The 132,419-nt window shown below is 42.5% G+C and overlaps 8 protein-coding genes across 12 annotated transcripts; 2 read left to right on the forward strand and 6 right to left on the reverse strand.

Annotated features, from left to right (window-relative positions):
* Nucleotides 1-6,316: 6,316 nt before the first annotated feature.
* On the forward strand, nt 6,317-15,338 carry bpnt1 (bisphosphate nucleotidase 1). Of its 2 annotated transcripts, none has more exons than XM_055872366.1 (9): nt 6,317-6,404; nt 7,257-7,378; nt 7,487-7,591; nt 7,726-7,833; nt 7,963-8,011; nt 10,415-10,506; nt 10,697-10,897; nt 14,916-15,021; nt 15,121-15,338. In XM_055872366.1, the coding sequence occupies exons 2-9, from the start codon at nt 7,259-7,261 to the stop codon at nt 15,267-15,269; spliced, it is 930 nt and encodes a 309-aa protein (XP_055728341.1). In that variant the 5' UTR covers nt 6,317-6,404; nt 7,257-7,258; the 3' UTR covers nt 15,270-15,338. The 2 variants fall into 2 exon arrangements, with proteins under 2 accessions (XP_055728341.1, XP_055728340.1); XM_055872365.1 differs by having other exon boundaries at nt 6,342-6,435.
* A 2,103-nt stretch (nt 15,339-17,441) lies between these two features.
* On the reverse strand, nt 17,442-27,711 carry LOC129817272 (serine/threonine-protein phosphatase PP1-beta catalytic subunit-like). The gene is made up of 8 exons (XM_055872363.1): nt 27,562-27,711; nt 21,195-21,326; nt 20,469-20,699; nt 19,696-19,800; nt 19,551-19,622; nt 19,326-19,477; nt 19,105-19,239; nt 17,442-19,019 (listed from the first exon to the last, which is right to left on the reverse strand). The coding sequence occupies exons 1-8, from the start codon at nt 27,611-27,613 to the stop codon at nt 18,915-18,917; spliced, it is 984 nt and encodes a 327-aa protein (XP_055728338.1). The 5' UTR covers nt 27,614-27,711; the 3' UTR covers nt 17,442-18,914.
* Nucleotides 27,712-28,274: 563 nt separating this feature from the next.
* On the reverse strand, nt 28,275-60,405 carry LOC129817276 (phospholipase B1, membrane-associated-like). Its single transcript, XM_055872370.1, is given in 44 exon segments — nt 28,275-28,544; nt 33,888-33,962; nt 34,378-34,473; nt 34,568-34,672; nt 34,895-34,976; nt 35,094-35,188; nt 35,342-35,407; nt 35,540-35,620; nt 35,883-35,934; nt 36,173-36,275; nt 36,878-36,921; nt 37,070-37,137; nt 42,411-42,469; nt 42,721-42,781; nt 42,992-43,069; nt 43,283-43,354; nt 49,790-49,885; nt 51,819-51,923; nt 52,051-52,132; nt 52,372-52,478; nt 52,651-52,716; nt 52,875-52,955; nt 53,074-53,125; nt 53,269-53,377; nt 53,577-53,620; nt 53,796-53,875; nt 54,050-54,108; nt 54,723-54,783; nt 54,911-54,985; nt 55,414-55,485; nt 55,591-55,656; nt 55,795-55,905; nt 56,407-56,482; nt 56,612-56,682; nt 56,771-56,836; nt 56,942-57,019; nt 57,126-57,177; nt 57,284-57,365; nt 58,459-58,493; nt 58,627-58,690; nt 59,510-59,563; nt 60,156-60,232; nt 60,234-60,336; nt 60,339-60,405. Coding segments are annotated over 44 exon segments (3,498 nt in total).
* A 5,482-nt stretch (nt 60,406-65,887) lies between these two features.
* LOC129817275 (protein yippee-like 5) lies at nt 65,888-69,055 on the forward strand. Its single transcript, XM_055872369.1, has 3 exons — nt 65,888-66,105; nt 66,963-67,126; nt 67,767-69,055. The coding sequence occupies exons 2-3, from the start codon at nt 66,986-66,988 to the stop codon at nt 67,989-67,991; spliced, it is 366 nt and encodes a 121-aa protein (XP_055728344.1). The 5' UTR covers nt 65,888-66,105; nt 66,963-66,985; the 3' UTR covers nt 67,992-69,055.
* Nucleotides 69,056-69,566: 511 nt separating this feature from the next.
* Nucleotides 69,567-91,744, reverse strand: LOC129817274 (AN1-type zinc finger protein 3-like). 2 transcript variants are annotated; one of them, XM_055872367.1, is made up of 7 exons: nt 91,637-91,740; nt 91,141-91,508; nt 88,268-88,308; nt 80,269-80,466; nt 71,874-71,942; nt 71,608-71,781; nt 69,567-71,412 (listed from the first exon to the last, which is right to left on the reverse strand). In XM_055872367.1, exons 2-7 carry the CDS (start codon nt 91,203-91,205, stop codon nt 71,258-71,260), a joined length of 702 nt encoding a protein of 233 aa, XP_055728342.1. In that variant the 5' UTR covers nt 91,206-91,508; nt 91,637-91,740; the 3' UTR covers nt 69,567-71,257. The 2 variants fall into 2 exon arrangements, with proteins under 2 accessions (XP_055728342.1, XP_055728343.1); XM_055872368.1 differs by lacking the exon at nt 91,141-91,508 and having other exon boundaries at nt 91,637-91,744.
* Nucleotides 91,745-92,297: 553 nt separating this feature from the next.
* On the reverse strand, nt 92,298-110,752 carry LOC129817271 (BTB/POZ domain-containing protein 9-like). Of its 3 annotated transcripts, none has more exons than XM_055872360.1 (11): nt 110,426-110,752; nt 109,192-109,410; nt 106,275-106,638; nt 105,767-106,034; nt 105,365-105,584; nt 102,602-102,721; nt 102,380-102,489; nt 102,020-102,209; nt 101,800-101,907; nt 101,612-101,690; nt 92,298-94,153 (listed from the first exon to the last, which is right to left on the reverse strand). In XM_055872360.1, exons 2-11 carry the CDS (start codon nt 109,377-109,379, stop codon nt 93,953-93,955), a joined length of 1,848 nt encoding a protein of 615 aa, XP_055728335.1. In that variant the 5' UTR covers nt 109,380-109,410; nt 110,426-110,752; the 3' UTR covers nt 92,298-93,952. The 3 variants fall into 3 exon arrangements, with proteins under 3 accessions (XP_055728335.1, XP_055728336.1, XP_055728337.1); XM_055872361.1 differs by lacking the exon at nt 110,426-110,752 and adding an exon at nt 109,909-110,395; XM_055872362.1 differs by lacking the exon at nt 110,426-110,752 and having other exon boundaries at nt 108,757-109,279.
* A 6,729-nt stretch (nt 110,753-117,481) lies between these two features.
* On the reverse strand, nt 117,482-121,019 carry LOC129817916 (lactoylglutathione lyase-like). Its single transcript, XM_055873515.1, has 6 exons — nt 120,867-121,019; nt 120,390-120,472; nt 119,906-120,046; nt 119,331-119,398; nt 119,117-119,206; nt 117,482-118,931 (listed from the first exon to the last, which is right to left on the reverse strand). The coding sequence occupies exons 1-6, from the start codon at nt 120,933-120,935 to the stop codon at nt 118,789-118,791; spliced, it is 594 nt and encodes a 197-aa protein (XP_055729490.1). The 5' UTR covers nt 120,936-121,019; the 3' UTR covers nt 117,482-118,788.
* A 6,660-nt stretch (nt 121,020-127,679) lies between these two features.
* Nucleotides 127,680-130,181, reverse strand: LOC129817099 (uncharacterized). Its single transcript, XM_055872051.1, has one exon. The coding sequence runs from the start codon at nt 130,179-130,181 to the stop codon at nt 127,680-127,682; it is 2,502 nt and encodes an 833-aa protein (XP_055728026.1).
* Between the last annotated feature and the right edge of the window lie 2,238 nt (nt 130,182-132,419).

Here is a 132,419-nt window from a genome sequence, read left to right on the forward strand (position 1 = left end):
ATTCTGCCATGTGAATGAATTAAATGAATTTGAACTTGTAATATTGAATGAAAAATAAGTATCTGTTAGTCATGTCTAACAGATATGTCACTGTGTAATTTTTGCCATGAATTTGCCACGAGCCACAGCATCCCGATAAGTTTAGATTGATCGGCTATGAAAAGCCAACTGAGATTTATTCCTGATTATTATTTGACCATGATTGTCATTTATGAACATTTTGAAAATCTTGGCTCTCTCTAATTTTCTCCTTCTCTCTTTCTTTCTCTCTGAGGACCTGAGCCCTAGGACCATACGTCGGGACTACCGGCCGTGGTGACTCCTTGCTGTCCCCAGTCCGCCTGGCCTTGCTGCTATTCCAGTTTCAACTGTTCTGCCTGCGGTTATGGAACCCCTACCTGTCCCAGACCTGCTGTTTTCAACTCTTAATGATCGGCTATGAAAAGCCAACTGAGATTTATTCCTGATTATTATTTGACCATGCTTGTCATTTATGAACATTTTGAAAATCTTGGCTCTCTCTAATTTTCTCCTTCTCTCTTTCTTTCTCTCGGAGGACCTGGGCCCTAGGACCATGCGTCGGGACTGCCGCCCGTGGTGACTCCTTGCTGTCCCCAGTCCGCCTGGCCTTGCTGCTATTCCAATTTCAGCTGTTCTGCCTGCGGTTATGGAACCGCCACCTGTCCCAGACCTGTTGTTTTTCAACTCTTAATGATCAGCTATGAAAAGCCAACTGAAAATTATTCATGATTATTATTTGACCATGCTTGTCACTTATGAACATTTTTGAACATCTTGGCATAGTTCTGTTATAATCTCCACCCGGCACAGCCAGAAGAGGACTGGCCACCCCTCATAGCCTGGTTCCTCTCTAGGTTTCTTCCTAGGTTTTGGCCTTTCTAGGGAGTTTTTCCTAGCCACCGTGCTTCTACACCTGCATTACTAGCTGTTTGGGGTTTTAGGCTGGGTTTCTGTACAGCACTTTGAGATATTAGCTGATGTACGAAGGGCTATATAAAATAAAATTGATTGATTGATTGAGATTGCTTGTCATCCTCACACCGTATGTGGCTGACTGCTATCACAGTATGACAGGGTCAACAACGTTAGGAGAATGGACTTCATCTTCTCTCAATGTATTCACAGCTATCATACACAGAAGGAAGGGATAGAAGGAAGGAAGGCTCGAGTGGAAACAATATCAGCCAGTGTGAACGATACTTTCAGGCCATACTGTGCAGTGTGCTTTGAATTTGAAGTGGAGATCTAATTGCATAGTGTGAGATGCTGCCACCATTTCAGATTGGTGGAATTGTGTTTAACCCACATGTTTCTCGCCATGACCCTCCTTTCCATGTGCATCCTATCTCCTTGGCTCCTGAACTAAAGCTAGAGAACATAGAGAGAGAACATAGAAAGAACTAGAGAACTAGAGAACATAGAGAGAACATACATAGAGAGCTAGAGAATAAAGAGAGAGAACTAGAGAATGTTATGTTATTTAACCTTTCTTTAACTAGGCAAGTCAGGAACAAATTCTTATTTACAATGACGACCTACCAAAAGGCAAAAGGCCTCCAGCGGGAACAGGGGCTGGGATTTTAAATTAAAATATAGGACAAAACACACATCACGACAAGAGATACAACTACATAAAGAGAAAGAGGAGGAAGGGAAGCGCTACTAAGGTACACAATAGTACATTTTGGTAGATAGAAGGTGCTCTTTGGTAAAAGGGGTAAATTGGTCATCAAAAAGAAAGGAGGACCAAGGCACTCTTCATATAATTAATTAAAATGCCTTTATTAGTATGGCATGTTCGATAGAAACAAAGTTTTAAAAACAGACGCGTTTCGGCTGCATGGCCTTCGTCAGGGAGTACCAAAAAAAGGAATACAATGTCCTCTTTTAAACAGATTTAATACATAAAGAGAGACCTAAGTGTAACGGCTCTTGTTGGTGGTAGGAAGAGTAGACCAAAGCGCGGCGTGGAAAGTGTTCATGATTCTTTTATTAAAAAAACACTCAAACAAAATAACAAAAGCGAAAACACAGTTCTGTCAGGCTAAGACACTAAACAGAAAACAAGATCCCACAACCTAATGGTGGGAAAAAGGGCTGCCTAAGTATGATCCCCAATCAGAGACAACGATAGACAGCTGCCTCTGATTGGGAACCACACTGGCCAAAAAACAAAGAAACAGAAGACATAGAATTTCCCACCCGAGTCACACCCTGACCTAACCAAACAGAGAATAATAAGGATCTCTAAGGTCAGGGCGTGACAGTACCACGCCCCCAAAGGTGCGGACTCCGGCCGCAAACCTGAACCTATAGGGGAGGGTCCGGGTGGGCATCTACTCTCGGTGGAGGCTCCGGTGCGGGACGCAGACCCCGCTCCGCTCGAGGCTCCCCCCACTTCGGTGGCGCCTCTGGTGCAGGGATCGTTGCCGGGGCCTCCGGCCCGTGGACCGTCGCTGGAGGCTCCGGCCCGGGGACCGTCGCTGGAGGCTCCGGCCCGGGGACCGTCGCTGGAGGCTCCGGCCTGGGGACCGTCGCTGGAGGCTCCGGCCTGGGGACCGTCGCTGGAGGCTCCGGCCTGGGGACCGTCGCTGGAGGCTCCGGCCTGGGGACCGTCGCTGGAGGCTCCGGACTGGGGACCGTCGCTGGAGGCTCCTTCCCCTGGATCATCACTGCAGGCTTCGTGCCATGGATCATCACTGCAGGCTTCGTGCCATGGATCGTCACTGGAGGCGTCGGGCCATGGATCGTCACTGGAGGCTCCGGGCCATGGATCATCACTGGAGGCTTCGTGCCATGGATCATCAATGGAGGCTTCGTGCCATGGATCATCAATGGAGGCTTAGGGCCATGGCTCATCACTGGAGGCTTCGTACGTGGAGCCGGAACAGGTCTCACCGGACTGAGGAGACGTACTAGAAGCCTGGTGCGGGGAGCTGCCACAACGCATCCTGGCTGGATACCCACTTTAGCTCGGTGAGTGTGGAGAGCTGGCACAGGACGCACTGGGCTATGAAGGCGCACTGGAGGCATAGTGCGTAGAGCCGGCGCAGGATATACTGGGCCGTGGAGGCGCACTGGAGGTCTGGAGTGTAGAGCTGGCTTAACGCGTCCTGGCTGAATACCCCCTGTAGCACGGCAAGTGCGGGGAGCTGGCACAGGCCGCACTGGGTTGTGCTGGCGAACTGGGGATACCGTGCGTAGAGCTGGCGCAGGATATCCTGGACCGAGGAGACGCACTGGAGACCAGGACCGCTGAGCCGGCACAATCCATCTTGGCTGGATGCCCACTCTAGCACGGCAAATGCAAGGAGCTGGCACAGAGCGCACCGGGCTGTGAATGTGCACTGGAGACACAGTGTGCATCTCCGCATAACACGGTGCCTGACCAGTCACACTCTCCCCATGGTAAGCACGGGGAGTTGGCTCAGGTCTAAACCCTTACTCCGCCAATCTCCCCGTGTTCCTCCCCCCCAAAAAACAGTTTTGGGGAGCTGTCTCTCGGGCTTCTGTTGTTGACCTCACTCCTCGTATCGTCTCCGTTCCACTCTCGCTGCCTCCATCTGCTCCCTTGGACGGTGATACTCTCAGACCCGCGTCCAGGGTCCTTCTCCATTCAGGATTTCCTCCCATGTCCACTCCTCCTGGCCATGCTGCTTGGTCCGTTTTTGGTGGGATCTTCTGTAACGGCTCTCGTTGGTGGTAGGAAGAGTAGACCAAAGCGCGGCGTGGAAAGAGTTCATGATTATTTTATTCAAAAAACACTCAAACAAAGTAACAAAAGCGAAAACGAAAGCGCACAGTTCTGTCAGGCTAAGACACTAAACAGAAAACAAGATCCCACAACCTAATGGTGGGAAAAAGGGCTGCCTAAGTATGATCCCCAATCAGAGACAACGATAGACAGCTGCCTCTGATTGGGAACCACACTGGCCAAAAAACAAAGAAACAGAAGACATAGAATTTCCCACCCGAGTCACACCCTGATCTAACCAAACATAGAGAATAATCAGGATCTCTAAGGTCAGGGCGTGACACTAAGACAACAACACAGTGTGGCAGCAACACATGACAAGCCATGACAAGCCAAGGTAACTTATGATCTGCCCTTGCCAGTACTAAGTGGTCACCATCCAACCCTGCCTATAATAAGTAGCCCTAGTCTACTTTCCATATCTGCTCTTATACCTGCAGCTATGTTGTAGAGTAATTATATAGCATACCTACCTGCAACAGGACATTAGACACTATTCAACCATGTAGAGCTGTGGGGTAGTCAGTGGGATCATGCCCAACACTTACAAACCCTCCAGTGTATTAGTCCAAATAGTTTTAGCTGGGACAGAAGCCTGCACACCCTGTAGCTCTCCAGGAAAAGGGTTGATGACCAATGCCCTACATGCCGTGACAGGTCAGGAATGCCTACTAACCCTAATATAGGCAGGCCTACTATACTTAATAGCACAGATAGTGCCAGTGTTGATCTGGGTCTGGACTCAGAGCCCAGGGTCTCGGTCCATTGGCACTAATCCCTGAAACACAAATAAACCTGTAGCCCTTAGAAACTTGTTGTGTTGATCTGGAAGTATTGTATGCAATATGCTGGTAGCTCCATCTTGACCTCTGAATGGCCAGGTTGGATTAAGGAAATGTCCTGTTGTTTGTACTTTAAATTGGTACAGTATTGGTACACACTTTTTAATAAATATTTTTTTTAGTTAGCTGGGACTCAAAGTGAGCTTACTGGAGCTCTGATCTTGACTTGCAAGACACTGCTTATCTCTGCAATATAGTTAAAGGCAGGTAGCAAGGTATACGTGCTGGTAAATGTAATATAAAACCACTTCTAACACAATTTGCCCTGTTTACTAACACCCTAATTATTCATCACCCATCTAGCAATCAAGCCATATTGGAATACTTGCGGTGACAGCCGGTTAAATTGTGTCCCTTGACAAGGCAAGAACAAAATGTATGTCAGGAGAAATGCAGTATTATCATAAGGAGAGTTATACTTGGAATAGTGAGGAGGAATGGAGGGAAAAAGAGAGGCAGAGGAGGTCTAAGAGAGAGAGGGAGGAAAAGGGTGAGGTTGAGTCGGTTTTAAATGGCGGGAAAAAAGGAGACGTTATCTTCAAGAAGAAGTTGAGTTGAAGACGTGAATGAGGGCGAAGTATCGGGGGTGGTAGGTATGGTGAAGTTCTCAGGCTCTACACCGAGGGTCAGGATAAAGATGAGTCTGTGACAGTAGGAGTGAAGTTTTTGGCTGATCCATTTGAGGGTAACCAGAAGTGGTCTTGTGATAATTATATGTGTTTCTGCTGGTCAGAGGGAGCAAGAGATGTGAATTGTTTTACTCTCAAAAAAAGGGCGCCATTGAAAGGAGTAATTACTGGGGTAATGGTAAATGTGAAAGCTGACCAACTGAAGGGAATATTCCCAGTGTTTGTGGTGCTCGTCGTTTGGTGCAACGCAGACAGGGTGGCGTGAGTGGAAAAACAGAAGAGTCATTGTCTGTTCTTTTGAGTTTGATGTTGAGTCTTTGCCCGACAAAGTGATGTTAGGGTATATAAGTTATCCTGTACAAGTTTTTGTGCCGAATACAATATGTTGTTACAGGTGTCAAGCTTATGGGCATGTGGCAGCAGTGCGTAGGAGGGTTCCTAGGTGCGAGAAGTGTGCAAAAGGGCATAAGACAAAGGAATGTGTAGCATTGGGGAAAGTAGTGGTATGTGTTAATTGTAGGGGTGCCCATGGAGCGAGAGAGGCAGGTTGAGGTTTCCAGGGTTAGAGTAGTGCAGAAGTTGTCATATGTTGAGGCAGTGAAAAAAGTAGAGGACAATGGGTCAATGGGAGAGATCGTGAGAGGAATGGTGTGAGTAGTAGATATGTACCAGTACAGAGGGATAAACCAACAAGTGATATATGTTTCAGTAAGATTGGATTTTTGGCATTTATAGTAGTGGTTATCAACTGTACTGCAGGGATGGAACTTAAGTCGCAGAACATAGAGGTTGTGGTGGCAGCTGCAGAGAGGTATTTGGGTGTGCGAGACTTAACATCAGAAGAGTTACAGGGTGTGTTAAGTGGTGGTGTCCCATCATTTGACTGTTGGCCTGAAGTAGGACTAAATAGATTTAAATAGTGGAGTATGGTATTTAGATGGTAGGGTATTTGTTGAATTTTTTATTTCTTTATTTTAGACATAAAAAATAAGCAAACTATAAGGAAGTTATACTCCAGTCTAGTAGGTGGCGGTAATGACACATTTAATGGATGCCAACCTGCTGTTGAACATCATCAAAGAAGAAGAAGCCATATTGGGTTTTCCATCCGGTGACGTCCCTGCACCCAGAGTCGCGGTATACCTCACATTCATTGCAGTAAGTCCCGAGCTGTTACTTCCGGAGATTAGTAAGAGACATTATATTCTTTCATTAAAAATGTGCTTACTAGCTAGATTACTGGTGTACTATAAATGTGTAGTGAAGATAGTGTTCTCAGTGCTGCTGAGTGAATGTTCATGTTGTCTCAATTTAGATCGCTTTCCTAAATACTGTAGTTAGCTAACCAGCACTAAGTTACTAATGTTCCTGCAGTTGTGGCACTACAGTAGCTAGTAGTCTAATGCCGAGGAACTGTCAGAACTAGCCTAGGCAGCCGATACAGTGCATGGACGCTAGATGTGCACTATCAACTACCTAGGCTAAGTCAGAACTGACTTTTTTGCTTGAAAATATCTCCAGGTTTCTGGTAGTAGTAAGCATTATAACACGTACACATACACAGCTATTAGTCACTTCGGTTACCCAGATGTTCAATTCTCGCGAATGTTGTCACGAGAGATTATAGTAAACCATAACGTTAGCTAGTAACCTTTGACCGTTGGGTTTAGAAGGGTAGAATCATGCGCATCTAATTCATTCCAATAGTTAAGCCAATTGTCCTCATGGCACATTGTTACTGCAACTACTTCATTTCGTGTGTGTCATTGAGATATGATGTGTGTAGGACAGGTAGTATATTACTTTCTAGAAGTGTGTTTTAGGCACAAAGCTATTTATTTTGCCAAAGTAATGGTAACAGCACAAATACTGCACTTTCCTCTACTACATGTCGAGGGTGTGTTGATTACATTGACTTGTTGACAGATGTGAGTGATACAATGAAGTCTTAAGGGTACATGGTGGAAACTTTCTCCCTCAGCTTTACACTTGTGTTTCTCTTTCCATCAGCAATGGCTGGAAATCCAGCTGTGGTGATGCGTCTGGTAGCTTCGGCTTACGCTATGGCAGAGAAGGCTGGAGCCATTGTACGAAGGGTTCTTCAGAGCGGAGAGCTGGGCATCGTGGAAAAGGTTTGACTGACTGAACGGAGAGGGGGACAAAATGCTGGAGATTGATGGGCAGTGAAATGGAGCTTGATTGTTGTTTTATAAATGATTTCTCTGTATCAATGTACACAGACAGGTGCCAACGATCTACAGACACTGGCAGACCGGCTGGTCCAGCAGAGCATCTGTGCCTCCCTGTCTAAAAGCTTCCCCAAAATCACCATAATCGGAGAGGAGGTGGGTATATGAATGTACATTAATAGGATCTGTCCTAATGTTATTGACCAATAAACGTTGATCTGCAGATTAGAATACACAACACGTTTCACAACATCCTAGTCTGAACAGTGAACATCTCTCTCGCAAGTCAGGATCTGCCAGAGGAGGCCATCAAAGAGGACCTGATTGAGAGCGGTCAATCTGAAGACATCCTACAGAAGTCCTGTCCAGCAGAGTACAGTGCCCTGAAAGAAGAGGAGGTGAGAGAGACACTTTAGAGCTGAAACTGAAACCTACTGTCCTGATTTTGATTATTTTCTGGGTACTGACTGCTCATTCCAGCTATGTTTCTGTGTTTGAATGGCAGATTTTTATTTTTATTTTTTTAGCTGGTTGTGTGGGTCGACCCCCTTGATGGCACCAAAGAATACACTGAAGGTAAATTAACTTACTAGTGTTATTATTTTTGCCAGTCACTCTGTGATAAGAGTCACTGACTCGAAGCCACAAGAGGGTAGAACATATTTGACAAAAACCTCCCCGTTCTTTCTTTCATTCAGTCTTAACATTACCACATCTCCAACCTAATCATCAGTGCTGATTCCCTGTTTGCTTTCTGTCTCTCTCTCTCTCTCTCTCTCCTATCTACATCCCATTTCTCTTCATCCCTGCTTATCAGCAGCAAAGTGTTTCTACCTGCCAAATCAGATGCGTCACACGGGGTCGGACGCCCAGCTTCTCGGCACGGCTATCTGTATGGTGATAGAGGGAGGGCATTTGGACTGGGAGGGACAAGAGCAGAATAGGTGGAGAGGGAGGGTAAAGGAGAAATGCTTGGGCATCAAATCAAGTTTATTTTCAGCAGATGTCACAAAGTACTTATACAGAAACCCAGCTTTAAACCCCAAAACAGCAAGGTGGCTAGGAAAAACTAGAAAGGCCCAGGAAGAAACCTAGAGAGGAACCAGGCTCTGAGGGGTGGTCATTCCTCTTCTGGATGCATCGTGTGGAGATTATAAGATTTCATGGCCATTAAGGCTAGATTGTTCTTCAAGATGTTCATATTTGACCGGCAGAGTCAAATAATAATCACAGTGGTTGTAGAGGGTGCAACAGGTCAGTACCTCAGTAGTAAATGTCAGTTGGCTTTTCATAGCCGAGCATTCAGAGGTCGCGACAGCAGGTGCGGTAGAGTCAAAAACACCAGGTCCGGGACAAGATAGTACGTCCAGTGAACAGGTCAGGGTTCCGTAGCCGCAGGAAGAACAGTTGAAACCACAGCAACACACTCGCCACAGACACCGTGGATGCCATGGAACCTCATGATGTGATAGCAGGAAATAAGGTGAAATATACAGGGATGGGAAGGTATAGGGGTGCATATGTATTCATATACAGTGCCTTCCGAAAGTTTTCACATCCCTTAACTTTCCACACGTTGTTACAGCCTGAATTTCAAATGGATTAATTTGAGATTTTTCTCACTGGCCTATACACAATACCCCATAATGACAAAGTGAAAACATGTTTTTAGAATTTTTAGCAAATTTGTTGAAAATGAAATGCAGAAAATCTCATATTAGTATTCACACCCCTGAGTAAATACAGTTTTGACTTTACTTGAAAATACAAAGTAACTCAAGCCATTCAGGAACATTCAGTGTTTTTTTCTTGGTAAGCAACTCCAGTGTAGATTTGGCCATGTGTTTTAGTTTATTGTCCTGCTGAAAGGATCATTCCTGGGATCAGTGTCTGGTGGAAAACAGACAACCAGGCTTTCCTCAGATTTTTTCCCCCTGTGCTTAGCTGAAGTCCGTTTATTTTTTTATCCTGGAAAAACACTGCTGTCCTTAACGATTACACGCATAATAATAAAATAAAAGCAGAGATTTAATATATTTTTGAGCATGGTGAAGTTATTAATTACACTTTAGATGATATCAATCAATACACCCAGTCACTACAAAGATACAGGCGTCCTTACTAACTGTTGCCGTGCGACCAGACTGTGGACAGCCAGGCGTCATCAGGCCAGGTAGTCCTGAGGAATGGTCCTAGGGCTTCTCTCTATCCCTTTTTTCCTGTGTACCATTATACTACTTTTACCTCACTGATTTGTTTTTCATGCTGGAAAAATACACTGAACCAAAATATAAACGCAACATGTAAAGTGTTTGGTCCATATTTCATGAGCTGAAATAAAAGCTCCCAGAAATGTTCCATACGCACACTAAAATGGGCAGTTTTGTCACAACACAATGCCACAAATGTCTCAAGTTTTGAGGGAGTGTGCAATTGGCATGCTGACTGCAGGAATGTTCACCAGAGCTGTTGCCAGAAAATGTCATGTTTATCTACCATAAGCCACCTCCAACGTCGTTTTAGAGAATTTGGCAGTACGTTCAACCTGCCTCAAACACAGACCATGTGTAACCACGCCAGCCCAGGACCTCCACATCTGGCTTCTTCAACTGCGGGATCAGTGCTGAGGAGTATTTCTGTCTGTAATAAAGCCCTTTTGTGGGGAAAAACTAATTCTGATTGGCTGGGCCTGGACCCCAGTGGGTTGACCTGGCTCCCAAGTGGGTGGTCCTATGCCCGCCAAGGTCCACCCATGGCTGCACCCCTGCCCAGTCATGTGAAATTCATAGATTAGGGTCAAATTAATGTATTTTGATTGATTTCCTTATATGAACTGTAACTCAGTAAAATCTTTGAAATTGTTGCATGTTGTTTTTAAAATATTTTTGTTCAGTGTAGTTATACAGTACAATGACAATACTTGTGTGAAGTCCACTGTTATTTGTTCCCTTCAGCTAAAATGTTGTCATATGATGTCAGGGCTTCTTGATCATGTGACTGTTCTGATCGGCATTGCATATGGCGGGAAGGCCATTGCTGGGGTCATCAACCAGCCCTTCTTCAATTATCAGGTGACAACAAACAATTTTTTCTACCTTATACCCTCTCACCCTATCAGGGAATGACATATTCAGTAGGGAGGAAATGTTATGAAATGGGGAGATTTGTCCAAATAAGAACAGATGTTTCATTTTCTATAGTGTGCCCTACTGAACACTACTTTAGTCTGTGTGTATAATGTCCTTTCTTCTGTATCTACAGCTGGGGACGGAGTCAGCAGACATGGGGAGAACTCTGTGGGGAATGCCCGGACTGGGCGCTTTCGGGTTCGAGCTACAAGAGGTCCCGGATGGCCGACGCATTGTCACCACAACCCGTTCCCACAGCAACAAACTCGTCACAGACACTGTGGATGCCATGGAACCTCATGATGTGATAAGAGTCGGCGGAGCAGGAAATAAGGTGAAATATACAGGGATGGGAAGGTTAGGGGTGCATATGTATTCTGAGAAAGTATTCACATCCCTTCACCTTCCACATGTTGTTACAGCCTGAATTTCAAATGGATTAAATTGAGATTTTGTGTCACTGGCCTATACACAATACCCCCATAATGACAAAGTGAAAACATGTTTTTAGATTTTTTTTTGCAAATGTTGAAAATGAAATGCAGAAAATCTTATTAGTATTCACACCCCTGAGTAAATACTTGTAGAAGCACCTTGTTGATCATTGCTAGACAACAATTTGCAGGTCTTGCCGTAGATTTAAGTAAAGTCAACTTTAACTCGGCCACTCAGGAACATTGTTTTCTTGGTAAACAACTTCCAGTGTAGATTTGGCCTTTTGTAGATTTGTCTTGCTGAAAGGAGAATTCTTCTCCCAGTGGCTGGTGGAAAACAGACTGAACCAGGCTTTCCTTTATGATTTTTCCCTGTGCTTAGCTGAATTCTGTTTAGTATTTTTATCCTGAAAGACTCCCTAGTCCATAACGATTACACGCATACTGATAAAATAAAAGCAGAGATTGAATATCTTCTTGAGCATGGTGACGTTATTAATTACACTTTGGATGGTGTATCAATCAATACGCCCAGTCACTACAAAGATACAGGAGTCCTTCCTAACTCCTTTGCCAGAGGAAGGAAACCGCTCAGGGATTTCACCATGAGGCCAATGGTGACTTTAAAAACAGTTGAGTTTAATGGCTGTGATTGGAGAAAACTGAGGATGGATCAACAACATTGTAGTTATTCCACAATACTAACCGAAATGACAGAGTGAAAAGAAGAAAGCCTGTACATATTACAAATATTCATCCTGTTTGCAATTAGGCACTAAAGCAATACTGCAAAAAAAATGTGGCAAAGAAATTAACTTTATCCTGAATACAAAGTGTTATGCTTGGGGCAAATAAACAGAATAGAGCTAAGCACAGGCAAAATCTTAGAGGAAAACCTGGTTCTGTCTGCTTTCCAGCAGATACTTGGAAACATTCACCTTTCAGCAGGACAACCCAAAACACAAGGCCAAATGTACACTGGCGTTGCTTACCAAGCCATTGAATTTTCCTGAGTGGCCTAGTTAGATTTTCAAGCTGATTTAAGTCACAACTATGGCAAGACTTAAATTGCTATCTAGCAATGATCAACAACCAACTTGATGTTTTAAAAGAATGTGCAAATATTGTACAATCCAGGTGAGCAAAGCTTAGACTTACCCAGAAGGACTCAGATGTAACTGTAGAATCGTGAAAATTCACTTCGTCTGAAGATGACAAATAATTATTTTAGGGGTCTATGACCCTACTATGATATTACATCTGACTTCATTATCATGTGAATGCTATAGCCCCATAATCATACCCAGTGGGTATAGCCAAGTTTGCAAGCCTTGCGTCACCACTTGGAATACTATAAGATGCACGTGTCTAGGTTTACCATTATGCAATTATTAAGAGGCTAAGGGACAAGGAGCTAATATCTAGCAATCAATGTCCTAGCATTAAATGATTGAGTTAACTCTGGCTCAGAAATGCAGTTAGAGAAAGCATACAGTACCAGTCAAAAGTTAACACATCTACTCGTCAAGGGTTTTTCTTTGTCTTCCCTATTATCCTACAATGTAGAAAATAGTAAAAATAAACTATGAAATAATGTAGTAACCAAAAAAGTGTTAAACAAATCAAAATGAGATTATTCAAAGTAGACAACTTTTGCACACTCTGCATTCTCTCAACTAGCTTCACTTGGAATGCTTTTCCAACAGTCTTGAAGGAGTTCCCACATATGAGCACTTGTTGGCTGCTTTTCCTTCACTCTGCAGTCCAACTCATCCCAAACCATTTCAGTTGGGTTGAGGTCAGGTGATTGGAGGCCAGGTCAACTGATGCAGCACTCCATCGCTCTCCTTCTTGGTCAAATAGCCCTTACACAGCCTGGAGGTGTGTTGGGTCATTGTTCTGTTGCAAAACAAATAATAGTCCCACTTAGCACAAACCAGATGGGATGGCATATTGCTGCAGAATGCTGTGGTAGCCATGCTGGTTAAGTGTGCCTTGAATTCTAAATAAATCAGACTGTCACCAGCAAAGCACCCCCACACCACCTCCTACATGCTTCACGGTGGGAACTACACATGCGGAGATCTTCCGTTCACCTACTCTGCGTCTCAAAGACACAGCGGTTGTAGCCAAAAAGCTCAAATTTGGACTAATCAGACCAAAGGACAGATATGTCCACCAGTCTGTCCTTTGCTTGTGTTTCTTGGCCACAGCAAGTCTCTTCTTATTATTGGTGTCCTTTAGTAGTGGTTTCTTTGCAGAAATTCAACCATGAAGGCCTGATTCACAAAGTCTCCTCTGAACAGTTGATGTTGAGATGTGTCTGTTACTTGAACTCTGTGAAGCATTTATTTGGGCTGCAATTTCTGAGGTGCAGTTAACTCTAATGAACTTATCCTCTGCAGCAGAGGTAACTCTACGTCTTCCTTTTCTGTGGCGGTCCTCATGAGAGCCAGTTTCATCATAGCGCTTGATGGTTTTTGCGACTGCACTTGAAGAAACTTTCAAAGTTCTTGAAATGTTCCAGATTGACTGACCTTCATGTCTTTTAAAGTAACGGACTGTCGTTTCTCTTTGCTTATTTGAGCTGTTCTTGTCATAATATGGACTTGAAATGCATTCCACGTGACTACCTCATGAAGCTGGTTGAAAGAATGCCAAGAGCATGCAAAGCTGTCAAGGCAAAGAAAGAGTGGCTACTTTGAAGAATCTCAAATATATTTTGATTTAACACATGATTCTAGATGTGTTATTTCATAGTTTTGATGTCTTCACTATTATTCTGCAATGTAGAAAAGTCAAATAAAGAAAAACCCTGGAATGAGTAGGTGTGTCAACTTTTGACTGGTACTGTATATTGTGAATAAAATGTACTATTAGACATCTCTTTAAATAATATTTAAAGGAAAATTACTCCAATGTGAGGACTACGGTTCGTATGTATTTAAAAGTGATCAGATTTGGACTTCCGAGTGGCACAGCAGTCTAGGGCACTGCTAGAGGCATCATTACAGAGCCGGGTTCGATCCCAGGCTGTGTCGGCTTGGCAGGGTCATACCAGAAATCTTCATGATAAAAAGAATGCAAAATATTCTGTTTTAACGGCATAGAAAATTCATCACTATGATATACAAACGTACATCAAGAGATCTACCCTGACCTAAGTTTAAGACAAGCTTTTATTCTTCTAAGAGCGATAAATCCCAGTATCTCCCATCGTCTAATTTAACATCAATTTGCAAGGCCCAAAACATAAAACATAAGTCATAACTTCAAACACGTCCTCTAATCTAATTATCACACCTCAACACTGTATGATAAGAGCACATCGTTGTTGTTCCCCTTTGAACTTTCCGCTGTCCAACGAACAGAATAACAGTTTCTCTAACAAATCCACAGCACTTACAGTACAATGAAACATATCAAAATTCATAGCTCTTTATGAACTCTTGAATTCACATAGTAACATTGATTGTGTCGATTCAAATCTTCACCTCCTGGCTTCAGTGACCCTAGGACGTCTGTGGGACTGTCTCTTCATCGAGATTACCACAGTAAAGGTGTGTTTGACCACTGTGGCCCACAGTTAGTCAGTCATTCAAACAATGCCATACATCGTGATTGAGTCACCACACTGGGCCTCGGGGCCAACTAGACATCTTCATCACTGGCCTTCATCATTCACTCTCAATTCAACTAGATAATCACTGCCAAAGGTGATTCTAACATGTATTGTGGTATTCAGTGGTGTGAACATTTATAAATGACATTTCATTTTCAATACATTTGCAGTGTTGTGTGTAGATGGGTGTTTTTGAATTGGCTGTAACACTTTGGAATAAGTCGAGGTATGAATACTTTCTGAATACACTAATTATACAATGTAGTCTTACTCCGTTGCACCCTATCTTTGTGTAGATTATTCAGCTTGTGGAGGGGAAGGCTTCAGCCTATGTATTTGCCAGTCTAGGAACTAAAAAGTGGGACACATGTGCCCCTGAAGCCATCCTGCATGCAGTAGGAGGTAAGCAACAATCTTCCTCTTACTGAAAGTACCTCCTAATTATGAGTAAGGACAGTAATGTTGCCTGCCATTTTTTCTCTTTTGTCTGTCCCTCTGCAGGTAAGCTGACAGACATGCATGGCAGTGCGTTGTGTTATGATGCTAACGTGAAGCACATGAACTCCGCTGGGGTGCTGGCCACTCTACGCAACCACCAGTATTATGCCAGCAGAGTGCCCCAGTCAGTCCTGCAGGCCCTCAAGCCCTGATTGATACATTTACTGTACCACGTATTGTCCAAAAACAAATTAGTATAAAATGTTCTTTAATCATGAGAATCGTATTTGTTTATTTCTATAATAACCTGTGTAACATATTGCATATCAGTGTTAAAAACAACACTGCACTTTTATACTGTGTATAGATAATTGTTGACTAGGAAAATCAGGCCATGTTTGACAGTTTAGTTCCCAAATTATTATTTTTTTACTAGACATTTCTACAAAACATTAACAGCCCAGACTGATTCGGCCAGCAGCATACCCCCCCTGCATCCCACTGCTGTGTTTGTCCCTTGATTGGAGACGTGTGCCGTCTTTTGGGTAGGATGTTAAACAGGTGTCCTGACTCTGTGGTCACTAAAGATCCCATGGCACTTATCGTAAGAGTAGGGGTGTTAAGATTCTTACGGCTGAGATCCCGTTAACGGGATCGACTTAACAGCCAGTGAAAGTGCACAGCGCCAAATTCAAACAGAAAGCTCATAATTAAAATTCCTCAAACATACAAGTATTTGACACCATTTTAAAGCTACACTTGTTGTTAATCCCACCAGTGTCCGATTTCAAAAAACCTTTACGACGAAAGCACACCATCTGATTGTTAGGTCAGCACCAAGTCACAGAAAAACAGACATTTTTCCAGCCAAAGAGGAGTCACAAAAAGCAGAAAGAGAAAATTAATCACTAACCTTTTATGATCTTCATCAGATGACACTCATAGGACTTCATGTTACACAATACATGTATGTTTTGTTTGATAAAGTTCATATTTATATCCAAAAATCTTAGTTTACATTGGCGCGTTATGTTCAGTAATGTTTTGCCTCCAAAACATCCGGTGATTTTGCAGAGAGCCACATCAATTCACAGAAATACTCATAATAAACATTGATAAAAGATACAAGTGTTTTACATGGAACTTAATGCAACCGCTATGTCAGATTTCCCAAAAACTTTACGGAAAAAGCACACCATGCAATAATCTGAGTACGGCGCTCAGTCACAAAAACAAGCCATACAGGTACCCGCCATGTTGTGGAGTCAACAGAAGTCAGAAATAGAATTATAAATATTCACTTACCTTTGATCTTCATCAGAATACACTCCCAGGAATCCCAGTTCCACAGTAAATGTTTGTTTTGTTCGATAACGTCCACCATTTGTCCAAATACCTCCTTTTTGTTCACACGTTTAGTTCCGAAGGCCAAAGTCAAAAAAGTCCATTACAGTTCGTAGAAACATGTCAAACGATGTATAGAATCAATCTTTAGGATGTTTTTAACAAATCTCCAATAATGATTCAACCCGGAGAATTCCTTTGTCTGTAGAAATGCGATGGAACGTAGCTAACTCTCACGGGGGTGCGCCTGAGTGAGCTCGTGGCACTCTGCCAGAGCCCTGACTCAATCAGCTCTTATTCCACCCTCCTTCACAGTAGAAGCATCAAACAAGGTTCTAAAGACTGGTGACATCTAGTGGAAGCCTAGGAAGTGCAATATGACCCCATGTATTGGATAGGCAAACCTACAAACCTCAGATTTCCCACTTCCTGGTTGAATTTCAGGTCTTTGCATGCCATATGAGTTCTGTTATACTCACAGACATTATTCAGAGTGTTTTCTATCCAAATATACTAATAATATGCATATCTTAGCTTCTGGGACTGAGTAGCAGGCAATTTACTCTGGGCACCTTATTCATCCAAGCTACTCAATACTGCCCCCAGCCATAAGAAGTTTTAACCCCGGTGTCCTGGCTAAATTCCCAATCTGGCCCTCAGACCATCATGGTTACCTAATCATCCCGAGTTTACAATTGGCTCATTCATCTCCCCTGTAACTATTCCCCGTTGCTGTAAATAAGACTGAGTTCTCAGTCAACTTACCTGGTAAAATAAGGGTTAAATTAAATAATTACCAAAATGGTATGGCATAAAAGTAAGCAAGCCTGACACCCATGACAAGTCAGAGGACTTTGAGAGCTGGTGTCAGACAGGCTTGGCCTTAACCATGTCCAAACGATTTGGTAAAAATCTCTGTTCTAAATTAGTAATTGGCTGACACATCCGTATTACCTTTCTGGTAGACAGAACAACACTAGGCCCTCCGATGCACTGGTTTGAAAGGCACCCTAAAGCATAATGACAGACATGAGGCAGGGTCAACAGCACTGTTCCATTTATTCCATTCAAAGATTCTGAAACAAACTTGTACAAATCTCAAAACTGTTTAAAACAATGACAGTTTCCAAATTGAAGAGAGACCGATAGATGAGAACAAGGCAAAAGGCGAGATGTGCCCTAACTCAAACTAAAATGCTATTTAAAATATTCCTTAGTAAGCTCATTAGTTGGATGAGAATAATAATTCTGAACCAGATATTGGAATCAGCATACAGGAAAAGGTCCACCAAGTAGATATACTCACTGGCTCATGCATTCTGATGCCTTGCTTGTTGTTGACGTCTTCAACCTCTTTAGGCGGTCAATCTACCACTAGGGGGCAGCAATGTTTAAGTAACTGACACTGCAGAGTAAAAAGTGCCATCTCTGCGAGCTTGGTAAACAAGCGCTGACCTCCGTGTGTAATATTTCATGTTTACAAGAACTGCAGGGGCAATGCTGAAAACAGCTCATAAGTATAAAATAAAAACCTGGTAATAGTCTTGTGGGGCCAACTGGTCGTGTGTGAGAAAAATAATAGGCTACTGAACACCAATTGAAATCAGGTGCCTTTGAATCTTGCCTTTAACTTCCCAAGCCACAACCATCTATGCATTCTCACAGGCATACAGTAAAAGCAATGTCCATAACAAACAGTCTTCAGCAATGGAAGCAGGTTCAGTGGATAAGAAGAGAGGCTGGTGTGGAAGGGCTTGAATCAAAACCAACAGGCATTTGGAACACCCATTTGTGAGCCCTTTGAGTTAGTACACACAACCTTAACTGTACTAGTACTTCTCTGTATATACCGTCATTTTGTATGGTTCTGATAATATGCATTTGTACGAGTACTTTCAAAGTAATTTTTGTTAATACTTCATTAGTGTCTGCATAAAGAGAACATTGAGTCCAACAGGGTGAAAATGACATTCTCCAAACTCACTAGGAGGCTAAACCATTCCACTCAGTTACTGTAGCCAAAATGTGGGAGGAAAATGGCATGTTATTAGTAATATTGTGAGAAGGTTACATACGCATTAGCAGGGAAAATGCGAGGGTCTGGAAACGTTATAGGTCTGGAAGAGTCAACGTTGTTGGCTGGGGGGGTAAAGAACCCACCTCAAATAAAAAGCTATACTTTTTTTTACTATGTTTGAAGGCAGAAAAGCGTCCGTTCCAAATGTGTTGCCCCTTTCCACAAAAGGTTTGTATCGTATTGCTGCACCTTAACCTGAGCAACACATTTCATAGCATTGAAAAACCACAAGTCACTTACATTATGAATAAAAATACCAACAAACAAGCAAAAAAACGAAATGTTCACAGCAAAGATTTTATGTTTTACACATATATGAAAGAGGTGAGTGGGGGTCAGGGGGGGCTAGAGCACTTCCTATAGATGGGAGGGGACAGGACGTTGCAGGGGAAAGGGTGCGAGGAGGATGCGTGAGGGGGGGGGGGGGGCCAGACGCTCACCTCTTCTTGGGGGCTTGGGCAGTACGGGGCGGGGTTACGGGGCGTCCCGAGTTCACCCCTCCATACTGGTACTTAGCTTTTTTCTCTGACGGCTTCAAAATCTGAGAGAGAAAGTATTAATAGTCAGTGTGTTTCCAGCATTGGGAGACTCATCCACAGTAAGTGTGTTTACGTGTGTGTTCTCACCTGAAAGGAACACATGAGGGACTCGTCAACGCTCATCATACCCCCAGCGTTATCAAACTCCCCGCAGTAGTTGGGAGCCGAGAATAGCGTCACCAGCTGCCGTTTGGCAAAAAATTCATAGCCGTCCTCAACAACCTTCCAGTACAGAACAACACTTGAGTTAATGAACCTTCTTTAGAGATGCATCCTAATGAACATAGCCCTCATACATTAGGCTCTACCTGGTGGGCTCTGCAGATGAGGTCCAGGTCGTGGCGGTTAAGGAACTTGCTGACCACGTCGGCCCCAAAGGTGAAGGAGACGCCCCGGTCATTTTCCCCCCAGCCCTGCACATCTTTGTCTGGATCCGACCACAGCAGATCACACAGCAGGCCTAGCACAGAGAGAGTGCAGTCAGAGCCACCACAAATACGGCACATGTACCACACACACACACGTTTACACACCTGTGTCAGGGACATCGGTTGGCCTCATGATGCGTCGAATTTGCTCCATGGACTGTAGATCAGGAGAGAGACCTGAGGAAGAGGGATGATTGTGAATTAATAATATTCATAGAAAAATAATTGATAGAAAAGAACCCACGCATACCTCCATGGCAGCAGAAGATCTTCTCATCGATTATAGCAGCGATGGGCAGACAGTTGAAGCAATCTGTGAAGGTCTTCCACAGCTTTATGTTGAATCTGCGTTTGCCTGGGGAACACAACATAGAAAGACATGGAATTACACTGAGTATATAAAACATTAAGAACACCTGCTCTTTCCATGACACCAGGTGAAAGCTATGATCCCTTACAGATGTCACTTGTTAAATCCACTTCAAATCAGTATAGATAAACAGGATGAATGTAGCTTTTTTTTTAGCCTAGAGACAATTGAGACTGGATTGTCTGGATTGTGTGCCATTCTGAATTGTGTGCCATTCAAAGGGTGAATGGGCAAGACTGGGGTATGGTGTCAGGCTCACCGGTTTGAATGTGTCAAGAACTACAACACTGCTGGGTTTATAACACTCAACATTTTCTCGTGTGTATCAAGAATGGTCCACCACCCCAAAGATATCCAGCCAACTTGACAACTGTGGGAAGCGTTGGAGTCAACATGCGCCAGCATCCCTGTGGAACACTTTCAACACCTTGTAGAGTCCATGCCCCGATGAATTGAGGCTGTTCTGAGGTGGTGCAACTCAATATTAGGAAGGTGTTCCTAATGTTTGGTATACTCAGTAGAGAACACAAAACCATTGCCATTATGAATTCCATTTGTGTGTTGGCCCTTTCCACAAAAAGTGCCGCAGACACTGAGAAAGATAACCGATTCAGCGTGTGTGTGTGTGAGAGAGACACTGCTTCCTGTCTTACACTCATCATAGAAACCGTAGATGCGGTTGATGGAAGCACACTCGTGGTTGCCTCTGAGTAGGAAGAAGTTCTCGGGGTATTTGATCTTGTAGGCCAGCAGTAGACAGATGGTCTCCAGGGACTGCTTGCCTCGGTCCACGTAGTCTCCCAGGAACAGGTAGTTAGCCTCCGGCGGGAAGCCCCCGTACTCAAAGAGCCGCAGCAGGTCTGTGTACTGGCCATGGATATCACCTAGTGGGAGAACGAGAGCAGAGAGGTTATGAGACAACCATTATTTTAGGTTCTCTTTAACCAGGGTAGTCACATTGAGATTGACATAGCTTGGACACTTGGCAGGAGTGGAGAGTGAGCTTGATCCAGATTGTCCTTGCTGGAAGGGAGATGACCCCATCCTGCAGAGCCGCAGACACTTGAGGGAGACACATCCTACTGCTCTACTTACTGAGCTAGGCCTATGTCTCTCCAATTTGTTATCCTATCCTCTCCTTTCTCTCTGACATGTTGGTTTAAAGACAACTGTGTGTGGGCGAGGATGCCCTTTTCACGTTCATGTAAATTCACAAACATTAGGCCTGTCTTTATTCAGACAGCTTATATTTTTCTAACCCTGGTATGTCTCATACATTTCTCATATGCTATTTGTCGTCTCAGGGGGAAAGAAAGAGGGCCCAGGAGTAAGGATATATATAGCTGTAGGAAGGAAGAGGAATACTTCATTGTACTGACCGCAGATTTTGAGCGGAGCCTCCAGCTCCAGTAGAATGGGCTGACTGAGGAAGATCTCCCGGGACTTGATGCACAACCCCCGCACCTCCGCCTCCGTCATCTGGACTATCTTCCCTGGACGACATCCTCGCACTTGAGGAGAGAAAGATAGGGCTATCAATCACAACCACGAGTCATGACCCTTCTCTCCATTTTAAATCGTGCTGGCTTTAAATGTGTAATGTGCTTTTCATCGTCTTCAAACCAGTGCAGAATATGCAACCACTTAAAGTGGCAATCTGCTGTTGAAACAAAGTGTTCGCCCCACCTGTTTCGTTAAACAGCTGAGGGACAGGGCTGGAGAAGTGTAACCAGTCAAATTCATAGACAGTAGGGTTGTCCCGACTAAAAAAAACCTCTTTGTCGACATGTTTTAAAAAAGAACAGACGACGACACATGTACACCACCGTTCAAAAGTTTGGGGTCACTTAGAAATGCCCTTGTTGTCCATGAGAACATACATGAAATTAGTTGCAAAATGAATAGGAAATATAGTCAAGACATTGGCAAGGTTATAAATAATGATTTTTAATTGAAATAATTGTCCTTCAAACTTTTATTTTGTCAAAGAATCCTCCATTTGCAGGAATTACAGCCTTGTAGACCTTTGGCATTCTAGTTGTCAATTTGTTGAGGTAATCAGAAGATATTTCACCCTATGCTTCCTCCCATAAATTAGCTTGATGGGCACTTCTTACGTAACATACGGTCAAGCTGCTCCCAAAACAGCTCAATAGGGTTGAGATCCGGTGACTATAACGGAGTGGCCAGCACAGACAGAATACCAGCTGACGGCTTCTTCCCTAAATAGTTCCTGCAGTTTGGAGCTGTGTTATTGATCATTGTCCTGTTGTAGGAGGAAATTGGCTCCAATTAAGCGCCGCCCACACGGTATGGCATGGCGTTGCAAAATGGAGTGATACCCTTCCTTCAAGATCCCTTTTACCCTGTACAGATCTCCCACTTCACCACCACCAAAGCACCCCCAGACCACGACATTGCGTCCACCATGCTGGACAGATGGTGTCAAGCACTGCTCCAGCAACTTTTCATTTGTTCTGCATCCCACAAATATACTTCTTTGTGATCCGAACACCGCAAACTTAAATTAGTCTGTCCATAACACTTTTTTACAATCTTCCTCTGTCCAGTGTCTGTTCTTTTGCCCATTTTAATCTTTTCTTTTTATTGGCCAGTCTGAGATATGGCTTTTTCTTTGCAACCCCCGCGCAGTCGCCTCTTCACTGTTGACGTGGAGACTGGTGTTTTGCGGGTACTATTTAATGAAGCTGCCAGTTGAGGACTTGTGAGGCATCTGTTTCTCAAACTAGACACAAATGTACTTGTCCTCTTGCTCAGTTGAGCACCAGGGCCTCCTGGATTCAAATCAGGGTGTCTGTAGTGACAGCTCTAGCACTGAGATGCAGTGCCTTACACCGCGACACCACTTGGGAGCCCACAAATAGATTGGCTAATACTTTTCAGGGAGTCACTGGGTGACTTAGGCAAGCGCCCTGCTAGTGGTCTGAATGGAATTGAGATTAAGGATGCAAATTTCAGTCAATTTTGCTGCCGAGCAAACAAATTTCCGTGCCGAGTAACTGACCCTCATTGTCAGAATGTTTTTATTTTTTAAAACAGTAAAATGACATGACCAACAGAAAATACTATGCATGCATACAAGGAACTGCCATTTTTCATTAAGAGCTTAATGGAAACATGCACCAACAGCAAGCCTATCGTCAGCTAATAAAATGTTATTTTCAAACATTTGCATGAAAAAAAACATTCTAAACAGCGCACCTAATGCGAAGAGTTCCATATGTGACAGATAGAAATCTCTATTAGATACTTAGAAAGAGAGAGTGAATCTAATAGCAACCACTTGGATGGGTTGCTAATATGACTAGGATTGTACATTTGGCTTCTGGAAAAACAAAGAAAGTTGATATAAAAACCAATAGAACAGGAGAGAAAGGCTGGTTAATGGCACAAGGAAGTCCTTATAAAATAATTGCCTCCATGTTTCTATAGTGGGATTTTGGCTAGGCTACTTTGAAGCAAGGTAAAAAATGATGCTACACTACAGGACTGTTTTGCTAGCACAGAGTGGAATATGTTGCGGGATTTCTCCGATGGCATTGAGGAGTATACCACCTCAGTCATTGGCTTCATCAATAAGTGCATCGTAAAGTCGTACCCACAGTGACCATACGTACATAGTAGAGGTCGATCGATTATGATTTTATAACGCCAATACTGATTACTGGAGGACCAAAAAAAGGCGATACCGATTAAATCAGCCGATATTTATTTATATTTGTAAATGACAATTACAACAATACTGAATGAACAATGAACACTTATTTTAACTTAATATAATACATAATATCAATTTAGTCTCAAATAAATAATGAAACATGTTCAATTTGGTTTAAATAATACAAAAACAGTGTTGGAGAAAGTAAAAGTGCAATATGTGCCATGTAAAAAAAGCTAATGTTTAAGTTCCTTGCTCAGAACATATTCCCAGTTAAGAAGTTTTAGGTTGTAGTTATTATTGGAATAATGACACGTCAACTATTTCACTCTGTACCATTTGTATTTCATATACCTTTGACTATTGGATGTTCTTATAGGCACTTTAGTATTGCCAGCCTAATCTCGGGAGTTGATATGCTTGAAGTCAGCGCTGTGCTTCAAGCATAGCTAAGAGCTGCTGGCAAACGCAGTAATGTGCTGTTTGAATAAATGCTTACGAGCCTGCTGCTGCCTACCACCGCTCAGTCAGACTGCTCTATCAAATCATAAACTTAATTATAATAAACACACCAAAATATGAGCCTTTGGTCATTAATATGGTCAAATCCAGAAAGTATCATTTCGAAAACAAAACGCGTATTCTTTCAGTGAAATACAGAACCGTTCCGTATTTTATTGACCGGTTGGCAACCCTAAGTCTAAATATTGCTGTTACACTGCACAACCTTCAATGATATGTCATAATTATGTAAAATTCTGGCAAATTCTGGCACACAGTTTGCAACGAGCCGGACGGCCCAAACTGTTGCATATAGCCTCACTCTGCTTGCACTGAACGCAAGAGAAGTGACAATTTCCCTAGTTAATATGGTCTGCTAACATTAATTTACTTTAACTAAATATGCAGGTAAAAAAAATGATCCTTCTGTGTATTGATTTTAAGAAAGGCATTGATGTTTATGGTTAGGTACATTTGTGCCTAACCAGCCTGCCACGCAGTCTCCATGTGGATTGCAATGTAATCCGCGTCCCCCTAATTAAATCGGCCATGCCGATTAATCGGTCGACCTCTAGTACATACCCCAACCAGAAGCCATGGATTACAGGCAACATCCACATTGAGCTAAAGGCTAGAGCTGCCGCTTTCAAGGAGCTGGAGAAATCCCGCTATGCTACCTGACGAACCATCAAAGAGGCAAAGCATCAATACAGGACTAAGATCGAATCGTACTATACCGGCTCTGACGCTCGTCAGATGTGGCAGGGCTTGCAAACCATTACAGACTACAAAAGGGAAGCACAGCCGAGAGCTGCCCAGTGACACGAGCCCACCAGACAAGCTAAACTACTCCTATGCTCGCTTTGAGGCAAATTGCACTGAAACATACACGAGAGCACTAGCTGTTCTGGAAGACTGTGTGATCACGCTCTCCGCAGCCGATGTGAGTAAGACCTTTAAACAGGTCAACATTCACAAGGCCAGACGGATTACTAGGATGTGTACTGCGAGCATGCGCTGACCAACTGGCAAGTGTCTTCACTGACATTTTAAACCTGTCCACGTCTGAGTCTGTAATACCAACATGTTTTAAGCAGACCACCATAGTGCGTGTGCCCAAGAACACTAAGGTAACCTGCCTAATTGACTACCGACCCATAGCACTCACGTCTGTAGCCATGGAGTGCTTTGAAAGGCTGGTCATGGCTCACATCAACACCATTATCACATAAACCCTAGACCCACTCCAATTTGCATACCACCCCAACAGATCCACAGATGATGCAATCTCTATTGCACTCCACACTGCCCTTTCCCACCTGGACAAAAATAACACCTATGTGAGAATGCTATTCATTGACTACAGCTCAGCATTCAACACCATACTGCCCTCAAAGCTCATCAATAAGCTAAGGACCCTGGGACTAAACACCTCCCTCTGCAACTGGATCCTGGACTTACTGACGGGCCGCCCCCAGGTGGTAAGGGTAGTTAACACATCCGCCACACTGATCCTCAACACAGGGGCCCCTTAAGGGTGCGTGCTCAGTCCCCTTCTGTACTCCATGTTCACTCATGACTACACGGCCAGGCACAACACCATCATTAAGTTTGCCGATGACACAACAGTGGTCACCGACAACGACGAGACAGCCTATAGGGAGGGCAGAGACCTGGCCGTGTGGTGCCAGGACAACAAGGTCTACCTCAACGTGATCAAGATAAAAGGAGATGATTGTGGACTACAGGAAAAAGAGGACCAGAAATACCCCCATTCTCATCGACGGGGCTGCATTACTTGTTACTTTTAGTTCTTATTCTTATCTGTATTTTTTTTTAAACTGCATTGTTGGCTAGGGGCTCGTAAGTAAGCATTTCACTGTAAGGTCTACACCTGTGGTATTCTGCGTCTGTGACTGATAACATTTTATTTTACTTGAAATGCCTCATTATTTGAAGTAAAGTAAAACGATTGGGTTTCAAACAATTATATTGCCTCAAGCTCACATTGCAAAGTGGTGGGTGACTTGTTGATAGCCTGCCTACCGTTGACTATAGCCTATGCACTCGATTGGGGAACGGGAGGTGCGCTTTAATTACTAGTTGAGATTTAGGATTTAGAAATAAAAATAGCTATTTTTAATCGTAGCCATCAAAACAGTTTAAACACATGATTGCTATTTAGAATTTTTTTGCGCAATGACTGGGCTTATGAAAGCACTTTCCACTCCAGTACCTGCTTTTTTAAGGAGCTGCTTCCGCACTGTCTGACAGGTGATAGGCTATTCTGTTCCTAAAACTAGGCTCTGTATGATTTGCACATGTGACAAATAAGATACATGAAGACCAATGTAAAACTACACACACCAGTTTTATTCCACACAATTATGCAAATTAACCTATAGCAATCTGCTGAACTGAATAGAACAGGTGGTTGTCACTTTTGCTGAGTGTTCCAAGTGGGACAGAGTCACGAAAATGTGCTTGATGGAAAAATGTACAGTGTGTAATATCAGGTTGACTGTGGTCTTCAACATCTCCTTGAAATTCACCTTGGCTGTTTCGAAATGTATTCAGTATTTATATGAAAAAAAGAAATTCAGACAAAACATGCTTTTCATGTAGGCTAAAGTGTGACATCTTCCATAAGCGAGTTCAGTCCAGAAAATAAAACGCTCGGGTGGGTACATAGCAAACCAACATTGAAAGCGGTTTGTAAAATGACTAACTAGCTACAGATGCGAAACTGTGTAGCCATCAATGGCAGGTTAAATCAATGTTGTGACTGCTCGAGTTGACGCATAATTGTTAACTCGGGGTTTCTGTGTTATGGCTACCTATAACGTTACATATAGACATATGACTAAGTTAGAGGCATTCTTACTTCACTAACGTAATAGCCCCTATACAGCCCTGCGTTGAAAACCAATGTGAATGTAGTTAGCTAGCTAGCTTTAACTGACTATGTTACCTAGCAACACGGAGAGAGGGGAGAGGGGTGTGTGTCCCCGTTGGCAAAGCCCCCTCTCATCAAGGTTTAAAAGCTAACACTAGTGCCTAACGAGCAATAAAAATATGTGCATACGTATATATATATATATATATAAATAAATAACATCCCTGTCCTGCGCTAGTGCAGAGTAATTAACAATCTATTTTCGTAATCTAGAGTAACGTTTGCTTGCTTGATCATATTGCTACTGTAACACACCGCGTTAGCTAGCATAACACAAATCAAACGTGACAGCATATATTTATATTCAAACAGATGTTGCCTTTCTGGCAAATTAACTAACTAGTTACAGGTAAATGGTAGTTACCTAAAAAGGGCATAACACAGTTATCTAAGGCTAAAGTCACTAGTTTGTTGAACCACTCTCCCAGTCCCACCTTTCTCCTCTGACGCGCTAACGTTAGCTAGCTAGCAAAGTCAACTGGCGTCACCAAATATGATTTTACATTCGTTCTTCGACACCTGAAAATGACATAAATGTATGTTACATCCTTTTTATTTGCTGTCCCCACCAAATAACCACAAGGTTAATTGCAAAACAAAAATAGCATACCTTCAAGCAATCGAGAGATGATGCTGTCAACGTTCAGCTCGCTTTCCGCCATTTTCTTTGAAACACTACGCAGAGAGAACTATGTCGTGCTCACCAGCAGAGGGCGTGGTCTACCACTGTACAAAAGGTGTAGTTTATTTTGGTTCACTCAGGCTTTCTGTCTTTTGGAAAAGATTTGTAACCAGCAGTACGGTACGAGCTTTTTAAAATTGTATTTGGAGGTACAAAACATTTTGCAGGTAGCTTTCTTTACCTTTCATTGAAGCTGACCTGCCTGCAGACAAAGTACATTCTAAGTTTATTAACATAATTTGGGGATATCCATTACTTTTATTGTGACCCCTCTATCATAGCTCTATCAAATATTAACATGGTGAGACAACTTGTTGTGTACCCTCAATAAAATGCCCCCCTTTCTCCCTTTGTTAATATCCATGGACAATGGCTCCAACTTCTATTGCAATGGGCTTGGGTTACGCTGACCTATTCATCCTGGTAATTCATAGGGGCTCACATGATGCAACTGAATGCCAACATTTCTCTTGAAATACCCAATGACATAGTTACTGACAATTTAACAATTTTGGTTGATACAAAGCTGTTGTCCATTATTGTCCATGCCACCTACATATTTTTGACACTGTATTTCCACATTCAAATTTACAGAATAAAATCTCTAGAAAAAAGTATTTGTTATCTGTTGCTGAATATCATTAGAAACCAGTTCCTTTCATCTCAACCTCTTTCTCTCCCATTTTCCTCTTATTCCGCCGTTCTCTGCAGGACATGAGCAGCCATGTGATTCCCCAGCCGATCAGTAAGCCAGTGACGCCCAGTAACACGGGCACCCACACAGGTATGGAGGAGTCACACAGGGGCACAGGGCTGGGGGTGGTGGAGTTAGTGACTGGGACAGGGGTGGTGGTGGTGGTAACAGGTGGACTCGGGAGGCTATTGCCCTTAGTGAAGATGAAGGGTTGATCCTAAAGGAGAGAGCAAATTTCATTTCAGAGGAAACTAACCTGAGCATAGATCTTCTTCTGAGACATTGTAAGAAGTAGCTTTCAGTAGGTGATATGACTAAAATGGTCTGCTGCTCAACCAACACACTCGACAACCCACACGTACTGTCAAGTAAGCAGAGAACTGACTCACTGATTGCCAATTCAGCCAACACCTGACCAACCCTGCCGGGAAAAAAACAGCATAGACCAGCATGCATTTCAAGATGGTCCTTGCTTGTCTATGCTGATCCATACTGGCCTATGCTGGTCAAGCTGCTCTGACCAGCATGATCTAGCTCAGGGGTGGGCAACTTTGATTGGGGTGGGGGCCAAAAGAAAATCTGAACTCATCATAAGGAGCTCCACTCTTGACATCAGAGATAAGTTTTGGATTTCATTTCCTGCAATTCTACAGTTTGCCATGGGCCATAGGGAAATGTTCCAATTTTAAAGCAAGTTTGCTTCAATTCTGCACGTTTTGCCATGGGGTGGAGAGAAGATATTTAAATTTTATAACTAATTTCATGCAATTCTACTCATTTCGTCATGTTGCAGGGAGAAAATAGCAGGTTAACAGCTAATTTCCTGCAATTCTACACATTTTGCCCTGACACAACCAGATTTTGAAATTGTACTTTGAGTATTTTACAATCGTCACACTTAACACTAAGTTCAAATCAAAGTTTATTTGTCACGTGCACCGAATACAACAGTGAAATGCTTACTTACAGGCTCTAAACAATAGTGCAAAAAAGGTATTAGGTGAACAATAGGTAAGTGAAGAAATGCAAACAACAGTAAAAAGACAGTGAAAAATAACAGTAGCGAGGCTATATACAGTAGCGAGGCTATAAAAGTAGCGAGGCTTCAAACAGACACTGGTTAGTCAGGCTGATTGAGGTAGTATGTACATGTAGATATGGTTAAAGTGACTATGCATATATGATGAACAGAGAGTTGTAATAGCGTAAAAGAGGGGTTGGCGGATGGCGGGACACAATGCAGATAGCCCGGTTAGCCAATGTGCGGGAGCACTGGTTGGTCGGGCCAATTGAGGTAGTATGTACATGAATGTATAGTTAAAGTGACTATGCATATATGATAAAGTTGAGACTGTGAGTAAAATGATTATATATATATATATACATATATATAATCATTTTACTCACAGTCTCAACTTTATCATAAAGATAAACCTTTGAATGAGTTGGTGTCCAAACTTTTGACAGGTACTGTGTGTGTGTGTGTGTGTGTGTGTGTGTGTGTGTGTGTGTGTGTGTGTGTGTATGTGTGTGTGTGTGTATATATATATATATATATATATATATATATATATATATATATATACACACACACACACACACACACACACACACACACACACACACACACACACACACACACACACACAGTACCTGTCAAAAGTTTGGACACCAACTCATTCAAAGGTTTATCTTTATTTTAATATGTTCTACATTGTAGAATAATAGTGAAGACATCAAACCTATGAAATAACACATATGGAATCATGTAGTAACCAAAAAAAGGGTTAAACAAATCAAAATATATTTTAGATTTTAGATTCTTCAAAGTAGCCACCCTGCCTTGATGACAGCTTTGCACACTCTTGGCATTCTCTCAACCAGCTTCACCTGGAATGCTTTTCCAACAGTATTGAAGAAGTTCCCACATATGCTGAGCACTTGTTGGCTGCTTTTCCTTCACTCTGCGGTCCAACTCATCCCAAACCATCTCAATTGGGTTGAGGTCGGGTGATTTTGGAGGCCAGGTCACCTGATCCTTCTTGGTCAAATAGCCCTTACAGAGCCTGGAGGTGTGTTGGGTCATTGTCCTGTTGAAAAACAAATTATTGTCCCACTAAGTGCAAACCAGATGGGATGGCGTATCGCTGCAGAATGCTGTGGTAGCCATGCTGGTTAAGTGTGTCTTCAATTCTAAATAAATTACAGACAATGTCACCAACAAAGCACCCCCACACCATCACACCTCCTCCATGCTTCACGGTTGGAACCACACATGCAGAGATCATCCGCTCACCTACTCTGCGTCTCACAAAGACACGGCAGTTGGAACCATAAATCTCAAATTTGCACTCATCAGACCAAATGACAGATTTCCACCGGTCTAATGTCCATTGCTTGTGTTTCTTGGCCCATGCAAGTCTCTTCTTCTTATTGGCGTCCTTTAGTAGAAGTTTATTTGCAGCAATTTGACCATGAAGGCCTGATTCATGCAGTCTCCTATGAACAGTTGATGTTGAGATGTGTCTGTTACTTGAACTCTGTGAAGCATTTATTTGGGCTCCAATCTCTGAAGCTGTTAACTCTAATGAACTTATCCTCTGCAGCAGAGGTAACCCTGGGTCTTCCTTTCCTGTGGTGGTCCTCATGAGAGCCAGTTTCATCATAGTGCTTGGAAGTTTTTGCGACTGCACTTGAAGAAACCTTAAAAATTCTTGTAATTTTCCAGGGTGACTGACCTTCATGTTTTAAAGTAACGATGGACTGTTGTTTCTCTTTGCTTATTTGAGCTGCTCTTGCCATAATATGGACTTGGTCTTTTACCAAATAAGGCTATCTTCGGTATACCACCCCTAACTTGTCACAACACAACTGATTAGCTCAAACGCATTAAGAAGGAAAGACATTCCACAAATTAACTTTTAAGAAGGCACACCTGTTAATTGAAATGCATTCCAGGTGACTACCTCATGAAGCTAGTTGAGAGAATGCCAAGCGTGTGCAAATCTGTCATCAAGGCAAAGCATGGCTACTTTGAAGAATCTCAAATATAAAATATATTTTTATTTGTTTAACACTTTCTACATGATTCCATATGTGTTATTTCATAGATTTGATGTCCTCACTATTATTCTACAATGTAGAAAATAGTAAAAATTAAGAAACCCCCATGAATGAGTAGGTGTGTCCAAACTTTTGACTGGTACTGTATATATATTTAGATTTTTTTTAATGGAAATTTATCCGTGGCCTACAAAAGTTGCCCATCCCTAGTCTAGCTGGTAAAGCTGGTCTGACCATTAGGGTCTAGCTGGTTCATAGATTGTATATATACTGTAAATGGATAAAGCCATTGATCACGTGACACCATTCATTCCTATGTGAAGACTCAATAGCGCATTTGGAGCCAAGGGGAAGATCTCAATTGCATACTCTTCGCGTCCTCTCTCCTCGTATTGTTCTAAAAACACATTGGAGGAGAAGGTCAGGGGGGAGGGACCTCTGTCTTTCTCATCCAATGTGTTTTGAGTAGGAGACGAGGAGAGAGGAAGCAAGCAGTATGCCCTTGAGATCTTCCCATAGAAGTAGATTTTTAGCTTAATAAAATGGTGTCTCATAGAGACATAAAATGCGCAGATTGAGCTAGTCCAGGAAGTGACGTTGCAGGCTAGGTCAGTGCTGCCCCCTCTCATTGAGGATCTCAAGTTGAAGGCCGACCGGGCCGACCGGGGTAATGCAGGTTGCTGGTAGAATCGAAATTATATTTTTAAAGGTGCAATATGCATAAATCGCTCCGCCATTTCCTGGTTTCTAAAATTCTTATAGTTAATTTTATTTCAGTTATTTGGCAAAACAAGCAGTCATTGTGTAGAGAATTGTACCATCTAAACCGGTGTGAAATATATTTTCCATATCCAAAAATATTTTATTTTCAGCTGGTGTACAAAACCGAAAATAAAAGATGCAAAAACGAAACTTAAGAACGGGAAGCATAGAAATAGCGCACATAGAACATATCCACCGCTTCTTAGACTTGCTTTCAATGACAAGGACAGATCTATAACTCACATTTCTATGTGACTTTGGTCGGGTCACCCAAAAAGTTACATATTGTTGCTTTAATGTCTGCAATTTTAAATAATTGGTTCAAGGACATACACTATATATACAAAAGTATCTAGACACTCCTTGAAATTAGTGGATTTGGCTATTTCGGCAAAACCCGTTGCTGAAATGTGTATAAAATCAAGCACACAGCCATGCAATCTCCATAGACAAACATTGGAGGTAGAATGGCCTTACTGAAGAGCTCAGACTTTCAACATGGCACCGTCATAGGATGCCACCTTTCCAACAAGTCAGTTCATGAATTTTCTGCCCTGCTAGAGCTACCCCGGTCAACCGTAAGTGCTGTTATTGTGAAGTAGAAACGTATAGGAGCAACAACGGCTCAGCTACGAAGTGGTAGGCCACACAAACCCACAGAACAGGACCGGCAAGTGCTGAAGCACATAGTGCTTAAAAATCGTCTGTCCTCGGTTGCAACACTCACTACAGAGTTCCAAACTGCCTCTGGAAGCAACGTCAGCACAATAACTGTTCGTCATGGCAGAGCAGCCACACACAAGCCTAAGATCACCATGTGCAATGCGGACTCTGGAGCAGGGGAAACGCGTTCTCTGGAATGTGTAATCACGCTTCACCATCTGGCAGTCCGACGGACAAATATGGGTTTGGCGATGCCAGGAAAACGCTACCTGCCCGAATGCATAGTGCCAACTGTAAAGTTTGGCGGAGGAGGAATAATGGTCTGGGGCTGGTTTTCATGGTTCGGGCTAGGCCCCTTAGTTCCAGTCTAGGAAAATCTTAACGCTTCATCATACAATGACATTCTAGACTATTCTGTGCTCCAACTTTGTGGCAACAGTTTGGGGAAGGCCCTTTCCTGTTTCAGCATGACAATGCCCCCGTGCACAAAGCGAGGTCCATACAGAAATGTTTTGTTGGGATCGGTGTAGAAGAACTTGACTGGCCTGCACAAAGACCTGACCTCAACTACATCGAACACCTTCGGGATGAATTGGAACACCGACCGAGAGCCAAGCCTAATTGCCCAACCTTACTAATGCGCTTATGGCTGAATGGAAGCAAGTTCCCGCAGCAATGTTCCAACATCTAGTAGAAAGCCTTCCCAGAAGAGTGGAGGCTGTTATAGTAGCAAAGGGGGGACCAACTCCATATTAATGCCCGTGATTTTGGAATGAGAAGTTGGACAAGCAGGTGTCCACATACTTTTGGTCATGTAGTGCACAGCTGGTCTAATAGAAGCAAGTATTGGCACCATGAATATCTTACAAAGAAAACAACAGTACCGTGGTCGCCCTTGAACTTCTGGGCTTCTATGAGAGGGGGCAGTCATTCTCCCCTGAGCTTGTCACCAAGGCTGGTCACCAGCGAAACCAGTACTAGTCACCAGCATATGCTGGTCTATGCAGTTTTTTTCAGCAGGGAGACTTTTCCCCAATAAATGTTGTGTTCATGTCATGTGCATTCAGCATACCTCAGAGGGGCAGTTGATCTTGGTGCGGTCGTATGTGAAGTTGTTGTAGACCTGCTTCATGCCTACCGGCTCCAACTGCAAAAACAAAACAATACCGTTGTCAGACCACAAACCTGTATGCCTTAAAATACACTGACCATAGAGCTCATGTGGTTTGAGTTATGCTTCAGAGTGGCAGGTAGCCTAGTGGTTAGAGCGTTGGACTAGTAACTGAAAAGTTGCAAGATCGAATCCCCGAGCTGACAAGGTAAAGTTCTGTTGTTCTGCCCCTGAACAAGGCAGTTAACCCACTGTTCCTAGGCCGTCATTGAAAATAAGAATTTGTTCTTAACTGACTTGCCTAGTTAAATAAAGGTAAAATAAAAAAGAGTGCTCTTTATGTAGCCTGGTCCCAGATCTGTGGGTGCTGTCTTGAAAATGAACATGGGGAGTTGGCAAGACAGCACAAACAGATCTGGGACCACACTACTCTTTATGTGGCTGTCCTTACCATGTTGTTCCAGAGAGCAATGGCCATCTCAGCGTGTGCTCGCTCACTGATGTGGAAACAGTCCACTGAGAAGAAACTCAGGTCAGGTGTCCCAATCTGAGGAGACAAGAGAACGCAGTGTGTGTGTTTGTGCGGGCTTGCGCATACATGCATGCATGTGTGTGTGTGTGTGCAGTTGAACCACACTCACCCCAATGAGAGGGACAAATGCGTGTCGTAAGTAGGGTTGAACGACTACAGTGAAGTCCTCTCGCCCATCATAGCGCCCCCCAGAGACCAGTCTCTCAGTCTCCATCTGGACAGAAGCACAGAGAGGGTAGAGAGAACAAAGAGACACTGTTAAGTATTGTAGAATTGTGTCGGATTGATCTGATCACATCGAATCCCTGTATCTTTATGTGTGGAACTTATGTATCTCTGAGTAACACACTTTACATGACACATTGGAACATTGGCAAAGACCCTCCAAATCCCAGTTGTTTTAAGACTGGTAGTTCAGACCTTTTTCTGCACTTACCTGGTACTGCTGGTTGATCCACCTAACCTCTGTAAGCTCAGGAGAATTCTCTTCAGGGTTCAAAAAGCAGGGGCAAGAATTCCTGTGCAAAACAAAGACACGTGAGAGGAAACATTCTGAATATACACATTCTACCGACATACGGTGCAGTGGGTGTAGCTGCCGTCTTTGTGGGGAAATGGGGAGGTCCCATACAAACCTCTGTATGAGGTTGCAGACCAGATCGTTCTTCCTGACACTCCTCAACGGATTCATTTCCAGAACCTCGATAACATTGACCATTACCCTCGGTGCCTTAGCGAGAGAGATGGAGGGAGAGAGAAAAGAGGGGTGAAAGATGGCATGATATTTGGCTTTAGATCTTTAGATTCTGCAAATGATCCTCGTTGAGTAAGTACAGGCTTTCACCGATAATAGATGTCCATTACCAAGCTGTCCATCACTTACCTCTTTGTACAGCATGTCCAGGCTCAGCATCAGATTCTCACTGTAGTTCTTGGGTGTAAGGTTGTTCTGTGTAAAGAAGAGCATACAGTAAATAACACTATTTTTAACACTACCACAGTTCCCCAATGTGCAACAAAGTTATTAGATTGTAATACTTTTTTTGTGTCTTTTGTTTGACTTTAGGATAAGAATACATACATGGTCCATGCAATAATCACACAGATCCCTGGCACCAACTAATAAGGTGACTAGCTTCCAATCCTCTTCAAAATTCACCTTCTGTGTGGAAGACGAAGGGATACAACGAGAAGAGAGAAAAATAGCTATGGATTATCATACACTCATATAATACAACAATATGTAATTATGATTACTAACTGAGTCTAGGATAACTATTCAACACATTGAAGGAGCTGCGTCCCAAATTGAAACCGATTCTCCATGTGGTGCACTACTTTTGACTAGGGCCCATAGAACTCTGGTCAAAAGTAGAGCACTGTGTATGCAATAGGTGCCAATGGGACATAGAACAGAGTCTCACCTTGTCATCTTTCATGGCCTTGATGAGAGCTTGGACTTGGGCTGCGATGTCACTACAAGAGACATTTGTTCAAATGTGGTGTTTATTATGCCTTTGTTCAAATGAGAAGAAAATACAGGAGACACTGAGGGAGGGGGGGGGGATAGGCTAGCAGCCAGAGCTGCTGGTAATGAAAGGATGACACAAAAAAAGAGGATGGGAAATAGATTGACGGGAAATGGTTTGACAGGAAAAAGAGGACAGTGAGTGGACGAGGGAACAGAGAGGTCTAAACTTAGCTCTCTACTCACAAGGCCATGGCTCCAGGCACCGCCATGTTGAAGCCGTTATTCTGCAGAAAGCCCTGACCCTTAGAAAATCCCTGGAGGGAAGGGTTGAATTTTTTCAGGATGTCTGAGAGAGAAAGAGAGATGGGAAATACTTATTAGCTTATTCTGTTGAAGCACACAGACATTTCAGTATCAAATGGTCCTTTTTAGCTAAACTACAGAGAGGGTGCTTGATGAAGAATTTTTCCTCTATACAAGGAGGCTGCACTCCAAAGGAATGTCATGATATCATATGCTGAGACCGCCATCTTGTGGATATGTGGAATGCTGCAAAGACATGAGATCATGGGACGGGTGATGTCATGTCTTGTGCACTGGGTGTTCGTTGAAGTCTTTCTCCAAAGATGTGACAGAAATGTGAAATCATCAGTGTGAGGAAGCTACTCTGAAAATATAGCGTACCATGCTACAAATTACTTCACACCGGAAGAAGTTAAGAAACGTATAGTTTACCTAACTTTTCAAAAGTAGCTCACTACATCCAAACTGCTGAGAAAAAAAATGTCATACCTCTATCTGAAATACCATAGACTACAAATTGCAAGAACAGATCACTCTGGAGTCAGATGTTAACCGAATTTGTAATGTATCCTACTAAACACAAAAACCGAATTTTCCTTCAAAATGATCCAATAGGATCAGTGACAAGAGGAAATAGTGACTCACTTGGTAGTGTGGTGACAGTGTCCAAGGTCTGATCTCCTCCGATACTGCAGAAATGCGCACACATTTAGTCAATTTCACTGTTGACAATTGTTAAAAAACAGTATGGCAATATCAATGTGCTCTGCAAGTGGTCCATAATGTATATGCTGTGTAGTTTGACTATTCTTCTGCATGATCCATTACAGTAGGTACCTCCATGACACTCCTTTATACTGCGTGTTGAGTTGCAACACGTTCTTTGCCTTGGCTCCAACTGCTGCCTGCAAACATATTACAACAAATGCACATAAACAACCCATCATGTAACAAATATACTGTATCCTCTCAGCACAAAGGATGATATAAAAGTCAGACACAAGCATATACTGCTGGTACATTAGTATGCATACGAATACACTTGACTTGCACAAACACTTCGAACATCAATGGGGCATCACTAATGCCAAACGACTCCCTGGTAACAAATGATTAGATGGTTCATATCAGGGGTTTTCTGGACCAAAAAGTGGCTTAGGTGGTGGGCATGGCAGGGGGCGTGGCAGAGGGCATGGCGATATTCCAAGATGGCATAGCAGTACGGACGTGTTTGTTGTTGTCCCGTGTACATTTGATGTTTTTTTGTTTTTTGTTGTTGTATATATTTCAATATATTTAAACCTTTTTTTCCATTTTAAATTAAATATACCTTCCAGCAACACGCCTCAGCCATTGTGATACGGATCTGCTATTTTTAGACCTTATAGCTAGAACCTCCATCAGGGACTAGCCATCAGAAGCTAACCAGCTAATTAGCTATTAGCTATTTAGTCATTGTTAGCCACTGCTAGCGGCTTTTACTTTTAGCTCAGACACCAGCTGCTTTTAGCCTGGATAATACCTGCCAGTCTGCACATCACGATAACAACCCTGAGCATATCGGGCTATTTTTGTCCACTACATCACCGGATTCCTGCCGTAAGCTCTTGACCATTACACTGGATCATCGCAGCTAGCTAGCTGCTACCGAGTGGCCCAGCCCCGAAGCTAGTCTTGAGCCAGGCCCATCTCCCGGCCTGCTCAGTGGACCCTATGATCACTCGGCTACACAGCTGATGCCTCCCGGACCCTTCACTAACACAACTAGAAGCAACCGACGTAATTCCGTCCGATGTGCCCTCAACCGGCCTTTGCCGGACGTCGGTGACGCCCTTGTCCCGAAGCTAGCACCAGTTAGCCTCAAGCCACGCACATCTCCTGGCTAGCGTAGTAACGATTACCTAACGGCTTTCCTGTCTCATCTATTGCTGTTCACTGTACCCTATGATCACTTGGCTACATAGCTGATGTCTGCTGGACTGTTCATTAATCATGGTACTCCATTTTGTTTATTTTGTTTATCTGTCGGCCCCAGCCTCGAACTCATGCCCTGTGTGTAATTAACTGACCCTCTCTGCCCATTCATCGCCATTTTACCTGTTGTTGTTGTTGTCTTAGCTGATTACCTATTGTTGTCTTACCCGTTATTGTCTTACCTAGCTCTCCCAATCAACACCTAAGATTGCTTTATGCCTCGCCTTGTATACTGTTGGTTAGGGTAGTTATCATTGTTTTATTTTACTGCGGAGCCCCTAGTCCTACTCAGCATGCCTCAGATAGCTCTTTTGTCCCGCCTCCCACACATGCAGGGACCTCAACTAGTGCCTCCAGAGATGCAAGCTCTCTTATCATCACTAAATGCCTAGGTTTACCTCCAATGTACCCGCACCCTTCCATACACCTGTCTTTATGCCCTGAATCTATCCTACCACGTCCAGAAATCTGTTCCATTCATTCTCTGTTCCCAACGCACTAGACGACCAGTTCTGATAGCCTTTAGCCGTACCCTTACCCTACTCCTCCTCTGTTCCTCGGGTGATGTAGAGGTTAACCCAGGCACTGTGTGTCCCCAGGCACTCTCATTTGTTGACTTCTGTAACCGTAAATGCCTTGGTTTCATGTTAGCATCAGAAGCTTCCTTCCTAAGTTTGTTTTACTCACTGCTTTAGCACACTCCGCCAACCCTGATGTCCTTGCCGTATCTGAATCCTGGCTTAGGAAGGCCACCAAAAACTCTGAAATTTCCATCCCCAACTACAACATTTTCCGTCAAGATAGAACTGCCAAAGGGGGAGAAGTTGCAGAGATTGATAGATCTTTTCAGGCTTACTTTCCAGGTCTGTGCACAAACAGTTCAAGTTTCTAATTTAAAAAATGAATCTCTCCAGAAGTAAGTTTCTCACTGTTGCCGCCTGTTATAGACCCCCCTCAGCTCCCAGCTTTACCCTGGACACCATATGTGAATTGATTGCCCCCCATCTATCTTCAGAGTTCGTTCTGTTAGGTGACCTAAACTAGGATATGCTTAACACCCCGGCAGGCCTACAATCTAAGCTAGATGCTCTCAAACTCACACAAATTATCAAAGAACCCACCAGGTACAACCCTAAATCTGTAAACATGGGCACCCTCATAGATATTATCCTGACCAACTTACCCTCCAAATACACCTCTGCTGTTTTCAATCAGGATCTCAGCGATCACTGCCTCATTGCCTGAATCAGTTATGGGTCCGCGGTCAAACGACCACTCCTCATCACTGTCAAACACTCCCAAAAACACTTCTGCAAGCAGGCCTTTCTAATCAACCTGGCCCGGGTATCCTGGAAGGATATTGACCTCATCCCGTCAGTAGAGGATGCCTGGTTGCTCTTTAAAAGTAATTTCCTCACCATCTTAAATAAGCATGCCCCTTTCAAAAAATGTAGAACTATGAACAGATATAGCCCTTGGTTCACTCCAGACCTGACTGCCCTCGACCATCACAAAAACATCCTGTGGCGTACAGCACTAGCATCGAATAGACCCTGCGATATGCAACTTTTCAGGGTAGTCAGGAACCAAAACACACAGTCAGTTAGGAAAGCAAAGGCTAGCTTTTTAAAACAGAAAATTGCAACCTGTAGCTCTAACTACAAAACGTTTTGGGACACTGTAAAGTCCATGGAGAATAAGAGCACCTCCGCCCACTGCACTGAGGCTAGGAAACACTGTCACCACCGATAAATCCACAATAAATCGAGAATTTCAATAAGCATTTCTCTTCGGCTGGCCATGCTTTCCTCCTGGCTACTCCAACCCCGGCCAACAGCTCCGCACCCCCCCCCCCCCCCAGCTACTTGCCCAAGCCTCCCCAGCTTCTACTTCACCCAAATCCAGATAGCTGATGTTCTGAAAGAGCTGCAAAACCTGGACCCGTACAAATCAGCTGGGCTAGATAATCTGGACCCTCTCTTTCTAAAATTATCCGCCGCCATTGTTGCAACCCCTATTACTAGTCTGTTCAACCTCTCCTTCGTATCGTCCAAGATTCCTAAAGATTGGAAAGCTGCCATGGTCATCCCCCTCTTCAAAGGGGGTGACACTCTAGACCCAAACTGTTACAGACCTATATCCATCCTGCTCTGCCTTTCTAAAGTCTTTGAAAGCCAAGTTAACAAACAGATCACTGACCATTTCGAATCCCACCGTACCTTCTCAGCTGTGCAATCCGGTTCCGAGCTGGTCACGGATGCACCTCAGCCACGCTCAAGGTTCTAAACGATATCATAACCGCCATTGATAAAAGACAGTACTGTGCAGCCATCTTCATCGACCTGGCCAAGGCTTTCGACTCTGTCAATCACAGTATTCTTATCGGCAGACTCAACAGCCTTGGTTTCTTTTTTCAAATGACTGCCTCGCCTAGTTCACCAATTTCTTCTCAGAAAGAGTTCAGTGTGTCAAATCGGAGGGCCTGTTGTCCGGACCTCTGGTAGTCTCTATGGGGGTACCACAGGGTTAAATTCTCATGCCGACTCTTTTCTCTGTATATATCAACGATGTCGCTCTTGCTGCGGGTGATTACTTGACCCACCGCACGCGGACGACACCATTCTGTATACATCTGGCCCTTCTTTGGACACTGTGTTAACAAACCTCCAAACGAGCTTCAATGCCATACATCACTCCCTCCGTGGCCTCCAACTGCTCTTTAAATGCTAGTAAAACTAAATGCATGCTCTTCAAACCGATCACTGCCCGCACCCGCCTGCCTGACTAGCATCACTACTCTGGACGGTTCTGACTTAGAATATGTGGACTACAAATACCTAGGTGTCTGGCAAGACTGTTAATATACCACCCACCATTGCGACCTGTATGCTCTCGTCGGCTGGCCCTCGCTACATATTCGGCGCCAAACCCACTGGCTCCAGGTCATCTATAAGTCTTTGCTAGGTAAAGCTCCGCCTTATCTCAGCTCACTGGTCACCATAGCAACACCCACCCGTAGCACACGCCCCAGCAGGTATATCTCACTGGTCATCCCCAAAGCCAACACCTCTTTTGGCTGCCTTTCCTTCCAGTTCTCTGCTGCCAATGACTGGAACGAATTGCAAAAATCGCTGAAGTTGGAGACTTATATCTCCCTCACTAACTTTAAGCATCAGCTATCTGAGCAGCTTACTGATCGCGGCAGCTGTACACAGCCCATCTGTAAATAGCCCATCCAACTACTTACCTCAACCCCATATTGTTTTTATTTACTTTTGTGCTCTTTTGCACACCAGTATTTCTACTTGCACATCATCATCTGCACATCTATCACTCCACTGTTAATTTGCTAAATTGTAATTACTTCGCTACTATGGCCTATTTATTGCCTACCTCCTTTCTCCATTAGCACACACTGTATATAGATTTTTCTATTGTGTTATTGACTGTACTTTTGTTTATCCCATGTGTAACTCTTGTGTTGTTGTTTTTTGTTGCACTGCTTTGCTTCATCTTGGCCTGGTCACAGTTGTAAATGAGAACTTGACCTCAACTGGCCTACCTGGTTAAATAAAGGTGGGAAAAAAGAACAACAAAAAAAGAATGAGCGAGGTCAGACATCCGCGCGGCTACATTTTAGAGAACATTTTAGAGGCCCCCAACTTGGCGCTGTAGAGAAATTTGAGCATTTCTATGTCAATTTCCAGCAATTCTACACATTTTTCTTTTTCTCAAACATAATAACAAAATGAAAACTGCTAAATTCATATTTTTTGGAATCTTTAATTCTCCCTGACTGTCTAGCTTTTATTTAGGTGATTGTTAGTTCCCAAAGAGGATATTATAAAAACATCTATATGTCCATTCTCTTTTCTACATACTTTGTATCTGGTTTTAGTCGTTTAAGTTTACACTTAAAGCATTTTTCATCCCTAAAATGCACCAAGTGTTGTTTTACACGGTACCTTTTACACTTTTTTTTTACACTGTTTGGACTTTTAGGGCCAGCCCAAGGATTACAATGGCATAAAAATCCCTGGATATGTCAGCAAATTTGCTATCAGCACATTCAGATTGTGCATGCATGGGTGCTTGTAAAATAGAACAAAGGCGTGCACACACACACACACACACACACACACACACACACACACACACACACACACACACACACACACACACACCAACATAAACACTCTCTTACAGTGTTTGAGTCTCCCAGTGCTGCCACCACCTTGATGTCTCCTGGTCGCAGCTTATGAACTGGGGACAGAGGAACAGATTGATACATAAACACAAATACACCAGCATCTCTTTACTTTCCATTGTCCATAATGTTACAACAAATTAATTATACACTGTTGGGTTTCGACACCTATCTCAGACACGTTGTGTGATTGGTGTGGTGAGGGGGTTGGACAAATGTCATGCAACCAGATCATTGGCCTTCCCTCAGTCATGCACTTCCTCTTATTAAACCTTGTCACCTCTTACTACACTTCTCCCACTCTCACCTGATGTAGGCACAGAGGTGGATGGAGCAAAAGTCCCACAAGGGAAGTCACTTCCCCAGTTCTGGGAGAGAAGACAGACAACATATTGACAGATGAATGTGAGACAGCATTGTCAAATATTGAATACCTAAATTAACGAGTAACACATTGCTGTAATACCAGTTATCATTACTCCTCTATAACTTGAACGTTTTGACTTGGTCCACCTTATCTACACATGTAACTTTTTTACTGGAGGGCACAGAGATTTAAACCTGGAATGGTGGACTACCGTAATCGGTGGAAGTGTTGGGTTGGGTTCCTCATAGGTGTAGTTGCTGTTGACATAGGTCCGCACGAATGGTGAGGTCTTGGGGGAAGACAGAGACACGGTTGTATCAGCTAAACATATAGTACTATCAACACTTTATATTCATGAATTGACATGTTCTAATGGCACTCTTTTCTGTAAAACTCCAAAAGGGTGACCAAAATATCTCAGTAAATGCAATGAAATAAAGTGAAGACGTCACAGTAGTTCTATAGTTCCGACAATTGTAAACATAGTGTCTTAATGTTGTACCTTAGAGGGGCATTTCACAGGGATATCATCATTAAAGTCCTGTTGGGCAGTCTTTTTGCCCAGAGGCTCCAGCTAGTGGAACACAAAAGCAACAAGAATGATTCAGCAACATGTCAGAGAATTGAAAAGAACTGGGAGGATTGTATTATAGCTTGCATTTCAACTCAAGGTGTTATTTGTGTCTCAATTTTGTGAATCTTCCTTTATGTCCCTCAGTGCAACACAGTGTTGTGTTTTGGGTAGTGACAGTCAGAGCCATATGCTGTATATGTTATGACATGTCACATTTATTGGCACATGTATATATGAAATGTCAGGCTCTATATAATATATAGATGGATATATGTGAGGTGGCCTACGAGAACCTGTCAGGTGTCGCAGATGACTTATTGTTAGGAAAAAAGCAAAATGCAACAAAAATTTGTTTTTGTGGAAATTTAGATTTTGGTTGTTTTGAATACTTTAAACCCTTTACTTTATTGTAATGTAAAAATATTGCATTATTACTTAAGGAAAATTGTTGATTTCCATTTTTTTTTTATGTTAGCTTGCATGCTCGATGTGAAAACGCTAGCTCAAACTTCCCCGACCTGAGTGTCGCAGCTGACTTGGCCTATTTAAGATAACATGCTACAGATCAATTACATCAGGCTGGTTTAGACACAGGATAATTAGCTAGATTGTTATTAATGTAGTCGTATAAAATTGTCATTTACAATCAACAATGTAGTTATGATTACAAGTGGGTCGGATTTTAATTTTGTCTAAAAGTAGCCATACACCGTAGCTAATGAGTAACGTTCATAAAAGAGGTTCAGAGTTTCTTCCGATGTTGCTTGATCAGTGGTTAGGCCTATTAGCTGGCAAAAATGTCATGAAAAGTTATGAAAATACACTGCTCATAAAAATAAAGGGAACACTTAAACAACACAATGTAACTGCAAGTCAATCACACTTCTGTGAAATCAAACTGTCCACTTAGGAAGCAACACTGATTGACAATAAATTTCACATGCTGTTGTACAAATGGAATAGACAAAAGGTGGAAATTATAGGCAATTAGCAAGACACCCCCCAAAACAGGAGTGATTCTGCAGGTGGTGACCACAGACCACTTCTCAGTTCCTATGCTTCCTGGCTGATGTTTTGGTCACTTTTGAATGCTGGCGGTGCTCTCACTCTAGTGGTAGCATGAGACGGAGTCTACAACCCACACAAGTGGCTCAGGTTGTGCAGTTCATCCAGGATGGCACATCAATGCGAACTGTGGCAAAAAGGTTTGCTGTGTCTGTCAGCGTAGTGTCCAGAGCATGCAGGCGCTACCAGGAGACAGGCCAGTACATCAGGAGACGTGGAGGAGGCCGTAGGAGGGCAACAACCCAGCAGCAGGACCGCTACCTCCGCCTTTGTGCAAGGAGGTGCACTGCCAGAGCCCTGCAAAATGACCTCCAGCAGGCCACAAATGTGCATGTGTCAGCATATGGTCTCACAAGGAGTCTGAGGATCTCATCTCGGTAACTAATGGCAGTCAGGCTACCTCTGGCGAGCACATGGAGGGCTGTGCGGCCCCACAAAGAAATGCCACCCCACACCATGACTGACCCATCGCCAAACCGGTCATGCTGGAGGATGTTGCAGGCAGCAGAACGTTCTCCACGGCGTCTCCAGACTCTGTCACGTCTGTCACATGTGCTCATGTGCTCAGTGTGAACCTGCTTTCATCTGTGAAGAGCACAGGGCGCCAGTGGTGAATTTGCCAATCTTGGTGTTCTCTGGCAAATGCTAAACGTCCTGCACGGTGTTGGGCTGTGAGCACAACCCCCACCTGTGGACGCCGGGCCCTTATACCACCCTCATGGAGTCTGTTTCTGTCCGTTTGAGCAGACACATGCACATTTGTGTCCTGCTGGAGGTCATTTTGCAGGGCTCTGGCAGTGCACCTCCTTGCACAAAGGCGGAGGTAGCGGTCCTGCTGCTGGGTTGTTGCCCTCCTACGGCCTCCTCCACGTCTCCTGATGTACTGGCCTGTCTCCTGGTAGCGCCTGCATGCTCTGGACACTACGCTGACAGACACAGCAAACCTTTTTGCCACAGTTCGCATTGATGTGCCATCCTGCATGAACTGCACTACCTGAGCCACTTGTGTGGGTTGTAGACTCCGTCTCATGCTACCACTAGAGTGAGAGCACCGCCAGCATTCAAAAGTGACCAAAACATCAGCCAGGAAGCATAGGAACTGAGAAGTGGTCTGTGGTCACCACCTGCAGAATCACTCCTGTTTTGGGGGGTGTCTTGCTAATTGCCTATAATTTCCACCTTTTGTCTATTCCATTTGCACAACAGCATGTGAAATGTATTGTCAATCAGTGTTGTTTCCTAAGTGGACAGTTTGATTTCACAGAAGTGTGATTGACTTGGAGTTACATTGTGTTGTTTAAGTGTTCCCTTTATTTTTTTGAGCAGTGTATATTAAAAGTATTGCAGTAATATCAGCCGTTCACAATTATTTAGATTTTAGGTAGCAAAGCAATCAATATCCTATCAGTGGTGGTTCTAGCTTGTATGGCTCTTTGGGCTACCCCCCCCCCCCCCCCCCCCTCCCACCAAAAAAAGCACCATTCTGCACTAACTGTCATTTAATTCAGACATTTGGAACAACACAAATAAATAATCATAACATTTAAAACTATAGAAATATAAAAATATATACAAAAATAAGACTCGTGACTATCAAAAAGATGTAACAAAGACAAATAGAAACACATTTGTGTTGATTTGGCACTCGAGCATCAATACATTACCCATTCCCCAACACTGTCAACCAAGAGTCAAGACTAAACCAATTCACCTTGGTGGTGTGCAGACTGGTTTTATATTATTCTTAACAATTTCGCACAAACCAGAAAAAAATGCTAAAATATGTCTGTGAAACTATATATTCACAGTATTATGAATGAGATGTGGTTTATTTGGTAGTATTTCATAGTGTGACTGATTTTACTAATTGCATTAGTAATGTACAAAGTTAGAGGTGCGCTATTTGAAAGATTCCCCCGCTCCCCCTACCTTCCCAGGCAGTAGCCTGCCTAGCTCACAAACTAGAATCAGGCTGCCCACTCCGACAAGGTTAATCGATCCACAGTCCCACACGGTGACATGATATCATTGACGTGCAAATGAGCGATAGAAAACCGATTGCGCAAATGTCACCATTCCGATTTTTTTTTGTGCGGCTGCCCATGTCGCCTATACCTAAATCCGCCACTGTATCCTATCCTAAACTTGTTGGAAGCGAGAGGCATATCGTTATTATTATTCTTTGTGTAGCTTTCCGGCAGACTAGACCCCATGTTGCGTTTTACTGCCTTTCACAGTTTGCTAAAAAAGAAAAGGGAACTGGGGAACAAAGGAAATTGTTTACATACACCTTATGTCGAATGCATTTCAAAACTCAGTTTTTCACAATTCCTGACATTTAATCCTAATAAAAATTCCTGTCTTAGGCCAGTTAAGATCACCACTTTATTTTAAGAATGTGAAATGTCCGAATAATATGAGATTATTTTTTATTTCATCTTTTATTTCTTTCATCACATTCCCAGTGGGTCAGGAGTTTACATACACTCAATTAGTATTTGGTAGCATTGCCTTTAAATTGTTTAACTTGGGTCAAACGTTTCGGATAGCCTTCCACAAGCTTCCCGCAATAAGTTGGGTGAATTTTGTCCCATTCCTCCTGACAGAGTTGGTGTAACTGAGTCAGGTTTGTAGGCCTCCTTGCTCACACACGCTTTTTCAGTTCTGCCCACAAATTCTCTATAGGATTGAGGTCAGGGCTTTGTGATGGCCACTCCAATACCTTGACTTTGTTGTCCTTAAGCCATTTTGCCACACCTTTGGAAGTATGCTTGGGGTCATTGTCCATTTGGAAGACCCATTTGTGACCAAGCTTTAACTTCCTGACTGATGTTGTTTCAATATATCCACATCATTTTCCTGCCTCATGGTGCCATCTATTTTGTGAAGTACACCAGTCCCTCCTGCAGCAAAGCACCCCCAGAATATGGTGCTGCCACCCCCGTGCTTCACGGCTGGGATGGTGTTCTTCGGCTTGCAAGCATCCCCCTTTTTCCTCCAAACATAACGATGGTCATTATGGCCAAACAGTTCTATTTTTGTTTCATCAGACCACAGGACATTTCTCCAAAAAGTATGATCTTTGTCCCCATGTGCAGTTGCAAATCGTAGTCTGGCTTTTTTATGGTGGTTTTGAGCAGTGGCTTCTTCCTTGCTGAGCGACCTTTCAGGTCATGTCGATATAGAACTTGTTTTACTGTGGATATAGATACCTTTGTACCTGTTTCCTCCAGCATCTTCACAAGATCCTTTGCTGTTGTTCTGGGATTGATTTGCACTTTTCGCACCAAAGTACGTTCATCTCTAGGAGACAGAACGCGTCTCCTTCCTGAGCGGTATGACGGCTGCGTGGTCCCATGGTGTTTATACTTGCATACTATTGTTTGTACAGATGAACGTGGTACCTTCAGGCATTTGGAAATTGCTCCCAAGGATTAACCAGACTTGTGGAGGTCTACAATTTGATTTCTGAGGTCTTGGCTGATTTCTTTTGATTTTCCCACGATGTCAAGCAAAGAGACACTGAGTTTGAAGGTAGGCCTTGAAATACATCCACAGGTACACCTCCAATTGACTCAAATGATGTCAATTAGCCTATCAGAAGCTTCTAAAGCAATGACATAATTTTCTGGAATTTTCCAAGCTGTTTAAAGGCACAGTCAACTTAGTGTATGTAAACTTTTGACCTACTGGAATTGTGATACAGTGAATTATACGTAAATAATCTTGTGTCATGCACTAAGTAGATGTCCTAACCGACTTGCCAAAACTATAGTTTTTTAACAAGAAATTTGTGGAGTGGTTGAAAAACAAGTTTTAATGACTCCAACCTAAGTGTATGTAAACTTCCGACTTCAACTGTATATACCCAAGCATGACTATCTGGAAAATACTCTGCATCAAAACTCAGAAGGACAGACAGGGTCTCCAAGTCTTGCGCTCGCCACCGGGTCTGAGTAGCACCAAATGGCATGCATCACAGACACCGGGGATCCCCAACTTCAGTTGATCCACCCTAACACTCAACCCCACCCCAGTTGTCACTCCTTTCAGCGGTGCACTGCTCCGGAGAGCAAAGCAGGACACCACTTTCACCTCATGTTTCAAAACGCGCAGCACCCTCTTCCTCTGAGCAGCAGACACACACAAAATAAACACAAGTCCACCTCTAGATACTTTGACCAAATTAACAGAACCCAACTCCTTCTTCACCCAGCCTGATACCACAAACGGATCGGCCAAAAGTTATGGGTTCACCTTCTTAATGAATCTTACTCCCACTGGGCCAGAGTCATCTCAGGCATTTTCCTGGTCATTGGGGTGAGGCTCAGAAGCCTTCACCTCACCTCATTTTTTTCTCCTCACTTTCCGTCGACTGCTCAGGGTCTCAGGTGAGAGAGGATCTTCAACGTGGAGCAAGCAGGTATGTTAAGATAGCTAGCTAGCTAGTTAAGTACACAATGCATTAGCTAGACTTTATAAACTATCAGGCCTTCATTACCTGCATCTACTTTGCATTTGTTCAAGGTAGACTATAGCCAGTGTTGTTGGAGTAACAGTACTATTGAAGACAAGTTTGAAGACAAGATGGCATAGCTAATTATTACCATTATTTTTGCCATCTTTCCAGTGGCAGTGTTGTATATAGTCAAATCAAACAGATCTTTCTTGAATGTTTTTCATTTTAGGGATTTGTTGTTGATGGTTCATAATCGCAGTGAAATGTACGTTATTTTGTATCATTATATTATACTGTATATGTATCTATTATTGTATAGTAGAATCATTAATTCTAGTAATGATTATTGAATGCAAACAATACCAGCAGTTGCTGTTTTAAAAATAATAAATGTAGTGACAATCTCTTTTGAAACAATCAAGTTGGGTTGGTGTTTTTCCTCTCATGCCTCTCAATAGAATTAGAAAAAAACAAGAGTCTTTGAATGCCCTTTTCTCCGTTTTTACTTTTTGCCTGAAGTCAACTTGAAAACCTCCTAACTCAGGGTTTGATAAGATACCTCAATGATTTGAACATATCTGGATTTGGGACCGTTTGTAGTTTTCAGAACTTCAAAACAAGTTCAACATTTGACAATGTGAAGGGTTTGCCTAGGCTGCCATACATATTATGTGTTACACTCATAGCACATTTCTTTCTCTCTAGAAGCAAAAACGGTTGTTGTGCTGTCCCCATAGAAGAACTCTTTTAAGAACCCCCTTTGGTTCCAGGTAGGACCCTTTTGGATTTCATGTAAAACCTTTTCCACAGAGGGTTCTACCTGGAACACAAAAGAGTTCTAGCTGGAACCCAAAAGGGTTCTATCTGGGGACAGCCACAGAACCCTTTTCTAAGAGTGTATTGGGTCTCACCATGTTGTTCCAGAGACCACGAGCCATCCGAGTCTGGGCCTTCTGACTGAGATGGAAGCAGTCGGGACTGAAGTAAGTGCGGTCTGGACGTCCATCCTATGTGTGAGACAGAGAGTGTAGTGTCAATATGTGTGTTTGTGTGTGTGTGAAAGACAAAGTGCAGAAAAAAAGTAAAAAAGGTGTGCAGGTGAGTTTAGAAACCCAAGAGGATATACAGACCCCTTGACTTTTTCCACATTTTGTTACGCTATAGCCTTATTCTAAAATTAATTAAATAAACTATTTTCCTCAGCAAACTACACACAATACCCCATATTGACAAAGCAAAAAAACCAAAAAAACATTTTTGCTAATTTATTAAAAATAAAAACCAGAAATATCTTATTTACAGTATCTTATTTAAGTATTCTAACCCTTTGCTATGAGTCTCAAAATTGAGCTCAAGTGCATCCTGTTTCCATTGATCATCCTTGAGATGTTTCTACAACTTGATTGGACATGATTTTGAAAGGCACACACTTCACTATATAAGGATACACAGTTGACAGTGCACGTCAGAGCAAAAACCAAGCCATGAAGTCGAAGGGATTGTCCGTAGAGCTTCGAGACAGAATTGTGTCGAGGCGCAGATATGGGGAAGGGTACCAAAACATTTCTGCAGCATGAAGCTTGAAGGTCCCCAAGAACACGGTGGCCTACACCATTCTTAAATGGAAGAAGTTTGGAACCACCAAGACTCTTCCTTGAGCTGGTCGCCTGGCCAAACTGAGAAATCGAGGGAGAAGGGCCTTGGTCAGGGAGGTGACCAAGAACCAGATGGTCACTCTGACAGAGCTCTAGAGTTCCTCTGTGGAGATGGGAGAACCAGCCCGTTTGGCACATGACAGCCCGCTTGGAGTTTGTCAAAAGGCACCTAAAGGACTCTCAGACCATGAGAAACAAGATTCTCTGGTCTGATGAAACCAAGATTCAACTCTTTGGCCTGAATGCCAAGCGTCACGTCTGGAGAAAATCTGGCACCATCCCTACGATGAAGCATGGTGGTGGCAGCATCATGCTGTGGGGATGTTTTTCAGCGACAGGAACTGGGAGATAAGTCAGGATTGAGGCAAAGATGAATGGAGCAAAGTGCAGAGAGATCTTTGATGAAAACCTGCTCCAGAGTGCTCAGGACCTCAGACTGGGGCGAAGGTTCACCCTCCAACAGGACAACAACCCTAAGCACACAGACAATGAGTGTCTTTGGGACAAGTCTCAAGATGTCCTTGAGTGGCCCAGCCAGAGCCCGGTCGAACATCTTTGGAGAGACCTGGAAATAGCTATGCAGCAATGCTCCCCATCCAACCTGACAGAGATGGGAGAACTCCCCAAATACAGGTGTGCCAAGATTGTAGCGTCATACCCAAGAAGAGTCAAGGCTGTAATCACTGCCAAAGGTGCTTTAACAAGGTACTAAGTAAAGGGTCTGAATACTTATGTAAATGTGATATCTGTTTAAAAAAATATAGAAAATCAGCAAAATGTCTAAAAACCTGTTTTGCTATGTCATTATAGGGTATAGTGTGTAGATTGACGATGGAATTTAAAAAATATATATATTTTAGAATAAGGCTGTAACCTACTTTCCGAAGGCACTGTATATGTATAAAAACTATTCTTTGCTCTCTCTCTCTCATATATATACAATATATATATATACAAAAGATTGTTCACTCAATGAAACAATGCATAGTAATTCCAATTGAACATGATCAACTCAGAGTGTGTGTGTGTGTGTGTGTGTGTGTGTGTGTGTGTGTGTGTGTGTGTGTGTGTGTGTGTGTGTGTGTGTGTGTGTGTGTGTGTGTGTGTGTGTGCGTGTGTGTGTACAAGCGTGTGTCCGTCTGCCGGAGTATATGTGTGTGTGCGTGCATTTGTGCGTTGGAGTGTGTGTGTAGCCATGTAATGGCATTGGAATATTCATACACACGGTTCAGTCTTACAATTGTTGTTTTAGAGAACAAGTGAGTGACAATGCAGTGTGCCTAACCTCCATCACTGGAATGATGATGTCTCGGAGGAAAGGCTGCAGGATCACCGTGAAGTTATTATGGGTGTCGTATCGTCCTGACTCCACTAGCTCATGCAGTCCACGCTGAACGAGGTAACAGTTCATTTTTGTTATTGGTAATCAATGAGCAACCACCCTCTTATGGGATTTACCATAGAGTCATGTATAATATTGTGGTCTCAATGCACTGCAGAATGAGTCTTTGCCATACCTGATAATCTCTGTTCAGAACGTGGAGTTTCTGAAGTGTTACAGAGCCCTCCTTGGGCGAGATGACACAGGGACACAGAATACTGAAGGAGAGACACACGATCAGGTGTTACTGATCTAGACTTCAGAGATCCGTTGGTATATTACCCTGCGTAATGGCAAATATATGAAAGTGGTGGCTTGATGAGGACGATTGCGGATAGGGGGCATCCCGACTCAAAGTGTGCACTTGCACCCTCGCTGTCATGGATTTTACAATGGTGAAAACTCCCTCCAGCAACTGCTCTAGTTAGATTCTCCACTTGCAGGGAGGGACTCTTACTTGGCAAGCCAGGTAGGGCACTTGAGATAGGCATTTTTTTCTGTGTGCATCTGTCTCAGGATGGGGATGTAGAGAGGCTCCACAAGGTTGACCAGGGCCCTCGGCACCTGAGAGACAGAGACAGATAGAGACAGAGAGAGACAGAGAGACAGAAAAAGTGTTTGTGTAATTGAAAGTAATTGTAACAAGTAATTGAAAACACAGGAATGTATGTGCTTGCTGATAAGATTTGTAAATGTACAAATGTGGAAATAACTGTGACATGTCTACAGCTCTTACCTGTTTATGAAGGTAATCCAGAGACTCACGAATGTGGCGCACGTAGTTTTCAGTGGAGTAAAACAGCTGTGGGACAATGAAAAGTAGTGACAGTCAGAGCAATGGAACATGCACATCCGGTACCATATCACTGCAGACAGAGTTCTTAGAGGAGGTCATGATACAGAATGGTATTGTATTGTATCTTGATGTGGTGTATCTTATCATCAAGTATTGGTACTCACAGAGTTGTAGCAGTATTCACACATGTCATTGCCTCCAATGAACAAAGTGATAACTTTCCAGTCTTCTTGGAAATTAATGCTCTGTGAAAGAGGACAGAGGGGGAGAACATGTTCACATATAAGCTTGCTTATTATATCAATCTATGTGTGGTAGGCAAATAAAAAGTAGATTGAAATATAATTCAGGATTGTCTTTTACCGAGTCATTCTTCATCCTGGCCACCAGTGCTCGCACTTGGTCTGGTATGTCCCTTAAAAACAAACACAGACAATCCAACATCACTATTCAGCAACAGTATAAAAACGACAAAACATATTCAGTAAAACATAGTCAGTCAGAGAGACAGGTATGTCTGGATAGAAGAGTATCATATGGACTGATGATGAGACTCACTTGGCTCTTTCTCCGGCCACAGCCTGGTTGAAGAAGGCCTGAGTGGTGTCCTCTTTGCCTTTGCCCACTGAGTAGCCAGTCAGGGAGGGGTTAAACTCACGCAGGATATCTGAGCAGCAACACAAAAGACAAAAGACATATCCGTCAAACCTGACTACATTGATAACGATGCACATAAAACAACAGCATTTTTCTTACTCTTCTGAATGTAAATGTGTGAATGTGTATTCCAGTCTTTGGGCAACATTCTGGCTACACAATTAGCCTGATAGCTAAGACAAGACGACAGCAACAAGAAGGGGACTCACTGGGAAGAGTGGTGACGGTGGTGAGGTTCTCGTCTCCACCGACACTGAGAAACACAAAGGCTGATTATAGACTATTTAGAGATGTAAACCATATAGATTAGTGTTCACCTCTACCTCCAGGGAACCCACCGCAAAGGAAGATGAACTGACATTGACACTGCACTTTGTACTGCTGTGTTATTGTAGGAGCGATAAGGACCCTTTATGATAAGGACCCACCTGTATGATAACCCCCTGTACTGCGTCAGGACATCCAGTAGGTAGATTACGCTGGATCCCGATCCGACACCGTTGCCCGCCTGCCAATCGGTCAAAGAGAGTGTTATAAATATAGCAATAGCATGAGTGTAATAATAAGGGTAGCAATAAAATATCATGAGCAACAGTCCTACAACTGGGTAATGTAGATTACTTCACTAATGTACTAGCTACTATAGTACAGATAAAAGGTAAACAAGGAACAGGTGACTTACAGTCAGAGAGTCGCCCACTGCAGCTACTACTTTAATATCGCCAGGCCTGAGGGCATGAACTGTGAACGCATAGAAGAGCAGGTGATGAGAATGAAGTAAGGCAAACTTTATCCAAGTATCACAATCAGAAACCTGTTGACATCTGTTTTCTAAAACTTTTTTTTTACCATTTTTAATTGGGGCTGTAACAGTCTATTACAATTCAGTCGGACAGTACTTTTGAAAGTATTTCAATCTGAAGGAAGTATGGTTTGAAGAGACTGTAATGCATCGGAAAAGTGTTGTGAAATTCAGAAGATATTTTTTTTATGATCTTCTGTGTAGAAAATAACTTTATCATTAATGATGTTATTTTACCCCCGGTCTGATTTAGTGCCTGGTCTTATCCATTCTGTTCTATTGAGTCTAATGGGCAAAGTAGAGGGAAACGGAAGTCTTATCTTTCAGCGACGGGGTCATAATATGGTGTAGCTTAAACAGTTCAAAGGATAGAGCTACACTTGCAAGAAGAAAACAGAAACCGCTTTGTTAATTACAACGCATCTAGTGATCCCTAGTTTGGGAAACTGCAGTAAGTGCAGGGTTAAACAAGACCAGGGCATACTGGCTCTGTTTCAACAAACAAGCTGTATATTGTACACTGTATGTTGTATATTGTGAGGATTCCTCTCACCTGAGGTGGGTGGGGAGTTGGAAGGGCTACGGTCTTCACAGGGCATATGAGTGCCCATGATCTGATGACAAGGCACGCAGAGCACATCCAGAGTAATTACCATGTATAATGTGTATGCAGAGACCACCATGTGCAGGGGTCTAATAGTCATACAGTATCAGGCCTCATACATGACAACAATAACTCACAGGGTCGAGAAGAGGAGAGGGCTCACTGGTACGATCTGATGGAGAGTTACTCTCTGTTCTCAGGAAAGGCCGGTCCTGAGAGAGAGAGCGAGAGAGAGAAAGAGAGAGAGAGAGAGAGAGAGAGAGAGAAATGTAAAGAGGGTGGGGGATGAAGGTTTGAAAACAACAACAGCAATATTTCTCAGTTGTATGAATCATACTATACTGTGTGAGACTTTTATAGGCAGCTCATAGTACAGTATGTGCACAATGTACAGTACATTCTATTAATCCCACACGATACTGTATTTACCAGACTTCAGGCAGGGGTCCAAATAGTATTTGTGTTCTTTTAACTACCTTAGCTGCACTTTATTGAGCTTGTTTGGTGTAATGGAACCAATGAATGGGCCCTAAAGTACAAACCACACTCATCTGGCACTCCAGGCAGTCTCAATGAAAGTATTTGAAAGAAAACTACTTGAACCCAGGTCTGGTGTGTGTTGGAGGCCACACTCTCTCACCTCACTGGGGCATAGCACAGAGATAATCATGCTATTTTCCTCCATGTTCTGCTGGCCTATGGTGGGCTGCAGCTGAAAAACAGAAAACAAGTCTCATTTGTTTGCCTTGACTAGAACTGAGAGCCGAGACAATGCCACAGTGTGTTAGCAGCATGTGTAGTATTTTGTGTGACTCACCAAGTTGGCCCACATCTGTACTGCCAGTTTGTCTGTGTGTTGTTCACCCGCTCTGGGGGCAGCGCTCTGTACATAGATTAACACGTATGCATCAGAAATCCAAGCGTATGCACACACCATAACAACTCAACTCTGCATCACACAATAGGATAGGCACATTAATGTATAAAAATTGTAGGGAGGGTTTAATGGCTTGTCACTCACAATAAAAGAGGCGGGGTCTGATGTGATGAAGGGGGCATCCTGCAGTAGGACGGTGAAGTCATCTCTGTTGCTGTACCACTGCTTCTCCACCAGGTGTCGATCAAGGGACTCCTATTGACCACCATGAATAATGGTTTGTAAAAATAACTATATATAATACACATTTTTAACTGAAACATTGGTCCATTAAATCCCCAGCAAGGAGAGATGAGTGTGCCACTTTCATTTGAACTTGTAAAGTCCCCTGTACTATAGCCCCTTCCGTCCATATCTCCTATAGCCATTTTTTCCACTATACAAATAAGATAAAATGAGATTAGATTGCATGTTATTGTCTGTTTTCACCCCCAAAAATATTTTGCATCATAAAAAACCCTTAGGGGTCATATAATACGGTAAACAACATACAGAACATATAGACCTACTGTATGTTGTTTACCGTATTTTATGTCCCGTAAGGGTTTTTTATGATGCAAAATATTTTTTGGGGTGAAAACAGACAATAACATGCAATCTAATCTCATTTTATCTTATTTGTATAGTGGATAAAATGTAAACAGCACATAGATGTTGGGGATATAGTGTAGATGACGTAGATGTAAGACATTGAACCTGGAGGACTTGAGTGAGGATGGCCTTCAGTAGTCTGAGCTCCCCTTCATGTTTTTCCTCCATACATTGACACATCCTGTCAATAGACATACAAGCAATCAAATGCCTACCAGAAACTATAGATTGAAATCACTGAAGAGTTTCAAACTCAGGGAATGAGTGCACCGACTGATTGAGGAGTTGTGCAATTGGTTGAGAAAGTCACCTGTTCTGATAACGAAATCCAGTATCATACTCTCCATACCACAGTGCAACATTGACAATGGTCCGCTTCAACTGCAAACACATTAAGAGTAATCTTAACGGTCATCTAAATGAATGTACTGTAGCATTGCTGAGTGTCACACGAGTCACCAAAACCCACCTGTGACTGCAGCACCTGCAGCGCACGATCCACCTGATGGACAGCTGCTGTGATTGTCTCGCTGACCTGCATACACACAAACACTCACTCAAAGGAACGCCGCTATGAACACTGTAAAGTCATGAAATGAAGACGTGGACTGAAATCCAGACATGTGAGGTGGCTACTGACCTGGTCCTGACATACACAGAGCTCATCCACCTGAACAAATAGCATGACCAGCTTCCAGTCTGTGTCTAGCTCAACGGCCTATCAGAGAGAAGAACAGACACAGTCAGAGACGACAATCGGGGAAGCTGTTCTGATTCTATAGGACAATGTGTTGGGTGATGTAGAAGGAGAGTCGCTAGAATACCTGGTTACTCCTGAGGGAGAGGGTTAGTTCCTTTGCCTGCTCGACAAGAGCCCTGCAAATGAACAAAACGTGGTCTGAAATACTACTTTTCTCACTCTTTCTTTCACGCCCTGTCTCGGTCTCTACTCTCACAGGGAGCAAGTGTAGTTGTGGTTTACCTGTGCTGTGAGGATTCAGAATAGAGGTTTGTCTGACCAAGGAGAGTACTGGTCATTGCAGGGTTAAACATGGTCAGCAACTCTAGCGGGGCAGAGAGACAGGGGGGAGGAAGTTGCTTGATTGTAAGTGACATCAACATTGTCATATGCACACGACTTGGCACTTCATGGCGTGAAAAAAACATTATAGGAAATGGCCCTGTAGGCTCTATATATTAAGTACTGTATGTACTGTCTATATAGATATACTGTAGATACACGTGGGCAAATCGGTTTGACCAGACACGTAGGACTGTCTTGGTACTGACATACAGTAAGTGCCACGTGAGTTGAGAGTACAGTGTGTCTATCACTTTCATCTTTATTTATGTTCTTTTGTATTGTCTTTATTGCTTCCTTGTGAAATGCTTTCTTGTGAAATTGTTGGCGGCAAAGACTGGTGGTTCTATCTTTAGTATTGTCAGGGTTGGTACTGATACGAGACCGATGAAGATGTCGCACGGTAGTGTGAGGTTAATTAATTGATACTAAAATGATCTATAATAACCTATTAGATGGGAAACTGTTCATTCTTGTATTTGTGTATCGTCTAAAAAAAATATATATATTTTTATGTAATGACACGTGAAACCTTTCAACAGTTACAGTAATTTATATAGGAGCAGGCCTAACACTATCTCAAGTACATAATTTCTTCCAAATGTATTCAGTTTTTCAATGCTTTTATCCTTTCCTGCACAAGCCTATCATTGAAAGCTGTTCAGAAGACAAATAAATTGTTTAAAAGGTAAAAGCCTAAATTCTGTCTGGTTCTAGATTATCTTGATGAAGTGAGATGAAAATTCTACGTAAGTATACACGAGGGTCAGATTGCAATGGGAGGACATTTGGCATGGAAGAGGAAGATCTGTCAGCAGGCCAAAATGTCTTATCAACCAATAAGTGTGTTTTATTGAGATATTATTTGATGCAGACTGTATTTTGGTGCTGAAGGTCACATGAAATTAGAATTTTGTATTTGTGTGTACTTGTGTCTGTCTATGACAATAGCCTGGGTTTGCATACATATTTTCGCAATAATATTAGACTGTGGAGCAAGACCTTTTCTTCTGTTTCAAAAAACTGGATTGATTCATTGAGTAACCCCCAAACCCTTATGAATAGCAGGGGCTTACCATGAAGTCTCGATAACACTCTGGACAGCTCGCTGCTGCAGAGAGTGAGAGAAACAGAAGGTTGAAAAACCTTTCTGCGTTCACATTGACACTAGGGATGATTCAATATTGACACCTGGTGGTGTCCCCTTATCTATCAAGGTTAGATAAATTTGATGTGCTGCTTACCTGTGTGTGTGGGGAAGCCCAATGGCAGAGAGCACAGCCACATCTGAGGGTCTGACACTGTGAGCTGGAGAGAAAATAGTGAAATTAGGAGCCGACCTGAGGCTGCACTGGTTGATCGTTTAGAACAGCCAACTCAACTCAAAAAGGACTAAAGAGACTGAAGATATGCAGTGAGTATACCAAACATTGGGAACACCATCCTAATATTGAGCTGTGCCCTTGGAACAGCCTCAATACGTCGGGGCATGGACTCCAGATGTTGTCGAAAGCGTTCCACAGGGATGCTGGCCCATGTTGACTCCAATGCTTCCCACAGTTGTGTCAAGTTGGCTGGATGTCCTTTGGGTGGTGGACCATTCTTGATACACACATGAAACTGTTGAGTGTGAAAAACTCAGCAGCGTTGCAGTTCTTGACACAAACCGGAGCGCCTGGCACCTACTACCATACCCCATTAAAAGGCACTTCCATTTTTTGTCTTGCCCATTCACTCTCTGAATTGCACACACACACACACAATCCATGTCTCAATTGTCTCAAGGCTTAAAAATCCTTATTTAACCAGTCCCCTCCTCTTTATCTACACTGATTGAAGTGGATTTAACAAGTGCTGTCAATAAGTGATCATAACTTTCACCTGCATTCACCTGGTCAGTCTATGTCATGGAAAGAGCAGGTGTTCTTAATGTTTTGTACACTGAGTGTATCTCTATATTCTAGGTGGCCAGACATATCATTGAACGAACTCAAAGACATCAAGCAGAGTACAAGGCCAGATCATACTGTTCTTAACCCAGTTAAGATGTACTTTCCCTCCTCGGCTGTCAAGCCATTGATAACAACTACTGTATATCGCTAATGACTGATTAGTGAACAGACTCACCTGAGGAGGGAAGGGACTTGGAGAGAGAGATCTGAGTGCAAGGCAGTGCAGAGGCTGGGAATAACAAAAGCGACATTACAGGTCACATACTATGGGGATTAATACAGTATATTTTTATACAATCAATGTTGCTTACTGCTATATGAATGTGGAAAGCATACATGAAGTATGCATACATTAAATAACATCTTAGGTTTTCTCAAATACTTTCTCAGAGCAAATTTGCTCAATGAATTTAGCGTTATCATCTTAGAAGAGAGGCGACAAGAACACATTCAACAAGAATGCTGTCATGTCCCCTACAGTATCAATAAGAGAGTTCATTGTCCCATATGATTTATACTGTTTTTGTCTCACTCCTGAAAGCCTGACAAGGTCCCCAAGATGTTACTTTAACTATGCAGAAATACATTAAAATGGTACAACCAAAGCGGGCAACAGTACATCAATTATACTGAAATATAAGAGACCTCAGGCATGCCAATAATCACCACAGGAATACAACTTGACTCTACTTGCGATATTTCCCCAATACCATTCCTGCAAACCGAAGACACAAGGCCACTGGTATTCTTCAATTCACCCAGTTTGTAAACTTTTATGTTTAAAACAATCAGAGAGTTTGAGTATAGAAGTGCATAGAAACCTGGTGCTGTGGAGAACCCCAGCAGAGCTATAACCAGTAATGGAAGCATCCCTTGTCTGTCAAAGTTTGTCCTCATAGGCCACCTGTTGTCTTCTGTCTGGCTTGTCTGTCTGACTATCTGTCTGTTTGTCTAACAGCTCAGTTGTCTGGGCTTACTGTCCTTTACTGTCCTGCTTCCTCAACCTCGTGGTTTGATGTGATTCAAAGGTACACCTATCCAGGATATATAATACACATCATGCATATGCATATTATGCATAGTAGGGGGGGTTGGGCTCTCGTTCAAGGGCATGGCTGGGACATTGTGACATCACTATGGTGAAAATCTCCATGGAAGAAAGAATGGAAGAAAGTGAAAGCAAAGACAAGAGCGAGAGAGAGAGGGGGCAGCCCCAGCTGAGCCCAGTTCAAGCTATTGTCACGACTTCCGCCGAAGTCGGTCCATCTCCTTGTTCGGGCGGCGTTCGGCGGTCGACGTCACCGGCTTTCTAGTCACCTCCGATCCACTTTTAATTTTCCATTTGTTCTGTCTTTGTCTTACACACCTGGCTTCACTCAACCAATTACTTGTTTATTACTTAACCCTCTGTTCCCCACGTTGTGTTTGTGAGTGATTGTTTATTGTAATTCGGTCCGTCTTTGTGGGCTCGTGATGTTACTTTGTAAATGTGTCTTTTTGAGTAAAATACGTTGATTACTCATATCTGCTGTCCTGTGCCTGACTCTCTACACCAGTTACACATAGGACCATTACAGCTATTCTCTGTGCTGGCACCCCTGAAGCTAGGACAGCATAGTCCCTGCCCATTTTACGAAAACCTCTGATCCTTGATGAAAACCTGCTCCAGAGCGCTCAGGACCTCAAACTGGGAAGAAGGTTCACCTTCCAACAGGACAACGACCCTAAGCACACAGCCAAGACAACGCAGTAGTGGCTTCGGGACAAGTCTCTGAATGTCCTTGAGTGGCCCAGCCAGAGCCCAGACTTGAACCCGATCTAACATCTCTGGAGAGACCTGAAAATAGCTGTGCAGTGACGCTCCCTATCCAACCTGACAGAGCTTGAGAAGATCTGCAGAGAAGAATGGGAGAAACTTCCCAAATACAGGTGTGCCAAGCCTGTAGCGTCATACCCAAGAAGACTCGAGGCTGTAATCGCTGCCAAAGGTGCTTCAACAAAGTACTGAGTAAAGGATCTGAATACTTATGTAAATTATATTTCTGTTAAAAAACTTTTTTTTGCTTTATCATTATGGGGTATTGCCTGTAGATTGATGAGGGGAAAAAACTATTAAATCCATTTTAGAATAAGGCTGTAAGGTAACAAAATGTGGAAAAAGTCAAGGGGTCTGAAATATATAGAAATAAAATAATAAATTGCTTGTGATAATATTTCTTAAATGCATTATCTTACTTTATAGATTTCAAATAAAGTGTTATCGGTCACATACACATGGTTAGCAGATGGTAATGCGAGTGTTGACAGTGCAGTAATATTTAAGTAATCTAACAATTCCACAACTACCTAAAACACACATAGGGGCGGCAGGGTAGCCTAGTGGTTAGAGCGTTGGACTAGTAACCGAAAGGTTGCAAGTTCAAATCCCCAAGCTGACAAGGTACAAATCTGTCGTTCTGCCCCTGAACAGGCAGTTAACCCACTGTTCCTAGGCCGTCATTGAAAATAAGAATTTGTTCTTAACTGACTTGCCTAGTTAAATAAAGGTCAAATTAAATATCTTAAGGTATGGAATAAGAATATGTACGCATAAATATATGGATGAGCGATGGCCGAGTGGTATAGTAATGTGAGATATGTAAACATTGTTAAAGTGCCAATATTTGAAGTGACTAGTGATCCATTTATTATAGTGGCCAATGATTTGAGTCTGTATGTATGCAGCAGCCTCTCTGAGTTAATGATTGCTGTTTAAATTTAACAGTCTGATGGCCTTGAGATAGAAGCTGTTTTTCAGTCTCTCGGTCGCAGCTGATCTTTTTGACCTTCCTGTGACATCGGGTGCTGTAGGTGTCCTGGAGGGCAGGTAGTTTGCCCCCAGTGATGCGTTGTGTAGACTGCACCACCCTCTGGAGAGCCTTGCGATTGAGGGCGGTGCAGTTGTCGTACCAGGCGGTGAGACAGCCCGACAGGACGCTCTCAATTGTGCATCTGTAAAAGTTTGTCAGGTTTTTAGGTGACAAGCCAAATTTCTTCAGCCTCCTGAGGTTGAAGAGGCAGTGTTGCGCCTTCTTCACCACACTGTCTGTGTATTGTTATGCATGTATTGTTATATATTACTTCACTGTTGGAGCTAGCATCATAAGCATTTCACAAGACCAGAAATAACATCTGCTAAATACTGTATGTTTAGGCAACCAATAACATTTGACTTTATTTGAGATTGGTGAGAAAAATAATATATTTAATCCTTTTTGAATTTAGGCTGTAACACAACAAAATGTGGAATAAGTCAATGGGTATGAATACTTTCTGAAGGCACTGTAAATAGGCATTTGGCAATTGGTAGGGTAAATTCATTGTACTTCTCTTTAACTGCCGTTTCCCAAAAGTAGTACTCTTCCCACACACCAACAACATTTTCTCAGCTCAGAAGCGTCTGCATTCAACACATGTTTTGTGGTTGTCCTTAGATAGATTCTCCAGACTTGCAAAGAGAGAATTGTTGATTTGTTGCCAAATCTAGATTCTCAATAGCATTTTATTTGGAAATATGCACCAACAATTATTTTACAGATAGAAATATGAAAAAAGTATGTATCCACAACCTGCTCTACTTGTTCAACCTAAATATATAGGCTTGCATATACAGCAAAAAAACATTTGTGGTATATGCAAATATGCACATTTTTAATGAGACATTGCCTAATTAGCATGTTTTTATAAAACATTTAAAAAAAGTTGTAATACAAAAAAAGTATTATATTGGTGTTTTTATTTAACTGATAAAAGTTCCTTGTGATGTGATTAAGAAAATACCCCATTGGAGTGTGACACATAGCCTTAATAAATTATGAATAAACTATTTTCTAATCCCTTATAAATGCTTTATTACAAAGGTGTTATAAACTTTTACCTTATTATCTGTTCTGCCTCTGGCAATGGTTGTATACCATAGATGCAAATCACAATCCTTTAGTAGGCTATACGTTGTGTAACACTCTCAAATGCAATCTCGTGGGGAAATGTCCTTAAAATGGCTAAGCCTCCTTGGTGATAGATTGACAGTGACATAACAGAGGTATTTAAAAAAAAAAAAACGTATATCCTTGACCTTAAAGACTTCCTGCTACAAGGACAGGCAGCTAATGACTCCCTGTTACATAATCACAGTTTATTTCAAACAGTATGAAAATAAATGAGTAAATAAGAATTTTAATTAGTATGAATAAGTATTAATTATGGGTATAGGCATGGGGCAGTTAGTTGATGAAATAGCTATCATGCAATAGCAATTACAAGAGCAGTTGTCTTTCATGGTTTCATCATAAATGAGTAATATGAATGGGTAAGCATTTGATGTTGATATGGATGTACACACATTTGATTTCTTTATAGATTGTCCTCAGGGCCAATCTCTTGGTCAGCAACATAGGCACGTGTTTCATAACAATGTGAAGTTAAATTGATTGATCATCACTTATGATTATCAGTCTCTGTTCTTTATCTATCTGTAACGATTACAGAGGAGAGGGACTGCCAGATGGAAAGGCGAGGGAGAAATATAGTTGATTACACGATGTACACTACATTACCAAAAGTATATGGATACCTGTTCGACGAACATCTTATTCCAAAATCATGGGCATTTTTATGGAGTTGGTCCCCCCTTTCCTGCAATAACAACCTCCCCTCTTCTAGGAAGGCTTTCCGCTAGATGTTCGAACACTGCTGCGGGGACTTGGTTCAATTCAGCCACAAGAGCATTAGTGAGGTCGGGCACTGCTGTTGGGCGATTAGGCCTGGCTCGCAGTCGGTGTTCCAATTCATCCCAAAGGTGTTCGATGCCAGTCAAGTTCTTCCACACCGATCCCAACAAACCATTTTTGTATGTACCTTTGCTTTGTGCAAGGGAGCATTATCACACTGAAACAGCAAAGGGCCTTCCTCAAACTGTTGCCACAAAGTTGAAAACACAGAATCATCTAGAATGTCATTGTATGCTGTAGCGTTAAGATTTCCCTTAACTGGAACTAAGGGGCCTAGCCTGAACAATGAAAAACAGTCCCAGAACTTTATTCTTCCTCCAACAAACTTTACATTTGGCACTATGCACTTACAGTTGACCAGGTCAGCTCTAGCAGGGCATACATTTGACGAAATGACTTGTTATAAAGGTGGCATCCTATGACAGTGAAACATTGAAAGTCACTGTGCTATTCAGTAAGGCATTCTACTGCCAATGTTTGTCTATGGAGATTGCATGGCGGTGTGCTCAATTTTATACACCTGTCAGCAATGGGTGTATCTGAAATAGTCGAATCCACTCATTTGAAGGGGTGTCCACATACTTTTGTACATATAGTGTTTATTTTAATTTTATTTAACCTTGATTTAACTAGGCAAGTCAGTTAAGAACAAATTATTATTTACAATGCTGGCCTACCTGGGCCAAACCCTCCCCTAACGACGATGGGCCAATTGTGCGCTGCCCTATGGGGTTCCCGATCACGGCTCGAACCCGGGTCTGTAGTGACGCCTCTAGCACTGCGATGCAGTGCCTTAGAACGCTGTGCCTCTGTTATGTTTGTTTGATCAAAAAGGATTAACAGATTACTGACCTGAAATTGCTTGACTATACTGTACAATCATCCACTGCAACACCTGAGTTCCAGTCAATTATGTTTCTTGATTTGCCGTACTGTAAATGCAATGTACATCTGAAATCATGTTTATGCTAATAGACGTTATGATAATGGTTCGGAGTTGAAGTTAGAGGACAGTGGATTTAACGTTTAGATCTAAATGAATAAGACGACACGGACGGACGGACGGGGGGCGACTGATACTAGATCAGCACTCCTAATCTGATACAATAATCACATGCTCACTTCAATTGTGATGACTGCAGAGATTGGTCTTTACACAAGACTCTGTTATCTGTCTCCCAAGGACACTCTCAAGCATGACAATGCTCCATCTATCTTCAGGAGTGCTGCTTATCTTAAGTCTACAGCTGAACAGTTTGTGCAGCTCAAGATGCCAGGTAAATCTTTTTGTAACCTCGTGCCCAAAGATTTCCTGTACTTGGGTTAACAAATGCCACGTTTGACTTGTTGCTCCACCAGACTTTCCTTGGGCGGAAGTGTCTGGGAATGAGATTAACATTTTTGTGATATTCTTTGTGTTCTTCCTGCTGTGTTCTTTCATGTGACTGCATGTCCATTTCTTGCTCTGCATTGTTCCAGCACAGGAAGTATTTTGATGCAAACTTTTCTGCCTGACTGTCAGAAGGCTATGTTCATTATTAGACAGCCTACCTGGATTTTGATCCAGGACTTTCTCATATCAGCTGCCTGAAATCCACCACACCACAATGTACAATGAAGCCTGAGCTGAGCTTCATAATTTCAGTCTGCTTCCTAAATGTTTTTTTTTCTGGTTTCTGGTTTCATTGCATCAGTGTAATTTCAAACACGTTGGCCTTTACTCAATTTGGTCTCTGCTGCCTCCTTGGGGTCTGTCTAACAACTCCCCTACCCAGTAGGGGCGGGACTACCTGTACCGGATGTTGATACAGTCTGCGGAACAGCTGTGAGAGAACAACAAAGCTGACGCCACATCTAGCTACAGAATCGACGAGAAGGACGAAAAGAAGGTGAAAATACAACAAAAAAACTGGATTCGAGGTTGATAAAGACTATAGAAGTGGTCAAGAAAACAGGTTATTAACATTCGTGTCGACATAACTCTGAAAATTACAGATTCAAGGTAAGAGAAAGTTGGGCACGCGATGTTTCGTCGACATTGGCTTTGTGTACTGACGTTATATGAGCTATTTTAGCTAGCTATCATCATTATCAAACACTATTTGATTGTACTAGCTAGCCGTGAAATGCTATGCTGTCCATGTGTTTTATAAGAGACAACGATTGATAAACTTCTAGTTTTGTTGTAAATCTGAATGAGGTCATGGTATTGTTGACACAACTTGAATGAATCGCTTCACACATCGATCAAGACTGATTGATTGGCATTTGGCTCCCAAAAAGCTACTATTTCGAGAAAAAAGGACTAACAGCTGCCATAGTCTTATGACAGCTGTTTACATTTAATATGTGCGCAGGTCTTGTTTAACTTCTCGATTACATGTTGTTCAAACAAACGTCGATTTAGTATGGAATGTTTTCCAATCCAGTGGAAATGGCAAATGGGATGGAAATGGCAACCGCCGCAGCTCTGACGCAGTCACAATTCAACTGCCCTTGTTTCTATGCAGAAGGTAGATGTAGCAGCATCGTTACTCACCTCCAATGATTTTTCTACGTCAGCCAATGAAGACAACCGTTCACTATGAAACCGAATAGAAGATACACTTGTTAATTCTAGGCATCTTTGCTATGATGTGTTCACCTAAACTAGTTGGTATCCATATTGATCTCAATAGGCTCGCACTATAACACAAACTCACTAACTGGGCAGTATGTGGTCTCAGACCCAGTATGTGTCTTTGTGAGTAGTTGTCTGATGTGCATCTGTTTCACTCTGAGCCTCCCCGCTCTCCTTTGTTTCAGCTGCTGTCTGTGAATGAGTTAGTGTCTTACATGACTTACTTGCCCTTCCTAAAGGTCGGTCTCTGCACAACAGCACTATGGGCCGGATCTTCCTGGACCACATTGGCGGGACCCGCCTCTTCTCCTGCGCCAACTGTGACACCATCCTGACCAACCGCTCTGAGCTCATCTCCACGCGCTTCACTGGCGCCACGGGCCGGGCCTTCCTCTTCAACAAGGTGAGCCTGGTGAGGGTTGACTACTCTTAAAGGCCCAGTGCAGTCAAAAACGTGATTGTTCTGTGTTTTATATATATTTCTCACACTATGAGGTTGGAATAATACTGTGACATTTTGAAAATTACGATGAACCCTTGTAGTGTAAGAGCTGTTTGAAAAGATCACGTGAAATGTATGCCTGTTTTGATTGGATGGAGTTTTGGCCTGCCTGGTGACATCACCAGGCGGTAAATGAGTTATTAGACCAATAAGTTGGTTCCAAACCTCTCAGCCAATAGCTAGTTTTAAATGTTCCCCTCCCCACTCTGGCATTCCTAGCTAAATTATTGCTTGAAAAATTGCTCTTTGCTAAGAAGCTATTTTTGTTTCTTATTACCATTTTTTTTAACAGTCACAGTAAGGTACTTGTTGAAATGATTTGAGATAAAAATGGCTGCATTGGACCTTTTTTAATAGGTTGTAGTTAAGAGTCCTGCGAATAACACCATGTCCTTACAGAAAACACATGACACCATGTCATTATTCTCTAGCCCCGTCCCATACTGTATGTGCTGTTCTAAACTCATTGTTGGGACACGCTGCTAGTCCCTCTTGCAGGTTCAGATACTTCGTTGAATAAATCTATGTTTGTCACCCACAGGTGGTGAACCTGCAGTACAGCGAGGTGCAGGACCGCGTGATGCTGACTGGCAGACACATGGTGCGAGACGTCAGCTGCAAGAACTGCAACAGCAAGCTGGGCTGGATCTACGAGTTTGCCACAGAGGACAGTCAGCGCTACAAGGAAGGCCGCGTCATCCTTGAAAGGGCACTAGTAAGGGAGAGCGAGGGCTTCGAGGAGCATGTGCCCTCTGATAACTCCTGAGTCCCCCGTCCCTCCTTTCTGCCTTGTGCACCCGACGTCTCTCCCAATCTCCAGTGTCCCCTACACTCCTCTCCTTATAGGCAACTACCTGTGTATCAGCTTCCCACCAGCAAGAATTGTGTAGAGCTAGACAAGCCTGTAATTATGTCCGCCCCTCACACATATTGTACACACATTTGAGAATGCACTCGCTCACAGGCTATAGTGCTCGCGTATAATGTACATGCATTAGATTCTGCACGATACACGTGTAGACATTGGACTACAGCTGCCTGAAAAGTAGGGGTTGTGGTGGGGGGAGTAACTTAATGACCCAAAGTGGAGCGCAAGGACAGATGCTAATGCCTTTGTCAGTGTTACAGCTGTGTATGATAAAACTGCTGTTGCATGAGAGAGTGGGCTTGGGGGGGGGTGTTGGTCGAAAATTGGACTAGGGGATGAGTGATGCTTGTCATCAAGTATGCTTGTGTTTAGGATGAAATATTATTTAAGTTTTAGTGAGAATGGGTGTGAAAATTGATTTGAGGAAATCATCTTTCTGAATATTGTCATTAAACCCAGTTTCCATTTGCTTTTATTAACAAATATTGGTTACATTTAATAGTACTGATTTTAGTTTTGACTGTTTGAGCATTTTAAAACTGATGTCAACCCTCACTTTGATCCCGATGACAATTGCATGTGTGTACTAAAGCCTCTTCATGTCTGCCGATGGACGGCAGCACGCCTAGACTATAGAACCTGTGATCAACCTCAAATGCTGACAATTCTGTAACAATTATCAAAAGACAACTTGACCATTGTGTGACCAAAAAAAACATGAACCAGCATTGTTGACAATATTGTGGTTTTAAGTTCTGTATTAGGATTGGTCAGTGCTGTGTTTTCTTTTTGGGTTGCGTAGTCTTGCGATGCCATCCTTCATCACTCAGCTATTGGAACAAAATGAAATCGTGAGAAAGCCTGGAAAACTAAGTAGGGGTTGAGTTAAAGCTACTGTTTTTTTTCTTTGTCAGGCCTCCGGTTGATGGATTATAATAAAGAAATTGATCATATAAAATCAACTTTACTTCTATTGCATCACTTCTGATCAATATGGGGGAAGGGTATTTATTGGGCAGGACTACACAATCCTCATAAACAAGAGCTAGATTAGGTAGCCACCTCAAAGCATACGGGCACACAGATGAAATTCATTGTCAAAAGTAGAACTCATGTTAATACGGAAAAATAATTTGTGGGGTTTAAGGCAGAAAATCACATCCATTCGGCAACTGTTGGCCCCATCTGGAATTTTTAGAAAATCTGAATGTGGCCACGGCCTTCGAATGTTAGCAAATTTGACCTCTGAAGGCTGACAAAACACAAAGGGTCATGTTCGTTGTCTATTTTAGAGAGCTTTTTATTTTCCGTTACAGACATTTGCAAAATTTTCCATAGAATCAGGTTCACACTTTCCATTATCACTTGTTTTGATGAACTGCTTCTAAGTTTCTGTAGAAAATAATGCAAAATGTTTTACCCTTATATAATGAAATAATTCAAATGTTTTAAAGATCACACACAGGCCACCCATTCCTCTAATCCAGTTTATTCATCCTCAGCAAAAAGGGGAAAATAATCAAATAAAAGGAGAACATAACAAAATTGTTCTGGTTTTATACATTTAACTAAATATGCAGCTCTATGCTAATGTGTAAGTAAATCAAAACAATATATGGTTAAATAAAATTTCTTTTAAAGATACAGAAAGATAACATTTCTTATTTTCCCATCGGCACTCGAGAGATGACGGGTCGTAGAAATACCAAAATAAAACCACCCACTACGCCACTCTACACGTCGCTCCCGCCATCGTTCAGTCATTCCTCGCACCAGAGGAAGGGGGCCAGTAAGAGAAGGAAGCAGAGAGGGAAGTGAGTAAGAAGAATGAGATGAGCATTGGGACCAGCACACTCAAGTAGTGTGACTGGGGTAGGAGGAGAAAAATATGGAACAGACTAGCATACTACAACAAAAAAATGAAGCAATGTATTATGCATGCTTTTTAAGTGGTCTGCTTGTATGGCCATACGAATAGAGCCATAGTTTGACAGTCCAGTGAGTCAGGGATTGTGTAGTGTGTATGTAAAAAATAAAGGGAGTAAGTGCACGGGGTATTACAAAACAGAAAAGAGCATTAACAGCAACAGCATCACTTATTCAAAGAGCAGCAGGCAGAGAAGGGCTTCTGCTTCAGAGAGGTTCTGTGTGTGTGACTCTAGTCCATTTGTTCAGACTCTAATCCATCTGAGAGAAGCGGAGGAGTAGGCTGCAGTACAAGGGTTTGTGGTCCGGTTTGTAGTCAAACCAGTCTAGCAGAGTCTCATAAGAACAAACACGGCCACACAACAACTGACCCATGTCCGGGGACGACGACATCCGTAACACACGCTATTTCAAACCAATGCCATGCAGGAGCCATTGGGTGAGGAGGGAGCAGAAAAGGAAGAGGGGGGGGGGGGTAAAGGTCAACATTCCACCCTACAACCTGAGGAGTGGTCAAGGGACAGACAGGGCTATGTTCAGTTTATCTGTCACCAATGATGTACTGAAAACCTGCTTACCAAGATGACCAAGGAGCCGAGAAAGGTCAGTTTCATTTAGAAAGTACTGGTGCAGACAGCCTAATCTTTTGTGATCAGTGAAACAAAGACTGAGGGGTAAGATTGTTGTTGAGCGATGGCTCTGCTGTGTGATAAAAAAAAAAAGAGTTTGCCAGCTAACTTGTGTAAATATTGTGAAATAACTTCATTCTTTAGAAAGATAAGCTTGAAATGGACATGGTCCAATTTACTCAACCAAAAACACATAGCTAAGTTGAGCTTTCTTAAATTAACCTGAAAATCAATAGTTAATTCTGTTTGTTCATCAAAGATAGCTGGCTAACCCATTGATCCTGCTTTGTAGTATACCCCTCTGACAAGTTAAGGCTGTGTGAAAACGAACGTGCGATAGTGACAGTGTGGCTCCAGAGGTTGCCATGGTGACCGTGTCCAAGGCAGTGTCCAAACTGTTCCCCTCTGGAGGGGTAAAGACTAACAGGAGTGGGTCAACAACCCTCAGCTCCAGAATGGTGGGGTAAGTGTGGATCTATTACAACCATGCTCTCTCCTTCTTCCCCTTCCCTCCCTCTCTTCCTTGCTCTCTCTTACGTCCCCCTCTCTATTTAAGTGCCTCTTCTCTGTTGGGTGGATGGGTGGTGACGGGCGGGCAGCGGGGGCAGCTCAAGAGCACTCTTCTCCGATGCGTTGGCACGAGCGGCCCACCTTGCGGTCCAGCTTCACCATCTTGAGGACGGCCTCCTCACGCCCACGTCCCAGGTGGTCGAACAGGCAGTCGTGCTGCTCAGGTAGACGGTGGAGCATGCAGAACACGTAGCCTAGAAGACAAAACAAAATAGGGGGGGAAACAATGAGAGAAAGAGGAGAGGCGAAAACGAGAAAGAAGGAGACAGAAAAAGAGAGAATGTAAAAATCTGTGTGAAGTCAAGGCGAGGAGACACGAGGTGAGGAGACACGGAAACCAAGGGCAGACGTGTTCAGATGTGTTTGCTCTGTTCCCGTGTAGTACTGACCGCAGCGACAGGAGCCCAGTTCCTGCTGTACCAGCTCCAGTTTTGTTTGGCAGCGATAGCAGCGCCGGCGGTTTTTCTGCTTGGGTCCTCGGCTAGGCTCCTCGCTCGCCGCCTCCCCCTCCAAGTCCCGCCGTGCCCGTTTCTCTGGTGACGCCTCGCTCTCCGACCCTGAAGCTGAAAGAACAGAAGGTTACACGGTTACAAAGTAACCACGGGACGTTCAATTTGTACAGAAATATACACAGAGAGCAGAAGCATGGCTGTACCTGATTCGCAAGGACGTTTTGTGGGTGTACAGAGGGTGCCTTGGGCTGTTTCTGTGCATGACGATACTCCTGTGGAAGAAAAAGAAGAGCAACACAAGGGAATCATTCTTCATTGATCAAGAGCCCAAATGTGTGTCACCTAGACCAAGATGATTTGGAGACAGAAAGACAATTTCAGAACCTTGAAGGATTTAAGACTTCGTGTCCATGCTATGCAACCAGATAAGCTCAAATCCTGACATGCCAAGTCTATTTACGTCAACATATCACTTGACTTACATTCTTAACATGAAGGTTAAAAATACTAGGGATGTGCATCTTTCCCTTTCAAGATGATTCGACATGGATGTAGATACATTGGCTCCGATACGATCCAGGAACGATACGTTTTAGTTTGAAACGAGTCTGTGCAATTCGGTTAGTTAGAGAACAAATTGATTTGATGCGCCAACATTTGTTGCATAACATTTTTTTTTATTCTAAATTAAAATCTGCTGAATGTGCTCATGAGCTGGATGTGTCTGAACTGATGTGTGCGTGCGTGTTTAAATCAAATAACATTTTATTGGTCACATGCACCGAATACAAGTGTAGACTTTACAGTGAAATTCTTACTTACGAGCCCATTCAACAGTGCAGTGTTAAAAAGTAAGACAAATATTTTCTAAAAGGCAATAGTAACAGAAAAACTAGGCTTTATACAAGAGGTATGTAGGGGGGTGGCAATGTAGCTTTTTTTTTTGTCTCCCACTTTGGTTCTGAAATCCCCATCACCCACTAATTAACTTGTCATTTAGCAGATTAAGTGCTTGAGCTAGTAATGTATCCATATTTATCGTATACAAATTAGCTATGACGTAGACAATGAAAATAGCACAATTTGGATTTCACCCCCCCACCTCATCTAAAAATCAAATGGTTTTGACCGCTTGGAAGTTCTCCTCTCGCTTCGGCCACGCAGTGCGCCCCGCAAAAGTGATTGCTGTCCTCGTTAGTAAATTATCAACTTGACCCTGTATATCAACAAAAAAAATATATACACTGATTGGGTAGTTTTGCTTTAAACAAACTATTGCTGATGGTGAACCCGAAAAATCTAAAAATATATTGGAAACCCAAATTCTGCAGGTATAGCCAGATGAGAGTTGTGTTTCTGATAGATTATTACTACTACTCCAGTAAAACACAATTTTTAACAGCTCATACAGTGCCTTCGGAAAGTATTCAGACCCCTTAACTTTTTCCACATTTTGTTACGTTATACAGCCTTATTCTAAAATGGATGAAATATTTTTTTCCCCAAAACTATCCACACACACACACACACACACACACACAATACCCCATAATGACGAAGTGAAAACAGGCTTAGACATTTTTGCAAATTTAAAAACAGAAATACCTTATTTACATAAGTATTCAGACCCTTTGCTATGGGACTCGAAATTGAGCTCAGGTGCATCCTGTTTCCATTGATCATCCTTGAGATGTTTCTACAACTTGGAGTCCACCTGAGGTAAATGCAAGTGATTGGACAGGATTTGGAAAGGCTGTCTATATAAAAAGGTGGTCGAAGGAATTGTCTGTAGAGCTCCGAGACAGGATTATATCGAGGCACAGATCTGAGGAAGGGTAGCAAAATTTTTTGGCAGCATTGAAGGTGCAAGAACAAAGTGGCCTCCGTCATTCTTAAATGGAAGAAGTTTGGAACCGCCAAGTCTCTTCTTAGAGCTGTCCTCCCAGCCAAACTGAGCAATTGGGGGATTGCGATGGTCACTCTAGAGCTCTGTCATAGTTCCTCTGTGGTGATGGGAGAACCTCCCAGAACCATCTCTGCAGCACTCCACCAATCAGGCCTTTATGGTAGAGTGACCAGATGGAAGCCACTCCTCAGTAAAAAAGGCACATGACAGCACGTTTGGAGTTTGCCAAAAGGCACCTAAAGACTCGCAGACCATGAGAAACAAGATTCTCTGGTCTGAAGAAACCAAGATTGAACTCTTTGGCCTGAATGCCAAGTGTCAACATCTGAAATAAACCTGGCACCATCCCTACGGTGACCCCATCCTGCTGTGGGGATGTTTTTCAGCGGCAGAGACTGGGAGACTAGTCAGGGTCGAGGCAAAGATGATCGTAGCAAAGTACAGAGACATCCTTGATGAAAACCTGCTCCAGAGCATTTGCATGCCGAAAGTGCTGCACAGATGTGCAAGATCAGGAACAGGCCAGGCAGTGTGTGCAGTTTAACCAGTACCGATATTGCCTGGGGTTGTTCGGCACGCAAAATGACTTGTAGATCAGCGACTGTCAACACAGTTACATGCAGTTTGACACTGAAGGAGAGGACTTCAGTTGTTATAAAATATGAGTTATTTTCTGAAGGTAGACAGAATGGAATGAGCAAAACATTTTAGCAAACCAGCAATTTGTAATGCTTTAATCTACTTTCTGACCGATGCATGATACACTTGGATCGGTTTTGGGTCCACTGACCAATGCACTTACATCTTAAACATTTGAAATCGGGAACCGATTGGTGAATGGTTACACCCCTAAAAAAAAAAATAGCAAACGCAACAAGAAACTGCAATTGGTTGAAAACTGGAGATCTTAAGTGAAATTCTGTGAGAACCAAGCAGGTTTTAAAAGATGGTCAACGTGACCATGCTGCCCCACTATGATTCCTATCTGGGCCAGGCGTAGTACATGTATTGCCAACAAAGTGAGACACACACACACACACACCACCACTCCTCCCGAGGCAGAAATAGAAGCAGGCTGTCACCATATCAGTCCAACCTGACAGACCTCTGCCAACAGAGACTTCATGAAATGCATACGTATATACACACTTCCCTCTGTATCTTATTTGACAGCGGAGCAAAAATACTTCAAATTGTGTTGGTACTCCAGCATTTTGGATTTGAGATCAAATGTTTCACAAAGCGACAGTAGGGAATGTCACCTTTTATTTGAGGGTATTTCCATTAGTGCTGGTCGGTATACTGTATTTTACTACACACAGATGTACGGTTTGGGTATTTGAATGTTTGGTTTGTTAAAATGTGATATGCTGTGTGTAACGTCAATTTGTATAGTGTAGACAGCTACTTGTCATCCCTCTCCGCTCTCCATGCCACTTTCCACACAGACCTAGCCCCGTCACTCAAGGAGTGCATGTTGATGTTGTTTGACCATGAGATACTTCCGTTCAGTCTGCATGGTTAATGCAGCACATGCAACAATGTTGACGACAACACTTTGCTTCTTAATATAAATCCACAAGCATTCTATAAATTGCACCATTAGTTTCGTACATCGGCAAAAAGCTAGTTTGTCTTTTCTTAGCAAGTTTTACTTAAATTGTGTTATACGCTAATGCTAAATGGCTAGTTAGCTAGCTAATAAAATGTAAGCGTCAGAGCAAAGGTAGCTAGCTTCACAGCCGGATAATAGTGATGGTGTAGGCCTAAATCTGCATGTTTGTGCAACAGTATATTCTAAATCAGAGGAATAGGCGAAGCATGAATGTTGGCTACATGAAAAAAAAATATCTAGTGAAAGATTATAGGGTCCTCTAGGAAACACTGACCAACACTTTGGTTCCTATCCTGCCACAATAACTCCTCCCTGGCATTTTCATTCATTGCCATGTCAAACACTATATTTAAAGTGCCCACTATTATATTCTAACTATAGAATAATAATTTATTTCCATGATTCCAACAGTTCACTGTCTTTTGATCTAATTCGGAAGTCAAATCACAATTGCAACATTTGGTTAAAAATAAGGCCTCGATATTCCGCCCATATTGTGCAGCCCTACGTGGGAGTGTGGGAATTATCTCAAATGAATGCAGGAAATGCACAAATTTATGAAAATGATTTTCAGTTAAAGTTGAATTGAACAGTATAAAACAATCAGAATGGACAAAGACCCATTGAAATCACTTGTATAGAATGTATAGTACGTGTTGCCATACTAGGGTAATGCACTACTCAATGCAAATGTAGAACTTTTATAATACACTGTCAAATAAACATACCGTCAAAAGTTTAAAAAAATACTGTGATATATTTTGGCCATAATCGCCCATCCCTAATTTCCATACAAATCTTTCTTACCGTTTAGAAGTCAAAGAACTATTTCCTTAACACTTAAATGTGGCACAACGATCATAACACCCCCCCCCCCCCCCCCACCCCAATTGATTTAATTTTCTTAGAATATCCAGAATGACTTACAGCAGCAATTAGGGTTAAGTGCCTTGCTCAAGGTCACATCGACAGAGCCTTATCGGCTTGGGGATTCAAACCAGTAACCTTTCAGTTACTGGCCCAACGCTCTAATTGCTAGGCTACCTGCCACCCTTAAGGGTGATTCACAATATATATAATTTCTTAGGCTCACTAAAAAAGCTTTGCTTAAAAAAGTCAATCTAATTCAGGGATAAATATACCTATTCCACAACCATAAGACCCACTAATCATTTAATTTTATCAAAATAGTTTAACCTGCTTTTTTGCAAATATATATATTTTTAAATCACTGATCTCTGGCTTTCATGTCTATGAAAATGGCCTTTTTGTTACAAATTTAACCAGAACCATTATCATTCACTAATAATGACAAATGTCTTGTATCAGGCATAATAGAAAATGAACACAGGTCTCAAACAATCCCACAAGCACAAGCCCACGTGCAAGTGAGTATTCAGATAATCTTTATATTTCAAGTTTAGCCAACTTGGAACTACTTGCTAGCTAACAAGGCAGAACAGTTAAATTATGAACACACCCTTCTGTTCATCTCCAACGGTTTGAGCAGCATGCTAGCCTGTCCACTTCGTTTAGATGTTGAAATCAAGTGGCCCATCTTAATTCTCAGAATGAGAACGAGTTGCCAACTCCTTACATAAGTGTGTTTTATGCTTATTGCACATTTATAAAAACATTTCCACATTGTTACGTTACAACCTTATTCTAAAATGGATTAAATTGTTTCCTCCCCCCTCAACAATCTACACACAATACCCCATTAAAAAAATGCAAAAACAGGTTTAGAGATGTTTTAAAAATGTATTACAAAAAACTGAAATATCACATTTACATAAGTATTCAGACCCTTTACTCAGAACTTTGTTGAAGCACCTTAGGCAGCAATTACAGCCTTGAGTATGATGCTAAAAGCTTGGCACAACTGTATTTAGGGATTTTCTCCCATTCTTCTCTGCAGATCCTCGCAAGCTCTGTCAGGTTGGATGGGGAGCGTCGCTGTACAGCTATTGTAAGGTCTCTCAGGATGTTTGATCGGGTTTAAGTCCGGGGTCTGGCTGGGCCACTCAAAGACTTGTCCTGAAACCACTCCTACACGGTCTTGGCTGTGTGCTTAGGGTCGTCGTCCTGTTGGAAGGTGAACCGTCGCCCCAGTCTGAGGTCCTGAGCGCTCTGGAGCAAGTTTTCATCAAGGATCTCTTAATACTTTGCTCCGTTTATCTTTCCCTAGATCCACAGCATGATTCTGCCACCAACATGATTCACCGTAGGGATGCCAGGTTTCTTCGACGTGACGCTTGGCATTCAGGCCAAAGAGTTCAATCTTGCTTTCGTCAGACCAGAGAATCTTGTTTCTCATGGTCTGAGAGTCCTTTAGGTCCCCTTTGGCAAACTCTGGCCACTACCATAAAGACTTGATTGGTGGAGTGCTGCAGAGATGGTTGTCCTTCTGGAAGGCTCTCCCATCTCCATAGAGGAACTCTAGAGCTCTGTCAGAGTGACCATTGGCTTCTTGGTCACCTCCCTGACCAAGGCCCTTCTCCCCCGATTGCTGAGGTTTGCCGAGCGGCCAGCTCAAGGAAGAGTCTTGGTGGTTCCAAACTTTTTCCATTTAAGAATGATGGAGGCCACTGTGTTCTTGGGGATCATCCTAGAGACATCTCAAGGATGATCAATGGAAACAGGATGCACCGGAGCCCAATTTCGAGTCTCATAGCAAAGGGTCTGAATACTTAAGCAACATGGCAGCAGCACAACATGGTAGAAGCACAAAATATGGTACAAATATTATTGGGCACAGACAACAGTGAAAAAAGGGCAAGAAAAGTAGAGACAACAATACATCACGCAAAGCAGCCACAACTGTCAGTAAGAGTGTCCATGATTGAGTCTTTGAATGAAGAGATGGAGAGAAAAAAACTGTCCAGTTTGAGTGTTTGTTGCAGCTCGTTCCAGTCGCTAGCTGCATCGAACTGAAAATAGGAGCGACCCAGGAATGTCTGTGCTTTGGGGACCTTTACCAGAATGTGACCGGCAGAACGGGTGTTGTTTGTGGAGAATGAGGGCTGCAGTAGAGATCTCAGATAGGGGGAGTGAGGCCTAAGAGGGTTTTGTAAGTAAGCATCAACCAGTGGGTCTTGCGACGGGTATACAGAGATGACCAGTTTACAGAGGAGTATAGAGTGCAGTGATGTGTCCTATAAGGAGCATTGGTGGCAAACCTGATGGCCGAATGGTAAAGAACATCTAGCCGCTTGAGAGCACCCTTACCTACCGATCTATAAATTATGTCTCCGTAATCTAGTATGGTTAGGATGGTCATCTGAATCAGGGTTAGTTTGGCAGCTGGGGTGAAAGAGGAACGATTACGATAGAGGAAACCAAGTCTAGCTTTAACTTTAGCCTGCAGCTTTGATATGTGCCGAGAGAAGGACAGTGTACTCCCAAGTACACTACCTCAAGCTCTAAACACTCAGAGGTAGTAATCACACCTTTGGGGAAAGGGGCATTCTTCTTACCAAACCACATGACCTTTGTTTTGGAGGTGTTCAGAACAAGGTTAAGGGCAGAGAAAGCTTGTTGGACACTAAGAAAGCTTTGTTGTAGAGCATTTAACATAAAATCCAGGGAGGGGCCAGCTGAGTACAAGACTATCATCCACATATAAATGGATGAGAGCTTCCTACTGCCTGAGCTATGTTGTTGATGTATATTGAGAAGAGTGTGGGGCCTAGGATCGAGCCTTGGTGACAGGCAGTGTCTGAGACAGCAGATGTTCTGAGTTTATACACTGCACTCTTTGAGAGAGGTAGTTAGCACACCAGACCAAAGACCCCTCAGAGACACCAATACCACTTACAGTAGCTGGCCCACAAGAATGGAATGGTGTACCGTATCAAAAGCTTTGTCCAAGTCAATAAAAATAGCAGCACACCATTGCTTTGAATCAAGGGCAATGGTGACATCATTGAGGACCTTTAAGGTTGCAGTGACACATCCATAACCTGAGCGGAAACAAGATCACATACCAGAGAGAATACTAAAGACATCAAGAAAGCCAGTCAGTTGATTATTGACACATTTTTCCAACACTTTTGATAAACAGGACAACATAGAAATGGGCCTGTAACAGCTAGGATCAGCTTGATCTCCCCACTTAAATAAAGGACGTGTCGTGGCTGCCTTCCAAGCAATGGGAACCTCCCCAGAGAGGAGAGACAGGTTTAAAAGGTCAGAGATAGGCTTGGCGATTATAAGGGCAGCAACCTTAAAGAAGAGAAGGTCTAAACCATCTGACCCAGATGGTTTTTTTGGGGTCAAGTTTAAGGAGCTCCTTTAGCACCTCGGACTCAGTAACAACCATATCATCACCATTAAGGGACATGGGCAGCTGTGAGGAGGAGGGTTAATTCTCTAGGTCTTTAACTGTTTTCCAGAACTTCTGTGGGTTAGACCCACAGAGAGAGAACTGCTCCTTAAAGTAACTAACTTTGGTCTTCTGGATAGCCTGAGCGCACGTATTTCTCATTTGCCTGACCGAGGGCTAGTCAGCCTGAGTATGCGTGGGCCGAGGGTTTCGCCAAATGCAATTCTTGAGGTGGAGTAACTCTGCAAGATCACAGTCGAACCAGGGGCTGAACCTGTTATTAATTCAAATTGTCTTTATGGGGGAAGGTTTGTTAACAATACCACTGAAAATCTCAAAAGAAGGTCCAAGCATCTTCAACAGAGAGGATCAAGCTGATTCTATACCATTTTACAGAGGCCAGGTCATGAAGGAAGGCTTGCTCATTAAAGTTTAGCAACATAATGAGTTCCTCACTATGAGGTATTGTGTGTAGATTGATGAGGATTTTTTTTTATAGATGTAATACATTTTAGAATAATGCTGTAACGTCAAACTGTGAATAAAGGGAAGGGGTCGGAATACTTTCCGACTGCACTGTATAAACCATATAGATTGAAAATGCTGAAGAGTGAGGGTCCAGTCTGATATGAGATTTAGTTAGAACTTGGTGTGATTGGATGACTGACAATGATCTCAGCTATGGTAATTCATTCAAAGCTTTCAGAATGTGCGCCATCTTAAAATTCAAAAGTTGTGGACCCTCCATCTTACCCTCCTGTGTAGTTGTTAATGTGGGGACAGGGTCTTCGGTTGACACCGATGGCTGCTCGGAGCTAGTGGGTGGTGACGACGATAGGGATTGGCTACTGTTGCTGCTCGTCTCGCCACTGAAGACAGACAATTGGCTACTGCCAGTGCTTGGGCTGGGCTTTGAGGTACAGTCATCATCTGTCTGCTTCTGCTCGATATCTGAAAAGACAGACAAAATAATGCCATTTAGTGACCACAGCACCACATAATGTACGTGGGCTTTTAATGGACCAGCAGCTTCAGAGCATTAGTACACACACACATACACGTGGGGGCATGCGTCACCATTCCCTCTCCCCAAAACATCATTCAGAATCGCAGATGGTCTGGCCTGAGAGGATGTCAATACCTCAGAATGAACCTTTAGCATGATTAGGGCTGTGGCGGTCACAAAATTGTGTCAGCCGGTGATTGTCAAGCAAATAACTGTCGGTCTCACAGTAATTGCAAGTTAATCTAAAACACATTTAGCATCTCCTGGCTTCCACAAGCCATCTACATTTTTAAAAAAGTATAATAAATCCATGTAATATAGCCTACACCTTCACAATAAATCCATTATTTATTTTAGACAGGTCTAAAGAAGCATGATATGAAGAAAATGTAGTCCAATTCAGAATAGCATACTCTGGGTTGTCCTTATGTTAGGTCCTGATGTGGCTATGCCAAATGGCTGTGAGCTACACGTGTTCATTTAGCAGACAAGATTTGCTTAGAATTCAATGGCATTATTTTATATTATGAAGAAAACTGAACAAAGCTGAATAAACTATAAAAAAAAAAAAGTATCCAAACGATTTGCAGGAGTGTGCACACTAAGCAAATCTAATCTGTGTTGAGCAGTTAAAAAAGCAATAGGTACTCCTATATGCTTCACTTTAATAACTAACTCCAGTTGTACTACAAACTTTGGGCTGTGTTTTGATTTTTAATACATTTTAAGGCTGCATGATGCGACTAATGATGATTTTAAAAAGTTGCTTGAAAAGGCATGAGCTCTGCTTTGTTTTGATGCGCAGGCTGTACACACCTCATTAGTCTCTCATTCACCATTTGACAAGCATGGCAGCATCCCCTTTGTGGCTTTAATACACCCTAAAAGAAATGCATGCCTTTGTTGTGCCCTTCTCCCCGAGTGCCTGTTCCGAAGCACTCACCGAGTGCTGTGCGCTCTCCATCACGTGATCGGGTCTTTCTCACAGGCTACAAGTGAAGACAGACATATCGGACGCAACTGCGCGCATCTTTATCCAATTCCGAGGTGCATATTGAAGATATTGGAAGAACTGTCCACATTTACCTTCCGTCAGCCAACAAGATGAGTAGGCCTAACAGATAGTAGATTGACTAGCCTATCCCCAATAGTACAAAAGTCGACCTATTCTATGCCAAACAGTCTGGTACAGTTGTGGGACGCAACAGACCCTAAATTAATACAACCAAAAGCATTAAAAAACAAACATTTTATCAATATAGCTGACAGATCAGAACGTTTATCTTTAAATATTGATAAACTATTAAGCTATTTCTTCACATCATAAGCGCAGCAACGCGCACACGGCAGTGGGCTATTAGCGGGAATGTTTCATTAGCGGGAAAAAAACATTATCTAAAGTGACCGCAAATGATTCATGTAATGCTTTTATTGTAAAAGATGCATTTTTTATGGTGAAAATGATCTTCCCCAAACTTGAAACTCACACACTGCTTATGTATGCCAGTTAGGCTCTAAACCCCTTGTAAAGTGGATTAATGTGCTTCATTTTAAACAAGTTATTTGGCCACTTTAGTTGTGATACAAACCTTATCAAAACATATAGGCCTATGGGCTAGCCTACATGAGGTGTTCGACTATGATTCGAAAAAGTCACACCAAAAAAAGAAGGCTTTGTTTCTTGCCTTACGCTGGGCATCATTCACAAGTGATAATATATAATTCACAAGCGATAGGCTAATATATTCACCCATCAGACTATTCTTGATTTAATCTTGTCTTTACATATACTAAATAATCTGTGTGACATTTGTTTTGATTTAGAACGGACCATTATCATGCACCCGTCTTGAAACAGGAGCAGCAGAAAAAATACATGTCATCTATGCATTTATTTATTTATTTATTTTTTTTTTTTTTATTTAACCTTTATTTAACCAGGTAGGCAAATTGAGAACACGTTCTCATTTACAATTGCGACCTGGCCAAGATAAAGCAAAGCAGTTCGACACATACAACAACACATAGTTACACATGGAGTAAAAACAAACATATAGTCAATAATACAGTGAAAAAAATAAGTCTACAGTATATACAATGTGAGCAAGTGAGGTGAGATAAGGGGGGTGAAGGCAAACAGATATATGTATAAATAAATAAAAATATAAAAAGGCCATGGAGGCGAAGTGAGTACAACACAGCAAGTAAAATAAAAACTAAAAAAAACACTGGAATGGTTGGTTTGCATTGGAAGAAAGTGCAAAGTAGAGACAGAAATAATGGGGTGCAAAGGAGCAAAATAAATTAATAAATAAATACAGTAGGTAAAGAGGTAGTTGTTTGGGCTAAATTGTAGATGGGTTATGTACAGGTGCAGTAATCTATGAGCTGCTCTGACAGCTGGTGCTTAAAGCTAGTGAGGGAGATAGGTGTTTCCAGTTTCAGAGATTTTTGTAGTTCGTTCCAGTCATTGGCAGCAGAGAACTGGAAGGAGAGGCGTCCAAAAGAAGAATTGGTTTTGGGGGTGACTAGAGAGATATACCTGCTGGAGCGCGTGCTACGGGTAGGTGCTGCTATGGTGACCAGCGAGCTGAGATAAGGGGGGACTTTACCTAGCAGGGTCTTGTAGATGACCTGGAACCAATGGGTTTGGCGACGAGTATGAAGCGAGGGCCAGCCAACGAGAGTGTACAGGTCGCAGTGGTGGGTAGTATATGGGGCTTTGGTGACAAAACGGATGGCACTGTGATAGACTGCATCCAATTTATTGAGTAGGGTTTTGGAGGCTATTTTGTAAATGACATCACCGAAGTCGAGGATTGGTAGGATGGCCAGTTTTACAAGGGTATGTTTGGCAGCATGAGTAAAGGATGCTTTGTTGCGGAATAGGAAGCCAATTCTAGATTTGACTTTGGATTGGAGATGTTTGATGTGGGTCTGGAAGGAGAGTTTACAGTCTAACCAGACACCTAGGTATTTGTAGTTGTCCACATATTCTAAGTCAGAGCCGTCCAAAGTAGTGATGTTGGACAGGCGGGCCGGAGCAGGCAGCGATCGGTTGAAGAGCATGCATTTGGTTTTACTTGTATTTAAGAGCAGTTGGAGGCCACGGAAGGAGAGTTGTATGGCATTGAAGCTCGCCTGGAGGGTTGTTAACACAGTGTCAAAAGAAGGGCCAGAAGTATACAGAATAGTGTCGTCTGCGTAGAGGTGGATCAGAGAATCACCAGCAGCAAGAGCGACATCATTGATGTAAACAGAGAAGAGAGTCGGTCCAAGAATTGAACCCTGTGGCACCCCCATAGAGACTGCCAGAGGCCCGGACAACAGACCCTCCGATTTGACACACTGAACTCTATCAGAGAAGTAGTTGGTGAACCAGGCGAGGCAATCATTAGAGAAACCAAGGCTGTCGAGTCTGCCAATGAGGATGTGGTGATTGACAGAGTCAAAAGCCTTGGCCAGGTCAATGAATACGGCTGCACAGTATTGTTTCCTATCGATGGCGGTTACGATATCGTTTATGACCTTGAGCGTGGCTGAGGTGCACCCATGACCAGCTCTGAAACCAGATTGCATAGCGGAGAAGGTGTGGTGTGATTCGAAATGGTCGGTAATCTGTTTGTTGACTTGGCTTTCGAAGACCTTAGAAAGGCAGGGTAGGATAGATATAGGTCTGTAGCAGTTAGGGTCAAGGGTGTCCCCCCCTTTGAAGAGGGGGATAACCGCAGCTGCTTTCCAATCTTTGGGTATCTCAGACGACACGAAAGAGAGGTTGAAGAGGCTAGTAATAGGGGTGGCAACAATTTCAGCAGATAGTTTTAGAAAGAAAGGGTCCAGATTATCTAGCCCGGCTGATTTGTAAGGGTCCAGATTTTGCAGCTCATTAAGAACATCAGCTGACTGTATTTGGGAGAAAGAGAAATGGGGAAGGCTTGGGCGAGTAGCAGAGGGGAGGGCAGTGCTGTTGTCCCGGGTAGGGGTAGCCAGGTGGAAAGCATGGCCAGCCGTAGAAAAATGCTTATTGAAATTCTCAATTATAGTGGATTTGTCGGTGGTGACAGTGTTTCCTATCTTCAGGGCGGTTGGAAGCTGGGAGGAGGTGTTCTTATTCTCCATGGACTTTACGGTGTCCCAGAACTTTTTTGAATTTGTGTTGCAGGAAGCAAATTTCTGCTTGAAAAAGCTAGCCTTGGCTGTTCTAACTGCCTGTGTATATTGGTTTCTGGCTTCCCTGAAAAGTTGCATATCACGGGGGCTGTTCGATGCTAATGCAGAACGCCATAGGATGTTTTTCTGTTGGTTAAGGGCAGTCAGGTCAGGAGAGAACCAAGGGCTATATCTGTTCCTGGTTCTAAATTTCTTGAATGGGGCATGCTTATTCAAGATGGTGAGGAAGGCATTTTTAAAAAATGACCAGGCATCCTCTACTGACGGGATGAGATCAATATCCTTCCAGGATACCCCGGCCAGGTCAATTAGGAAGGCCTGCTCGCTGAAGTGTTTCAGGGAGCGTTTGACAGTGATGAGTGGAGGTCGTTTGACCGCTGACCCATTACGGATGCAGGCAATGAGGCAGTGATCGCTGAGATCTTGGTTAAAAACAGCAGAGGTGTATTTGGAGGGCAAGTTTGTTAGGATGATATCTATGAGGGTACCCGTGTTTACGGAATTAGGGTGGTACCTGGTAGGTTCATTAATAATTTGTGTGAGATTGAGGGCATCAAGCTTAGATTGTAGGGTGGCTGGGGTGTTGAGCATGTTCAAATTTAGGTCACCTAGCAGCACGAGCTCTGAAGATAGATGGGGGGCAATCAGTTCACATATAGTGTCCAGAGCACAGCTGGGGGCAGAGGGTGGTCTATAGCAGGCGGCAACGGTGAGAGACTTGTTTTTAGAGAGGTGGATTTTTAAAAGTAGAAGTTCAAATTGTTTGGGAACAGACCTGGATAGTATAACAGAACTCTGCAGGCAGTCTTTGCAGTAGATTGCAACACCGCCCCCTTTGGCCGTTCTATCTTGTCTGAAAATATTGTAATTGGGGATAAAAATGTCTGAATTTTTGGTGGTCTTTCTAAGCCAGGATTCAGACACGGCTAAAACATCCGGGTTGGTAGAGTGTGCTAAAGCAGTGAACAGAACAAACTTAGGGAGGAGGCTCCTAATGTTAACATGCATGAAGCCAAGGCTATTACGGTTACAGAAGTCATCAAAAGAGAGCGCCTGGGGAATAGGAGTGGAGCCAGGTACTGCAGGGCCTGGATTCACCTCTACATCACCAGAGGAACAGAGGAGAAGTAGGATAATGGTACGGCTAAAAGCTATGAGAATTGGTCGCCTAGAGCTACTAGAGCAGAGAGTAAAAGGAAGTTTCTGGGGGCGATAAAATAGTTTAAAGGAATAATGTACAGACAAAGGTATGGTAGGATGTGAATACAGTGGAGGTAAACCTAGGTATTGAGTGATGATGAGAGAGATCTTGTCTCTAGAAACATCATTGAAACCAGGTGATGTCATCACATATGTGGGTGGTGGAACTGCAGGGTTGGATATGGTATAGAGAGCAGGGCTAGAATCTCTACAGTGAAATAAGCCAATAAACACTAACCAGAACAGCAATGGACAAGGCATATTTACATTAAGGAGAGGCAAGCTTAATCGAGTGATAAATAAGGGTCCAGTGAGTAGAGGTTGGTTGGGGTCGTGGCGATCCAGACAGCTGGCCGGGTATATGGCTATCGGTAGCAGCATAGGATGGAGGTCTGTTTGTAGATACCTCGTGCGTTTCCGTCGGTAGGTTCCGTGTAGTGGGGTTTTGTTCAGATAGCAGCCGATAAGACAGCTAACGATTAGCGGGCCTCAGATGAGCGTTCAGGTAACGCCGGGACGGAGGTGCCGGTTGGATAAATCCCTCGGGCAGATAACGTCGGCAGTCAGTCGTGAAGGCCCGGTGGGGTTCCGTATCTGCAGCAGCAACAAAGAAGCGGGTCCGGATGGTGATGGAACTCCTCAGCTGGCTAGCTCCAGCATGATTTGAGTTAGCTCCGGGGTCGACGTAAGCCAATAGTCACACGGTATGCAGCTAGCTAGCTGCGAAATCAAGGTGCAAGTGTCCAGAGGCTGCGGTTGGAATCCGGGGAAACTGAGAGAAAAAAAGTCCCGGAATGCTCCGGTCCGAGTCGCGTTGCACAAAAGTGCCGGTAGATTATCGAGCTAGAGGAATAGCTGATGACCGCAAAAACGTGGGCAGCTGAAACACCAACGCTAGCCAGCAAACCGGCTAATTTCGGGGCAGCTACAGATTAGCTTCTGGCTAGCTATCGGAGTAGCTTCTGGATTAGCTTTCAGGCTAGCTTCTGAATTAGCCCCTGGCTATCTTCCACGATGGATTTTCAGATTGAGGTAAATAGTACTTATTGTAATTGGTGAAGCGGGTTGCAGGAAAGCTTTTGCAGGAAAGCTTTTGTAGTTGAGTTCTTGGATAATAAAATAAATAAAAGATATGTGAAGAAAAGGTGTAAATATATATATATATATATACAGGACACGACACGACAACACGGAAAAATACGTCTGAACTGCTAAGCCACCTTGGTCCATTTCCACCTTGGTCCATTTAAATAGCGGATGGGGGACGCTTTTCCCGTGATTCATTTTCATGCCATCCAGGAAGGCTATACTCCTATCGTAAAGAACAGCGATGTGCTTAATATCAGGAAAGTTGACAAATAAATATAGAAAGCTGATGGGATCCTCTACTTAGTAAAAGCCATTGCATAGCCTATAGAAAAGTTTCGCAACATGAGCTCATGGACCCTCATGAAGCGTTTGATTCGATTTTCGATTACATTTGTATTGATGCCAGACTGATTAGAGGGACAATAGAGTGCCGAGTACCAGGCAGTTATCAAGTTTGGTAGGCTTCTAAATGACCATCAGCCGCGTCAGAGCTTGGAGAAGCCTAATTACCATGACTAAACGGCCACGTGATATTTGACTGCCTTCATGACTTGTGGCCGCCGGTGTGGCGGTAATACGGTCACCGCAACAGCCCTAAGCATGACCCCATTTTAGGCTACCAAGGAGTCTATCCATCAACTCCCAAAACCCAGAGGGCTGCACAAGGTCAAAAAGCAGCTGGGCCTTATCTTAATCCTCTATAGAACCCCTTTCTGCTGTCGTGGTGCTCTTGTTTATTGAATCTATTCTAGGCAATGTTGCTGCTGAAAAGGCCCACAGAAGCCCATCTCAAAACTTCAGTCACAAGCTCCATTTTAGAGCTGCAATCTTTAACCACAGGAGTACTGAGAGACAACACCCCAACATACAGCAAAGCATGATATCAGACCTGAGAACATATTTTTCCTGACACCAGTTTTATTCTTGAGATAGCTATTATGTCAATGAGAAGTCCATCTGGAAATTGACTTTTTGGATTCTGAAAATACCCTTGTATTGTTACTGCATGCCTTTGGAATATTTCACAGGGAATTTTTTATACCAAAAAGGTACATACATTACTTCTACAAAACATATCTAACAAACCAATAAACCTAATCGAGGTGTAAAAAAAACTGCCTTTTCCATACAGCAGAGGCATAACATGACAGGCAGTAATCTGCACCAGGCTGCACACCCCCTTCTGATGTCTCAGGTACACACAGGGCTCTACCACATAACAGAAACCTATTGTCTTCCACACATATGGGAGTTTAATTGGCTTGCGCAAGGAACAGCAAGACTTACCAGCAAAACATTTTGAGCAGAGGTTCATGGTTTTACTGGATCTGGGGAGAGAAAATAAAAAATAAAAGTCAGTCCCAGAAAGGAATGGTACAAAGGTGGAGATGGCCAAATAGGATAAAGACCGACACACGTCGGTCAATGCAACACGCCCCTCTTATTTGCAACAAAAATCACACTTAAAAAAAAAAAAGAATGCATTTCAATGGCTCTTGAGACACTCAAACATGACCCATTTTTTTTGTACCCAGACAGTCAGACGGGCTCTGAGGTTGCCATAGCTACGGAGAGTGAGTGAAAACAAACGGATGGCAGGGGTGACAGATGACAGAAAGTCATGGCAGGGAAGAGAAGGGGGAAACAAACAAAGGCGGGGGTGGGGTAGAGGTTGTTGCAAACAGTTGAAAAGGGAAGGCAGCAATAAAGTCAATATTTTTACAGCAACAAATGACAGGTAGGCCTACACCATTGCATTCATTTGATACCATCTCTCACCGGTTAACAAGCCAATCAGTCCAGGCTAATCAATTGTGTCAAGAAGCCTAACCTGACAGGGGCTTTTGACCTCCATTGACATTGGCCTGAGGGTTCAAGGGTTCATTACTGACTGAAGTAGGGTAGTCAACTCAACATGGATAACAACTAGTACATAAGCTCTATGTGTATCAATCACATTTGTTGCATTACCCTATGTATACATTACACTAAATGTTGTGGTCAGAAATAGCCTAGAAAAAATATAGGCGTAAATATAATTTTTTCTAAAATCAGGTTTACTTCCCTCCCAATCCTAATGTGTAATAGGCTAACTCATGACAGCAGACTCAACTCCATGAACACAACCCAAACCCTTCCACATAGCCTCAAAAATCTGTTCAACTGAAATCTCTCACCAAACATGCACCATTTTCTCAGGCTGTCCTTTGAATCCTTTCCTCGATGACATTACATTTCCAGTGTTTAGGCTAATGGTTGGTCTCACTCTGGACCTCTGACACTCACTTTAATAGGAGGGCACAACGCTGGGATGTTTCTGTTCAGGACTGTGCGAGCTCTGTCAATACAGGAAAAGGTTGGAACTACATACAGTATTCAGCCCATTGTGCCCTCAGGAGGGAATGTGACCAATGGAGTGTTCCAATTGACCTGGGATACATTTAGGACTCATCCTACCATGACCTTAACTGCAATTGGACTTTGCCTCCCAACGTCACGTGAGTCATTCAGTGGTAGAGTAACTAGACCTCAACCGAGAAGAGGATTTGCAGTATACCTAGAAAGACCTCAATCCTAGATGAGAGTTCTGACAAGCCCCATGCTAGCCTAATCCTTGCACTACATTGAAGATGTGATTGCCTACCAACTTTCAGCTAACGCACAATAACCTAATGTCCTCCTTCACTCCCCATCTCGATAAGGGCTTCAACTGAGCTAACATGTTCATCAAAACAGAGTATCAGTCTAGAATGGTTTATCACTATCAAAAGAATGTCCTTTGAGTGGTCAAATTGATATGCACAGGCTCCATTTTACCAGAGAAGAACCAACTGACCTAAAAACAGGAAAGCTGGAAATTCAGCCCAGATTTTTTAAACTAGCCCACTTCTAAAGGCGAAGCCTATATCCTGCTGTCTCGCGATACAGACTCCCCTCCCAATGTTTAATGAGATATCTCGAACTGAAGAGGATGTTTGTTCCTGGCTCTAGCTGTAATCAGGCATACTCAGAAAGAGAGATAGTTTGAACACAGCAGGGAAGGGCTACAAAGAAAGCCGGAGGGCTTCAGAGGGGAAAACTGTGACAAACGTCAGACGCCTCGAACCAGGTGTTGACCGCAAGAGGCGTAAACATGCTTCCGATTGTGTCACCTGACATTGAGAGGTGTGAGTAATTCTCAGTTTGCTCACATATAACACACCCTAAAGATCAGCGTGACTAGTTAATAAGAGAGCATGGCACAAGAAAGGGCAGGGTTTTAGTACATAAAATCATCCAGGGAGTAATATCCCAGAGTCCTCCTTTCGTTGCTACATATGGTGCTTTCAAGACAACTGGGGGAAAAACGATGTCAATTCATGACGTCAGTGATCTTTAGGTCTGAGCTCTAGAAAGATGAGTTTCCGACTATGGAATTAAGTCGTAAACGATTTCCCCCCAGTCAGAGCTCGTTTTTTTCCCGAGTTCCCAGTTGACTTGAACGCACTAGTCGGGTATTTCCGAGTTCCCCGTTGTTTTGAACGTGGCAATAGTTGACCATACAGGAAGAACTGTCCAGCTCAAACAAAGGCCCCATTTTTATTATTAGTATGCTATACCCTTTGGTTGGTCGCTCGATTTCACTAAAGATGGTTTGATGTACTGCCTAAATGGGCTCGATTAAATGACATAAATAAACATTTCCGGTATGTAATCACAACTTGACTGGAATGTGAGGGATGAACCTGCTGTAACTTGATAACTAATGTGGTTACACGGCAATGACAGTCAAGAGAATATTGGATACAAAGTGTCAACGTTTCATCTTTAGTTAGGGTATCATTTCTTTAGACTGGATACATTTCCATTTAAGGACACAGAGCCTAACACGAATGATCAGATTATACCCCAAAATTGTAACATAACTCGTTCAGAACCACAGAACATGATTCGACGCTTTGATAGATCTACACTCATGGATAGAGAATGAAAACAAGCCCAAACGTTCAGCAAACCTAAAAACATTCAGATAGGAATCAGTTTTGTAACTCAAACATTTGCCCCAACCCCCACCCGGTATGCCCAATATAACAATGGCTTTAATCTAGGCTACATTAATATCCATTGTCATTATCACTACAATAAACCATCTCCACAATACATAATGTGCGACATCTTACCCCCAAAATCCACATGGACACCGAGGTGGTAAGGGTTTGCTGCGCTCACTACCAGTATCCCCCATGACTTCAACAAAATGATCAAGGGTACGCAAGGCTGGGGATGAGACAGGGGCCTTGTCGTTGTAAAGGATCTTCAGCCAACTCAAGTAGCAAATATCCGCTTCTATAAATAGTCCTCGGTGGTCAAATTGGACAACGAAGGTGGATGGCTTTGCCGACACGAGCGGCCACAGGGATCCGAATAGTCCTAAACAGCTCAGTTTGGATTAATTGATCATCCAAGTGTCCTCACTGGACTCAAAGCAATCAGCTGGAGCTCGGCTACTACTAACAGCCACAGAGGGGGTGTTAACGCTTTGTCCAACCTGTAACATGAAAGATACAACACAAAACATAAACACCACAACAACAAATATTTCCAACAATCTCAATATTAATCACGAGTATTCGACACAGAGTAAGCAGCAGTCACATCGAATATCATTCCACTTACACCATGTGCAGCGTCCCCCAATCTTCAGTGGGCCGAACTGTACGAAGTAAGCTGTTCAGGAAACTACCGGTACCTAGACCTTCATTTAGAATAAAACGTACTGTGCCGTATCAACAGAATCAAAATGGCGTTCATTGAACGCAATTCCCACTAGCGTTCCTGACTAAGAAATGTAAACTCACACACACAAGCAACTATTTGGATTCATATATTTTAAACAGAAGCAATATAAAACCGTTTATTTCCTTATTTCACGGTTTGAATCGTTGAAAATTACTATTACCAAAACGCGATAATGAATACGTCCCAACCCATTGGTCTTTTTGGGACAAACCAAAACATGAATCAGCTGTGAAGCAGGAGGATCACAAAATATATTTCACGTCAGATTAGCCATTTGCACAACACATATTATTCGAAGTCACTTAGCTATCTAAATATATGGATCAAACATATTGCTCAGCGAAAATGTGCAATTGGAGTGCTTGAAGCATGAACGACAAGCATTCTTGAGATAAAATTGATTTGCAATCTATCGTCTCGTCCTTCCATATAGAGTTTAAAATCGTGCATAGTATTAATTGGTAAAGTTACAGTGGTGTAAAACATGTCAAATACATACTGACTTACATGGGTCTTCATGACACACAAGTTGAACATGTTTTGTTCCACATCTTTAATAAGGTATTGTTTAAAAGCTTGATTGCCAGCTGGTAGGGTATCATGAGGATGGATGGACAAGGGTGCATTTAAAACCTGTATTAATCAGCAATGTAAAAAAAAAAAACATTTGGTCTTTCAAGTTTGATGAGGGTGCTAACAATAAGTACTGCAAAATGAGTCACACAACATTTAATGCCGTTTCCTGCAGCCACTGCCTGCAATAAAATGTACATTTATTGGCCCACTAACATTTGCCATAAGCAGAGATCACCAGTCTGAAGAAGCCTTTGGCACTCACGAATGCAAAACATACTTGACTTTACAAATCAATCAATATTTTTTGAACACTAAGAGGTTGAGAGACTTTTCTGCTGAATCTCTATAAACATCTACAAAAGAGACCTCTTCTGAAAATAAATCCCAACGTATGTTAATGGCAGTGATATAGATAAAATGATAAAAGTATAGTACAGTAATGATATTGTACTAAGATGATACAAGAAACAAATTGCAATCAAAACTATTCAGGAAAGAGAATGGAAAATATATAGATATGAGAAGGGTATTCTGCTTTCTACTTAATTTACTTTAAGTCAATGTTCAGCCCTCATGCAATAGCAGCAATGTGAAAGTATCTAAAGGATTGCTCAAATCTACTTGAAAGCTTGTAAAATAACAAAGGAGATCAAAGGAAATATGAAAAAGTAGAGAGCAATATTAAGAGCCAAAAAACAAAGAGGGAAGAGGTGAGGGATAATAGGAAGCACATCACTGAGAAATAAACAGTAGAGCCAACACAAAACTTAACAAATCAAACCACACAAACAAAATCATTGACAATATACACATCATATCTACATTTAGCAGTAAGCACAAGCAGCAATTAAAGTTGTCCTCAAAAAGGTGAGGACAACAATAAAATGACAAAACAAATCCATAGACCAAAATAGCTATTACCAGCACTGCACATTTCCCCAGTGCTTAGTAGACCTAGGTAACATCTTTCTTACAGTAAATATGGGGAACAATAAAGTGCCAAATATCAGCTGTTCATAGATTCTCCCAGCCTCCGATTTCCACAAAGTGCTGATGAATTTAACAAACATTGAAGTGCTGCTCAGCCAAGACCGCAATATTAGTCTTTAAGTCCAAATGTTCATGTGTGGGGGGGGTGAATCAAATTCATTTTCCAGATATAAACCTTCAGCATAGGTGAATATGACCATGTTCACCTTTATTTTCTATTTTCAACATGAGTAGAAAATCCTTGATAGCGGTATTGCATTGGTTAATCTTTGGATGAGCAGTACTGATTGCACCTCCACTGGCTGGATAGCACCTGGCCCGACTAGGCTTTGAAGCGTGCCAACTGAGTACCCTTAAACCGGCAGCAAATGTGGGCTAATAACTTCACAGGAAATGCATGGACCAATTTACTCCATAGCCTTTTTCCCACCATTGTCTATCATTTCAGACAGGGAGGACTGTATGAGCACCCTAAAAACCTGAAATTGATATAAGATTCTGTTAACGCGTTAGAGGCTTATTTTTGTTATCAAAATGGATTGTATGCTGAGTAGCATTTTAGCAGTGCATCTTGTGTGATAGATAAAGGTTGTGCAAAATTGTTTTCTTGGGGGTTTTCCTTTTCTCTCAGAGGTGGGGTTGTGAGGAAGTGGAGGATGAGGATGAGGAGGGCTGGGAGGGGAGAAGACTGTGGGTGCGGGATGGCTGCATGGATCTAGGGTTCTGGGATGTGGAACTGGACTCAAATGGTGATGCCTGCCCAAGACTGCCGTCTTTCACCTCCGTGTCCAACTGGGTCGGACACTCAAAGTGGACACAATGGAACACCTGAAAGAGAGAAACAGGGAATGAGGAACGAATATACAACATTTCCCCCTGGTGCCACTAAGTTTTTCAGATGGTGGCACCAGCCCATGATTTGGTTGCATCATGTGTTCCCCTGCACCGTCACGCAATAGAAAAACATATGTAATTAACAAAGAAATAAAGTGCTTTATTAAGAAGTGAGATGGTATTCAGAAATATTTTATTTCCTCGAACTGTTTGTGATTAAAAATATGCACAACCAAATCCAGTGATAGTCATGAATATTGGGTTGACAATTAGACTATTGTCATTATATTTTACTGTTAAAATAGGGCTCCAGAGATCTCCAGATATTTAGAGATCTTTATGTGCACTAATATAATAGGCACATTTATTTAGGGCTAATTTCCCACCTGAGTAAGTGGTGATCTAGTTAGCTAGATCACTAACTCTAATTATAAACTGGGTGGTTTGAGCCCTGAATGCTGATTGGCTGAAAGCCGTCGTATATCAGACCGTATACCACGGGTATGACAAAATATTTATTTTTACTGCTCTAATTACATTGGTAACCAGTTTATAATATTAGCAAATAGCTGTGGTATATTGGCCATACACCAAACGCCCTCAGGCCTTATTGCTTAAATATAATACCCACTGCTAGTAGCCATGTACTAATCTAACAGTAAATGCAATGTCCTTCAAAACTTTACAGGCGTAGCCTACCAATGAGGCCTATGCAATCGCAATGGCCAATGCGCATTTCACGCACACTATCTCAAAGCCATATCAAATATCTTGGTTGTAAAATAGTTGCTATTAAGCTCAATATGGAGAGTTGAGAAGGTATAATAAAAACAAACAGAAAGCTGAGAACCACCTGTCCCTTTAAAATCGGTGATATTAGTATTACACAGGACAGCTGTGTTTTCCCAACAACTCTGCCCTGTAGCCCTCAGTTCTACACCTATTACCCAGGCGCTCTCACTTGTTGACTTCTGTAACTGTAAAAATGTCTTGGTTTCATGCATGTTAACATCAGAAGCCTCCTACCTAAGTTTGTTTTATTCACTGCTTTAGCACACTCTGCCAACCCTGATGTCCTAGCCTTGTCTGAATCCTGGCTTAGGAAGGCCACCAAAAATTCTGAAATCTCCACCCCCAACATTTTCCATCAAGATAGAACTGCCAAAGGGGGCAGAGTTGCAATATACTGCAGAGATAGCGTGCAGAGTCCTGGCTTAGTATCCAGGTCTGTGCCTAAACAGTTTGAGCTTATACTTTTAAAAATCCACCTTTCCAGAAATAAGTCTCAACATTGCCACTTGTTATAGACCCCCCTCAGCCCCCAGCTGTGCCCTGGACACCATATGTGAATTGATTTCCCCCCCATCTATCTTCAGAGCCACTGCAGTCTATCACAGTGCCATCCATTTTGTCACCAAAGCCCCATATACCAACCACCACCGCGACCTGTATGCTCTCGTCAGCTGGCCCTCGCTACATATTCGTCGCCAGACCCACTGGCTCCAGGTCATCTATATATCTCACTGGTCATCCCCAAAGCCAACACCTCCTTTGGCCACCTTACCGATCTCTGCAGCTGTACACAGCCCATCTGTAAATAGCCCATCCAATCTACCCACCTCACCCCCATATTGTTTTTATTTGCACACCAGTATTTCTACTTGCACATCATCATTTTCACATCTATCATTCCAGGTTTAACTTGCTAAATTGTAATTACTTTGCTACTATGGCCTATTTATTGCCTTACCTCCTCACGCCATTTAGATACACTTTACATAGACTTTTTCTATTGTTATTGACTGTACGTTTGTTTATTCCATGTGTAACTCTGTTGTTGTTTGTGTCGCACTGCTTTGCTTTATCTTGGCCAGGTCGCATATGTAAATGAGAACTTGTTCACAACTGGCCTACCTAGTTTAATAAAGGTTCATTTTATTTTTTAAATAGAAATGTTGAAAATTTGTGGCCAGAACTGGGAAAAAAACATGTGCGAGCACAGAGGCCTACAAAACTGACTCAGTTACACCAGCCCTGTCAGGAGGAATGGGCCAAAATTCACCCAACTTATTGTGGGAAGCTTGTGGAAGGCTCCCCGAAACGTTTGACCCAAGTTAAACAATTTAAAAGCATTACACTCAATTAGTATTTTGTAGCATGTAAACTTCTGACCCACTGGGAATGTGATGAAAGAAATAAAATATGAAATAAATCATTTTCTCTACTGTTGTTCTGACATTTCACATTCTTAAAATAAAGTGGTGAAACCTAACTAACCTAAGACAGGGAATTTTTACTAGGATTAAATGTCAGGAATTGTGAAAAACTGAGTTTAAATGTATTTGGCTATGGTGTATGTAAACTTCCGACTTCAACTATACATATGAATTGAGTAAAACCATATGTAAATATAATTTCAATGACCAGTGTTCAATGACTATGTACATAGGGCAGCAGTCTCTTTGGTACAGGGTAGAGTAACAGGTGGTAGTTGGCAAGTAACAGTGACTAAGTTCAGGGCAGGGTACTGGGCGGAGGCTGGCTGGTGGTGGCTTTTTAACAGACTGATGGCGATAGAAGCTGTTTTTCAGTCTCTCGGTCCCAGCTTTGATGCACCTGTACTGTCTCTACCTTCTAAATATTAGTAGGGTGAACAGGCTGTGGCTGAGGTCCTTGATGATCTTCTTGGCCTTACTGTGACACCGGGTGCTGTAGATGTCCTGGATGGCAGGCAGTTTTTATTTTGTTTCACTTTTATTTAACCAGGTAGGCCAGTTGAGAACAAGTTCTCATTTACAACTGCGACCTGGCCAAGTTAAAGCAAAGCAGTGCGACAAAACAACACAGAGTTACACATGGGATAGACAAACGTACAGTCAATAACACAATAGAAAATTCTATATACAGTGTGTGTAAATGTAGAAAGATTAGGGCGGTAAGGCAATAAATAGGCCAAAGGGGCGAAATAATTACAATTTAGCATTAACACTGGAGTGATAGATGTGCAGATGATGATGAACAAGTAGAGATACTGTGGTGCAAAAGAGCAAAAAATAATAATAATAATAATAATAATAATAATATGGGGATGAGGTAGTTGGGTGGGCTATTTACAAATGGGCTGTGTACAGCTGCAGCGATCGGTAAGCTGCTCAGATAGCGGTTGCTTAAAGTTAGTGAGGGAGATATGTCTCCAACTTCAGCGATTTTTGCAATTTATTCCAGTCATTGGCAGCAGATAACTGAAAGGAAAGGCAGCCAAAGCAGGTGTTGGCTTTGGGGATGATCAGTGAAAAATATCTGCTGGTACGGGTGGGTGTTGCATTACCACCACCACATCTCAACCCCCCCTCTCTCACGCTCTTTCCTTGTGTTCATTTTATCTCCTCTGGGTGGATGAATGATAATTTTATCATTTATTTTTCTAAAAGACACAAAGGACATAGTCTTTTTTATTCACTGAGATAAGGCGGGTCTTTACCTAGCAAAGACTTATAGATGACCTGGAGCCAGTGGGTTTGGCAACGAATATGTAGCGAGGGCCAGCCAACGAAAGCATACAGGTCGCAGTGGTGAGAAGTACATGGGGCTTTAGTGACAAAACGAATGGCACTGTGATAGACTACATCGAATTTGCTGATTAGAGTGTTGGAGGCTATTTTGTAAATGACATCGCCAAAGTCAAGAATCGGTAGGATAGTCAGTTTTATGAGGGTATGTTTAGCAGCATGAGTGAAGGATGCTTTGTTGCGAAAAATGAAGCCGATTCTAGACTGGAGATGCTTAATGTGAATCTGGAATGAGAGTTTACAGTCTAACCAGACACCTAGGACTTTGTAGTTGTCCACATATTCTAGTCAGAACAGTCCAGAGTAGTGATGCTAGTCAGAGGGGCGGGTGTGGGCAGCGATCAGTTGAAGACATGCATTTAGTTTTACTAGCATTTAAAGAGCAGTTGGAGGCCACGGAAGGAGTGTTGTATGGCATTGAAGCTTGTTTGGAGGTTTGTTAACACCGTGTCCAAAAGAGGGCCAGATGTATACAGAATGGTGTTATCTGCGTAGAGGTGGATCAGAGAATCACCAGCAGCAAGAGCGACATCATTGATATATACAGAGAAAATAGTCGGCCCGAGAATTGAACCCTGTGGCACCCCCATAGAGATCTGGATAACATGCCCTCCGATTTGACACACTGAACTCTTTCTGAGAAGTAGTTGGTGAACCAGGCGAGGCAGTCATTTGAGAAACCAAGGCCAATGAGTCTGCCGATAAGAATGCGGTGATTGACAGAGTCAAAAGCCTTGGCCAGGTCGATGAAGACGGCTGCACAGTATTGTCTTTTATCTATGGCGATTATGATATCGTTTAGGACCTTGAGCATGGCTGAGTTGCACCCTTGACCAGCTCTGAAACCAGATTGCATAGCGGAGAAGGTACTGTGGGATTCGAAATGGTCAGTGATCTGTTTGTTAACTTGGCTTTCGAAGACTTTAGAAAGGCAGGGCAGAATGTATATAGGTCTGTAACAGTTTGGGTCTAGAGTGTCACCCCCCTTTGAAGAGGGGGATGACCGCAGCAGCTTTCCAATCTTTAGGGATCTCAGACGATACGAAAGAGGTTGAACAGGCTAGTAAGGGCAGTTGCAAAAATGGCAGCGGATAATTTGAGAGAAAGGGTCCAGATTGTCTATCCCAGCAGATTTGTAGGGGTCCAGATTTTGCAGCTCTTTCAGAACATCAGCTATCTTGATTTGGGTGAAGGAGAAGTGGAAGGGGGCTTGGGCAGGTTGCTGCGGGGGGTGCAGAGCTGTTGACCGGGGTAGGGGTAGCCAGGTGGAAAGCATGGCCGGCCGTAGAAAAATGCTTATTGAAATTCTCAATTATCGTATATTTATCAGTGTTGACAGTGTTTCCTAGTCTCAGTGCACTGGACAGCTGGGAGGAGGTGCTCTTATTCTCCATGGACTTTACAATGTCTTTTTTTTAATGGCAGTTTTGGAGCAGTGGCTTCTTCCTTGCTGAGCGGCCTTTCAGGTTATGTCGATATAGGACTCATTTTACTGTGGATATAGATACTTTTGTACCCGTTTCCTCCAGCATGTTCACAAGGTCCTTTGCTGTTGTTCTGGGATTCCTTTGCACTTTTCGCACCAAAGTACGTTCATCTCTAGGAGACAGAACGCATCTCTGAGTGGTATGACGGCTGTGTGGTCCCATGGTGTTTATACTTGCGTACTACTGTTTGTACAGATGAACGTGGTACCTTCAGACGTTTGGAAATTGCTCCCAATGATGAACCAGACTTGTGGTCTACAATTTTATTTTGAGGTCTTGGCTGATTTATTTAGATTTTCCCATGATGTCAAGCAAAGAGGCACTTAGTTTGACGGCAGGCCTTGAAATACATCCACAGGTACACCTCCAATTGACTCAAATGTTGTCAATTAGCCTATCAGAAGCTCCTAAAGCAATGACATGATTTTCTAGAATTTTCCCAGTCAACTTAGTGTATGTAAACTTCTGAGCCACTGGAATTGTGACACAGTGAATTATAAGTGAAATAATCTGTCTGTAAGCAATTGTTAGAAAAATTACTTGGGTCATGCAAGTAGATGTCCAAACTGACTTGCCAAAACTATAGTGTGTTAACAAGAAATTTGTGGAGTGGTTGAAAAACGAGTTTTAATGACTCCAACCTAATGTATGTAAACTTCCGACTTCAACTGTATTCTAGTCAAGGCTCATCCTATATAACTACTGCTGTACACACATTTTCTATTCATATACTGTCCATACATACCATCATATACAGTGGCTTCAGAAAGTATTCAGACTCCTTGACTTTTTCAACATTTTGTTACGTTACCGACTTATTCTAAAATGGATTTAAATAAAAATAACTCAATCTACATACAATACCCCATAATGACGAAGCAAAAACTGGTTTTTAGAAATGTTTCCAAATTGAAATGTTAAAACCAGAAATACCTTATTTACATAAGAATTCAGACCCTTTGCTATGAGACTTGAAATTGAGCTCAGGTGCATCCTGTTTTCATTGATCATCTATGAGATGTTTCTATAACTTGATTGGACGTGATTTGGAAAGGCACACACCTGTCTATATAAGGTCCAACAGTTGACAGTGCATGTCAGAGCAAAAACCAAGCAATAAGGTTGAAGGAATTGTCCGTAGAGCTCCGAAACAGGATTGTGTCGAGGCATAGATCTGGGGAACGGTAGCAAAAAATGTTGGCAGCACTGAAGGTCCCCAAGAACAAAGTTGCCTCCATCATTCTTAAATGGAAAAAAGTTTGGAACCGCCGAAACTCTTCCTAAAGTGGCTGCTCGGCCAAACTGAGCAATCGGAGGAAAAGGGCCTTGGTCAGGGAGGTGACCAAGAACCCGATGGTCACTGACAGAGCTCTAGAGTTCCTCTGTGGAGATGGGAGAACCTTCCAGAAGGACAACCATCTCCACAGCACTCCACCAATCAGGCCTTTATGGTAGAGTGACCAGACAGAAGTCACTCCTCAGTAAAAGGCACATGACAGCCCGCTTGGAGTTTGGCACCTAAAGACTCTCAGACTATGAGAAACAAGATTCTCTGGTCTGATGAAACCAAGACAGAACTCTTTGGCCTGAATGCCAAGCATTCTCTTTGGCCTGAATGCCAAGTCTGAAGGAAACCTGGCATCATCTCTATGGTGAAGCATGGTGGTGGCAGCATCATCATGCTGTGGGGATGTTTTTCAGCGGCAGGGACTGGGAGACTAGTCACGATCGAGGCAAAGGTGAACGGAGCAAAGCACAGAGAGATCCTTGATGAAAACCTGCTCCAGAGCACTCAAGACCTCTGACTGGGGCAAAGGTTCACCTTCCAACAAGACAATGACCCTAAGCACACAGCCAAAACAATGTAGGAGTGCCTTCGGGACAAGTCTCTGAATGTCCTTGAGTGGCCCAGCCAGAGCACGGACCAGATCGAACATTTCTGGAGAGACCTGAAAATAGTTGTGCAGCAACGCTCCCCATTCAACCTGACAGAGCTTGAGAGTATCTGCAGAGAAAATTGTGAGAAACTCCCCATATACGGGTGTGCCAAGCTTGTAGTGTCATACCCAAGAAGATTCCAAGCTGTAATCGCTGCCAAAGGTGCTTCAACAAAGTACTGAGAAAAGGGTCTGAATTCTTATGTAAAAAATAAAAAATTTAATAAGGCTGTAACCTAACAACATATGAAAAAGTCAAGGGGTCTGAATACTTTCCGAAGGCACTGTACATATCTATATTCCAGATATATTCTGTTTGCGACCAATACAACATTTTACTTACACAGCCAAGTCAAAGGGTTGCAAAATGTGACTAAATGGTTGCAGTATGGAGCCCTGTAAATGCAAAAATCCAGACAAAATATTTTTTTAATTACGGTGTATGCGCAATCCTCTCACCTCATTTGCAGTATTGTTAGTTCCCACGATGCGAATAAAAGAGGCAGGCTGCTTGTCGAATTTGAGTGTCTGCCATGATCTGTTGAAGAAAAACAAAACTTAAAAGATCTCAGATGGACAGTATTATACAAAGATAATCTGAAAAGAGTATGGGAAAGGGAGACTTGAAGACAGACTGGGAGTCTTACCGACATGGCACCTTGGTGCGGTCCACCACTTTTGTCCACTGCTGCTGATTGGTGGAGACCTCAATGTAGTAACTGTAGGATCGCTCATCACAGTCCCACAGTAGCAGTCTGTCCAGATGGAAAATAACTAAATCATTTGCATAATTTTTTTAATCAAATGTGCAGACAGATACAAAACCTACAAGACTCAACATGAGTGAACACACACACCCACCCCTACCTTAAGGAGCCAATAGTGTAGGGTTGAGCCAGTTGAATGACAATGGCCCCAGAGCCCAGCTGGTGACAGGTGTAGCCCGAGTCCCAGTCATAGTTGCGCGTGTCCCCATTGAGCAGAGCATTTCTGCTCCGACTAACCCCCTCGATGACACTGGAACAGGCCGCGATGGTAGCCACATTCTCATTAGGGACTGCATATATGAAGGATGAAAAAAAAGCAGAGGCAAAAAAGCAGTAGAAGAGAGAGGATTGGGAATAAAGAAGAGGATTGGAGAGAGTAGTATGATGTTTATGTTGATCCGACCTGGCATCTTAAGAATCAAATGTAACACTAGTATAACGATTGATATTCCTGCCTTACCGAGAATACCCTTTTCCAGAGTGAAGGAGCGGTGTGTGAACATGCACTCGAAAGCCACCAGGTGGAAGACCTTGTTGACAGTGTTGTGCGTCCCCACAATGCGCACATACCTGGGACACAAGGGAACAAATAAAAATCACACCCACTGTTGTAGAACCAAAAGTCAAAATTGGTGCCAACCATAGGAAACCACAGGCAGAGATGCAATGGGTGAGGTTTTACCTGGCCACACGTGGTGTAAAGTAGAGGTTCTGCCAAGAGCGACACAGGTACTTGGAATGGTCCACAACACGCACCCAATCCAGCTCATCCATGGACACTTCAATATAGTAGGAGTAAGACCTACAAAAAACAGATATGGATTATACAAAACCCAGTTACCAAAGCATAGCTGATGAGTATCTCTATTATCAGCATGATAGTAACATTACTGCAATGTATACAGTACAAATCAAAAGTTCAGACACACCTACTCATTCAAGGTTTTTCTTTATTTTTACAATTTTCTACATTGTACAATAATAGTGAAGAGATCAAAACTATGAAATAACACATATGGAATCATGTAGTAACCAAAAAAGGGTTAAACAAATCAATTTTTTTTAACCGGAATTCTCCGGTTTCAACATTATTGAAGATTAATGTTAAAAACATCCTAAAGATTGATTCTATACATCGTCTGACATGTTTCTGCGGACTGTAACGGAACTTTTTGACTTTTCGTCCGCACCTAGTGATCGCGCGTCATGAATTGTGATTACTGGGCTAAACGCGCTAACAAAAAGGAGGTATTTGGACAAATGATGGACGTTATCGAACAAAACAAACATTTATTGTGGAACTGGGATTCCTGGGAGTGCATTCTGATGAAGATCAAAGGTAAGTGAATATTTATAATGCTATTTCTGGCTTCTGTTGACTACACACCATGGCGGATATGTTTGGGTTGTGTCCAATTTGTAAGTCGCTCTGGATAAGAGCGTCTGCTAAATGACTTAAATGTAAATGTGTTGGTCTCTGAGCGCTGTACTCAGATTATTGCATGGTGTGCTTTTTCCGTAAAGCATTTTCACGTTTGGATGAAAAGCGTGCCCAGAGTAAACTGCCTGCTACTCAGGCCCAGATGCTAGGATATGCATATTATTAGTAGATTTGGATAGAAAACACCCTGAATAATGTCTGTGAGTATAACAGAACTCATATGGCAGGCAAAAACCTGAGAAAAAATCCAACCAGGAAGTGGGAAATCTGAGGTTGGTCGTTTTTCAACTCATTCCCTATTGAAGATAGTAGGATATTGGTCATGTTGCACTTCTTAAGGCTTCCACTAGATGTCAGTCTTTAGAACCTTGTTTGATGCTTCTACTGGGAAGTGGGGCCGAATGAGAGGGCAATGAGTCAGGGCTCTGGCAGAATGCCAGGAGCCCGTGATGCTCGCTCACGTTGCTTTTCTGAAGACAAAGGAATTCTCCGGTTGGAACATTATTGAAGATTTATGTTAACATCCTAAAGATTGATTCTATACTTCGTTTGACATGTTTCTATGGACTGTAATATGGCTTCGTCTGAACTTTTGCCTGGACCTGCCTGCGCAGCGTGAGTGTAGATTGTGTACTGAACGCGCGAACAAGGAGGAATTTGGACATAAATGATGGACTTCATTGAACAAATCAATAATTTATTGTGGAACTGGGATTCCTGGGAGTGTATTCTGATGAAGATCATCAAAGTGAATATTTATAATGCTATTTCTGACTTATGTTGACTCCAACATGGCGGATATCTCTTTGGGTTGATTTGTCGTTTGAGCGTACTCAGATTATTGCATGGTTTGCCTTTTCCGTAAAGTTTTTTAGAAATCTGACACAGCAGTTGCATTAAGGAGAAGTATATCTTTAAATCTGTGAATAACACTTGTATCTTTAATCAATGTTTATTATGAGTATTTCTGTGATTTGATGTGGCTCTGTGCAAATTCATGGAATGTTTTGGGGGCAAAGCCAAATGTAAACTGAGGTTGATGGAACAAAACATACATGTATTGTGTAACATGTTGTCCCGGGAGTGTCATCTGATGAAGAATATCAAAGGTTAGTGAATAATTTGATCAATATTTCTGCTTTTTGTGACTCCTCTCTTAGGTTGAAAAATCGCTGTATGCTTTCTGTGACTAGTTGCTGACCTAACATAATGATATGTTCTGCTTTCACCGAAAAGCTTTTTTGAAATCGTACACTGTTGTTGGATTAACGAGAATTGTATCTTTAAAATGGTGTCTAATACTTGTATGTTTAAGAAAATAGAATTATGAGATTTCTGTTGATTGAATTTGGTGCCCTGCAATTTCATTGGCTGTTGGCGAGCAGTCCTAGACAGGTTAAAGTAATGATGGACTCATTTCTCTTTGCTTATTTGAGCTGTTCTTGCCATAATATGGACTTGGTCTTTTACCAAATGGTGCACAATTGAAAACACAGAGGAAAGAAATTCCACAAATTAACTTAAGGCACACGTGTTAATTGAAATGCATTCCAGGTGACTACCTCATGAAGCTGGTTGAGAGAATGCCAAGAGTGTGCAAACCTGTCATCAAGGCAAAGGGTGGCTACTTCGAAGAAACTCAAATATATAATATATTTTGATTTGTTTAACACTTTTTTGGTTACTACATGATTCCATATGCGTTATTTCATAGGTTTGATGATTATTCTACAATGTAGAAAATAGCCAAAATAAAGAAAAACCCTTGAATGAGTAGGTGTGTCCAAACTTGACTGGTACTGTATATAAAAACATTGCTCATCAGTTGAGCAAAACCTTCAGAGGAATGAATGCGTGTTTGATAGCCTATAATGCAGTTGGACTTAGCAGAATCACTGATTGGCATAACACCTTGCATCCCAAATAATTACTCATTATGTGATCAAGATTAGCGATCGTGCCTTGCTTAAACTGATACCTTAAAACATGCTGGATCTCACTCACCGGCTGTCCCGGTCCCAGAGCAGGATGCGGATGTGGTTGATGATAGAGGCCTGGCCCAGTTTGATCTGAAGGCCAGCGCGGCCGTCCTCCTCTATGGGGTGTCTGGAGAAGCCGTGGTCCAGGTCGTAGTTCTGGGTGTCTCCGTCCAGCAGCGCTGACTTCAGCTCTCCCTTCACCACCTGGGCCCCGTACTTCATGGTGGCAATGTTCTCCTCTGGGACTGTAGGACACAAAGGCATCACATTGAATACATAATATTAAATACATATCTCACACACACACACACGGAATACAAAGAGACACATACAGAATTCAAACGCAAACAGAATACACAGACTCCCATTGACAATTTACGCTATTAGTTGCCGACTACTAGAACAGCATCGAAAGCCATAGACTCACTGAGCATGCCGCGGTAGTTGAGGTCCATGTCGCGACTCTCTGAGCGGGTCTTGATGGCGTCCAGCAGGTCGTCTGGGTTGAGCAGTCCCGAGGGACGCACCACATTTAGCATCTCCGTCAGGCTCATGAGCGGCAGCCGCACAGCTGCCAACACTTCCTGCGTGGCGCTTCCCTCGCCGTTCTGTCGGCTCCAATGACACAGCGCCTGGAAGATCTCCTTCTCGCTCGCTGCAAATGAGTCCCTCCGTAATACGGTCAGCAGAGCAGTCTGCACAGAGAGAGAGAGGATAAAAAGATATTCAGTTAATACTACTTCTATCAAATTGGATTCAGTCATATTTACTGGATCTGGGTCTTGTTCATTAGGGCACACAATGAAAATCGTTTGAAAACATTTAGCAATAAAAACATACATTTCTTATTAGTCCAGGTAGTTCCCTTCCTGTTTTGGTCCATGTCCTTCCATGTTTGTTGCCTAATGAACAAGACCCTGCCTACTCTCACTCACCTTGGACAATGTGAGGAAGCCGTCTGAGGCCAGGACCTCTGGGGCACGACGGTCCATGTAGGCGCAGCACGCTGCACTGAGTGCACTCAGACAGTACATGCTGGCCACGTCAAACACCAAACACACATTGTGCGTATGCAGGATGGTGCGCAGGAACTCTGAGGTGGAGTCCTCTAGTGGCTGGAGGCCATAGCGGTGGGCCAGACCCAGGAAGTCCAGCAGCACCTCCTCGCGGGCTGAGCTGAGGCTAGCCCGGCCCGTGTAAAGGTAGTTGAGGAGCATGGAGAAGGCCTCGGCTCGTGTCTCCTCCAGGGTCACCTCCGCCTGCGGCTGGGACTCCTTCATCCCGCCATACAGCAGAGCTCTGGGGACAAGGATTACACATCTCATAGACTGTTACCTAGTCCTAGCTACTCCTTTTAGTGTGCTCATATGAAGTATGTTAAGATTCTGAAATAAAAATGTTCACAATTTATTCAAGATTAAAAATATGATTATCTAAAATGTCTAAAAATAAGCTAACTCAAAAATGGTAGTTGAGATAATTATAATGTTGAATAAATTAGTGTCAACATTTGTATTTTAGAATCTAGACTAGAGGTCGACAGATTATGATTTTCCAACGCCGATACCGATTATTGGAGGACCAAAAAAAGCAGATACTGATTAATCCGCCGATTTTTATTTATTTGTAATAATGACAATTACAACAATACTGAATGAACACTTATTTTTACTTAATATAATACATAAATAAAAATCAATTTAGTCTCAAATAAATAATGAAACATGTTCAATTTGGTTTAAATAATGCAAAAACAGTGTTGGAGAAGAAAGTAAAAGTGCAATATGTGCCATGTAAAAAAGCTAACGATTAAGTTCCTTGCTCAGAACATGAGAACATATGAAAGCTGGTGGTTCCTTTTAACACGAGTCTTCAATATTCCCAGTTAAGAAGTTTTAGGTTGTAGTTATTATAGGACTATTTCTCTCTATACCATTTATATTTCATAGACCTTGGACTATTGGATGTTCTTATAGGCACTAAAGTATTGCCAGCCTAAACTCGGGAGTTGATAGGCTTGAAGTCATAAACAGCGCTGTGCTTCAAGCATTGCAAGGAAATGCTGGCAAACGCAGGAAAGTGCTATTTGAATGAATGCTTACGAGCCTGCTGCTGCCTACCACCACTCAGTCAGACTGCTCTATCAAATATCAAATCATAGACTTAATTATAATATAATAAACACACAGAAATACGAGCCTTAGGTCATTAATATGTTCAAATCCGTAAACAAAACGTTTATTCTTTCAGTGAAATACGGAACCGTTCCGTATTTTATTGAACGGGTGGCATCCATAAGTCTAAATATTGCTGTTACATTGCACAACCTTCAATGTTATGTCATAATTATGTAAAATTCTGGCAAATTAATTACGGTCTTTGTTAGGAAGAAATGGTCTTCACACAGTTCGCAACAAGCCAGGCGGCCCAAACTACTGCATATTGTCGTGGAAAATTGCAAGGTTATGTTATAATGCTTGTAAGATTATATTATATTGCTTGTATTTCATTATAATGGTTGTTTTATTCAACAGAATAGAGTATTGTGTGTGTGTTCCACTGAGGATGGGCCTCTATGAGATAGCACTGACAGAGAAGATTTACCATGTCTTTGGGTGATAAAACCTAAAGAGCATTCCAGTGGTTCCTAATGGTTCTGTTCTATGCCGTATCAGGGAGAAACAGTTCCCTTTTGGAGTGAGGGGGCCAGACACTGGTCTTTACAATGAAAACTGTTGACACAGCAGTAACTGTCTGCTGTTTTATAGATATCTTTCATACAAATCTTAACCTTTTGTGAACTGTTCCTAAGATCTGTGATTTGTCATGCAAGTTGAGAGGGGTGTATCTTGGCTATAAAAGATCTTTCTACTTTTCTGTAGTCACTTTTCAATGGTTCATTAGAGATGGCGCATCATTGAAAGTCAAAAGGCTATTGCAAAGCTTATTATTATTAAAGATGTTGTTTAAGTATAACTGACTGGTGTGTAGATTGTAACTCTCATTTGGTAAAGCAGAAATATGACACCACAATATACCCTGACTCTGCTTGCACAGAACGCAAGAGAAGTACCACAATATCTCTAGATAATATTGCCTGCTAACACGAATTTCTTTTAATTAACTAAATATGCAGGTTTAAAAATATATACTTGTGTATTGATTTTAAGAAAGGCATTGATGTTTATGGTTAGGTATATTGGTGCAACGACAGTGCTTTTTCGCGAATGTGCTTGTGAAATCGTCACCCGTTTGGCGAAGTAGGCTGTGATTCGATGATAAATTAACCGCATTGATTACTTGCAACGCAGGACAAGCTAGTTAAACTAGTAATATCATCAATCATGTGTAGTTAACTAGTGGTTATGTTAAGATAGTTTTTTTATAAGATAAGTTTAATGCTAGCTAGCAACTTACCTTGGTTCCTTGCTGCACTCGCGTAACAGGTGGTCAGGCTGCCACGCAGTCTCCTCGTGGAGTGCAATGTAATCGGCGTCCAAAAATGCTGATTACCGATTGTTATGAAAACTTGAAATCGGCCCTAATAAATCGGCCGACCTCTAATCTAGACATACTCTATGTTAGAGCACCCGATAAAGAGTAGATTGACATCAAGATGTTGTCTGTATCATATATGGTTCACCGATCATAAGGTCTTACAGGAGGCATGTATAGGTCTAAAAAGGGCGTAAAATTGCCACTTCCATCATGATTTTCTACAAAATGGTTTGTGATACAAATGTAAAAAGCATGTCAAACAATCCTTCCTCCCAGTCCCTATGTGAGAATTGGTAGAACAAACTGAGATCTGAGATACCCAAAATATTTTACAACCACCCAAAACAGGTGTACCTGAAGTAGTGACAGCGTGCTGCCAAGATGACCCTATGGGCCGGAAAGCGTTTCTCCTCCACAATGAAGGTGACATCACTGTACTCTTCACCTGGAACCAAAGCACCCAGCTGCTCGGAGAGTAGATGGATGTGGTCAATCTCTGACACTGAGGCCAGTGGACGCAAAGGATGGCTGTTGCTACTCATTGTGGTTAGACTTGGGGCGTCACAATAACATCTGACAGAAGAGAAGACAAGCTGGTTAATTGGTGTCATTGAAACTGGCAACGCACACACTGTCTTAAGTATCTAGCTACAGTAGCTAACTTTTGATAACTGTAGACCTTGAACAGCCCTGTTCAATGAAGGTCCTGGAGGGCGGAAACACTTCTGGTTTTCAAACTCTACTTCTAATAATGTACTAGTTCAGACCTGGGACACCAGGTGAGTGCAATAAACTAAAAGGAAGGTAGAAACAAAAACCAGAAGTGTTTCGGCCCTGGCTCCAGGACCGGAATTAAAACAGCCCCGCTGTAGACGGAGCTAGCGGATAACAGTTAGATAGCTACTGTGTAATGTGGGTAACAATGACATTATGTATTTGTTATAATAGGTAGACAACTTGAAATACAGGAATCATCTAACTAGCTAATAAATCAAAAATGTGAAACTATTCAGCGTAGCTAGCCATATCAGCCACTGAGGCAAAGATTTGTATAACTAAACCAAGCCATACCACAGCCTGTCGTTTGAAATGGGAACAAATTAGTAATAGTGGACAGAACAAGCTGGGTGGGCAGAGCCATGCACGAGCTAGCGAGATCTTATTGGCGCGTTCGAGATACTATTTGCATATTTCCGTTAGGGACCGCCTACTCTGCAAAGGGCGTGTGTGCAATAACTTAATTCGCCTTTGCAATCTTGTTTAACGACGCAATTATTTTTAACTTTGGCAAATGCTCAAGTCTACAAAACGTAGTCCACTCTGTAACAAATTCTAGTTTTGGGAACAGAAAAATGTATTGAGCTCAAATGTTTCATCGATTAGTAATTAGCAGAATGTCGGGCAAAATCCATCTTGATCCATCTTCTTCCACTACCTACCACTGTGCTTCCCCTCACTACCATAACGCTAAGCGGTTGCTTCACATTTATACATCCGGTGAAATATCTGTCTCATTGTTATATCTGTCCTACTGATCTGTGATGCGGTCAACTGATACAGCAGCTTGGGTTTCACCCGTGTGACATACCTGCACAATAAGCATATCCACTTCGTTCTCCCTTCCACGAAGCCTCTTCCTTGACGTTATTTTCCCCTTTATTCAATCAAATGACAGTATTGAAAATTTCGTCATGAATAATTGCTATCAGTACTAAAAAAACGCTACCATCGCAAACACAACTAAGTAGCGTAACAACCCGGATGTTGTTAGGGTGGGGAAACGACACTGTTCCATGAAACAATAGCGCCCCCTGTGTATGGACAAACAGTGTAAATGCAGGTGGTGGATGTGATTCATGAGAAAATGATCACTTAACAACAATGTAAATTCCTGTAAATCTGAACAGTTTGTGATTGCGGCCCGCAATTCGGGTTGTTTCTGCATATGGACGTTCTTGAATCTACAAGAACTCCCCCCCTCGAGCATTCCATTGGTTCCTGCATGAACGCCTCCCCTTCGAGCATACCATTGGTTCCTGCATGAACGCCCCCCTCAAGAATGCCATCTCTATTTTTTACAGTATAATATGCGCCATCTTCATGTATGTGTGAAACTAGAGTTACCAAAGGTTTTTTATAACTAACCCAGCTCATCTCTGAAGTTACTGTCTTGGTGATACTTTTGATATTCTCTATTTCCTCTCATTGTCTAAGGGGTGGCACTAGTTATCAAAGCCAAACAGTCAAAATTGGCAATATGGTAAAAATTCATTAACACAAGCATTTGCTTTTTGGACTTAATTTAAGGTTAGGCGTAATGTTAGCAGTGCAGTTATGGTTAAATTTAAATTCAGACTCTAAGAAGATACGTTGTAGAAATAGGCAGGGTTTAGCCATTGTTATGACTGGCTGTGGTAAAGTCTACTTTGTTATGTGATTACCATGTGGACAAAATGTAAATAAAAGTATTATTTTCATAGCTAGCTACCGGTGCCCCACCTCCCATCTGCTGTGTACTGGAATCCTAGCTAGCTAGCTACCTATCCCGCCTGCTGTGTACCGGAGTCCTAACAATGGCCGTGTTCGAGAGGATCAAAACTGTGATGTATCATGGGTAAATTGTGACTGACTGATCTACAAATAATCATTAGAAGTTATTTATGATTTAAGGTTCTTTGTAGATCAGTCAGTCGGCAGTCACCTGCACTGTCGGCTGTAATGTCGAACAAGCCCAGTGTCTTTCATTCCCACCTGCCGAACATCTGCCCTCGCCATCTTTAACAGAACTGTGGGAAAGCAGTGCCCAACAGGCAGGGGCGAAGGACACTGTCTACACTGTCTACCGGTGTCCTAGCTAGCTAGCTAGATACCGTTGTAGCAGTTGTGACTAGATGGAGTTCAGCTATGACTGGAAGTTACTTTTCATAACAGGTTAGGGGAACGTTTTAGTTAACCCTACCTAACCTTAACCTAATTCTCCTAAACTGCTCTGTTAATTATCCTAACCTGCTGCATAAGTTGTCCTAACCTGCTACGAAAAAGTCACTTCCAGTCATTGTATACCACCTAGTCAAAACCGTTGTTGCCCCGTCTCTTCTTTGTCTGTGGGGTTTATCAGCGGTTGGCATCCAACGTTATGGTGCATTACCGCCACGGACTAAACTGGAGCACCCCCGCCGCCTGCCTGTGTACCAAGCTTTAAAATGGACCAATAGAAGTATACAGAGATGTTCCTGCAGATGCAGTAATGCCCATTTGCAGGAATGTCGCAATTACACAATCCTTGTAAATATACCTAAGGAAACTACTGATGCTATGGTTACCAAATAAATAGGTTGAGTGGTCCAGTTGGCTAAATCTTTACAATTTGAATAAAAACGCAGATGTCGAAAATACGTGAAGATAATCCACATCTATGTTTATTGCAGACACAGGCTGGGATCAGATCAACCTCAGTCAAATAACATTAGGAGCAGCTAATCACCCTGGCATTAGTAAGTCATCTTCATTGTCAGTTTGTCTCATCCAAACATATCCAATAATTTCACTGTATGTTACGGGTATCCCATCCTTTTCTTTAAGTCAGTTTTTTTTAGGTGTCCATAGTATACCCAAGCAGATTAAAGAATATATATACAGTACCAGTCAAAAGTTTGGACACTCCTACTCATTCAAGGGTTTTTCTGAATCTTTACTATTTTATACATTGTAGAATAAGAGTGAAGACATCAAAACTATGAAATAACACATATAGAATCATGGAGTAACCAAAAAAGTGTTCAAAATATATTTTAAATTTTAAATTCTTCAAAGTAGCCATCCTTTGCCTTGATGACAGCTTTCCACAATCTTTGCATTCTCTCAACCAGCTTCACCTGTAATGCTTTTCCAACAGTCTTGGAGGAGTTCTCACATATGCTGAGCACTTGTTGGATGCTTTTCCTTCACTCTGTGGTCCAACTCATCCCAAACCATCTCAGTTGGGTTGAGGTTGGGTGATTGTGGAGGCCAGGTCATCTGATGCAGCACTCCATCACTGTCCTTCTTGGTCAAATAGCCCTTACACAGCCTGGAGGTGTCATTGTCCTGTTGAAAACAAAGGATAGTCCCACTAAGCGCCCCGTAGCACTCACTTCTGTCATCATGAAGTTCTTCGAGAGGCTAGTCAAGGATCATATCACCTCTATCTTACCTGACACCCTAGGCCCACTTCAATTTGCTTACCGCACCAATAGATCCACAGATGATGCAATCGCCATCACACTGCACACTGCTCTATCCCATCTGGACAAGAGGAATACCTTTGTAAAAATGCTGTTCATTAACTATAGCTCAGCATTCAACACCATAGTAGGTCTGAATCTCTCATATAAAATTCAACTGCACATACATTTTGAAAATATACTGTACTTAAATATATTTTGTGAAAATATAAGTTAAAAATACTTTAATTGAAAGCTAAACCTTGTTCAAAATATCTCTGTTTTTATAACAAGCATTGCAGAGCTGGTTACAATTTACATTTCATCCCCCAGAAAAAATAACAAATATTATAACAAATATTATGGTTTTGCTGGTTGATAAAATACTTTTATTTATTAAAAATATGTTTGAAAAGGGTATTTTGTTTTTAAATTATATAGTTATTTGGAATGGTAAAGTTATGTCTTTCATGGAGCTATCGGAATTGTATGGGAAGGTCTGCTCAATCCAAGATTACAACCAATTGATTAAAGCATGACACCAAAAATGGGAAAGGAGGTGGCAGCGGGAGGAGGTAGGGAACTGGTCTGTCTACCCTATATAAAGGATCAAAACTGGCAGAGGTACAAAATAGCATAAATAGGAAAATATACCAGTTTCATTTGAGGACCAGGATGTTTACAACTGTGCCATACAGATTGCAAAATAGCTAGGAAGAGATTAGTATTATTTCTTTTAATTACATTTTTTTGTAGGGGAGGGTTTGGCCAGTCAGGATGTCCTTGTCCCGTCACGCTCTAGCGACTCCTTGTGGCGGGCCAGGTGTTGTGCACGCTGACTTCGGTCACCAGTTGTTTTGTACTTTTTCATGATATCTAGTTGGAAGTTACAGTCTTGTCCCATTGCTGCAACTCCCATAAGGACTCGGGAGAGATGAAGGTCGAGAGCCATCCGTCCTCCGAAACAAGACCCAGCCAAGCCGCACTGCTTTTTGACTGCTCGCTTAACCCGGAAGTCAGTCGCACCAATGTGTCGGAGGAAACATCGTACTGGTGACCGAAGTCAGTGTGTATGCCCCGGCCCACCACAAGGAGTTGCTAGAGTGCGATGGGACAAGGACATCCCGGCCGGCCAAACCTTCCACTAACCTGGACGATGCTGGGCCAATTGTGCGCCGCCTCATGGGACTCCCGGTCGCGGCCGGCTGCGACACAGTCAGGGATTGAATCTGAGTCTGTGGTGACGCCTCAAGCACTGCGATGCAGTGCCTTAGATCGCTTTGCCACTCCGGAGGCCCCGGGAATAGATTTTTGATGTACCGATTCCATGGCACAGTGTGTATTAGTGGATATATAAAACAATGCAAGATTCAATACGTTGTGCTTTTCAGCAGAAATTATTGCACAGAATTCTTGCCACCAACAGAATGTTGAATATTTGGGGATTACAATCATCGCAGTTCTGCAGTTTTTGTTTTTAGGATACAGAATCAATAGAACATTTGTTCTGGTATTTCCCTCAGGTAGCCTGTTTCTGTTCTCAGGTTCAGGTTTAGGAATGGCTGAAAAAGTGTGGGGTGGGGGGTCTCAGATGTTTGAGGGGCAGCTCTCGGGGGATCTTGGATGGTTGGTGGCCTGTCGGTTGGGATCTCGGGCTGGTGGCCGATAGGTCTGTATGTGATCCCAATCTTGACGTGCCTTTGGGCAGGGCGCTTGACCCTGGTTGCTCCTGTGGATTGCTCTGGATGGGTCTGCTAGATGACTGAATGTAATGTAAATTGTATGATTTAATATTCCAAAAAATAAATGATGTAATAATATTGAGTGCCCTTCTTTATAAGCATGCTGAAAGTCTGTCATTAATTTGTTTACTGAGAAACAGCATAGCGCCAGAGAAGAAGGCAGACGTTTTACGTGTCCCCAACCGATTGTGTTTTTTTTGTTAATGTATTTGCGTTGTTTGTAACTTCTTTTTTGACTTATTTTGTACATAATGTTGCCGCTACCATCTCTGCTTTCTCGAGAACAAGCCCAGATCCCCGTGATTTGTGTGAAGAGGATGCGGGAAAAAGGGGTCCAGAGGGCGGTCTGCTTACTGAGAATTCGTAGGTGATCGAATAAACCCCCACTTCCTTCCATTCTGCTAGCAAACGTGCAATCATTGGAGAATAAAATCGATGACCTATGCGCAAGATTAAACTACCAACAGGACATTCAAAACTGTAATATCTTATGCTTCACGGAGTCGTGGCTGAACGACGACACTATCAACATACAGCTGGCTGGTTATACGCTGTACCGGTAGGATAGAACAGCAGTGTCTGGTAAGACAAGGGGCGGCAGACTATGTATTTTGTAAATAACAGCTGGTGCACGATATCTCAGGAAGTTTCGAGCTATTGCTCACCTGAGGTAGAGTATCTCATGATAAGCTGTAGACCACACTATCTACCTAGAGAGTTTTCATCTGTATTTTTCGTAGCTGTTTGCATACCACCACAGTCAGAGGCTGGCACTAAGACAGCATTGAATGAGCTGTATTCTGCCGTAAGCAAACAAGAAAACGCTCACCCAGAAGAGGCGCGCCTAGTAGCTGGGGACTCTAATGCAGGCAAACTTAAATCCGTTTTACCAAATTTCTATCAGCATGTTAAATGTGCAACCAGAGAAATAAATCTCTGGACCACCTTTACGCCACACACAGAGACGCATACAAAGCTCTCCCTCGCCCTCCATTTGGCAAATCTGACCATAATTCTATCTTCCTGATTCCTGCTTACAAGCCAAAATTAAAGCAGGAAGCACCAGTGACTAGATCGATAAAGAGGTGGTCAGATGAAGCAGATGCTAAGCTACAGCACTGTTTTTCTAGCACAGACTGGAGTATGTTCCGTGATTCCTCCGATGGCTTTGAGGAGTACACCACATCAGTCACTGGCTCCATCAATAAGTGCATCAATGACGTCGTCCCCACAGTGACTGTATGTACATACTTCAACCAGAATCCATGGATTACAGGCAACATCCGCACTGAGCTAAAGGCTAGAGCTGCCACTTTCAAGGAGCGGGTCTCTAACTCTATCCTGCTATGCCCTCTGACGAATCATCAAACCGGCAAGGTGTCAATACAGGACTAAGATCGACTCGTACTACACTGGCTCTGACGCTCATCGGATGTGGCAGGGCTTGCAAACCATTACAGACTACAAAGGGAAGCACAGCCAAAAGCTGCCCAGTGACAAAAGCCTACCAGACGAGCTAAACTACATCTATGCTCACTTCGAGGCAAATAGCACTGAAACACGGATGAGAGCACCAGCTGTCCCGGAAGACTGTGTGATCATGCTCTCCTCAGCCGATGTGAGTAAGACCTTTTAAACAAGCCAACATTCACAAAGCCGCAGGGCCAGACGGATTACCAGGACGTGTACTGCGATCATGCACTGACCAAATGGCAAGTGTCTTCACAGACATTTTCAACCTCTCCCTGTCCGAGTCTATAATATCAACATGTTTTAAGCAGACCACCATAGTGCTTGTGCCCAAAGAACACTAAGGTAACCTGCCTAAATGACTACCGACCCGTAACACTTACGTCTGTTGCCATGAAGTGCTTTGAAAGGCTGGTCATGGCTCACATCAACACCATTATCCCAGAAACCCTAGACCCACTCCAATTTGCATACCGCCCCAACGGTGTCAGAGGAAGGCACTAAAAATTGTCAAAGACTCCAGCCACCCTAGTCATAGACTGTTCTCTCTGCTACCACATGGCAAGCAGTATCGGAGCGCCAAGTTTTGGTCCAAGAGGTTTCTAAACAGCTTCTACCCCCAAGACATACCCAGACTATTTGCATTGCCCCCCCCCCCCCCCCGCTACTCTCTGCTGTTATAATCTATGCATAGTCACTTTAATAACTCTACCTACATGTACATATTACGTCAACTAACCGGTCCCCCCGCGCATTGACTCTGTACCGGTACCCCCTGTATATAGTTTCGCTATTGTTTTTTTACTGCTGCTCTTTAACTACTTGTTACTTTTATTTCTTATTCTTATCTGTATTTTTTTAACTGCATTGTTGGGGCTCGTAAGTAAGTGTTTCACTGTAAGGTATTGTATTCGGCGCATGTGACTAATACAATTTGATTTGATTTATTTGGTCAAACACAATTTTTTGCAACATGACAGTTTGCTAAGAGCTGGCAGCAAGCTGATAGGTCGGCTGTTAGAACCAGTAAATGGAGCTTACCATTCTTGGATAGCGTAATTACTTTGGCTTCCCTCCAGGCCTGAGGACAAACACTTTCCTCTAGGCTCAGATTAAAGATATTACATTTAGGAGTGGCTCTAGAGTCAGCCACCATTCTTAGTAGCTTTCCATCTAAGTTGTCAATGCCAGCATTATTAATCCATAACAATAGTGTTTCCACCTCTCCCACACTCTCCCACACTAAAAAATTCTAACTTACAATGGTTTTCTTTCATTATTCGTTTTTTTATGCATGAATACGATGACTCACTGTTCGTTAATGGCATGTGCTGCCTAAGTTTTCCCACTTTGCCAATTAAGTAATTATTGGCATCTTCAAATGGTTCAAGATAAATAAGCCATCTGATTTGATGAAAGATGGATTTGAATTTGTCTTTCTGCCCATAATTTCATTTAAAGTACTCCAAAGTTTTTTTTCTCCATCATTCTTTATTTAATTGATTCTTGGCTTCATAATACAGTTTCTTATTTTTTGTTGTTGTAGTTTATTCACATAATTTCTCAATTTGCAGTAAGTCTGCCACTCCTTTTGCCCCATCTATCTCAACTCTACAAAATGCATCATACCGGTTCTATTTCTGTATTTTGAAAGTTATATATCTTGAAAACGTGATTGCTGACATGCAAATTATTGTGGGACAATATCAACAATGGACTAATAAAACAAATACCAACAGATAGTTTTTGGGTGGAGTTTTCTTAAAGTATATTTTCTTGAGATATGAAAAAGTATACTCTCAGGAAGCATGCTCCTCAGCTGTGCATGTTTCCTTATGTGGAATAAACAATTATTATCATTGTCAACTTTCTCTTTCTCTACGCTCTTCTGAACAGGAATTCAGAAAGTGCCTCAAAACTCGTTATTGGCACTGAAATTATACTTATAGTGTACTTGATCACTCACAGCAGAGTTTCATTAAACAAATCAATGGTTCAACTTAAAAACAACTCCAAGTGTATTTTGAATGAATATACTAAAGTACAATTAAAGTGTATGAAGTGTTTGTAAGTGTGTTTAAGTGTAATGATAATGAACATATAGTATACTAAAACACTGAGTCGCTCTGGATAAGAGCGTCTGCTAAATGACTTAAATGTAAATGTAAATTAATTAAAAATGCTATTTTAATAAGTGTGTTAAGTGTAATTATAGGTAACATATAGTTTACAGACTGAAAAACAATGCATTTTAAGTACACTCGTAATAAGTGTATTGAAGTGTAATGATGTAATATGTATAGTAAACCTAAGATATACTAGAAAAGTACATCTCGTATTTGCAGTATATTATATGAACTTGTAGTATATTTAAGTATACGTCAGTATATTTGTAATATACTTCCACATCCCCACACTTAAGTAGGCCTTCGGCGGGTATCTGTATGTGATCCCAATCGTAAGCAAATGCTCAATTTTCACTTCTTAATTTCCTCACATAACACCCTTTGGTTCCTCCAATTTCTCTTACTTTTTCATCACATCCTTTTTCTGACCAAGTCAGTTTGTACTATCTCAGTTTGACGCTTGTATGACGTTATGGGGAACATGTTGTTTGGACTCAAAATCTCAATCCAGTATCCATCAGGATCCTGTATAAAGGCCAGTCCCTTCATTTTACCTGTGGGGAGAAAGAACTTTGAATGTTGCATCTACAAATTGAGAGAATACAGATGAAGCAGACTGATGCAGATGAAAGTAAATTCTTATGTATCCTACACACAAATGCGTTTTTCAGAGAGACCCTGAACGTAACACAAAATAATTGTGTGAGAGGTTATGTCAGGGAAGAGAAAAAAGAAATACCATCATCTGGCTTCTTAACAAATGTTACTCCTTTTTCTTCAAATACTTTACAGGCTGCATAAACATCAGGTACAGCAATTCCGATGTGCCCTGTATGATAGAGTGGAGAGGGAACATTTAAATAACGTGTAATTGCCTCATGGTGGAAAAGGAAAATGGCTGATCAGTACCACATTCAAAATTTTGAATTAAAAAGATCATATCGTTTTCTCACCAAAACCTTTTGGTTCAGAATTTCCATTGTGATGAGATAGATTTTCATCTGATTCAGAGCCCCAGTTGCTTAAAGAGAAGAGAGTAAAGAGAAAAAGATGTCATCACATCATGGTATTGTGACAGGGTAGGAACCATAGTTTCTAATGAACATAGTAAAAAAAAATGTTACAGCGAGTGTTTTCAGAAGACAGACGGAAGACAGAGGGACAACTAATGAAACAAATACCGAAAGATTGTTTTTGGGTGAAATTTTTCTTTAACGTCTATGAATGGAATACTTAAAGAGTTACTCATTGACAGCCCACGAGCTACTGATAGCTTGCTGATCTGCCTGTTGGACACCCCTGGTTTGATGTTACTGGATCATCTTCTATTATATTCCATTTTTACAGTAAAATAATTCTACTTACTAGCAGATCTGAAATCTATGTGCTTGTGTGCTGACCCACTGGGCACAGACGTCAATTTATTCCTTCTATTCCACGTTGGTTCAACATCATTTCATTGAAATGACATGGAAACAACGTTGATTGAACCAATGTGTGCCCAGTGAGTTTTTAGTGGGGTGCCTACTGTGTGAGTTCAATGGTGGCTCGTCGGGAGAAAGTCCATGCTGTCCTGTCCTTTATGTCTGCAGGGATTTCCTTCTTTTCCTCATAACCCAGGAAGTAGAGTGTGAAGCACATTGATGGGAAGTCTATTTTCTGCAGCAACCTAAAGCAAATAGCAATCACAACTGGTTCAACTGGTGGGACATTTGGAGGTGAAGATGGAGAATACAACCCTCAAGGATCAATGAAAAGGTCACTACATCACATGCAAAAGCAGTGGTTCATTTCTCATAACTCTGAAGCATCCAGGAGTTCAATCCGATCACTCTACATAAAACCTGAAGTTAAAATGGATAGGGCCACATTAAACACATTGGAGACGTTTTAGTCATAAACATTTATAAATCACTATTTCTTGTTCAAGAGAATGAGAACTCATCTAGAGGGGTAGGGTACTAAGCCCGAAGCCCCTTCATCTTTGTGTGAGAGAGACGTCTGGGACTCACGTCATGCCCATGATGCGGGTGTAGAAGTCTAAAGACTTGAGCGGGTCTTTCACCCTCAGCATAGTTTGCTGCAACATGTAATCCTGGGGAGGGAAAGAGTGAGACAGAGAGAAGAAGGGGGAGTGTCGGACGAGTTGTTGCTTGCAAAATATGTTTTGACCCCCTTACTTCTCAGCTATGTTCTCAGCTTGCAACTCTAGAAGAAAAAGAAGAACTTAAACTAGAGCCAATACATGACTCAGTATAAGTAATTACATTCTAAGGCCTGGGACTTGTTCCCTAAATGTTTGTTTTTTCATTGGTATTTGCTATAGGAGCATAGGGGCTTGACTATATAGCCTACAACTCACATAGCTGAGGCCGGAGACTCTTGCGCAACAACAGGTTTGCTGAGACAGACTGTGTCAAGCGAGTAAAATAGACCTACTGTGAATAATTGATAAAGAAATGCTAGACATTCTACTGCGTGACACTCACCTGGGTGATAGGGTCCCCTTCTTTGCACGCTGCGGACACAGCCTCATCCGTAAGTCCTTTATCTGTCATTTTGCGGTGAAAGACCAAATTGACAGCAGGCAAATTCACAGGCCGAGTAGCTTGGGATAGGCGCTCCCAAAGCTGACTGTAGCAAGTCGAGACAATTGACAGCGAAGTATGACACTCCCTAAAGTTGGCAGGTAGGAGGGGTTCACCAAAAAATGTAACCGAAACCACTAGGAGAGTATGTTAGTTATAAGTGTATAACCAATGCTGAGGAGGTGTGCATTGCAATGGAGGCTACAACTGTCAGAAAGCCTACTCGGTTTTAAGTGACACAGGGCCCTGGCAGAGTAGAGGAGTAGGTGCAGAAGGATCTATGACAACTTTCCCTGGTAAATAATACTGTTGGAGCTATACATATGTGAAAAAGCAGGCCCTTACAATCCCCACTGTTTGATGTTTCAAGAATGGGGAATTGAGTGATAGGTTAGACATGTAAATAACACTGAGGGCCTACACTGTATATATGGTTGAACTGAATGGAATTAATGATTGAGTAGGCATGATGTAATGTAACGTCCTAAAAATATATGTTTTGATAAAAAGCACATTCCTTTACCGCTAGAGGTCAGCGTTGCTTAAGAATCGGTAGTTCAATATTAGAATATTATTTTTGATGTTGTATCGTATCGTTTTGACAAAATAGCAATATTATTTTTGCACTAGTTGGCTTTACCCGCACCAAACTCCCGTGTTTTAACTTCATAGCTTGTTCTCCATCTTCTTTTTAAATAGGGAGCCAATTTTTTGTCAACAAATTCCAGTCTTAGCATCTGCTTCATCTGACCACTTTTTTACAGACCAAGTCAGTGGTGCTTCCTGCTTTAATTTTAGTAAGCTGGAATCAGGATAGATTTGGGCAGATGGGCAGATTTGCCAAATGGAGGGCGAGGGAGAGCTTTGTACCGGTCTCTGTGTGTGGAGTAAAGGTGGTCTAGAATTTTTCCCCCTCTGGTTGCACATTTAACATGCTGATAGAAATTAGGTAAAATTGATTTAAGTTTCCCTGCATTAAAGTCCCCGGCCACTAGGAGCGCCGCCTCTGGATGAGTGTTTTCCTGTTTGCTTATGGCGGTATACAGCTCATTGAGTGCGGTTTTAATGCCAGCATCGGTCTGTGGTGGTATGTAGACAGCTACGAAAAATACAAATGAAAACTCTCTAGGTAGATAGTGTGGTCTACAGCTTATCATGAGATACTCTACCTCAGGCGAGCAAAACCTCGAGACTTCCTTAGATATCATGCACCAGCTGTTGTTTACATTAATGCATAGGCCCCCGCCCCGTGTCTTACCAGAGGCTGCTGTTCTGTCCTGCCGATAGAGTGTATAACCCTCCAGCTGTGTGTTGTCATTCAGCCACGACTCAGTGAAACAAGATGTTACAGTTTTTAATGTCCCGTTGGTAGGATAAACGTGCTTTCAGTTCGTCCCATTTATTTTCCAGCGATTGAACGTTAGCTAGCAGGACGGAAAGCAAGGGCAGATTAGCCACTCGTCGCCTGATCCTCACAAGGCACCCTGATCTCTTTCCGCAAAATCTGTGTTTCCTTCTCCAGCGAATAATGGGGATCTGGGCCTGGTCGGGTGTCTGTATTATATATCTCCCGTCCGACTCATTGAAGAAGAACTCTTTGTCCAGTTTGAGGTGACCATCGCAGTTCTGATGTCCAGAAGTTATTTTCGGTCATAAGAGACGGTAGCAGCAACATTATACACAAAACATGTTACGAACAACGCGAAAAAACAGACAAGGCTCCGCTGATAGCCAGGTGTAGCAGTGGTAAGGATTCACATGCATGGTGCTGAAAAGAAAGTTCTGCTGTTGGAACAGCTTTATGTAGGTCCTAACAGTTTGTTTTCATCGTTTGTCACAGCTCTATTGCAATTAAAGGCATTTTTCAGTGTTGTGTTGTGTAGTGGCTTTGCTGGCATGCATCTAAAAAACATTTGGGGAGTTTGCCCCACCGAGATTTACATGCTAAAATCGCTGCTGCTAATAATGAAAGAAAATCATTGTTATTTTTAATTCTGTAAAGTTAGTGTGGTTGAGGTGGAAAAAGATTGTTGTCCATTTAAGTGATAATGCCCGAGAAGCCGGTGTTTGGAGGATTTATTGGCACGGGTGTTGTTTGTCGAGGGCCAATATATCCTCCAAACACAGGCTTCTCGGGCATTATCACTTTTATACAACAGGTTACCTGTCACACCCTGACCTTAGAGATCCTTTATTCTCTATTTTGGTTAGGTCGGGGTGTGACTAGGGTGGGCATTCTAGATTCTTTACTTCTAGGTTGGCTTGGTATGGTTCCCAATCAGAGGCAGCTGTCTATCGTTGTCTCTGATTGGGGATCATATTTAGGCAGCCTTTTCCCACCTGTTTGTTGTGGGATCTTGTTTGTGTATAGTTGCCTTGAGCACTGCATAGCTTTACGTTCGTTTTGTTATAGTTTTTTGCGTAATAAAGATGATGAACCCAAACCATGCTGCATTTTGGTCCGATTCTTACAACAACGATCGTGACATTACCAACATAATCAAATAAAGATTGACATATTATAATTAAAAACGTTATTTAGATGAATTTATTCATACTATTTCATCCTTCCACAAGACATAGTCCCGAAACAAATCTAGATTGCTACCCAAGCCGACTGGTTGTTCGGTCTATTGGTTCGGTTGCCAGAGCTGCGACCCAGTCGTTCAGTCTTTTGTTCTGTATTTACGGGCGCGACCCAGTCGTTCATTCTAAATGTTCTATTGCCATACCGGCTGGCAACATTCCTATCCCTTGCCTTGCTAGCTAGCCAACTACTACTAACTTAGAGTCAGGTCAAACAGCGCAGACAGAAAAACAGCAGCAGCTGCATTTGTTTAAGCTGTTTTTTTAGTGACATTTATTTGGATACATCCATAACAATGAGCTGACGAGGCACTATTTCACCTGCCATAGAAAATGTGCTCTCTTGTTAGGAAACTTTTCAGAGGAATTAGCCAACAACACAGAGCTCTAACACAATAACTTCAAACTGAAACTGGAAACACTATTTCGTTTAACCTTTTGTCAATTTCCATTTCTTTGTATATATCCATAAAAAGGATGCCAGCTGATTCATGATTTCGACTGGCTGAGAAACACTGCCTGCCTCTCTTGTCATGACTCCCGACCACTACACGTTTATTACTATGGGACAGTTTGAAATGTAATATTTAAACAATGTTGCAAATGTCGGAGAGACAGACAGCAAAGTTTACACAAATCTCTGCTGTTGAAAAAGAAATGTTAGTGTAAAAGAAATGTGAGATAATGTCTAGATGCTTTTTATAGTGGAGAGCTGATGAGACAGTGGTTTGCGCAGTCAGATGGAACAGAGTAAATAGGCATTTTAACGTCATAGATTTAGCCGGTGCTAATTTGTGGAATAGACCTCTCCTGGAATGCGCTTTTAACCAATCAGCATTCAGGATTAGACCCACACGTTGTATAACAATAATGAAAAACCAACTAGTATTGAAATTTAGATGGAAAGCTACTGAGGATGGTAGCGGACTATATTGCCACTCCTATTTGTCATATTTTTAATCTGACCTGGAGGGAAGCCAAAGTCATTCCGTTACCCAAGAATGGTAAAGCACCCTTTACTGGTTATAACAGCTGACAATCAGCTTGCCGCCGACTCTTTGCAAACGTTTGGGGAAAATGGTGTTTGACCAAATACAATGCTATTTTTCTGTAAACAAATTAACAACAGACTTTCAGCCTGCTTATAGAGAAGGGCACTCAACATCTATTGCACTAACACAAATTACTGATGATTGGTTGAAAGAAATTGACAGTAAGAAGATTGTGGGAGCTGTACTGTTAGATTTCAGTGCAGCGTTTGATATGATTTACCATAACCTGTTGTTGAAAAAAACATATGTTGTATGGCTTTTTAATCTCTGCAATATAGTAAAGAGATGATTCAAATTCCGTATCAACGCAAATAGTTTTTGAAAATGAGCAGTTTACTCTATCCTGAGGAAAACATACTCCATTGTCAGGTCAATTAAAAAACAAGTGTGTAAGCCTAACATCACAGAACATAACCTATAATCATTGTCATGCCAGAGGTGTCATGCCCATAGGGGGCACAAGGGCACATGCCTCCTCAGATTTGTCCTTTTACATTTTATTTATTTATTAATAACTAACCTTGATTTTTTAGCCCACGTTTTGTCACAATTTTTTATAACGAGATCTGTCAGCTGTATTTTGTGGAGGGAGCACACTGACTGGACCAGACAAAGAATACCCCCCCATTCTCCCTAGTAAGTGGTTCCTTCCAAGGTGCACCACGTAGCAAAGACATGCTGGGTAGGATGCTAGATACTCTAGTGCGTGCAGATATTATCATCAGTGGAGGAGGAGAGAGAGTGTCGAGTGACACACACATGGGGGTTTGTTTTGATTTTAGCTGCAGGTGATGGGCAGGACTCGCAGGAGGTATATTTGTAAATGAGTTTGATCAAGCTACTGTATGTACCCTATTGACTCCTTCTTGAATAAATAAAACGAATACATTTAGTTGTTTATCTGTAACACTAGCCACCTAGCTAGCTAGCCAGCTGGATAGGTTCCCAATCTCCCAACATCCTAACTAGCTACCAAGCCATTTCAGGCTGTCAATCAAGTTAATCAAGTTGTCTAAGCATCTTAGATGGCATGTTTTAACTATTGGATCATGATACTGTATACCAGTGTGGCAGTAGTACTAAACTCGTAAGGCATAGAAGTACCTAAATAATCCATGTGCATCATTAATTCAATTGAACAGGTAAACATTAAGCATAATGATTATGGCTGGCTCTAGATCACAGGAAAAGGCTGTTTCAGGTGTTTGACTACCCCCCTCAATCCTCACATACTTTGTGCCCCCGTCTAAAATGATGGGTACCTAATGCCACTGGGACTCATGCTCACAGAGAACTGTATGTGAGAGGAATCTGGAAGCTATTTATGGCTGGGTGAGGTAATGTGGTGTTTAAGTCACACTGCTCTTCTCATGAAGCCCAGACTATTTTTTTTACAACATTTCTTAGGAACAAAGTTAGAAAGAAGTAGAATTAAACAAAATACATAAAAGGTGATGAATAATAATAATAACAATAATTAAACAACATTTATAAGCCAACACTGTAGTTACTGTATAACAAAAATGGCAACAGTTCAAACACAAAATGCAAATTCAAAAACAGTATGACATGAACAGGAAACAAATAATTTTACAAATATATAATTAGTCATAGTCAATCATAAATTTTTATTTTCACAAATGTATTGACAGATTGCAAATATTACTATTATCATATATTATATCATTATTAATCTTCAACAAATCAACAAATCCAAATTAGAATATCATTTTTTAATTTAGTACATTTTATTGTTGTTGGAATAATGTTTTCAGTAATTACTGTAAAACTTAAGATATCAGAGGAAGTTTTAGAACCAACACATGTATTTAATATTTTTCTCCGTTGCAACCTAACACACTTTCTTAGAATAAACCTATTCTCCTCTCATTAGAAGAGACAGAAAAATGGAAAAACTCTAGCTTTCAGAGTCCTAATCCATAATCCCTTTCTATGCTCAATCCTCACCCTCTAATTCGCTCGGTAGATTCAGCCCTGGCAGGCTGCCATGAACTACTGCTCAGGATTCAAGTCAGTAGGAGCAACATCACTTGGATCTGATTGGTTCTCCCCTTCCGTCACAAGACCCTTGACCATCCTATAAAACAACAGGAAAATAATGGGCTTCAGTGCATGGGTGGATTATGAGGTGTAGCGGGCCAGGTAGCTGAGAGATGCAGTGGGGAAGGGGTTCTAATCTGCTCAGGATTATGCCAAAAGGTGGTTTTCAAGTTAAATCTGGAGCAAGTAGGTAGGGTGAGTTGGTGATGGTGATGGAAACGCTGCTAACAGGGTATTGGGTTAAAAAACAGATGCCTCACAAGTCCTCAACTGGCAGATTAATTAAATAGTACCCACAAAACACCAGTCTCAACGTCAACAGTGAAGAGGCAACTCCGGGATGCTGACCTTCTAGGCAGAGTTCCTCTGTCCACTGTCGGTGTTCTTTTGCCCATCTTAATCTTTTCTTTTTATTGGCCAGTCTGAGATATGGCTTTTTCTTTGCAACTCTGCCTAGAAGGCCAGCATCCCGGAGTCGCCTCTTCACTGTTGACGTTGAGACTGGTGTTTTGCGGGTACTATTTAATGAAGATGCCAGTTAAGGACATGTGAGGCGTCTGTTTCTCAAACTAGACACTCTAATGTACTCGTCCTCTTGCTCAGTTGTGCACCGGGGCCTCCCACTCCTCTTTCTATTCTGGTTAGATCTTCAGTTTCTTGGCAATTTCTCACATGGAATAGCCTTCATTTCTCAGAACAAGAATAGACTGGCGAGTTTCAGAAGAAATGTCTTTGTTTCTGGTCATTTTGAGCCTGTAATCGAACCCACAAATGCTGATACTCCAGATATCAACTAGTCTAAAGAAGGCCAGTTTTATTGCTTCTTTAATCAGAACAACAGTTTTCAGCTGTGCTAACATAATTGCAAATCGGTTTTCAAATGATCAATTAGTGTTTTAAAATGACAAACTCAACATGCGCACGATGGTGCACGCGGACGCCTCCCGGAGCCGGTTTGATCATCACGTAAGGTGCACTGAACTTTTAGCTAGACCCAGGGAGTAAAGGGAGACACTCACCTCTCACTGTTATTGGTGATATTTGACTCACTTCCTGCAGTCCTGGCCTGTGATGTGCCTGGGACAAGGGACTCGTCTCGTTGTGTCATCAGGCTGGGTCTCTGGTCGGACTGGCTGCGCCTACTGACAGTCTGGGACCCTCGTGTTGACAGCCTTCCCCGAGAGGGCTCACCATAGGGCCTGGGTAGCGTAGAGCTACAGGAGGGGGTCCAGATCTGGGAGTTCCATTGGCTATTTTGACAGAACACCGATCGGGCATCATTGAAGGACACTGAGGGCGATATGTCTTCTTCACCACTCTTCTCTGTGCTCAATCTCAGGACCCGGGGTGAGGATGGACGTGAAGGTGGATTAGGCTGTGCAAAAGCAGGGGGGATTGGTAGTTCTTGGTGCGTAGAGGGACAAGAGGGTGGTAGGCGAACTCTGGAGACTGTTGGGATGGTTGGTGGCATGCTGGTGGGGCAATACTCCCCCTCATAGTGGTTGCTGCTTCCTTGCCTGAGGCTCACCCCAGCTCTAAGGGGTCCTCGGACCCCCTGATCAGGTCTCGTAGGTGGGGATTCAACTGCATTGCGCAGGTGGATGATCTTGCAGGCCTGACTGTATAGCGATGTGGCCTGATGATCTCCCCTCACCACGGTATCCTGCCTGATTGGTCCGACACTGCCACGGTTGGGCAGAACAGTCATGGTCTGCAACGAGGCCCTCAGGCGCTGACAGGTGGTGCTTGTTTGGCGTGGCACAGGGTGGCCACTACTGGTGATGTCCTCCTCTTCCCCTTCCTGATCACCCGGGTTCTCCTCGTTGCTCTCATAGGAGTTGTCCATCAGGACCTCAGGGGGAGGTGGGGGCAGGTAGTCCGCGTCTAGGTCCTCCCTGCCTTCCACTGGCCAGGGAGGACCTGGAGTTCCAATCCTCCTAGACCCCCTAAGGTGTGCACTAGTGAGACTTTGGACTTGTCTAACATCCGTCCCACCACTGAATGTGTTTATGAGTCTTTTGACGGAGTTGCGGCCAGGGGGTTGTGGTGCTATCGCTGGTAGAGTAGTTGGTGCTTGGTTTGCCTTCACGGACCCTTTGAGTTCATATCTAGAAACCTTCCTCCTTCCTGAAGAGTGTCTCCTCAGAGTGTCGTCTCCCATCCGCTGGTCCAGATCTTTCTGTTGCAGCTTCTGAATATCGAAAGATTCTATGGACTGTGAGTGTGGCGGTCTCACTGGCCTGCCCAAGGGGGCAGCGGTATGGGGTTGTTTGGGTGGCTGCCTCTCACTGCGCTTGGGGGTCTCAATGGGGTCTGACGAGGAAGAGTTGGACCGCACTCTCCCTGACCTCTCTTCCTCTTCATCCTCCTCATCTTCATCATCATCCACTTCCTCATTTTCTTCCTCCTCCTCACCTTTATTAAGGCATACCTTGTCAGGTGAATGGCTTAGGAGTGTGGGGCGAGCACTGCTACTGGACCCAGAACTCCCCCGTTGGCGACGGTGACGCTCTGATCCCGTCAGCGACTCGTTCTCTCCCCCAATGCCGCTGTCCTCGCTGTGAAGAGACAAGTCATCAAGGTTGCACTTGGCGGCTGCCTCCACGCGTGCCAGCACCTGGCTCAGACGCTCCTCTACCGCTCGCTTGGCCTGCAGCCTCTTGCCCAGTAGTTTAGATAGAGAGGCAAAGTAGTCTGCCGCATCTTCCAGTGCGGTGTCTCCCAGGGCTTGGACCGAGCTCCCCACCAGCTTAAACTTTTCAGTGGAATGCTGGAGCAGCTGCTGCAGCAGGTCTGGCGGGGGTTCTGATGGGTCAGCACTGGGCTTGGCAGGGATGGGAGCTGGGGCCCTTGTCTTGGAGGGCCAGGCCATGTGGTTGCCATGTTCCTTCAGCATCAGCTCGCCATCATCAGCCATCTCCTCTAGGGCCAGGTTGACCTCCTCGAAGCGCATTACAATGACTGTTATCATGGGCTGCAGGGAGAGGTGGGTCTGGGCGACCTGGTCCAGCATCTCCAGCAGGGTCTCACACTTGGAGATGTTGGGGTTCAGGTATTTGTAGGCAGCCTGGTGAGCTCTCACCATGTGCATGGGGAGGTCCACCTTTCCCTGCATGATGGAGGTATTTATCTCCTTTTCTTTTCGGCGACCCTGTTTGACGCCCTTATTTTTCCTTCGCTTCTCTACCTTTCTCGCCTGCTTTTCCAGTAATTTCTCACTCTGTATGTCTCTCACCTGAGACGTCATTTTGACCTCGAGTTCAGAGACAGCCCCTGGGTTTGACACAAGGGCTGTGTTGGGGGCCATGTCAGCCACTTTGCCCAGAGGGGCCATAGGATTCACCGGTGATAATGAGAATTCCTCTAATTCTTTGTCAATATCCATATCGTCAATATCTTGGTTTTCTCCCTCAACAGGCTTGATGTCACCCAACGTTGGTGGTCCTGGCAGCGGAGCCTTGTGGATCCCATCTGCGACCCCTGGGAAATGCTGACCCTTGGATGGGGAACAGCCCATTTTTACGTCCCGATGTCGAAAAAATAATTTCTATTTAAGTTCTCCGTTTACGATGTAATTTCAATAAAGAGATACAGAACCAAATCTTTAGCCTCGTACGTGTGGATTGTCTTGTTCATCCATTGGTGCGTATGTCTGATTGCCTTTGAAAAGTTGTGTGTTCAGCAGGGTGCATATCTTACAAAAACTTAATAACAATTCAGCTTCTCAATCAATCTTCTTTACCGGGTTCTTCAATAGATGGATCATACCGAATTTCTGTCATTTTAACTTTCTTCTGGGTTTTGTGGATGTGCAGTCCGGTTGAGGCTTCTGGAAGCTATGCAGTCCTCCCCAACGAAACAGAGCTAGAGAGACTGAGAAGCTAAAAGGATCAAGTAGGATTGGAGGACTCATGCACACAGATGGTCACATTAAGTGAATGATGCACGCACGCACGCACTCAAATGCACATAATACTAAGCCCATCAAGGTCATCGGGCCAATTATGTCAGGTGTCTTTTTTAGCCTCTTCCACCACATGTCTAATGAATGTTTACAGGCAACAGTGGAGTTAAGATAAGAGACAGGAAGGTGCCCATGTTCCCTAGTTGAGTTACTTTGTTTTGTTTCCCAACTGTTCTTGTTCACAGACACATACCACACTCTCCTCCTTGTGTCCTGTAAAGTTTCCCTTGTCTTATGTTTCTTAATGTACAGACACATATTATTTACTGAATTGAAAAACTGATATAAAGTCATCCAAAAGTTCTAAGTTCATTTTGATAATAAATCAAACCAATTGATCAAACCAAGGGTTCATACTGAATTGCAATACATACACGTTTAAATATAGTTGTAATTAATCAGCAGACACCAGAAGTCATAAAATACAGGGTACATTGAGATGTTATGTTTATAGTTTCACTAACACCTCTGTTAATCTTCTTTCTGAGCAAAGTGTGGGAGTGTGCTTTGCGAGAATTGAACCCCCCCCCGCTCCAAAGCTGAACATTTCCCAGTGAGGTATATTTTATAACCTTGAATTCCTCTTCTGGTGCGTGCCTGTCAAGTTTCCCAGAAGAGACACATGATTGACATTATGAAATTCTACACAGACGGAAATGAATGAACCACAACAGGGATCTTTCTGCTAAATTAGACATACTTTATTTCCTCAGTGCCTAATCTACTCATACCAAAGCATACATATAACCTGTTTGCTCTGCTTGGATCATATACATTTAGACATATTGTATGTCACAGCTTCTGTCATACATTGGACAGGTCATACTTGTGGGTATACATCAGGGCTAAGATAGGAATCCAGGGTAATCATGCCCAGTCTGAGCCCATAGTCAACTGTCTCAACGCAGTAAGTATCCCACTGTAATCCCTACCACACCTTGTTAGTCAGGTGCACACACCAATGTAGGCTACAAGGACATCACCTCCCACTGGGCACAAACTGCTTTAAACAACATTGTTTCAGCGTCATTTTTTGATGTATTTTGTGATGTGGAATCTAGGTGTAAAACACATTGGATTTGTTGTTTTGAGGCTGGCATTTCAACCACAGGATTACACCATAATGGTAACCAAATTTCAACATAGACAAACCTTGTATAAAATATGTTGAATTTCTACCTTTAAAACAATGTCAGATCTTCGACATTATATCCACTATCAGAAAACAAACTAGGCTGGGCAGCTCTTCCTACTGAAGAACGTCTCTATCTACAGCTACCCTTTGGTTTCCCATCCAGGTTTTTAACTCACTACAACCCTGCTTCGCTATGATATTTGTCGCTGACTATTACCAATGTGCTATTGTGAAAATGATTGTTGAGAGGTCTCCACTTAAACGAAATAGATTCACTGTTGCTATCGAAGTCATTCCAAAGGTCATTCCAAAGGTTTAACAGAGCAAATGAAATGTAACCATACTTTATCACTCATACTGTTTATATCATCAATGATGCTATTTAGGCCTATATAGCATTTGCAAAGTCATCAACAGCTATTGTTTCAATTATCCCAGAATAAAACTCAAATGCAATACAACAGGCTTAAGGTTTCAAGATCTGGTTGATTTCAAAATGTATATTTAGTGATACTGAATTGTGTTTGGTTGTCAACGCAACCAAAAATCAAAGTTAAAGAATAGGACTAAATCAAATCAAACTTCATTTAAAGTGCATTTAAAGTTTGATTTGATTTAATCCTATTCTTTAATTTAGATTTTTGTTTGAGATGAAG

Source organism: Salvelinus fontinalis, chromosome 20, assembly GCF_029448725.1.
Source record: "Salvelinus fontinalis isolate EN_2023a chromosome 20, ASM2944872v1, whole genome shotgun sequence".
In the NCBI taxonomy this organism is placed as follows: Eukaryota; Metazoa; Chordata; class Actinopteri; order Salmoniformes; family Salmonidae; genus Salvelinus; species Salvelinus fontinalis.

What these genes read in the sequence shown, in the direction of transcription:
- bpnt1 (XM_055872366.1), top strand. Translation starts at nt 7,259, where the DNA reads ATGGCTGGAAATCCAGCTGTGGTGATGCGTCTGGTAGCTTCGGCTTAC. An exon ending in AGCCCTTCTTCAATTATCAG is followed by an intron (nt 10,507 to 10,696) that starts GTGACAACAAAC and finishes CTGTATCTACAG; the next exon opens with CTGGGGACGGAGTCAGCAGA. An exon ending in CATCCTGCATGCAGTAGGAG is followed by an intron (nt 15,022 to 15,120) that starts GTAAGCAACAAT and finishes GTCCCTCTGCAG; the next exon opens with GTAAGCTGACAGACATGCAT.
- LOC129817272 (XM_055872363.1), bottom strand. Translation starts at nt 27,613, where the DNA reads ATGGCGGAAAGCGAGCTGAACGTTGACAGCATCATCTCTCGATTGCTT. An exon ending in CATCTCTCGATTGCTTGAAG is followed by an intron (nt 21,327 to 27,561) that starts GTATGCTATTTT and finishes TCTCTCCTCAAG; the next exon opens with TGCGAGGATGTCGTCCAGGG. An exon ending in GGCTCCGCTCAAAATCTGCG is followed by an intron (nt 20,700 to 21,194) that starts GTCAGTACAATG and finishes TTCTCCCACTAG; the next exon opens with GTGATATCCATGGCCAGTAC.
- LOC129817275 (XM_055872369.1), top strand. Translation starts at nt 66,986, where the DNA reads ATGGGCCGGATCTTCCTGGACCACATTGGCGGGACCCGCCTCTTCTCC. An exon ending in GGGCCTTCCTCTTCAACAAG is followed by an intron (nt 67,127 to 67,766) that starts GTGAGCCTGGTG and finishes TGTCACCCACAG; the next exon opens with GTGGTGAACCTGCAGTACAG.
- LOC129817274 (XM_055872367.1), bottom strand. Translation starts at nt 91,205, where the DNA reads ATGGGGGATACTGGTAGTGAGCGCAGCAAACCCTTACCACCTCGGTGT. An exon ending in CTGCTCAAAATGTTTTGCTG is followed by an intron (nt 80,467 to 88,267) that starts GTAAGTCTTGCT and finishes CTGTCTTTTCAG; the next exon opens with ATATCGAGCAGAAGCAGACA. An exon ending in AAAACGTCCTTGCGAATCAG is followed by an intron (nt 71,782 to 71,873) that starts GTACAGCCATGC and finishes CTGTTCTTTCAG; the next exon opens with CTTCAGGGTCGGAGAGCGAG.
- LOC129817271 (XM_055872360.1), bottom strand. Translation starts at nt 109,379, where the DNA reads ATGAGTAGCAACAGCCATCCTTTGCGTCCACTGGCCTCAGTGTCAGAG. An exon ending in GCACGCTGTCACTACTTCAG is followed by an intron (nt 106,639 to 109,191) that starts GTACACCTGTTT and finishes CCTTGTCCCCAG; the next exon opens with AGCTCTGCTGTATGGCGGGA. An exon ending in TCTGGAAAAGGGTATTCTCG is followed by an intron (nt 102,210 to 102,379) that starts GTAAGGCAGGAA and finishes TCATATATGCAG; the next exon opens with TCCCTAATGAGAATGTGGCT.
- LOC129817916 (XM_055873515.1), bottom strand. Translation starts at nt 120,935, where the DNA reads ATGACAGATAAAGGACTTACGGATGAGGCTGTGTCCGCAGCGTGCAAA. An exon ending in GCCACCATTGAACTCACACA is followed by an intron (nt 119,399 to 119,905) that starts GTAGGCACCCCA and finishes CTTCTCTTTAAG; the next exon opens with CAACTGGGGCTCTGAATCAG. An exon ending in TTCTGAACCAAAAGGTTTTG is followed by an intron (nt 119,207 to 119,330) that starts GTGAGAAAACGA and finishes TCTATCATACAG; the next exon opens with GGCACATCGGAATTGCTGTA.
- LOC129817099 (XM_055872051.1), bottom strand. Translation starts at nt 130,181, where the DNA reads ATGGGCTGTTCCCCATCCAAGGGTCAGCATTTCCCAGGGGTCGCAGAT.